Genomic DNA, 116,994 nt, shown 5'->3' with positions numbered 1-116,994 from the left:
AGAAATCTTTCCGAGCAGACATTTTATTTTCCTGTAAACCAGAAATTTAACACACACACGAGTGATCTGGGGCCACTTTTTTCCTTCAACCCTCAAAACGTTATTTTTTAGCCTTCTGAAAGCTGCATATCAGAGGCACCTGAGAGCAGCCGAAGCAGCTGTCCGATAAGATCTCTCCAAGGCAGTTTGCACAGCCCTGCTTTTTGCAGGGAGAGAGAAAGTGTTAACGGGTTGACAGCACGCTTCCTTGCAGCAAGCAGCGCTGCTCTCCGCAATGCTGCTGCAGGGAGGAGAGAGCAGGGTGGTGGCAGAAGACCTTGAAAAATGCTTTGTTCAAGCCCGTCGCAGAGCTGCCTGCTTCGGTACGGTACCAAGCCCTAGCTGGCCAAACAAGCAGCAGATTAAGTAGGAGCCCGAGTCCCGTAGCGATGTGGGGCAGTGTGTTGCTCTTAGATTTTCAAGGGTGAGCGTCCTTGAGGTGGGAAGAAATGTTTAAACAAGAGGGCTGGAAGCAGAAGGGAGTGTTTCCTAGGCATCGTGTGGATTGTGCATCGGTGTGGCTCCAGATTACGACCTGGTGACTGCAAATGAGGTCCCAGCAGGGCTTTTGCCCTCTGCTGCTGCAATTTGCAGCCAGGTTCTCAAACTATGCAAATGTGCCCGATCTCGGTTCAGACAGCATACAAAAAAACTGCTTAGGACAAAAAAAGGACTGAGACCAGATCTCAAGAATAACTCAGGCTGGCGAGTGAATATTTTCTTTCATCCCTCGCTCTTTTGCATTCAGTGAATTTGTTCCACATTGCTGTAGAAACAGCTGCATCAGCACCAGCGCCCAGGCTGAAGCCTAATTAATATTTATGCCCCGAGAGCTGTGCGCACAGGGCTGAAATCGCCTTGCAGCCATTGGGTAGGGGACCGCAGCATCAGTACAGCATCTTGCCACGTTTGGTGTCCGTGCAACGGGATTTATTAGAGCACGGATCAATTTCTCATCAGCACTCCCGCGCCATCTCAGGAAAAGCTCTGCCCTTCGCCTCCTGCCTGCTCTTTGCTTCTAATTGGCCCATGATTTCCTAATTAGGGGCACCATCTTTCATCTCTCTTTTGCCTTTCTGTGGTTTGTATTCTCGTCTACTGCACCAGGTCTGAGACACTGCTAGGTGCTCAAGTTGTCAGGAGTGGGGACAGGCTTACAGGGAGGGTGACACTGAGCACAGAGCCTTGTCCTGCGCCGTGCCCTTTCCCACCAGCCAGCACGGGTTGGCCCAGATGCCCAGAAATGGCAAATTGCATCCATACAAAATGTTCTCTCGGTGTGGACACAGCCCTGAAATCCTCCTGAATAACCAAAGGAGCTGCTCTACACCCAGGCCCTCCCACACCTGGTCTGTGGTGCAGGACCTGAACCTGCAAGGGTCCAAACTTCTCTTTTTTGTGTGTGTTTTGGCATTGGGCCCCTCAAGATGAGAAAATATAGGTGTTTTTGGGGGGCTGGGCATAACTTCAGGCCTTTAAGTCATTCGCATTGTGCTGAGAGGAGCCCCCAGACGAGGATGTGGGCCATGGGATGTGGACCATGGGAAATCAGCCCGGGGAGGGACAACGTTGTGGCTTTTTTTTTGTTCCTCTCCTTTCTGCCGTGCCGCCTGCTTCTGCCACCAGGCTGGTTGCCTGGGGAACTGCCGAGGGTGGCATCCAGCCCGGGCCCCCCGAGTGCCCCACACGTGGATGCGAGACGAGCGCTGGGAGAAAAGAGCCAGGCAGCGGGGCAGGAGCAGCAGCAGGGCAGCTCCTTTCCCAGAGGGAATTGCTGAGACACCACCGTGGTGGCCCTTTGGGTTGTAAATGCTCCCTGTTGTGTGTGCACCTTGCACCTGTCCGAAGGCGTCCGAGGTTATCTGGGGGGGTCTTACCAAGGGGCTTTGGGAAGGGAAGGACCTGCTTTCCCTCCCGCATCCCCCAGTAACACAAAGTATTTATTGTGGGAATATTTCTTTTGGAAATAACCTCTTTTCTTTTTTTTTTTTTTTTTTCCGCGTTTTTTTTTTTCCTTTTTTTTCCTCTTTTTTTTTTTTTTCCTCTTTTTTTTTTCTCCTTTTTTTTTTTAATTTTCTTTTTTTCCCCCTTTTTCACCCTCCAGTCTCATCAAGCTCTGTAGCGGGCATACACTGGGATGCTACACCTCCCCAATAAAAATAAAAAAATTAAAAAAAAATGTGAAAAATAAGAAGTGACTTCATGTTAGGAATAAGCAACCAGGGCGGGTTCCTTTCTTTACAGCGCTAGCCCTCCGCTTTCCGTGCCTGGGCTGGGCTTTTAAAATGGCTCCCTCCGCAGCCTCCAGCTGCCGGGCAGGGGCTCGGCGGCGGGGGAGCGGGGCCAGGCGCCCCCTGCCACCGGGGCAGCCCCCACCGAGCCCGGGCTGCGCCGCACCGAGCCCCCGGGCACCGCCCCGAGCCCCCGGCACCTGCCCGGCTCCGCGCCTTTGTCCCCGGGGCGGTGGCGGCCGGGTGGGGGAGGCCCCGCCCTTAGCCACGCCCCCCTGCGCTCCCATTGGCTGCCCGCGATAACCCACCGCCCTGTAACCCACACGACGTCACTCCGGGGGGCGGGGCCTCAGCGGGGGCTTTAAAGCCGGGCGCGGGGCGCGGCCGCCGCAGCCCGGGCGGGAGGGAGGCGACGGCGGAGGGAGGGAGGCTGCGGCGGGGCGGCGGCACCACCGGCACCATGCGTGAGATCGTGCACATCCAGGCCGGGCAGTGCGGCAACCAGATCGGCGCCAAGGTACCGCCCGCGCTCCCCGGGGGCTGCCCCCGACGGTGGGAGTGCACCGGGCATCGCCTCCCCCGGTGCCGGTATCGGGAGCCCGGCTGCGGCTCGGTGCTGGGCGGTGCTGCTCGGATCGGATCGGATCGGGTTGGATCGGTCCCGGGGGGCTGCGGGGGGTGGTGGTGGATCCCCTGGCGCCGCGTGGCGGGGCGGTGGTCGGGGGTGTGGGGGAGCGAGGGGGCGGGGTCGTGGTGACGCCCCCTTTGTGTCTGTGTCCCCCCCCCATCTCCGGTCCCCGCAGTTTTGGGAGGTGATCAGCGACGAGCATGGCATTGACCCCACCGGCAGCTACCACGGGGACAGCGACCTGCAGCTGGAGAGGATCAACGTCTACTACAATGAAGCCACCGGTAACTGGCCCCCGGGGGCTGGGCTCCTGCTTGGGGGCTCGGGGGAATGGGGGTGAGGTGCCCCGGGTGTGCGTCCCGCTGTGGGAGCTGCGCCCTGTCCCTATGCGCCGCTGGTGGCTGCCTGGCACAGCCCTCGTAGCTGCTTTGTGTGCCGGTCCCTGTCCCCCTCCCTCCTAATGCCCTTTCCATATGGGCGGTGAATCCTGCAGGGGGGCTGGGGGCAGCCCAGCGGTGCCTTCATTGCACTGGCTGCTGCCTATAAGGTCGTAACACCAACACCATTCCCTCCTGCAGGTAACAAGTATGTCCCCCGTGCCATCCTGGTGGACCTGGAGCCTGGCACAATGGACTCCGTGCGCTCCGGTCCCTTTGGGCAGATCTTCCGACCAGACAACTTTGTCTTTGGTGAGTAAATGCAGTGCAGCTCTCCCAGAGCATGAGCAATTGGCTCACAAAGGCTCAGTGCAAGTGACTGGGGTGGGGCTGGATCACTGCGACAGGGCTGGGAGCGAGGGATGAGCCCCCTGGGGCAGGAGAAGACAGATCTCAGCTCCTCATGAAGGCACTAATTGTCACCTTGCTCCTGGTCTGCCTGCAGGACAGAGTGGGGCTGGCAACAACTGGGCCAAGGGGCACTACACCGAAGGTGCTGAGCTGGTGGACTCTGTGCTGGACGTGGTGAGGAAGGAGTCAGAGAGCTGCGACTGCCTGCAGGGCTTCCAGCTGACCCACTCGCTGGGCGGCGGCACCGGCTCGGGCATGGGCACCCTGCTGATCAGCAAGATCCGCGAGGAGTACCCCGACCGCATCATGAACACCTTCAGCGTCATGCCCTCCCCCAAGGTGTCGGACACGGTGGTGGAGCCCTACAATGCCACCCTTTCTGTGCACCAGCTGGTGGAGAACACGGACGAGACCTACTGCATCGACAACGAGGCCCTGTACGACATCTGCTTCCGCACCCTGAAGCTGACCACTCCCACGTACGGGGACCTCAACCACCTGGTGTCGGCCACCATGAGCGGCGTGACCACCTGCCTCCGCTTCCCCGGCCAGCTGAACGCCGACCTGCGCAAGCTGGCGGTCAACATGGTGCCTTTCCCCCGGCTGCACTTCTTCATGCCGGGCTTCGCCCCCCTGACCAGCCGCGGCAGCCAGCAGTACCGCGCCCTGACGGTGCCCGAGCTCACCCAGCAGATGTTCGACTCCAAGAACATGATGGCCGCCTGCGACCCCCGCCACGGCCGCTACCTGACGGTGGCGGCCATCTTCCGCGGCCGCATGTCCATGAAGGAGGTGGACGAGCAAATGCTCAACGTGCAGAACAAGAACAGCAGCTACTTCGTGGAGTGGATCCCCAACAACGTCAAGACGGCCGTCTGCGACATCCCGCCGCGCGGCCTCAAGATGTCCGCCACCTTCATAGGCAACAGCACGGCCATCCAGGAGCTCTTCAAGAGGATCTCGGAGCAGTTCACGGCCATGTTCCGCCGCAAGGCTTTCTTGCACTGGTACACCGGCGAGGGCATGGACGAAATGGAGTTCACCGAGGCCGAGAGCAACATGAACGACCTGGTCTCAGAGTACCAGCAATACCAGGATGCCACTGCTGACGAGCAGGGTGAATTTGAAGAGGAGGGAGAAGAGGATGAAGCGTAAAGTGGTAATGGGTAGGAGTAAAGTATAGTCTGATCAGGCAAGTGTTCATTGAGAGGAGAAATCTGTGCAGTTGTGCTGAAGCATGCGTTTCTTTAATTTGGTGCTCTCCACTGTTGCTTCTGTCAGCAGTTTTGTATCCTTGACTGTCCAATGTAACAGTAGTTGCAAAAATACTTCAGAGTCTTCTGTCGAAATGGTTAACTTCTCAAACATAAAGGCTTTTTGTGTTCTAAACTGTGTCCTCTGACTTATTTCTCTCTAGAAACTCTTGTAGTTTTCTGTGTTTTCTCTTCTTGGTTTAAGCTTTAACCTCAGTGAAAGGTTCAAGTCAATAAAACACGCTTTCTCAGGCCCTTAATTCTGCAGTATAAATACACTGCACTTGCTCAGCTTAAGGGAGTAGCTAATCTATACACACTGTGGGTTCAATCTGAGGCTCTCTCATGTCTAACAGCTAATCTATTGTTGGAGAGAAAGCTGCCTTAACTAACAGAAACGAGGCGCTGCACTTGAGAATCCTGCAACTTCTATTTATGGACATACGTGGTAGTGAGGTCAGCCAGAAGGTATTGAGTTCCACATTGCAAACTGTCAAAACTGATCTGACAGGATAGCTGCGGGCTTCCCCGCTGCCATTCAGCAGCACTTCTTACTGAACTGGTCCCAGGGCGTGTAGTATGTGAATAGGGGTGGGCTGCCTGTGGTCTTGCCTGTTCCTTAGCTGTCCTAGTCCCACAACCTTCTTCTCTAGATGAGAATTCATGCCCAGAGCCATGAGTCCAAATTAGCAGTGCAATAGTGTCTGAGATGTTGGCTAAGAACCTGAATTTTCTTCTGAGGCATTAGATTTCTTCAATCTTTCTCAAAGGTGTTTCCCAAAAAACAGCTCCTAATCTAACCTTAACTCTAAGAGGGGATAACCCTTCAGGGCAGTCAATTCCCTTTGGGGGATGGCAGGAGGTGATGGGCAGATTTCTAGGTAACACGACTCAAAGAGCACCCCAGAATATAAATCTTGGAGTAGTAACGGGGGTACCCTGACAATTGCTGTCTCCCACGCCCCAGTGATGTATTTACACTGCTACTGCTGGTTGATGCTCTCAGTAACTGCGACAAGAAATGGACCTTGAGACTGGCAGTCGAGCAGTGCAGCAGGACCCTGTTGTGCATCTTCAAGGTAAGTGTGGCTTCCTCTTGGGGAGGGAGGTGGGATTTCTGTTGCCACACGCTCAAAAGCCACAAGAAACCAGAAGGGGTTTCAAATGGAGAAGTGAGCCTACAGAACAGTCATCAGTTGTTATAAGGTCTGAGAATTAGTCTTACGAGAGTAAAATCCCCTGCTAAGAATAGCAGTTACCCCATGTGTGAGCTTGTAGTCATTAGCTTACCCAAATGCCACTTAGGGGCGTGCACATACACTAAAAATATTTTGAGATTGCTACAAGTTTTACAATGATGTTAGTCCCTATTGCTCTGAAAGAGCTGCTGTCCACATGGGTGCAATCTCTTTTGTGATCCTCTAATGCAACTCCCACAAGGTGTTACTGGAGTGAGTAAACACTTAAAAGGGAATTGCTGTGCAAAACTGATTGTTTTGCCCATTTTGATTCTGTTAATTGACTCCAGTGCCTGAGCATACACTGTTCCTTCACTGATGGGCTTATCCCATTATCCTACCATCTTATCCTACAGTGAGATCTAAGATGGTGTGCACGACATGCGCTTGATACCATTTTTTTTTCCCCTCATCTCTGTCTTTCATTTCTGGTGAAGCCTCTGAGAAGAGGGATGAGAAGCACTTAAAATACCTGAATTATCTGTAAACAAATACAGTACTCACAACAGTACCTGTATTTCTTAGGGTTTGAACACTTCTAGGATTAAGTATTAAACAAATTGAGGTTGTTTTAGTAACTGAATTACTACATGCTGCCCCCAGGCCCTTTGGGAAATAACAGCCTGTCTGGTTGTCAGAGTAACCTTTCCTTGAAATCACCTCACTGGATTGTGCTTGAAACTGCTTATCATATAGATCTGGGTTTCTGAAGCCGAGAAGGGAAGCTGGCAAACAAATCTAGAGTATAACTGAAGGATGAGAACCTGGTCTTTGATATGGATAGTAAAGGTTCTCCTTCCTGTAGTGGGACTGTACAGTGTTTCACTACTGTGCAGCATGTCTGGCTCCTATTTTTTTTAGTGTAACTGTATGTCTTCAGCTAACCCTTTAATATAGCTACCCAAGAGACATGTTGCACTAAGGCTCCCTTATTAGAAACTAGGACACCTTCCTACACTGCTTACTGTTGTTTCTCTTCCTTTTTTCCTGGAGGAAGACAGACCATAAATAGAAGTAGTCTACACAGAAACATGTCCCTTTATGAATAAACATGTCCCTTTATGAATCCTACACAGCTTATTTGCCAGCCATAATCATTTAAAAATAAAAATAAAAAAGCCACCCCCATCGTTTCTGTAGGAGTTCAAGGAAATAAAGGAGAAAGGGGATAGAGGAAAGCTGAAGAGGTTCAAAACTGCTCAGTAGGAATGGCCATAAGTTATAAAGGAAGATGAGCCTCATATTGGGACTAGAAAATGCAATATGATTTTTTGGCTTGAGTATCAGCTGCCTCTATCACCCAGGAGACCATTCATTATAAAAACTGCAGACTGGCTGCTGTATGCCAAACAACAAACAGATGCCTTTTCAAGTGTGCATGGTTGTAATTCTTGTTTCACGGAGCAGAACCAGTGAAGAGATTTCAGATTAGGCAATCTGACTACCTTAACCTGTATCAGCTGTTGACTTGTATTTGTCCATGTGACATACAACTCTGAGACTTAATATTTTTGCATGAGGCATCCTTTCTGGAAGAAATGGTGATAGGCAGCACGTGCTTAGTGGGGTACAGCTCAAGCCACTTATGACTCATTTGTGTTGAGAGAAGCTTATATCAAGAAATTATTTTATTCACTTCAGCATAGTGATGGTGATCTGCAGGGAAGTATCCTCTTCTGTTGGTAATTAAAGTTGATGGTTTTGGGGGAGGGAGACATCTCTTTTTCATCCCCTTTTTTAATGCCTGGCATTTTTGCTGTGTTGTCAGAATGTGTTGACCAAGGCGAACAGCTCCAAGAGGCATTTGCCTACTGGTAGATGCATAGCTGATAAACCTAAATAAGGCTGTAAGTGTGGCTAGTTACTACGTATGTTTAATTTAAACGGAATGAGGGCTGGTAGCCATGAGATGCCAACTCTTAATTTTATTTCTTTGTTCTAGGATGTCAGTCTAAAGCCATTATAACAGTGTTGTGAAAGGATAGTCCAGTATGTGGGCTGGTTCCTGGGAGAAACAAGTCTGATACCTTCCATCACAAACGTCACATGAGCTAGTGTCCAAAAGCTGCTTGAGGCACTCAAGTATCTGTTGAGAATGTAGGTCTGCATTTGCTTTTCAACAGGTGTTTCCCAATCTGTCAAATGGGAGTAATAATGATTCTCTTCCTCCCAACGTATGTGAAGTGCTCATATACACCAGAAATAGGACTGCATTAAACACATTAGTCCCGGTGATATTGATAATCTACAAATTAAATCTGTGGGGCCTGTCCTATTGACAGACGTGTCTTTCCAGAAGGTATGGGATGAAGAGCATAGTAAACCAAATATTATGGTTTATAACATGAAGAAAGAAGGGAATGCTGATTGTTGGTCTTTTCTCCAGCCAATTCTGTACAGAAATGGAGAAAAGCCCTCATCGTTTGTTTGAAGAAATTGCCTGCTTCTGGATGACAATCTCACATGCCCTATACTTAACAGTGTGGGGCTAGTAGATCTTTGTAGGTATCTGTGCAAGTGCTACATCTTTAGAGAAGTCACAAACAGACACAGTCCTTTGAGACAGGGATGCTGCAATACACTGCTGCAAAACACAGTGCTGGTGTCTGGAGAGAGATTTTCTTACCTCATAAAAAAAAAAAAAAAAGAAAAGAAAAAAAAGAGCTGGGACATCTAGTAACATGCTGTGTACAAGAGTTCTCCCTTCCTTCCTTAAACTTTTGTCCCTCCCTGTAAGCCTAATAGCAAAATTAGGTATAGTAGATCAGGACAGACCCTGATACTGGCTTTGAGTATGCCAAGTTTCATGGTTATTGCATTGAAATCATTAAAAAAATAACAAAAATAAAAAATTAACTTACTATTTTTGAAGGTTGGTGTTAAACTGAGTTCTGCTTCACGAGGAGGTGGTGTCTCAATTTTTGGATTACTCTTCTATTTAATAAGGCTAAAAATTTCATTTGCTAAAGCTATGAGGAGATAAAATCCTCCCTAGAGAGACCATGTGACTACCCTTCGTACTGGGTACACGCCCTTTCTCCCAAGGGATGCTATTCTACTTTTCCATTCCACATTAAAGTGTAACTACTGTATACTTTTAGGGACAGATCAGATATGGTGGCCTGCCTCGGAGCTACAAGTAACACCATTCCCCTGAACTTCCTTGGTGTGAGAGAGGCACAGTTTTCTCATTTACACATAATCCTCTTCTCAATATTCCTCTGCCGTTTTAATCTTTTTTTTTTTTTTGTTTCCACAAAACAAATCTCATGACTCTTTTTGATGTGTTATGCACCTGAGGCGATTCAAGAAAGGCTGTTTTTCCCCCCTCCATCAACTCTGCAAAGAAATAAACCTGTAAAAGTATCTGGAGCTAGTCTTGTACATAACTGGATCAAAGGTTTTTGAGAGTTTTTTTTTTTTTTCCCCATCCAATCTAAAATTCAGTCTTGCTAAGCACATGCCTTTTGATACTCCAATAACCTCTCCTGATCTGTTTGTTAATTGTTGAGCTAGGAAAGAGCATGCTATTGGATCTTAAGTACTTCCATTTTAGATGGCTGTTATCTTTAGCTTGCCTACATGAAAACTCAAAATGAAAGCCTTTGGTCTCAGGAAAGTGCCTGAGGCCATGGAGTATTTTGGAAAAAGAATTTTTAGACCTGACTCTTACCCAGTTGGAGCCCTTTGAGCATTTGTTTGATTGCAGTCTGGAGCTGGCTGCTGGGGGGAGCCTGATCCCCCAGTGACTGTCAGCAAAGGAAACGGTGCAGGTGACAACTCTTCTGCTTCCCTGAGCAATCTGACAACAAGCAAATGGCTTCTTTGCTCGTAGCTCCAATTCAGTTTCAAGTAGCTTACTTGCAAGTCTGCCACAAAGAAAAAATGCGTTTTTTAGAGTATGATAAGCAGGTTATCTATTTAGGGTATCTAAGCAAAAAATGCAATTTAAGAGTGTATCATTCCTTCCTCCCCACTCAAAGCCTTTTTTCCCCTTGTGGGCAGAATTCCACTTATAAGACAGGAAATCACGTTAACTTTGTTAAATTCGTGTTTGTTAATGTTTGGTTCTTGTATGATAAAGATTTCTAATTGGTCTCAGATCATCCATATGTCATCTTTTATTATCAGATTATTTCTCTCACTTGGTCTACCTTAGTAAATTTAAGGTGCATTTTTTGTTTTTTGTCAAGGGTACATCTATCATTGCAAACAGAAACGTTAATAATACAGCTCAAGCAGAATGTGAAAGCTCTCTCTCCAGACGATGAAATGGCTACCCTGGCAGAGACTGTAGGGCTTGTTCAGCAAACAGTCCTGTGTTGTTCTGCACTGGAAAACGTTTCCGCTTTTTCCATGGATGCGACAGAAATACACCGCTTGCCTTCATGGTGAATAATTAAACAGATTTTTCGAGCAGAATTCAGACAGTCTCACAAAAGGCTTTACAAGCATCGAATGAAATTCAGGCATTGATGACTTAGACTCTGCTTCTGTGCATCCAGCATAATCCTGGCCTTACGGTTAATAAGTTAATGGTGTGACTCGTATTTGTAAATTCCAGCTCCACGCTAGCAGGCAAGGAGAAAGAAAGCCAGCAGAGCAAGCCTGGATGAGAGATTTGCAGGGCATGGAGAGAACTGCGTTTGCTGCAGTGGATAGCTCCATGGGTGGGGCTGGGCTGATACAATATCCTTCAGCTGCTGAAAGGATGGTACTGTTCCTGCTGCCTTGCTTCAGGTGTTAAGTTCGTGTTATTTCCTTTACGGGTGTCTGTGTGATTTCCCTCTGGAGCATGTCTGACCCCTCGATGGGTCAGTTCGGCTCTCTAAGCTACACAGCTAGGGATGAGAGATGGGGTGGGGAAGAGGCTTTTTCGTGGATTGCAGAGCATGTTGAAGTGAGAAGTGGTACAAAGGAGGAGGGAAAAGCAGCCAGCTGAAAGCAGAGCAGGCTGTTAGGTGATTCATTCACCTGGTGCAACAGCATCCTGACTCCTGCTGCAGAGAGCTCGGGTGATTTTAAACGATGTGTATTGAATCCCAGCTCCAGCTGCAGCATCTCTTAGCAAAATGCCTAAGTGACAAGATGAAGTTTAGAGTTTGGTGTCGGTCTGAATTACAAGTAACTATCGGATTGCAAGATAGAGTGAGGAGATGCAGGAACAAAAGAAACTGGGGCTAGCAGATCAAAGCCTCTGTCTGAGCCTTGTTCTCAGCGACACGCAGGAAATAAGCTACGCTGGCAAGCATGATATCAGCATTTCATTTATTCTGATGCTGGAATCTTAGTCATATCTCGACTGAAGGACCTAGTTTGTAGAGACAGCAAACGGATTTCGTCTTCTGAGCGATCTTAAAAGGTAGGCGCAGCCTGGATGGGGGCAGGAGCCATCTGGCTGCTACCCCATCACATCTGGTGTGCCAAGGGGAAATAATGAGAGGCTGCATTGTTTTGCCTTTCTCCTTCTCAGTAAATCTGTGCCTGATGATGATCAACATATTTTTCCCTTTCTGGAGTCATTTTGTGACATAATAATGATCATGTTTATTATGGTTACTTTTGGAAGCCAGATGAGGGGGGTTCTGTTTGCCATGTCCTGTATGACTACATAAACACAAATTCCCAACTCTCAGAGGTTACGGTTTGAGTTCACAAAGGAAGCCACAGGGTATTGGAAGAAATATCAGGTTTGTGAGAAACCAGTTTTTTCCTTAAAAGGAGCACGCTTTGTTTCCGAATCGACAGTGCCCTAAATTGTTCCGTAACGTGACGTTGCCTTACATGCTTATCCTCTCTCCTCTTTTGTTCTTGGCCAAACACAAAAATCCAGGTACAAAAACCACGAGCACAGAAGACTCTGCAATGAAGCTGCTTTTGTTCATTCATAAAAGCACGCTCCGTGTTGTACTATCTAACCGCCTCCAGTGCCCGCAGTGGGCTGTGATTCTGAAATAAAAATAGATTTTCCTTTATGGCATTTTATTACCAGAATTAAAAACACCTTCACAAATATTCCCCCCTCTTGCTGGGAGAAGTAGTCTTACCAGGGTCTAAGCATCCGATTCCAAGGGTGACCTCCGACTGTCTGCATCAGGTGGGAATACTGCCGTTATCAGGCAGAAGGCAAACAATAAGCTAATGAACAGAGCATAATCATTCGGCTTCGAACAGGAAGGCTTGAGAAGTCACGTCTTTTCTGATATACGTGCCCAAGCACTACGTGCTATCGCCCCTCAAATTTAGTGAGAATAAAGCCATAGGCTCGCTCGGTCTATTGTGCATGCTTGAGCAGCTTTCACATTTATGTGTTTGCAATTCTTTTTCAAACAATAGGAAATTACAGACAGGCATTAAAATGTTCCAGGATTTCTGTTGCCTCCCTTGTGCAGCTCATTTCCAAGGCTCTGCGGTTGCCTTGGAAACTGGGAAAGGTGGAGGGCTTGCTTCAGCCTGGGAGCCGGCTGCAGAGCTGCAGGCAGAGGTTTGGCTGCAGGGGGGCACTTGGGCGTTCCTCTGCACGGGCACTGCAATCATAGGAGGGGGGCATTTTGACTTTTATTTGCAATTCTGAACACCCTGGTGAAGCCAGACAGCCAGACAGAAAAATGCAATAGGGAAGTGTTGCATCTATTTAAATGCCCTTGACGGCTGAGATCTTTTGCAGTGTTTTTTTTTTTTTTTTTTTGCCTAAAGGTAGGGTTCTAAACTGACATTTAAAGAATTGACATTTCATTTGGGTGTTTGTGGATGCTCAGCACTGCTACAGAGGAGGGAACTTATTAGGCACATAAATGTGAACCTCACTTTAGGAACTCGTTTTTAAAACCTGGGGCTACACCCGCCCAAAACCAGCGAGGACCTACAAAGAAACCAGTGCTATAGCATCTATGAATTCAGTATTTTCCTTCTAGAAGCTCGAAATCCTTAATGGAATAACAGCTAAGCTCTAGGAAGCCACTGTGTGCACGTGGGAAGAAGGCATGCCGGGGAGCGTCCAGGTACCTTCAGGTGGAGAATCAGAATGCTTAAAGCTGTTGCTTTGCAGATTGCCAAGAATACCTCAGCACCCCAAAAAATCTCTTAAATGATTGTGTGAATCCCCCAGAGGAGCCAGGAGGGGCAGCTCTATTGTGGTTTCACCAGTAGTGAGAGGATGTAGCAGCCTACTGCTGCCTGGAAGGGCAGGCTGTGCCCCTGCACAGCACAGAGAAATGCATATGCACGAGTTGGGTGAGCAGTAACAAAGACTGCCTGTGGGTAAGTGTTGCAGAAATGTGTCAGTGGCAACTACAACAGCCAGGAGAGAAAGAAGGCAGAATTCTAGGAAAGTTGATGAAAGGATCTCAGTGCTAGCACAATTCTGGATCTTTTGTGGTCGCAAAAGCAGTAGTACGTAATTCCACGTGTAACCAAGCGTAAGCCAGTCCATGGCGATGACATTTCCTGGCAGCTGAGGTTTCTGCAGTGTGAAAGTAAAAGAGCCATGGTTTGGTTGCACGTCAACTCACCGGAGCAAACCGAAGGCCACTTTTGAAAAATACCCAAAGTATTTTTCCAAGGTCACAGCAGCCAAATGCAGGGCAGAGGAAATGTTAATGATTTACCGCCTTAATTATTAGCAGCTCACATTTGCAAAACTCCCCTGGTTTTCATAGCTGTTATCATTTTAATGTGACATTACAGTGCGCTGTGGCGCTGGGACCAGTAAACCATCGATCTGATGTTACTGGTGAAATGCCGCAGTCCCAATCCTCTCTGCAGATTCACAGAATTGTTGGGGCTGGGAGGTACCTCTGGAGATCAAAGCCTATACTTAGCCCAACGGGGTCAACTAGAGTGAGGTTGGACGGGGCTGTGTTCAGTCAGGCTTTGAGTATCTCCAAGAACAGAGGCTTCACGACATCTTGAGGTCTCTTCCAACCTAGAAATTCTGTGTGGTTCTGTGATCTTTGGGCAGCCTGTAGTAGTGCTTGACACCAAAAACCATATTTCCTATGTCGAAGTGGAGCTTCCTACACTCCAGTTTGTGCCCACTGCCCCTCCTCCTGCCATGGGGCAGCACTGGGAGCAGCCTGGCTCTGTCCCTGCACCCTCCTGTCGGGTATTTGCACACACCAAGACTCCCCTCAGCCTTCCCCAGGACAACCAGCCCCAGCCCGCCACCCGCCCAGGTGAGGCAAGGCCCCGCCCCCTGCCTCATGCCACGCCCCCCTGCGCTCCCATTGGCTGCCCGCGATAACCCACCGCCCTGTAACCCACACGACGTCACTCCGGGGGGCGGGGCCTGAGCGGGGGCTTTAAAGGCGGGCGCGGGGCGCGGCCGCCGCAGCCCGGGCGGGAGGGAGGCGACGGCGGAGGGAGGGAGGCTGCGGCGGGGCGGCGGCACCACCACCACCGGCACCATGCGTGAGATCGTGCACATCCAGGCCGGGCAGTGCGGCAACCAGATCGGCGCCAAGGTACCGCCCGCGCCCCCCGGGGGCTGCCCCACCGCTGGGATCCGTCCCCGGTAGCCCCCGGCAGCGGGGCTGGGTCCCCAGGCATGCAGACAATGGGAGGGCATCGGGGCGGCGTTGTGCTCGCTCATTAACTGCGCTGCTGCTAATGAAGCTGCTGTAGGAGCTCGTCCCGGTGCGGGTCGCGCCCAGGCAGCTGGCCGAGCAGGCTGGGGAGGGGTGGGGGCTGCACGGGCTGCGCTGGCGGCGTGATTGGCAGCGGGCAGCTGCAGGGGGAGCTGCCATTTTGCGGAATTTGGCTTTGCAGTTCTGGGAGGTGATCAGCGACGAGCACGGCATCGACCCCACCGGCAGCTACCACGGGGACAGCGACCTGCAGCTGGAGAGGATCAACGTCTACTACAATGAAGCTGCGGGTAAGGCAACCCGCCCTGCTTCCGCAGGCACCCCGAAATAAACCGGGCAGGGATGGCAGCTGGTGTGTTACAGCTGGAAACATTCCTGAGCGAGCTGTCATCCACCACCGACTGTAAGGAGCTTTGTTCTCAGCAGCTCTGATAGCGCCGTGCTTCTGATTGATACAGGGGGTCTCTCTAGGGAATCCTTTAGGGGCTGGGGGCAGCCCAGCGGTGCCTTCATTGCACTGGCTGCTGCCTGTAGGGTCGTAACACCAACACCATTTCCTCCTGCAGGTAACAAGTATGTCCCCCGTGCCATCCTGGTGGACCTGGAGCCTGGCACAATGGACTCCGTGCGCTCCGGTCCCTTTGGGCAGATCTTCCGACCAGACAACTTTGTCTTTGGTGAGTAAATGCAGTGCAGCTCTCGCAGAGCATGAGCAATCATTTCACAAAAGCTTAGTGCAAGTGTGTGAGTGACTGGGGTGGGGCTGGATCCCAGTAGTCCAGTCGGGTTGGGAGTGAGAGATGAGCCCCCTGGGGCAGGAGAAGACACATATCAGCTCCTTACAGCTCACTAACATGGCACCTTGCTCCTGGTCTGCCTGCAGGACAGAGTGGGGCTGGCAACAACTGGGCCAAGGGGCACTACACCGAAGGTGCTGAGCTGGTGGACTCTGTGCTGGACGTGGTGAGGAAGGAGTCGGAGAGCTGCGACTGCCTGCAGGGCTTCCAGCTGACCCACTCGCTGGGCGGCGGCACCGGCTCGGGCATGGGCACCCTGCTGATCAGCAAGATCCGCGAGGAGTACCCCGACCGCATCATGAACACCTTCAGCGTCATGCCCTCCCCCAAGGTGTCGGACACGGTGGTGGAGCCCTACAATGCCACCCTTTCTGTGCACCAGCTGGTGGAGAACACGGACGAGACCTACTGCATCGACAACGAGGCCCTGTACGACATCTGCTTCCGCACCCTGAAGCTGACCACTCCCACGTACGGGGACCTCAACCACCTGGTGTCGGCCACCATGAGCGGCGTGACCACCTGCCTCCGCTTCCCCGGCCAGCTGAACGCCGACCTGCGCAAGCTGGCGGTCAACATGGTGCCTTTCCCCCGGCTGCACTTCTTCATGCCGGGCTTCGCCCCCCTGACCAGCCGCGGCAGCCAGCAGTACCGCGCCCTGACGGTGCCCGAGCTCACCCAGCAGATGTTCGACTCCAAGAACATGATGGCCGCCTGCGACCCCCGCCACGGCCGCTACCTGACGGTGGCGGCCATCTTCCGCGGCCGCATGTCCATGAAGGAGGTGGACGAGCAAATGCTCAACGTGCAGAACAAGAACAGCAGCTACTTCGTGGAGTGGATCCCCAACAACGTCAAGACGGCCGTCTGCGACATCCCGCCGCGCGGCCTCAAGATGTCCGCCACCTTCATAGGCAACAGCACGGCCATCCAGGAGCTCTTCAAGAGGATCTCGGAGCAGTTCACGGCCATGTTCCGCCGCAAGGCTTTCTTGCACTGGTACACCGGCGAGGGCATGGACGAAATGGAGTTCACCGAGGCCGAGAGCAACATGAACGACCTGGTCTCAGAGTACCAGCAATACCAGGATGCCACTGCTGACGAGCAGGGTGAATTTGAAGAGGAGGGAGAAGAGGACGAGGCTTAAGTCCCCCGTTACCAAAAGAACTTCTGTAAAGCTGGCATGCATACTGAATGACTTTCTGATAGTGGTGGTAAAGCATGTTCTTTAGATGCTGTGTACCCGATTAACCTCTCAGCACTTGTAACTTTTGACAGATTTCTCAGTGTAACAGTTCTGAATCCAATTTATTACAATGTTTTTTGTCCTTTAATGTTAAAAGCACATAAAGGCATGTATTCTAGACTCTGTTTTCTGTCTTTCTTAACACCTCAATTGGGCACAGAACAAATTTTCAGTCAGTGTGTTTGAGAAGAATTAATTTTAAAGGCAGGTTAGAAATCTATCAGCATAAAGGTGCACTCTGATCCATGGAGGCTTACATATTCTCAAGATGTATGCTTCTCATGCAAATGTTTCCTGCTTTTTCTTACAGGAATCAAACCTATCTAACTTGAACATGGGAAGTCAACTAAACAGTGCAAGGACATATACATCTGACTTACTTTACAGTTTAGGTTACAATAAGAAATTTTCCACTTGTTTGTTGAACTCCTCTGCAAAGCGCAGGTGTAGATTATGCTTTCCTTCTGGCATCAGGAGCAATCTTAAAAAAGGGGGGAAAAGTACATATTGAGTATGTTGTACATTCTGGGAGCACAGGTAATTTAATGGTTTTTGTCTTTTTCCTTGTTCTTGGTTACCCAAGTCAAAAAATTAAGTAACACTGAAGTACTGTTCCCACGTATGTGTGGTTCAGTATGTCAACAAGCATACTATTTGCCCTACTTTTTTCAGGATAAGCTATGCTTAAAACCATTTTTTGACCCAGTTTCTAGGAACGTTTTTAGTGGTCTGTGAAGACTGACATTCTGAAAATCAGATGAGAAATTTGTCTTCTAAAGATATGTCAAGCACCGAAGCTGCTTTGCCTCTTTCAGAGAACGCTGGCTGTCCTAGACAGGGAATGCGCTGAACAGGCTGCTACAGAAACAGATTTCGTGACACCGTTCAAACTTGGTTGGCATTTGAATTTTCTCATCTTTCTGCTAAAGACAAATTCAAAACTAATGCCATCCATTCATCTTTTAAAGTAGGAAGGGATGTCAAATTCTGCAGCAGAATTTTAACTTAAGGTACAAAAAATGTTTAGAAGGAGAACCTGAAATCTTTAGGCTCTTAACGCTGATAGGAGTGAATGGGAAAAATCTTGTACCTTTGGTATATACTTCTTACAAACCCAGAAAGAAGTGTTAAATTCTTTGTTCTACCACTGACTAAGCTGTTTTAACAGAGCTAAGGACATTCTTGATTGATACTTTGTTGCCTTTATAACATCTAAGTCCTACTACAGTGAGGGCAATCGTTCTTTTAGTGGTGATAAAATTCTGCTTTTTTCATCAGAAAGCAGTAGTAGGAACCTACCCAGTTCTTCTACCACTTCTGCCTGAATTTCATTGTCTCTTTCTTCAAAGACAAAGCAATGTACAGATGTACAATCCTACACCACTATGAATGGTTTTTGCTACTGCTGTTAAGCCTAATACGACCAAACTCTTAACCATACAGTGCAAAAACAGGATGATAGCACCTATGACAGAAGTAAACAATGCTACAAATAGCAAATCCTTTTCTACTTTACAATTCAGAGAAAAAAAACAAGGCAGGAAAAGCAGATGTTCAGAGTGTTACTGGAATTTAAGGTCTTTCTGCTTAACAATGGAAGGTCTCCTCTTCGGTGCAACAAGAAAAAAGGGGGAGGTTTGCCTAAGTATTTTCTGCGTATTTCTGAGAATATCACCGTTAGTTCTATTTCTTATCTGGTACATACACATACGGGAGAACACTTCAGCACAAAGACATGAAGAACAGCATTATGTTTTTATCATATAGCAACTTCTAATGCTTTCTTTTGTGTCTTTTCTTCCAAAGAAGCTATCTGATCCTTGTCTAGTTTTTATTATGACATGCCTTAGCACCTTGAGTGCTTTTGAGCTCAGTGGAATCTAACAGAGTAACAAGTCTTATAAGCATGGCACATGTGGGCGTTACTAGCTGGCAGACATTGGAGAAAAAAGATGCTTGCGTGTGATTGTTGGAAAGGTCTCTTGTTCTTTTCTTTCCCATGGAATGATACCTTTTTATGAATGGCAGAGTTGACTTTGAGGTAAATGTATCACTCAGTTTTTCACAGAGATGACACCAATGACGGATTCCTACACTCTATTCACAAAAATGCATTCACTTCTCCTAATTCTTCTCTCTAATGCTAATCAGCACTGTCTGTTATTGAGTAGTAATAGAATTCTTGAATTCATGTGCAAATATATGAAGAAAATTCAGCTGGTAGAATCCCAGCTTTCTATGGGAAGCATTCCAGGTTTTCAAAAAGGAGCAGATGTTGCCTTGAGACTTTTTGTTTATGGAGTAATATCTGAGCATAGTTGTACAATTTGTCATTTAACTTCTCTGAAATACACTAATAATTCCTGACACAGTTTAAAAACAAATCTTTGAGGTGGTAGTTCACATCAACAATAAAGAGCAAAGATCAGTGTCCTCTGTTCCTCTCCAATAACCAGTACTCTTGTCCCATTCATAGCATCTAATTCACTGCCCCACTGAATGGGACAGAAATTAGGTATTTCACAATATAAGGAATGTGATGGCCATAACAGAGAAAACAAATTTGCTTATTTCAGTAAGTATTAGTGGATCTGCGTGAGAAGTAGGAAGAGAAAGAGGACCTTATGTGGCTTCTGGAGAACAACAGGAAGGCGCTTACTGAAGTACTGATCTTTCTTTGTTTCTTATTTTACATATAACAAGAAAGGTCCAGCTACACTGTTTGCATCATAAGCTGCTAGGGAAATTTAGAATAGTTCCATCTGTGACAGAGAATACTTGCCCAAATGCATTTTTTTTAACTTTTTTTTTTTTTTTTTTTTTTTTTAACTTTGTGGATTTGAACTTCCTTTCTTCAACGATGGTTTAGAAACACTCCATCACAAAACTTACCGGGAGCCTTTGATGTGCTTCTGAATGTATTCTGCATGATAGCGTGGAACCAAAGGGTCTTTCTCACCATGAATTATAAACGTGGGGCATTTAATGAGAGGCAGCAACTCTTGGCAGATATTACCTAGGGAGAAAATAAATGAAGGTTACACTTCATGTTAAAACAGTGTGAAAGACTGAAACTGCTTCTGTAAAGGACTGTGAAAACTCAGATTCTAGCTGTTTGTTGCCTCGCCCTCTGGATAGCATGCAATTATTTCACAGAATCATATAAATAGGGCTATAACATTTCTTTCACTAAAGTACTATGCGAGTACTGAAATTTGCTTAATTAATGAATATTAACAGAAGTGGATAGAGCAAATGAATTTAATCGTCCCATGTCCCTAGGCGCGCTCTCTCTCTCTTTTTTTTTTTTTTTCTTTTTCTTTTTTATTTTAGCATCTTACTGCCTTCATGCTACATTTTCTTATCCTGGCTATCTGTTTCCAAGACTTGCTACTTTTATCAACAAGTTAACCTAGGTTGTACTTCTGCCTGTTCCACCCACCAAACCCCTCGCTGTCAGCAATAAATAACCATTTAATACAAATTATACTAAAACTATTCAAAGGTTACTCTTCCTGCCCACTCAATTTTACAGAACCTCAATAATAATTTTATACTTACTAGTCTTAAATCTCAGTAGAAGTAATTTTAATGCTTTTCATTAGAGACTTTTCTATTTTTCCCCTTTTCTTTTTTACCTCATCACATAGTGCCACAGTTTCCATACTCTTTGGCTAGCTTCCCACGCTCCTGCAAGGGAATCTATGTGCAAAGCATACTTGATGTGTTTTATGTTCCATTTATCCTTGAGATAGCTTTATGTCCCATTTGCAGTTTTCTCCTTGCAGTTACCAACAGCTGCACAGTTAATATTTGTGTGCACATGTCTTCCCTAGCTCTTAAGTCATTCATGGTTTCATAGAGTTTTTCCAATTGTTTGGTTATTTACCTTCTCTTAGTTTGCAGTTATAACCCTTAAATATTTTCATTTAGAACTTTGTACTCGTGGTTATCAAATACTTGCACAAATGTTGACTGTGTTTCAGAACAACTAACAAACAAATTTAAGTTATTTACCGAAGGCCACAGTTGGCAGTCAAACTAGGAAATAAAACTGTTCCATTCTATAACCACTAGGTTATGTTTACTCTAATAACAAATAACAGCAAGAAGAACTTTGAATTTTGCAGCTTTATGAGCTTAGTCAGTATTGATAAATGTTGGTACCCTCTAAAAGTTCATTTCTTGTACAAGTTCATACTAGAAGCTGTTAGGGCAAATAATCTGTTCTTTAAAAGGAACTTGAGTTGTTGACGAACAAAAGTTTCGTTGTCCTTTTATCTCCGATTTGTTTTTCTCCTCTAATGGCTTTTACTAACCCCTTTGCTTGTATTCACCACAAATAGCCTTTTCTGCAGTGTTACTTAACTTTAATTCAAAGGTCTGCTTGTATTCTAAGTCACTGTTCCCAAGTTAATCATGGAAAAATTGCAGTCTGATGGTAGCTAATCATTTTCAGCAAATGTTAGTCTTCCCTCAAGATCTGACCCAGTTACAGCATCTGGATAATTCAGCTCCTTGTTACATGTTACCGGGTGGCTTCCATTTCACAGTTGCTCCACCTCATAGAGTTTGACGCGTGTGCAGACAGTAAGAGGATGCTACAGCCAGTGTTTCATTGGCTTGGGCTTTGGACTTAAGAATAAACAAGTTTTAGGGAGATACGTTCTAGAAAGGATAAAATGAAATGATATCACAGTTCGTTACAACTCTCTACGGAGAGAAATTCTAGCACCATGTTGCTGATGCATGGGGAATCTTTATGAAAAAATGTGAAAAAATATTTTTCCCTTTAGTACCTGCTGTCTGTTAATGTATATCATCTCCCGTCTTTCATTATGAGAGCTGCAGGAAAATATATTTAAGAGAATTACAGACTTCTTGTTTTATATACTATGTATTTCAGCTTTGTCAAACTGAAGGGTATCTTCCCATGAATTAAAACAGAACTGCCGGTTACTATTCATGGTACCCTTGGTTGCAAAGGCTATGTAGAGTAATTGGAGAAGTCTTCAGAGAAAAACATTCAATAGTGATTATACTGCTTGGTTTAACTATTTTTGGATTTGAAATGCCCAAGCTGTGACAATACTATTTTTTAAGTATTTTGTTGGTTCTGAGTTCTGAAAATCTGAACTTTTTTCTTTTTGTACTCATCATACGGTACTAGTTTGAAAAAGTGCTTCAGCTACTGCTCGCACAAACTCAGATGAACACACCTCGCTTCTGGGGTATCCTAATGTCACCAAGATGCAGTGCATAGATGCTCAGAAAGTAGAGGAGAAAAACAAAAGCAATAATTTAATCATGTAGTTTTGTGGTGGAGCAAGAGAAGGGACTCATCACCTAACTATTCCCATAAATGCTTTCTCCTCCTGTACCTTGCTGGTTCTGTGAACCATCTAAAAAGTAATTGCTTTATTCATAAGTGTGAGTCAGGCACAGCTTTTAAAGCCATATGCAGAGGCCTTCCTTTCCCGGCTGCCAGGAATACTGCTAGATTTTTATCCAGAACTGTCTGCTACTATAATTGCTTCAGATTAACACCGTAAATGCCTTACCATCTGATTTTTCAGCAAAGCTGGATATTCCATCCACCCAAGCCTCACAGGTTTTTGCAAAGTATTCATGTCCATACATTTCTTCCAGTGGTTTCTTAACCTTTTCACTCCATTTTGAAACATCTCGGATACCTATATAAAATAACATTGAAGTACGTTAGGACCTTTCCTGATAAAACCCAGCACTGTCAACATCCAATACGAGTAACTTTTCAAAGACGACTGCAGATACGAACTTAAAACCTGAAATTGCATTCAATGGTTTTAAATTATTCTTAGCACGGAAAGGGTATAAAAAAGGAGTAGTTTTATTATCTCCGCTGCAATCTTTCCGAGTTACAAAAGACTATCTTATTATGTTCCCATGGGGGAAAATTATATATATGTAGAAGAACACAGTCCTACAATTTCTGTTTTTTCCTTTTTTTGAGGGCACTCAGAAGAAGAGCTCAAGGAGGTACCTTGTGTACCTTGTAGTAATCTCGTGTATGAAAAGGGGACTATTTTTGTAACACTGTACCAGAGCTAGCAGTTCTTTTTTAAATCCTTTAGCCTTTTGCTTTGGTTTATGGATGGAAGTTCTTCCATGGCTTTTACCAGTATTCAGAGGAAGGAAGCTCTTACTAAGGCATTCCAGCAGGCTGACATCATGGTACATTTGCCATAGTCTTAGAAAAAAACAAGCAGCTCTACTTAGTAGAGCCCCATGACTCATGGCATACTGGCTACAGTTGTACAAATAATCTGACATTCTAGTTATTTGTCAGGTTTACCTATTTTTCCCCTAAAATTTTATATATAGCTCACAAACTAGATATCCACAAAGGTGACTTTCACTAAACTGTGTTTCAGAAGTGCAGCTTTTCATCAAGAAAGTTCAAAACAACATTGACAAACCAGAGAATGGAAAATAGACCTAAAAAGTACTGAATCATCCAACAGTAATATATGCCAGTAGCAAAGCTTTTAATTGGTTTCAGATGGGAAATAAGGAAAGAAAGGACTTTGCAGTTAATTAACAAGCAGAACCTGTCCAGCCAAATGAGCGAGGTAGTACTGATTGAAAGTGTTGTTTTGAAACAACATCTGATTGGTAACCACCAGGAAATGAGTGTGATCATCCTGGGCTAGCTGTCACTGAACAGCTGTTTCCCTTACAGAATTTACTGTTTTTATCCATGCAGCCATCATTACTTTAAAAAGATAGGAAGAAGAAAGCCAAACCTTAAAAGGACATAGATACCAAAAGAACACCTTTCTCTCTTACCAAACCCTGTGTTGTAGGTGAGGTGCACTGACGGGCTTTGTGGAAGGCTGGCAATGCTACTTCAGGAGCTCTGTCACCCAGAGAGAGATGTTGAAAGCACCAGTCCACAAAAAGGCCAAAAGTCAGCACAGTTGCAGGCACTAACTGCAGTCCTTCTAAAGTAAGACTTATTTTTTCTATCGGCTCATTCTGACTGATGTGTATTTTGTAATTAGTATGTAATAAAACCTCTGTACATATAAAAGCCTGTAAAGAACTGAAGTAGCACTTTTACAGAGCTTAAAAAAAAAAACAACAAAACAAAACAAAAAGCAAACAAACAAACAAAAAAACAAACTACTGCTACCACCAATGATAATGAAAATGCTTTAATACAGGTGATGTAAGTACACATGTACAATACATACATGAGTAATTTAGCTGAAGCCAAACAGATTCCACAGCTGGTATAAATCAAACACCAATCACTTCAATTAAATGACAGTCAGTTACATTTGTTGAGAGGCTGTGTAGTTAACTCTTTATTTTTAATTTCAGAAGTAAATAAGGTTGATTTCTGAGTTTGCTAGCACTGTTTGCTGTTTTGTTTTAGAGTAGCAAATGGTCAGATTTTATTTTACTTGAGTGTAATAATGATCAGAAATATGGAGTTTGTTTATTTTGGAAAGGTTTTGTAACCACAGTAATTAACTTGAAAGGAATGCAAATTAGAAAGGCATCTTGGGATGTTTACTTGAATGATTCATTTGCTTCCTTTGCTCAAATGGTAAGTTATGAGGTTGTTTTCTTACTGACCACGTACTATATAGACGCTAGAGGCAAAAGCCGTTACATGCTAGTCTAATGATTTTCTGTGGAATTTGTCTAAGTGTTGTGCAAGATGTCAGAAAGTAAATCAAATGTGGGGTCAGTAGGATTATTTTTAGTTTATTTTTAGGAATTTGTTAAAGCAACAAAATTCTTACCTTCTGAAATCTACTGGCAAGCTATTATAACTTATGCTTTTTAGCAGCTGTTGATGAGGGCTTCTTAATCCCACTATATTATCCTCAGAGTAATGGCTGGGCAATTTCTTCCTATGATTTTAATCTATCCCTATAGTTAGCAACTTGGTAAATTTTGTGTCTTGTTTTTTTTTATGTCTTCAATTGCATCTCTGCTTAGCTGTAGCGTAACTGAAATCCTTAGATTAAGATGAAATGAGAATAATTCATTTAGGATATGATATTCCCCTACCCACTCCATTTATACATACCATTATAAATTCTCACGTCCTCTTGAGTAACGCTAGCATTTGCTCCCCAGACAACCAACTTGTGGATAAGAGCTGGATACTTTGCGGCTGCGATGAGTGCTGTAATACCACCGTCACTCCATCCCAGCAAAGAGAACTTCTTGAATTTCAGTGCCTTGATTTGTACAAGAAAGTTATATGAAAAATATCAGTTGGCTTTACTGGTAAATATCAAGCATTTTTTGAAAACTGTCTGTACAGATCTAGACACAACACTGCATAGTTGAGCTATCGTTAGCTTACAGCTAGCTAGAAAATATAGATTTTCCCTCTATACAAAAAAAAAAAAAAAAACAAAACCAAAAACAAACAAACAAACAAAAACAACATGGAAAGGTCAAATATTTGGAAAACAAGTTTTACCTGCCCTTCCATATTTTCATGGCTGTTTAAGGAAACAAACATTAGTTATATTAGATTTCTGCCACATTTAAGAAGCCCTCATGAAATTAAGAAATGTTTATTTAGAATGGATAGTAAAGACCTTTTCAGTAAGCCTGACAGTATCAAGAATGTGTGGATTCTCTTTGTGTAAAGTTGGCAAAGACTCTCACAGTGTGGGATGGTATGTAATCCAAGACCCAGATGAATTTAAGAATTTTAAGATTTAAAATAATGGAATCCAGTGATCTAATTTACTGATGCTAGCTGTTTGCTTTTTTCTTTATTAAAGTAAAAGAAAAAAGGGAAACAATCCACTGAGTAATGACCAAAATATGCTTAATGTGTTTGCTACAGGATTGTATTGAATTTAGGTGCCTAAGCCACATTTTCTGAATCATACAACTGAAGAACTCATGAATTCATGATGAACTAATTTTAAGTTCTAGTTCATCATGAATTCCAGTTCAAAGCACTGTTGTTGCAACACCTCCTTCTCATAAAGGAAGGCTCAAAGCAAAAAAAAGTCAACCAAAACCTTAACTCATTCTGACTTGTACACTGCTTTTCACTTAGAATTCAAAATTCTCGTTTGCTCACATATCCAAGATCTGTGGTAGAGGGCAACAGCAGTAACAGGAGGGAGGATTTTGTGTATATGATGTTCGGTGGGCAAAAGGTGAAGAAGATAAAGGCACTAAGGAACACATTCACCATTTTTACCAGAATGATATTTAGTGGTTAAGAAGTATTTGATGTTTTGCATGTAGGAGTCTGAGTTTGTGAACTCTTTAGCAAAGAAGCATAATCAAGGGTTTCAAAGTTGTTGTTTTTTATGTTTTTTTTTCTTTTTTTTCTTTTTCAAAAATCACATCTTTTTAGATGACATCAATGAAGATATTGTAATTGTGAAGGAAAAAGAGCAAGTTAGTTCATCAAGGGGTTTTGGTGCTCAGTGTTTTGCTGTTGGAAGTCCAGTCTTGCTTTCTTTGGACAGAAGAAAGCAAAAACACTGGAAATCAGAGGAACAAAAGAACTACACAGAGAGGAAAAAGTAGTTTATAATCTGGAATCTTACTCTTGCTTGTAAACTTGAAGCTCAAGTGAGGCATAGCCTTATCAGTTGAGCTGACACTTGACAAACTTCTATTGCTCTCATGCTTTTCTGGTTTTGGCCCCTTCCTCGCTACTACATGTAGGTTTACTGTAGTGTTGGTCAATACTCAATTTCACCCAACTAAGCCATAATTAGCAAACAGAAAAGAAATAAGGTAGGGTAAAGAAAAGGACACATTAGGTACGATCTGACAGGAAGAAAAGGGAGCCTGGAATTTTAGTAGCCAATCACAAGTTGACCTTGGCCTGCTCAAAAATTAGTTATCTGTGATCAACTTTAAGTATTGTTCTGCTGAAGTGTTACTGGTGTCTTGGCAAGTTCCAGGAGTTGGCAGCAGTGCTTATAAAGCTAATGTTTTTTTGTTGCTGCTGTTCTCCTAGCACCAACAGCAAATCATGAATCTCAGAGTTGGCTGATGGGTGGAATAGATTTTTTTTTTTTTCTCTGTCTTAAGTTATTTGCCAGTGCTTCAGCTGAGATACAGAAGCTGAAATAGAGAAGCTCCAGTTCTGTATTTCTCTCATTAACTAGCCATTATCTCTATGTGTTCTTTGGGTTGTCTCAGGATTCCTTCCAGCATGAGGAATTTAACTTATCCTTTGTGCCTTTCAAAAAAAAACCAACAATATGATGTAACAGATATTTTGGATATGGCGTGCATGTTTGTTTGCTTTAATCTTGAACTACTTACAGCACAGGCTTCTACTTAATATTGGCAGTAACCTGAGAGCTGGTTTCAGCTCCTTGATTCCATGGGTGATTTTGTGCTCTCTTTACCCAATAGGGGAATAATATCTCCTTTGAAATCACCTCCTCCATCAAGGTCTGTGTGAAATGCAATTGAGAGATCATGTGTGCTGTGACAAAAATAATTTATAACAGTGCCATGTAATATCACTCTGTACCATATACTTTCATTGGATCACTGGAAGTATTCCATAAGTAAGGGCTGCAGTTGATTTACCAGAACTGGGAGAAGCTCAAACCCATACTTTCATTTGGACAGTAGATCTTCAGAATAAGTACCTCTTAAATATCAATAGTATTTCCATAATGATAATTTTTAATGCTGTGGGCCTTTGCAAGGCTATTCTTACAGACTGGGATGGAGCACAGCAAAGTAGGCTTATTGTGTTATACTCCTTTCATTTCACACAAATTCCTCGACAGAACCCACACAGTGATATACAGCTCTGTCATCTGCATCAAGGTGCAAAATACTCTTCAGAATTTCAGCTTTTGTTATTTTGTCAAAACCTTGCAGCAGCCACAGCTCCAGCAGAGGCACCAGAATCTGGAAGAGCCTAGAATCAAGGTTCTGAAGGCCCACCTATACAGATGGATTTTCTGTCTGTGTCCATGCAAAGCATATACCATCATAAAGCCCTCTGCAGGAGTTATGACTTTTTTTTTTTTTTTCTCTGGAAATCCTAGTTGGGATGATTCCTTCAGATTTGTGCTATCCTTTATATGCTAGGCTAAAATAGAATCAAGTTACCCATGCTTGGGAAGACTTTAATCATTTGTTGTTATATGCTCACATCAACGAACAGCTTCAAAAATAACAGGATGCCACATCTCATCTGCTTTGGCAGCTTTAAAGATTGGTAGGCTGCTGTCCTGTTTGCACACTGCATGGTTACATGCTTTTTGAGGACAGCTTTGTTTTTTGTTTGGCATCTGTTGGTATTTAAACAGAGGCAGGAAAGGGGGTTACAACCATTTAAACAAAAACTTTGTCACCTATCCATGGGAGCAGCTTTATTTTCTTTGTTAGTGTAGCAGAAGAAATTGGTGACTTACTGTGCAGAGAGATTGCTTCTACGGTTAGAGGGCACAATTGTATCTTAATCCCGATTCTGCTGTCAGACTGATTTTGTTTCACCATGCAGAATACGGCTGCATTTCCAGTTTCATATGGTTCTGTAAGGTTACTGTTTGTTACAGAAATACATTTGGATTCACTGTCTGAATCTTGTCTCATATTTTCGGAATTTTAATGTTCTGCCAACTTTCTTAACATGGCCAAAGAAACTGTATAGCTTAATGTAACAAAGCCCAAATATTAGGTAAAACTAAACCGGAGAATAGTATTAGCACTTAGAAGATGGAATAAAAGCAGAATTTAGGAATAAATATTTCTCCATCCCATAGGATTTTTTATTTCAGCTTTAGGTCATATTCTTCATAATAACAATAGCTCTGTTATTAAGAGCTGTTACGATCACAGGAACCCTCCAATTTCCCACAAAATTTATTTCAGTAATAGGCTGGAAAATGCAAAGTGTCAGCTTAGTTTTCAGAATCAGATGTTTCTTGCGATGGATTGCTCAAGGCAAAATGCCAAGATTCTATTAGCTAGAAACATTTCTAAGAACCTTTCACTACTGTAATCCCTTCCAGTCAAATCACTTGGCATAGGCTTTGTTTTTATATATATAGTTCACCTAAATTTACATGGTTCTTGGCTGTAAACCTCTAAGGGCAGGGTTCTGGAATAAAAATGTATTGCTTTATAATTAATCCCCACTGCTGAACCTCTGTGTATATTGCAGAAGAAATGGAAGAAGAAAATATTTTCCAGAACAGTGTGTGTTTGCCCAGTTTTAAGCCTTCGTTTGTGCGTTCTTTTGCATAACTTGCTATCTGCTGGAAACAACACATAACAATAGGAAAACAGATTTTAAATATATATGGAGAAATAATAAAATCTGAGAAGAGATTTACCTGCATAAGATCTACAGCATCTTTTGCATCCCTCTCAAAGAAATCTGGAGGAAAGTCTCGGGATGGAGGGATGGACTGGCCATATCCCCGAGGATCCCAAGCAACGATTGTGAAAAGTTGCTTATTCATAGACTTAAGTTGTGGTCCAAAATCTGTTTGACCACTCCCTGGAAAACCATAATTTTTCAATTAAAGTAACCACCATAATACTTCTATAGCATGCATGTATTGTATCTTAATTCTAAAAAAGAGGCTATCCATCAACTGAAGTGCACTTAATTTGTAACTACATTTGTAACTAATATTTGTATATTGTAACTAAGCATTGCAACTCTCAGAAAGTGCCATAATAAAAATATTTTAAAAGTATCTGTGGTGCACTGAGAGCAAACTATTTCTAGTAGGTATGTAAGCTTACCAAAACTGTGCTCTGCCTGGATACTCTGAAAGAGTACCTTAAACTGATTTACCTGGAATTAACAGGGGTAAGGGCATATTTTTAACAGATTTAAAGCAGTAGCATGATCACTGCTGTTCATCTGGCCAGCACAGAGGAAACTGTGGACAGGGAGGAATATACTGACTCTATCTCCTAAATTGTGATCTAGGTAAAAAGCATTGTGAGAGACAGTTCTCATTTGATGAAACACTTCAATAAAACTATACAACTATGGGTGCTTGAAACTGAGCTTTAAATACTTGTCCTGAGGTGAGAACAGGGACACAGAAACCAGAGAATTCTAACTTCTGATTTTTCTAAGATGTTTGTTGCCAAAAAAAAGTCAAATAGATGTTTTTTTTTCTGATGCAGAACTGTTTCTTTTATTGATTTTTTTTGGTCTGACTTTCAAAAGATTTTTTTTTTTTTTAAATGAAGTACTCCAGTCTAAAAAATGCTACTGCACTAAGCTATCTATGAATGCTAGGAGGAAGGTAAGAAGACTGCAATTTTTTTTTTTTCATTTGGATTATGGTCATGTGGTAACAGTATTGCACTACTTGATTAAAATCTGTTCAGCTCTAATATAAAATATTCGAAGGATGAAAACTGAGTATCAAGTTGGTTATTTATCATTATATTAAAATGGTTGTGCAAGGGCTAAATGCACTGCAAAAATCCAGGGGGAAGAAAAGCTTGTGTTAATTTCAAAGTATTGTTATCAAAAGCATTGATCTCAATGGACAGATATTGTGTAGCTAGCAGAACCTGCTGTCCGACTCTAAATGTCATGGAGAGTTTTAAAGATGTTGCCCTCAATAACCAAAACATGAAAACGCATTTTTAAGCAAAAAATAAGTATCAACCAGGCCTTTTTCACTATGATAATAAACTGAAGTGCGGTATTAAGCCTATTAATTCAATTGGAATACACCTGATTTCTAAAAACCAAATGCATCCATCAGTTGTGTAACAAATACAGCTGACCGGATTCTTCCCTCCCTCCCCTCCCACCCCCATTACTTTGCACCTTCTGTAGCTATTTGCCACTTGTACTGGACGCTCACTTTGCACAGTCAAATCCAGAAGGTGTGAGTGACTATGAAATAAATTCAGAACCAATACCTCTATGTTTTTATATAAGGTGCCTGGTGAGATAAATAGTCTTTAAAAACAGTTAACTGGTTGCAGTAACTCTACATTTCCCTATCTTTTGTATGTGTGGCAATTTTATCTTTCAACAGCAATGCTCCATAATCAGGTGCTGAACACAGTACAAAATAGTTGTGTATGTTCTAGCCTGAATGGTAAATGAGGTGGTTGCTCTACAAAGATAAGACAGTCTCCAGACCTAGCATTCCGGGAAGCAGGAGAACTGCATGGCTTCCTTCTCCCGTCTGCTGATAATGCAAGTTGACTCCATTCACTTGGATTTTGGCAGATGTTATGGAAGTACTAGGGAAGGGAAGAGAAAAAGGAGAACATTCAGACAGCTAATTCTCATTACTACGTGGACATTAAAGGAATATAGAATAATTACTTTTTTTAGACACAAAAGACAATACAAAAAAATTTAAATAGGTCACTAGCCCTTTCACAGATGCACAGAAGACTAAATACAAAACTTGACAGGAGCACAGATGTATTCAGTATGTGATCACTGTATAACGTTTGCACTTATATTTCACAAATACAGTTAAATGAATTAAAATAAAGGAAAGGAAAAAAACAACCGTGCAGCAAGGGGAATACAAATACATCTTTACTTGGCTAAAGAAATGTGGTGAAAGAGATATATTACAGAGGAGAAACCTCCTGCTGCTACAGAGTAACTTTTGAAATGGCTGGTGTTCACTTTATTACTACTGAACTGTACTTCTCTATCTGCCAAAGAAACCACAAATTATTGTTACAGTTCCTGATGTAGGAGGCCTACATGAGAAACACCTTGCAGGGAGATGAGGGTGATATTTCTGCCACCGTAATACTTAACTGGAAAATACTGCATGACCAAACATCCCTACCCACTGAAGAAGTATTCTAAATGGAAAAATGTGAACTGGCGAGATTACAGGGACTGACCACACAGGACATCACCCTAAAATGCTTGCATTAACCTTTTACTGCGAAGCAAGATGTGCAAATGCAGTTAACCTGAGATACCGCTTCTAGATACAAATACCCAGTGAGAATGTTAGAAGTAGCATATATTGGAGGTATTGTCTGAACAGTATAAATGACTGCATCTGATCTCCCAAGCAAGTTTGTTCCCAAATGGTTGTGAGATGTCTTTTCACCAACATAACTCATTTTAATTAGAGGTAGTAATGTATGAATTTTGCCATTTGGTTGCCTAATGCTTAACCTTAATTCCCTGCACTTCTCAGTCTATGTAGATTAGTCTTCCCCCATGAATTCAATCAATATGAACTTCACATGCCTACTTACAGAAATGCTGCTTCCCACTGTTACATGTAACAATTTAACTTTAAGTCCACATACCACACCTGATACAGCTATATACTTCACAATGTATACTCTGAACGTAGCATTCAGATATACCTTCTCCCCTTTGAATATGAGTTTTGCCTTTTTCTAAAAGAGGATGTTTTGTTATCTTTTCCTTAATATACCATCTTATAATTTGTGATTCAACTGGTTATTTTATCACAGTTCTCACCATAAAAAGTGAATACCTTGCTCTTAATGATTGTTATAGAAATCTGATTTATTTTTTTGCTTCTGATTATTAATTGCCAAAAGCAGGTCCAGATCCAGACAAAGCAGAAATATTCATTGCTCTATTACCATTTTTTAAAAAAGTAACCAATATGTGGTCTTCATAGCCAAGGGGTATATATTCTAATTTCATGATTCAAATAGTGGTAGATTTTTTTCCCCAGCTCTACCCTTTTACCTTTTTCAGGATTAATTATTAACATTGGGAGCTCAGGAATTTTGCTGAGCTTGTGAGGCACAGTTCTTGGATCTCGCTTCAGTCCAATGAAATTTGGCAGTTTCACATACAGTGTACTTTCAATACTTTATATACATATTTGTATGAGAAACTGTCCTGGAAGAGGCTATTCCTGAAAGACTTAGTCTTCCCCACAGTAAGCTCCTGTGAGTCTGAAATCACATCAGTATGGTTGTCACCGTGATGACCTCACTTCTGCAATTTTTTTAGTAAAGAGTGCATTGTTGGGCATCATCATGTTTGTGGAAGCAATGGTGAAAAACGAAAGCAAACAGAGAAGAAAACCAAACCACGCTGTAACTGAATGAGCGGTGTCAGAGCCTGTAGCCCCACGTTCAGCAATGCAGGAGGGCTGCAGAGCCTGCAGGTTTTGCAAGGTGCACCACGCTGCACCTCATGCTCTGTAGGAACACACCTGGGTCTGGATGCCACCCTTCTGTTCCAGCTGGGCTGGAATGCAACTCGGTCTTTATTTGTGTGTAGGGGAAAAAATGGTGTCATGTCTCTTCTCCTTAACAGGCTTTGCAGAGTAAGCAGCATTACTTGGCTGTTAATCCTTCTCCTCGCCCTTCTTTCGTGCTACCTGCAGGACAGCCGGTGCCCGCAGGTGCTAGGGGCGCGTTTTGCATTGCATCCTGCGCTGCCATGCAGGGGGAAAGCGGATCGCAGAGGGGAGGCGAGGCTGCGGAGAAGGGGCTGCGGTGCAGAAAAAGCAGCTAAGGGCTCTTCCCAGCCGAACAAGCCCCCCCAGCGACCTGCAGCAGCCCTTTCCTTAGAGTGACACCAGCGTCCCTATTGTCACCCCCCCGCTTTGCTAAACCACCTCTCCCACCACCACCAGGACTGCCACCCACCCCTGCCTGTCAAACACCACCTTCACCAAACCCTTCTGCTCTCGGCCACCGAGCCGTGGGGCAGGAGGCGGCTGTGTTTTATTTATTTTTTTACCCGTAGGAGGCGGCCGGTCCCCGGGGCGTGAGCGGCACGGAGCGGGGGGACAGCGGCAGCAGCAGCGCCCGCAGCGCCCTGGCGGCGCCCGGCACCGCCATTTTGGGTCCCCGCTCCGCCTCCCTCCCTCCCTTCCCCTTGGCCGCAATGGCGGCGGCGCCTGCTGGCTGTGGGGGGGAATGGCGGCGGGGGCTGTGAGGAGCTGAGGCAGGCTTGGGGCAGAGCCACGACCTCCTGGTTTCCTCAAGGCAGCTCCAGCTCGCTGGGAGCTCAGTGGCTGCCCCCAGAGTGGGTGATAATGTCAGCCTGCTCTCCCCCTCTGCTTGGGTTGGGGCAACGAGTCTCTCAGGTGAACGGCAGCCATAGCAAAGGCGGGTGCATAAAGGGATTAACTCAACTCTCTGAGCATACTGGTTCGGTTTATCCCCTGAGCAGATCAAACCATTTAAGATTAAGGTCTTTAGGATAGCTAATTACGAGCAATCCATCATCGGGACAAGCTGCCTTCACTCTTGCCCAGTGACACGTACGAGCCCCTACAGTTTCCTTCCATGTTCAGAGCCTCATTTTTGCTCTATGAGTATCAGTATCCACACTTCTGGTGGGAAATGACCAGAGGTAGCAGCTGATTATTTTGAGTTGAGGAAAAATAGGTATCTTGGTCTTTTGCTACACTATTTTTTCTGAAATTTGCAGCTCCCTCACATCAAAAGGTGTTTCTCTTCATGGAGCTTCAAAGGGAAAGGTCTCAAACTTTTTTTTTTTTTTTTTTGTATCCAACTTCACCCCTATTGAAATACCTTTCAATCTCTAATCTTACATATCCTCCACCTGCTGCCGCTTAAGGAGATACAACAGCTTCTTAGAGCCTGTGGTGAAGAAATGAGGGATAAGGTAGAAAGAATTCATCATAATGATGTAGAGGGAGAAAAGAGGTAATTAGAAAGGTAAATCCAGGACCCCTCAACAGATGAGAGAGAAGAGAGTTGAGGTCTGTGTACCACTTAGGAAAAGGATTGGGAATGGCCTCAAGTTGTGCCAGGGAAGGTTTAGGTTGGAAATTAGGAGACATTTCTTCTCAGAAAGAGCGGTCAGGCATTGGGACGGGTTGCCTAGGGAGGTGGTGGAGTCACTGTCCCTGGGGGTGTTCAAGGAAAGGTTGGACCTGGTGCTTGGGGACATGGTTTAGTGGGTGACTTTGGTAGTAGGGTGATGGTTGGACCAGATGATCTTGGGGTCTTTTCCAACCTTTAGGATTCTATGTGTTAACCCCATTGTCAGTGTGATGAAAGCTGAGTAGCCCTTTGCAATCGGGCTGTGCTGATAGTGCTGCATGGATTAGTTCCTTATGAAAATGAACAGCATTGACAAGGGTCGCATGAATCAAATACCTTTTCCCCACCTGCAGGAATTTTCACAAACTTCTTGTGAGGGACAGAAGTGCAGGACAGCGAGCTTTTTCAATATCCCTATTAAATTGCAAGGACAGAGTATCCTTCTGGCTCTTGGTTGGATAGACAATATATATGTACAATTCCTGTACTTCCTTGGGAAGCCCTCATGGCTGCTCCACAGCCATGTTTATGACCATGTCTATTGTGTTTCTGGCTTGACCCTGTTGCTTCCACATTGTTAGGGACTCGCAGCTGCCATCCATCACCTCGTTTTGGGGGGTGGTTGTAGGATGGGGCCCCGGCTAGTGAGGACCCTGCCCTGAAAGCTGTGTTACTGTGCTGAGTTCCTGGCTCCCAGCCACTCAGGGAGCACCTGGCCCTTGTTGTGCACTGATGTATTTAATCTGGAAATAAGGTGTTTTTCACCCTTTCTCCCCCATGTCTGCTAAGCAGCTGCTGCAGACATGTTCCTTGCTGCAGACTGGGTTCTTGTGTCTGTGTACACATAGATTGATTGTTGCTTCTTTCATTTTAGCTACTTTTTTATTTTTTCATTTTTAGCTACTTATTTAGTCAAATATCCTGCTGTTTTCATTCCTGGTCTGGCACTCAGCTACCTGTGCTTCTCAGACAATGTTTTTGCCTCAGGACAAAACCTTGCTGCTCCAGCTCCCCGAAGAGGTAAGACTTGGATGGTGAATTTCCAAATTCAGAGCAAAGATGTGAAAATGCTGTTGTTTCTATCATTCTGTGTTGAGCTTTCAAACAAGGAAGACTGTGTGGATGTGGAAACACTTTTAAAGCTATGTAGGTGTGGGGTGTGTGGAGAAGCAATGTCTTTTTAGTAGCAGGAGGCCTTGTTAGTTAGAGTACTAGCCAAGTTCAAAATAATTTGATGTATATTCCTGAATACCTTGGCCTTAAATGAAGAAACTAAGACAGATGTGCATTTAAAAATTGGTGTTTTGCTTATGTTTGCCTGCATCTTTGTTGTGCTAGTAAGGGATAGTCGTCCGTCAGCTTAAGCAGCATCTGCATGCCTTTTATTTGTTTGTGAAGAACTGCGTTAGAAATATAAAGTGCCCAAATGCTTCAACTGTGAGGAGGTCTCATAATTTCTGAGTTGAATATGATCTACATCCTATAAATCTATGCAAAGTCTCGGTATGATTTTTATTCAGATCCAGGGCATTTTAATTGCACAGATCTGAGATGGCTCCTGATATTATAGTACAAAAGCAGCAACCGCTTCCCCCTTGCAGGGGACGAAGGTAATGTTTAGAAGATCGTTCTTGTTACGTTTGTGGAAGAGATATGAATCTCTTTGTATTAATAACTCGTGAACTCAGTGACCCAGATATCCCTTCTCATGCTGCGTTTAGCTCTCTCAACTTGAGGTATGTGTGTGATGCACAGGAATTGCAACCTGTGGTTCAAAACCTAAGCAGTATTACTTACTGGCTTGCTAAGGTGATTACTGTGGATTTTTGTCTCAAACAACTCTCATCAAGAATCTCTGAGCTCTGTAAGCTTTAATGCTTATTATCCGATCGCATCTAAGTTCTGGCAGAAGTTAGTGTCAGTACCACAGAGATGAGGAAACTGCTAAAGAGATAAAAGGCAATAACCTACATATCGTAGCAAATGAGTGGGAGAGGGGAGGGAAACCCAGCATAAAGTCATTTCACTTGTAGGCAATTCTTCCTCCAGCAGAAAGGCAGCCTCTAGACCCTGTTTAGGTCATAACTTACCACTTCCCTGCTTCCCAGGGGCTGTTTTAGGGATGGACCGTGAGAGCTGCACTTTCCCTAGATGCCATTTTGCCGTGAGGAACAGATAAGTTGCCAGTCAGCTGACTGCTGGTATGCTGGGAGGGAAACCTGACATGTTGCAAGGAGCACTCTGTAGAGATTAGGATGGGGAAGGGACAGAGGGGGGAAAAATGCCTAGAGCGTATTAGGATCCAGGGAATAAAGCACTCCACTGTGCCAGTGAGCTCATATGTGGCCCTGCTTGCAATGCATGATCTTTTCTGCTTTGTTTCTCTGTAGTTCCCTCTGACCATGTACATGTGCATGTTTCAGAGTCTCAGGGATTCTTCATTTTTTCACGAGCCTCCAAGACCAAATTATTTTGAATTTGTAAGGTCTTCATTTGTTGGAGTATAATGATGAAAAACCGAATGCAGAGAAACGTAGAGCAGTTTCTTTAAAACTACTCAATCAGTCAGAGGCCAAGTTCTCCAGTATTGCCTCTCCTCGGGGAACTGGCACACTGAGGAACTCTTCTGAGTTTGCCATCCCATACTATTCCTTGGTGGTGTTCAGCAGCTCTTTTGGAAGTAATGAAAATTCTGGAGAGTTCTTAGCTGCTCTTTTCTTCCCAGGGAGCTGAATTTTCTTCTGTCATTGAGTTCTGTAAGCAGTGTACTGGAAGGCTTCCTCTGGCTCTCGCTTTTGTGGTTCTGTGGTGCTGTCCACAGTGTGACCTGAACTCCGAGCACTAGTGCTGTTACTTCAGAACATGAGGTCCAGGCGTGCTTTCATTAATAAAGAGAAGACAAAGTACTCAGCCTATGCCTATTAAATGCTCACCATTCATTCTGTGTACCCAATAAGACAAGGATCTCCTAAGGAACAAATAAAATATTGCATAAATAAAGACTATATGGGTATGTGAGACTTCGAGAAGCAAATGGTGGGTAGGGAATGGATGTAGCAATGAAGCAAAACCAATGTTACAAGCGCAAATGAGCTCTTTAGATCTGGTCTGCAATTTGTTTCGTGGAGTAATATGGTAGCTGCTGGTTGTTATTCTCTGAACTGATGACAGAAAGAGACGTAGGGGTTTTAGCATGCACTGACAACAAATATGTAAACTCTTCACTGTCTGGGCGGATGACAGTCTGCGTACTCATTTCTTCTGAAGTTTCCACTTCAGTGGCCACTTCCACTGTGGCCTGTGCTTAGTAGTCCTAAAGCTGACAAATAGGTTGGCTCTTGCTGTGATTCCAGTTTAATTTTGCTTCTACTAAAATGGTGGCTGCTGTATCCTGTGCTTTGACTAGACTGTTAGCTTTCTGAGGTCAGCCAGAAGCTAATGAACCCTTCCTGCTTTTTGCACAGCAAGAAGACCTGGTCCAAAAAATCTGCATGGAGATGTTTGTAGGCTTGGTGGAAATAAGGGGTATCATCCTTCCGTGTACCTGAGGTGTGGGAGACAGAGGGATTTGGCCAACCTCTTTTCAGTGGTTTGTGGGGACAGGACCAAGGGGCAGTGGCCACAAAATGGAGCACAGGAAGTTTCCCACCAACATGCGAAAACTTCTTCATGGTGAGGGTGATGGAGCACTGGAACAGGCTGCCCAGGGAGGTTGTGGGGTCTCCTTCTCTGGAGATATCCAAGGCCCGTCTGGACGCCTACCTGGGCAGCCTGTTCTAGGGAACCTGCTTTGGCAGGGGGGTTGGACCCAATGATCTCTTGAGGTCCCTTCCAACCCCTTCAGTTCTGTGATTCATAGAAAAGGTTTGGCATAATTATTCTTAGTGCATAAAGGCTTACAGCTCGGTAATTCTTCTTTCACAGATCTTGCACACTGAGGTTGTGTCAGTACTAGTAATTTAAGAGTGATGAGGAACATTCCCAGGCACTGGGGCACCATCATCTGCACTACAGAGCTCTTCCAGGGCTCCTCAACACAACTTCAGCGCTGTGAAGTAACCCTTGCTTAAATGAGCCCTGAGCATGCCATGGTATTTTGGGTATTAAATGAGTTTGAATCCTGGCAGCAAGCTACTCTTTGCCAGTTAACCTCAGCACCCAGGAACGTTCCCAAATCTCTCACATGTCCCAAGCTTTTATTTTGGATTGCACAATGATTTAATTTCTTTTTCCACCATTTCATAAAGCAGACCAGAGACTAATCTTGTAAAATTTTCTCTACCAAGCAATGTAAAATCAAGTGCAATATTAATCCTTTAAAGGAGAATATTTTATTAATTACACACTTTTTTCAACCAAAAATCATTTTTTTGCTTTTATTCACACTACTGTTCAGCATAGTTCTAGACATATACATTTAATGAACATTATTAAAAGACTTTAAAATAAAGACTTAAAAGACTTTAAAATAATAACACGTTTACTTAGAGCAATTAGAAGTAGTAGGCCTGTTGAAGTTTTTTAAGATTTAAAAATTTTAAGAGTTGATTTTGCTTTCTGTCCAAGTCTTTCAAAAAGTGAGTCTGTCTTCCACATTCATAACTGATGCATAAGCTTTGCTGAAATAACGCATGCTCTTCAGAACGGAACAAAGGTACCATCGTGTTTCAAGACAGACTAGGAATTTTGTATAATGCATTTTCCTTGGATTGGTATTACTGTTTATTTTGAACTGGCATGATTATTTGTTTCAAAATTCCATGAAGGAAAATTTTATCACTGGCAAGACCTAATTATCTTGACAGCAACTTTGTGAGTTACAGGAGGTATTCGCTGAAAACTGCTTGGCAGAAAAGTCTGTTCCAAAAGGAAAAGTCTGTGCAAAAAGCTTCCAAATCTGTTTGGAGCTATTTGTTATTGCAAAGTCTTCAGGAAAAAATAGCCTCACTTTTTCCCCTGGTTCTCAGTCAACTTATTCCTCATTCATTTGCATCAAACTAGTAAGGAGATCCAGTCTTTGGCAGCCGAAGAGGGCTTTGGCAAGCTTTCCAACTGTAGCACCTTTGGAGCCTTCCCTCATGCCCCACTTAAGCAGCATTTGGTAAACTTTTTCCTTCAGTCCATCTCGTTCGTAGTCGTGATCGATTTCATCGATCTCGGGATCGGAGAAGCCCAGTTTACGAGCACAGTGCTTCCACTGTCTGGCCAACTTTTCTCTCACCAGGTTCAGATGGTTGTCGGTCAGGACAGTGTTGTTGTCTGAAGGAGGGGGGAAAAAAAAGGGCATAAATGTATTTTCTACTCCCCTCGCCATCTCAACTGCCCTTCCCAACTTATTTGTAGCATCTGCATCACGCCACTGGCATCTGGCATGTCATGAAACTACAGGACAAAGGAGGTAGGTGGTATTGCAGAACAGTATTGCCACAAGCCTTTACTTGCTTTATACCCTCCAAAGTACTGTGCTGATGTAGTTTCAACACAGTAAAGGATCTAGACGGTTATTTTTTCAAGCTGCAGAGGGAGAAAGTTGTACTGCTTTCATCGCTTCCAAAACGAATGATTCAGAGATAACTACGAGGGGATAATCAACCGAGATGTTTCTCTTACCAAATATACCCTGTGATTCATAGTAACTGTAAGATGTTTCTGTAGTAACAGGAGAGGTGCTGATGTGTTGGTTCTGCTCTTCAATCTTCATGTGATTGTAGGACCCGATCTGGATTCCGGAGCTGTTAGTTATGCTGTATTTGATTGAATCTTCTGTGTGAGAGAAGTTAAAACAATTTTGTAAACAATTGCATGTGGTTCAAAAGGTCAGGAAGTAACACGAAGGGTGAGGAGGAAGGTTCTGCTGTTCAGGGAAATGATTAAATGTTCCATGTACTTACTGGAAACTGTGAGCATGCTGCCATTATGCAGAGGGATGCTGAGCTTTAGTGAAAGCCAATCCTACTCTTTGCCATGGCAAAGCACCATAACCAAGCCATACCTGCCGGGTTGGAAGGGACCTTGAAGATCATCTGCCATGGGCAGGGACACCTCCCACCAGACCAGGTTGCCCACAGCCCCATCCAGCCTGGCCTTGAGCACCTCCAGGGATGGGGCAGCCACAGCTCCTCTGGGCAGCCTGTACCTTGGTCTTTCTCTTCTGGCCAATGTACCTGTGGAATCCCTTCCTGTTACCCTTTGCGTCCATTGCCAAGCTCAGTCCCATCCCTGCACATCCTGGCTGCAGCCCTGTGCTCTTCCCAGGCCACATGTCCCTGTTTCCACTGCTTGTGTGTTTCCTTCTTGCACCTCAGTCTGAGCACCAGGTCCTTGCTCAGCCATCCTGGTTTCCTCCCCTCCCTGCTCACTGTCTCACAGAGGGGGATGGAGAGTCGTGTGCTCTAAGCAAAGCATCCTTCAGGGGCTGCCAGCTCTGTTCAGCTCCTTTCTCCTTCAGCACGGTGTCCCAGGGGATCCCATCCACGAGGTCTTTCACCCGCAGGCTCTCAGCCTGTCTGGGGCTGTTTCTCAGAGGCGGCTTTTTGCAATCAATCCCTTCCCTAACACTAAAGGCAACACCCCTGCCCCTCCTTCCCTGCCTGCTCTTCTGCAAAGCCCACAGCCAGCTATTCCAGCTCTCCTGGTGTCCTGCTGATGTGATCCACCCCAGCACGTGTCCATGACAACAATTAGCTCACAGGTTTCAAATTGCAGCGCGGCTTCCAACTCCTCCAGCTCGTTTCCTTTGCCAGGTGCATTGGTGTAGAGGCTCTTCAGCTGGGCTACCAGTCACATCACCTCTTCAGAGGAACCCTTTGGGACAGCCCACAAGGATTTCCCCCTTGCTTCCTGAAGTGACGCTGTTCCCAGGTTGGCTTCCATCACTCAGAGGTGCATCCCCTTCCCCTGCTGAATCTTGTGTGAAGCCCTGCTCGCAAGCCCAGCCAGCTTGCTGCCCAGCACGCTTGCCCCACCTGTTTGGGCATGCCCTGTCCTGTCTCATCATTCCTGGTCTCTCTAAAGTGCATCCAAGATTGTAGGACCCCAAACTTTGAGCACAGTGCCGGCCACGCAGCCATTCATTCATTCACTTGGTCCATTCATCTTCATCTCCTTGGGTCCCAGTCACCAACTGGGAGGATAGATGAGAGCACTACTTGCACTCCCGATCCCCTTAGCACCTTTCCAAGGGACATGAAGCTCCTCTTGATATTCTGGAGTCTGTTGCAGCCTCATTTGCCCTCTCATGAAGGAGCAGGGCTGGGGGGCAGTCTTCTGGCCCCACCAGGCTTGGTGTAGCCTCTTCGTAACATCACAAAGGCCTGCGGACCCCAGGCAGGCAGCAAACCTCTCTGGAGAGGCTGGGTGGCCTCAGTGCCTCTCAGCAAGGAGTCTCCGATTGCTAACACCCCTTTGTGCCTTCTTTGAGGCGCTGGATCTGATGCCGGTGGTTACTGGGCCAGCTCTGTACAGCTGCCCTTTCCGAGGTTTCTACCAGCCCTAGAGCATCACATCTGTTGTGCAGAAGCCCTTCAGGAGTAAGGGGGAAATGAGGATTCCTACTTTGAGCAGAGATGAGGGGCTGTTCTCCCCTGTCCTGTGAGTCAGTCAGGGCTGGAAGCAAACTTACCCTCTCCTTGCCCGGCCTCAAGGTGCTGCTGTTGCACTGACACGTGTTGAGTGTAATGCAGCTTGTCGGTCTCCTGATGAGATTCCTGGATGCTATGCTGTATGTTGAGCTTCTCCAGTAGCAGAGCCATCAGTAGCAGAGCCATCTGCTTTAAAAGCTCACCCAGCTGGGAATTCATGTGTCCTTGACACCCACCTCTGCCTTCAGGCCCTCGGGGGGCTTCCAGATCCTGCTGTTCCCTGGAACCGAGGTCCTGGGCAGCTCCTTTGGCGCTTGGGAGGTCTGTTTGGGGGGAGGCATCCGCCTGGGGAGGCTCCACTTGGGTTTCAGCATCATCTCGGCAGATGCAGCAGATGCAGCAGGTGAAAAACATTCTGGTTTCAGCGGAAGGCTCCTTCTGTGGGTGCTCGCAGAAGAGAATAAGGTGTCCCGCCTTCCGAGTTTCCCGCGCGCGCTGCTGTGCCACTCCCTGCCTGCCGCATTGCGACTGGCTTGCTCAGCTCCCGCCCTGGGGCAGCTCGTGGATGTGGGAGTGGCTGCTGCTGCTCCTGGCCCCACCCCAGCCTCGTCAGCCACCCTCGGAAGGGCTGCTGGGTGCTGACAATCACCGACTTGTCTAGGTTGGAAGAGACCTCAAGATCATGGAGTCCAACCTCTGACCTAACGCTAACAGTCCCCACTAAACCATTTCCCTAAGCTCTACATCTAAGCGTCTTTTGAAGACTTCCAGGGATGGTGACTCCACCACTTCCCTGGGCAGCCTGTTCCAGTGCCTCACAACCCTTTCAGTGAAGAAGTTCTTCCTAACATCTAACCTAAAACTCCCCTGTCGCAACTTAAGCCCATTCCCCCTCGTCCTGTCACCAGGCACGTGGGAGAACAGACCAACCCCCACCTCGCTACAGCCTCCCTTGAGGTACCTATAGAGAGCGATAAGGTCGCCCCTGAGCCTCCTCTTCTCCAGGCTGAACAAGCCCAGCTCCCTCAGCCGCTCCTCGTAGGACTTGTTCTCCAGGCCCCTCACCAGCTTCATTGCCCTTCTCTGGACCCTCTCAAGCACCTCCATGTCCTTCTTGTAGTGAGGGGCCCAAAGGAGGCTCCCAGAGGCTGCCTCCATGCAGGAATGCCCCTGCACACAACAACCCCTGGCTACACTGTGGCAATGCACCTGCCCTGGAGCCCACCACCTTGGCGTGTGACAACTTCTCTTACATTTAGAGATATAAAGCAATAATAAATTATTTCAAGATCCTGATTTTTTTTTTTCTCCTTGTTAGTCAGGATGCAATGCCTACCCTGGTGGTTACCAAGACAGATAAAGGCTGCAGCACTTACCTCTGGGTAACTGAGGTACGGGAGGATAATACGTGAAAGTTCCCCTTGAGAAAGAAGTGGAGTCGTTGCCTAAACAGATGGTGAAAATGCCAAAATCATTATATACATAAAAAAGCACAAGAACTTGAACGTGACTGCAATGTTTGGAATTGTCTGAGTGCTTAGTGCTCTGAAGCACAAAAAGACAAGAAGGTTTTTTTACTGAGCAGGACTGCACCTCCTTGAATAGCTCTAGTTAAAGCACCACCCTTATCATGATTTTGCTCAGGGACTAATAACTGTAATGAAAAAAATCCTTGGATCCCAGTGAGGAGCATGGGATTCCACGGGGGTGTTTGACCACCTGGCTCTGAGATGGCAGTGTAGGATCACAACATAGTTATGGATTTTGCTGCCTCCTATCAGGTATTCAAATCTGCAGATTCCAAACCAAGAAGTTCCCATTGCCTCTGTACCTTTCTACTCCACAGCTCACTAGCAAACACTAAGAGAAGTTCCCCATTAGGACCCGGTACAGCTCTCTGGAGAAACCAGTCAAGAGCCTTAGCTCCTTTTTGGCTCCCTGAACTCAGGAGTCCCTTAACTTCCTGCAAATCAAGCTTTTTAAAAATATATATTTTCTTAAATGCTACAAATATATGAGAAAACATTCATTTTTTTTTTTTTTTTTTGCACATGCAGCCTATGGTATGAGTGTTACATTCGGTGAGTCAGAAGTATTTCTTTGCTTTTCTAGTGTGATTAGTTCTTGGCTTTGGCAGCAGCTGCAGCATTATCTGTTGTCTGCTGTTGTTAAGTTGGTAGCTGAAGAGTTAGGCATTGGGTCTGAGGCTTCTCTATTGTACTGTTGGCTTAGAAATGATTCAGTTGAAGTGAACAGCCTGAGATCAGTGAAATCAAGCAAAATGAAGTCAAAACTGGAGCATTTTAGCAACCTGGAGGCATTTCAAGTAAACAGAGAACCTTTATCACACAGATAAGCTGGTAGCAATAAGCAGGTGTTGCACAAACTACAAAACCATCTTTGCCACGTCATTTTTAGAAGAAAAATTGTGTTTTCAGGAACCCAGGAGTAGTGAGGAGGGGGACTCTCACCTGTGTCTGTGTCTGCAGTCTTTGGATACCTGTTTATGTTGATCTGTGAATGCAGGCTTGTGCCAGATTCAGGCACAGGAGTTTTGCTCAGGCTAAAGGTACCGGCTGATTGTGGATCCTCTGGGTTTCCTGGTAGGAGATTTTTAGGGTTTGGCCCATAAAAAATATCAAAATTTCCCCGTGCTGGCGTTGCGGGTGCTTGTGGCCAAAAATAAGGATTAGTGTTTGATCCCGTGTTTTCAGCTCTTGGGTACAGTTCGCTCTGCTGAGGAGCAGAAAACATCTTTGCAAACGGATCGTGGGAAACTCTTCGTCTCCTTTCTTCCTCTCTCATTTCAGGGGTGTATACCACGTGGGGAACTCCTGCTACTCCTGGCTTATCCATCCAGCTGCCGTGTATGTGGTAGTTGTATTCCCGCTGGAGTTTTCTTTCTAGATTGTCAGGGGACGTAAATGAGGTCTCGCAGCTCTCAACAGGCTGGTTCTCAGAGGAGGCAGCAAACTGGGCTTCGTTAACCTCGCTGGTCACGGGGCCCTGGGAGCTGTGTAGAGAATTAGGCTGATCTGAAAGGGAGGAAAATTAAATATTTGAGACATGTCCTAAGGCAAGGGTATAACCTGTTGTGATGACACTAGGATGTATTTTTAATGTTACGGTAATTCATAAAAGGTGAAAATGCAGCATCACTTCCAGCATAAACTGCTTTATATAATGCCTTTAGTGGGAAGTATTACGGAGTTGTATCTAGGAGAGAGGCATCTGGACTCACTGTGTTACTCTGCTTATATTGACACCAGCTTCTCAACCACTGAAATAAGAAATTCCTGGAGGTTTTTGTAGGGTCTGATTTCCAACTGAGTCCTCACTGTATCAGCTGGTATTTGATCAGTGCAAGACTAGAGTATAACAAGATGGAAAATAGGACCCACTGTAATTGGTATTACTTCACAAAGCATAAATAATTTGTCACTAAGGTCACATCTGCAAGTGATTACGCAAAAATCCCCTCTGGGTATTTCAGGATTAATCCTTTTTTATTTTGTCTAGTTGGTTCTTCATAGGCTCCAAGAACGCATTTTTACAAGTAACGCCTACCAGCGAAAATAGTCTGTCATCTTGCAAACTCATTCTTGCTATCGAAGGCAGCTCTCCTTCAGTCCCGAATTAGACTGAGTGGTGATGAACTACTCAGTCTAATTCGGGACTGAGTACACCAATTCTAATTGTTGTACTGCAACAGACTAGACAAAAATGTAAAATTTTGCACGTTACTTCTTGTCCTTGTGTTTTTTAAGGGCAGGGCTATAGTTAATTGCTTCAAGTTCTCAAAGCTTCACGTTTGTCTAGGAAATGTTGTGCGCTGCCCAAAGCACACACTTGCACAGAGCACTGCAAGCTTGGAATAAACTACATGTGCTTCTTGTTAGCTCAGGTTATGTCAGTGAACTAGGGTTTTGTGAACTAGGGAATTCACACTAAAACCTTCTATACTTAAAAGCATCTGTAATCTGTGTTTGTATGTGATTATTCATGCTAGGGATGTAACTATACTAACTAAAAAATATAGCAATAGGGCTGCCCTACTCAATCCATTGGTCCTAAAGATCTGTTACGGCAAGCCTAACCTTGGGGAAGATTGATTGGTTGCATGTTACAGTTCAAAATTATTAGTTTAATATTGTCTTTAAATTGTGTGAGCAAAATCAGTTTTTCTTTCTACTCAATTTTATATTGTTGCTTATAAATCAGTGCTGCAAATACGATCTTATTTCCCTTGCCATTAAGATACATTGGTAAACCAATTCCAAGTATGCTACCACACAAGTAAATATGTCATAACGTGTTAGTGAGATAGCTCCGTGAAACATGCAACTTATCCCAGATTTGATAGAAAATACCAGAGAAAGGAGAGAACTTATCTATTAGTGCTCCTTGACAAGACTCTAGGGACAGCAAGGTCATAAATAAAGCAGTATCTTATAATTACGTGTCCTGCTTGTATTCAGATCATTTGTAAGAAAGGTTGGACTGGGAAAAAGGAAAATTTGTGGAACTGAAGCCTATAGAACAAGCATTAAGTTTGTTAAAAGGATGGGAAGAAAGAGCAACTATGAAAAGTAATTACCAAATTGTCCATTGAAAAATTTTAATGTTAAATACATTTTTAAGCATGGAAGAGAAAAGCACAAGCCAGTGAAATAAAATGGTTTCAAACTGAAGATGCTGAAAATTTTGAAAGTGAATATGACTTTGGGGAGCCTGGGAGCAAATTTAGTCTTTGCAGTGATTACAATTCTCTCTGAAGTGCTGCATAATTGAATCTCTCCATAACCACTTAATGGTAAGATTACTTACATCGTACGTGGACCCAATTTTATCTTCAGCAGAGCACCCGGCATGATGTTAGGCTAGGAAGTGACCTGGAACACTTACCTATTTGACCGTTACTGGGATCTTCTGCTACAGCATCTATCTGAAGGGATTGCATCCTCTGCAGCAATTCGTTTGGCTCAGGCCACACTTTCTACATGTAAAAGAACATACAAGCAAATTATAGGTGCAAGCTTAATCAAAGGGAGTACCTGTAGGGTAGGGAACAGCACATGTGTGCAGTACAGAGACCTGGGTGAACAGATTCCATGAGTCTGTGGGGAGAGATGCCAAGCCCTTAACAGAGAGCACAGCCTAGCAGAAAATATCCACAGTTTTGCTACAGATGGGAAAAACCTTATCTTAACACCTTATCTTCAGTGAAGGGAGGAAGAACTGTAATGCAGCTGCAGGATGTGACGCTCTGAGTCGGCCAAGCCCTTACCTATGTGAGTATGAGCTTAATCCATACGGAGTGGTTGTGGATTGTCTGTCTTGGGCTTAATAGCTAGCCTTTCTGCAAACAGTCTCAGGGAGAGGAGGGTGCTGAGGTAAAGGTAGCAAATAGGCACCCTCTTTTCTGGATCCCTGTATAGCAAGCATATTCATCTACAGGAAAGAGGCAGGATGGAGGGTTACATTCACGTATGGCCACACTGACTTCTACTTTTTTTTTTTTTTTTTTTTTTTTTTTTACTGTTCCTGAGAGTATCAGGAATAAGGAGTTCAGAGGATATATTCCGAAAGATACAGTACAATTTCTCCTCTGCAAATCCTCAGCTATGCTAGAGTGCAGGCAAAATCCACTCCTGTTCTACTCTTCTGATGTTCCCATTACTCAGACTTCACTGGAAATAATTTTTTTTTCTTTTTTTTTTTTTTTTTACCTAGAAAAATGATTTCTCACTTTCTCTTAGTGCATCTTACTAGTAAAATATTTTTTTAAGATGCCTTTTATTTTCTAATGAAAGTTAAACCCAAGAAGTACGTTGTCAGATTAAAAACTGACAACCACTAATCTCTTCCCACAGTTTTATTTTCTTTCCAAAGCAAAAGACGACGTTCTAAATCTCATTACAACTTAGGTACTTAGATTTTACTTGAGTAACTGAATAGCCGTGTACCCCAGGCATTGATACTAGGTTCAAAACCATCATCCAGAGGGACCTCAAGAGGTTGGAGAAACTGGCTGACAGGAATCTCATGAAGCTCAATGAAGCTGGGGGTAAGTTGTGCACCTGGGGAGGAACAACCTCATGTACCAACACCTACTGGTAGCTAGCTGGCTGGCTGGAAAGCAGCTTTGCAGAAAAGAATGTGGGGCCTGTTTGAGCAGGGGGCTGGACCAAATGCTCTCCAGCTGTCCCTTCCAACCTCAACCACTCTGGGATTCTGTGGCCCTTTTAGTTAGGGGGCTGTAGGCTCTTGCTTCCACCATCACTAGTGTAGAGTGGAAAAACGCTTTCCCCCAAACCCTCCAACTCATGTTCTTAATGAAGCTGTACTAGCAGCTCACCACAGACTTGCTTGGATGCTATTCAGGTTCTGTGCCCCTCACCTGTGTGGTCTGATATGAAGGGATGCTTTCCTTCCTGAGACTCATAACCCAATTTCTACATAGTCCTTTGGCCCCTCTGATGCAGGAGGAATATCTGCAGAGAGCTAATGTAGCCAGTGTAATTGGCACTAATCCTGATTTGGGGCCGCTGTCATAAATTGGACATGTAGTTCACATCATGAGTTAGTTCAGTCAGATCAGTTCAGGAGATTTGTCCAATGAATTTAATTTTGCAAAGTTGTATCATTTTGTTGAACAGTTGACTGTGCTTCATAATTACCACGTGTTCTCTAAACCAGAACCTTTCATTTCCACAATTAAGGACTTGTTGATAGAAGGAAGCACTTTAAAAAACCAAAACTGTAAACGAATGGTTTCACAAAGGAAGTTGTTTTTTGTTAAAATAACTGGATATATGTCATGAGTCTGAGCCTCATTTTACTGCCAAGATTAAACCCTAGTTCTAGGAGTCCTCACTGATAGCTGTCAGTACTACTAAATCAAGTGAATTGATAAAATCTGTGATAAAAAGATTCTGTAATCAACCAATATTCAAGAAGTTCTCATTCTCTTATTTCTCAGTCCAGAAATCATTCTTTGTATTGTAAGTTGTAAACATAAAGCCAGAAAAGGAAGAGAGACCAACTTAAATACAAAGGAAAAATAACTGATTTCAGCTAAAACCAGGGGGCATTAATTTTCTTGCTGTGGTATTGCTCCTGGTCTCAAGCAGGCTAGGAATCACTCCATGCTGCCTGAACGCAACACAAAATTACATGCCTTAAAAAAAAAAAAAAAAAGAAAGAAAAAAAAAAAAAAAACACTAGCATGAATGTACAGAGTTTTTATTCTTACTCTAATTCAGATTCTATTACTTTTGAATCTCTGGGAATAATATTTAATTCTATCAATGAGACTTCCTGGACTTTGTCCAGCTGTGTCCTGAAAAACCTCTAAGGATAGTGACTGGCTGATGTGAAGCAGGACCCATTAGCCACTGCCCTCTGAGCCTCACCATCCAACCCATTTTTAACCCATCTGGTTGTCTACCCACCCAGATGGTAACATCTGAACTTGGACACAAGAATATTTCAGGAGACAGTGTTGAAAATCTTCCTAAAGTTCGGGTAAATGCCATACGCTGCTCTCCCCTCATTCACAGCCCCATCCAGTTTATCACAGAAGGAAATCAGGTTCATCAGGGATGATGAGAGCGTGGCAGAATCTGGCCATAACTGGGGATGAGGCACAGGGATGTTAGGAAACTGGCACTTTGAAATATTTAGGATGTTACTCACTTTTATCTTCTTCAGATCTTCTTCAATATTTTTTCCTATATTTTGATAGTAGAATGGCTTGTATGTTTTACTAATTTCTGTAAAAAGAAGAGAACTAGGTGAAAGTGGTTTTCAATGGAAAGTGATTTATACTGTCAACGATTTTGATGGAGAAGGGTTGAATAAAGGCTTCTATCACGTCAGAAATACCAATGGGAAAATGACACACACACTTGAAATCTATGTTCACATGATGATTTTTTTTTTGTCATATTGGTTTTTTGGGTGAAAGTGCTCTGCTTATGACCTGTGACTGACAGCACCTGCCCTGGACTTGACTGGCCAAAAGACAAAATACCATGTTTTAAGAAATAGAATACATTCAGTTGTATTCAGGTATTTAATAAGCAGCTGCCCTACCTCTGCTAAAGATGGAATTACTGAAAATCTATTAACAAGGTAAATATTAGCGTTTTGCTTAAGGGAAAAACAAACCGAGACACCCAGCACAACCACAAAACTGTTAGCAGTAGATAATTGCAGGTTACATATGGAAATAGTTGATTTGTTCCTCCTGGTATACACATGTCCTAGGAATATTGACCTGCTGTATACAAAGCTCTTGGAGCCCTTGTTCTAAGTCAAAATCTCTGTTTCCTGTCATATGTCATTTTTCTTTTTTTTTTTTTTTGGGGACTACAACTGAGGCAGAGAGAAAGGGCAAAAGGTGATAAGGAACATTGGCTTATATTTGATGAGTGCTCTTAGTCTCCTTCCCCGGACCATTCAGTCCAGACTTTCACATACTTTGATTGTTTTGGGATCTGACACACAAAAGGATGATTAGTCACAAGCTGTTGCGTTGCTAATGGCAGGCTAATCTGGGACAGCTTTTGAAGCAATTTTTGATGGGATATTTTCTCAGTTGTACCCAAGATGTACTATGTTCCATCCTATCAGCTTTTTTTTTTTTTTTTTGCAAGCTTCAGAAGGAAGGTAATACATTGTCAAAGACAAATTATCGTCATGCATAAAGTGTCTTAGCTCCATTCAGTCACTAGTGATCCTCAAATTTGTACATGTTGGACAAGATGCTAATTTTACAGGGAACAGACTTTACTGGGCATGTAAGCTGATATCAATTTTTGCTTTGAAAATAAAGCTATATCAAGAAGAAAACACTCAAGTTTGTTTTGCTGCATTATGAACTATGTAACAAAAATAATCCCAAAGCAATGTCTTACCTGCAAAGGTAGGCCGTTTCTCTGCCTCTTGCTCCCAGCATTGTTTCATTAAGTCAATAATCTCCATTGGACATTTCTCAATGATCTCTTCTATGTCCGGTCTATTTCCATTCATGATGCCGAAGCAAATCTGAGCTTCATTTATACCGTCTGAAAAATTAACATTTTGTATCAGATTGTAACCACCTATTTTGCTATCCCCAGAAGTCACATCTCTGTAGGTAAAAGGAATAGTGAAGCAGCAGCCTGTGTATTTCTGGATATGTAAATGTTTCAAAGAAAGATGCCTGAGTTAGACACAAATCTCTCACATTTGTGAATGTGAATCCAGGGCCTTAATTACAATACATTAGAGATTTATTTTAAGACTAATAGATTTCTTTTTATGCATAAGACATGCTCTGTGCGAGTAAGGGTGACAGATGTAGATTTCTAGAACTGAATCTCAGTTATGCTCTGTATTAGGTCAGAACACAAAGATTGCCACATAGGCAGTGTTTAGCCAGCTAGCAAAAATGAATCCATTCAAAACAGCAAACACAAGTTACTCTGGAATTCCATGGTCTGCTCCTACTTTTATGTAGGAGTCCATGTAGGACATTTAGGACAAGAGGGAATGACCTCAGGTTGCACCAGGGGAGGTTTAGGTTGGAAATGAGGATACATTTCTTCTCAGAAAGAGCACTCAGGCATTGGAATGGGTTGCCCAGGGAGGAGGTGAAGTCATCGTCCCCGGGGGTGCTCAAGGAAAGGTTGGACGTGGTGCTTGGGTGACATGATCCACGTGGGACATGGATCAGTGGTGACTTTGGAAGTAGGGGGATGGTTGCACCAGGTGATCTTGGAGGGCTGTTCTAATCTTAATGGTTCTGTGTATGCATGTTAGGAAATTAGCACCACACAGCTGAGAAGCAGTAACTGGCGGTGTGGACATTCTCCTTAAAAGAAAAAAAGCACATGTGACTAGCCCATGTTAGCAAATAGCATATACATCAAAGTTGCCATCCCGGCCGGCCCAAGGTTTGTCCAACTTCCACAACCAAACGCAGGTTTACATGTGAACCAAGTGGATGTGAATAGACTTTGTTCAGACTTGGACTCGTGCCCGCATTTCAAGTACAACTGAGATGTTCCTGACCACACTTAAGAGGACTGATGCAACCAATACTTAAAAGTGGCCATCAGATGCCAAACATGGGCTGTTCTTGGGCATAAGTGTTATAATCCACTAATCTTAACTTTGTAACTTTAAACACTTAGCATTTCCAACTTAATTTTGTGATCCAGTTCTTTTTGCAAGTAACTTACGCTCATATGGCTCTTTGTTAGCAAAAATCGCCCAGATTACTATGCCAAAGCTGTAAATATCTGACTTCTCATCAGGTTTTACGTTAACACTCCGTAAGTGCTCTGGGGCCATGTAGAAAAGCGTGCCAGCGTTATTCTGGGAAGCGCTCTTGATTTTCTTCTGTCGGGTGGTCTCTTCTTTGGTCAGCCGGCTCCAGTTCTTAAAGCAAGCAACACCAAGATCTGCAATCTGAAAAATGAGATGTGTCAGAGCCAGTGCCGTGATGGAAAGTAGATAAAGAAGTATTTCATGCAGTGCTTGGTTTTGTAACTATAGCAGGTAGTAACTTACCTGAAAATTGCATTTTTGCAGAGTTTCATTAGGAGAAAGGAAAAGAATGTTTGCCTTTTTTTTCCCCTAAATAAAATATCACTGCCAACTGGGAACGGTTAGGCTGAACCTTCATTATTAACGTAACACCACGTGGAGCAATGGCACAATGTAAGGGGAAAAGGTTGTTTTTGCTTGAAGCGAAAATGGTGTTCAAGAGCTGCTTTGTGGTACTCATGGCAGAACAGAAGACCCACAAAAGAAGCAGCTGAGGTTCAGAAATAATCTATGAGAAGAGTGTGTATCCCCTCCTCCTACAAGGCCCTTTCCATTTTGATTCCATTTAACGTGACCTCCTGAGACCTTTCTACAGAAAAGGCGAAGAAGAGGATCAAAAATTCTGTGATGTGTATGCTGCAAGAAACACAGAAAAGGATAGCATGAAATAAGTTACAGCCAGCATATCTGGGTACTGTGTGCTTGACAAGGGGATGTTACTGAAACATAAGGGTGCTGTTTTACAACAGTTAGACTAATGGCTGGTGGTGAAGAAAGTAATCCTTCCTTCCTTTTCGCACAGCCGCCTCTCATGTGCTCCCTTGGCTTCTCCTGTTCCAGCACTGACCCTTATCTGACCCAGGAAGACCTAAAGCAAAGCACTCAACCAGCTTGCTCAACCAAGTGCTCTCCAGCAGAAGGGTAGCACTGCCAAAAACTTAAATCGTAACCTGCTGGTTTGGCTTCCTAAATTGTACTGGGGCAGGGTGGTCAAATTAGCACCAGTGCTCATGCAAGGGAACAGGAGAAGACAAGTGGAAGAAAGCAGGACTGCCTCTCCTGGCTGCAGAAAGCTGTTAGACTCGTGTAGTTGTGTAACCCAATCACTCCAGATGCAACTGGAGTGACACATTGCCTCACTTCTTTTCTCTCTCTCTCTCGTTGCCTCTAACTAGCTTGTTGGTGGTCTTTAGCTTCTGACGCTTTTGGCCAAATGTAGAGGTGATATATTCAGAAGAAAAGGAGATTCCAAGTTACAACCTGCTGACATAGCAGGAGTCTGAGTTCGTGTCTAAAAGTGAGAGGTCTAATGTGACAGGAAAATACAATTTACATCTTCCTACATTTGCAGTTTCATAGAACAGCTGGTTACCCTTATAAGTGTTGGCACTGTTGGACACATTTGAGCAGATAGATCACACAACAGCTGCCTTACATGAGGCTTTTGATCCAACTGCTTAAAGAAGCCTGATCTGATTCTGAATTTGATCCTGTGTTCCAATTCTGTTTGTCTTCCAGTGTGATGGCAGACTAATTTGCTGCTGTCCATAAAAGCAAGCTGAAACCCCCAAACCAACCAATTTACAATTAAGGCAGATAATGAAGTGGTGATTTGTTGCTGTTATTTGTTTTGTCTTCGGTTTTGGTCAAAACCTAATACCGCTTATATCCGTCATCTGCAAGCTGCTCATGCTGCACTGTGGCTTTCTACTTTCTTAACCTTGTCTAATTACTTCTCAATAATGTGCACGTGAGAAACAAAAGGTGATAGAATATTCTTCACAGCATTTTATTCAGTATTTTTCTATTGCAATGGGGTGATCATTTCAGCAACTCACCTTGACCAGGACGTTTGATGAGGACTGCTCCAAATTCTACTCAGGTTTATTCAGCAGGAGGCTCTATATGTATGTGTCTTGGTCCAAAAGCCCATTGAAGTTAATAGATGGACTTTGGAACAGGCTTATAACTCATTCTTTGTAGTAGCTTCCTGCTGCTTTTTTTTTTTTTTTTTTTGTAGCTGCTGGCTGTCATTTAAATACGATGACTAAAGGAAAAAAGAGGGAGACAAAAGAGGAAAAGATAATAGACAAAAGAAGGAATGGAATAAAAAGAAGGAAGTAAAGGCAGGAGGAGAAATTACAGTAGTAATGGACAAAAGGCATGATCTTTAAGACATTTAGTTTCAGTCTGTGGGCTTAGTTTTTACTTTATAGCTGTTTCATTATTTGTAGTTCGCTAATTCTCAATAATATTATTCTTTCTTTTTTAATACCCCTAGTGATTTTTTTTTCCACAGATGGGAGGAAGATTATGCAAATCTCAGGTGCAAAGCTTGTACAGGTCATCATATTTCAGGGATCCACTGCTAACACTCTCTTAGCAGTAGCTCACTGGACTGCAGAGGATCACCATCCAGGAATACTAAGCAAAAGCAGACAAACTGGGTTCTTCACCCCAAATCATCAGCATTCTCCATTTACTTTCTCACACATACCTTAATGTGGAAGTCTGCATCCACAAGGATGTTTTCTGGTTTTAGGTCTTTGTGGACTAAGCCTTGCTCATGTAGATAAAGCATTCCTTCTATGATCTCCAGCACAAAACGGCCTTTCACTGACAAAGGTATGGAGAGCTAAAATAAGGAACAAGAAATGCCATCTATTACAAAATGCTACTACAACCATCAAATCAGAAAACAGTCTTTAAACGAGTTTGTTTCTCAGGCCCCCGAGTACCTCTGTTCAAGCCAGGCTAATAAAAAGAACCAAGGTCCTTCTCGGATCTAAATTCTTGCATTAATATAATTCCGGAGTCTCTCCATATTTACAAAAGCATTCTTTTTTAGCAGAGTCTTGAAATATTTCTATAAATACGCTCCCATAACTCTGAACCTACAACTGCGGTCTCCTCCTCTGTGATGCACAGGAAAGCCATAGCTGTCCTCTGCTTTTATAATCTGCCATCTCTAGAGAAGGCAGAGTGAAACTGGCCCCTTAATACAGAAAGAATTAGAAACTAAAATGACTGCATCCTTTGGAGACGGCAACAACATCCTGACCCTTTTGAGCATCTTATCAACTCGGAGGAGCATCAGGGATGAAGCAATTCGCTGTTCACCTTCTGTAGCACTTTCATCATGTTCCCCCGGTCCACATACTCCATCACAAGTGAGTAATTTCCATCTTCCAAAACTATACCCAGTAGTTTTACCACACGGTCGTGCTGTAGTTTGCGCATAATCCTGCCTTCTTCAAGGAGGGAAGCATTGTATCTGCAAAACAGCAATTACACTGAACGTAGGCTAGATAAAGCAAAAATGCTGTGGATTCGTACCCAAAATCATGGCCCGAACTGACAGCCTCCCCCAAGCCACTCTAAGATGACCCATAACTTCTGTTGTTTTAAACTGGTACAGCTTTGTTCATGTCAGGCTATGTTCTCTGCTCAAATGCCTTGTACAATGACTGTTAGCACAGCCTGATGTTAAGGCATGCTTTTTAGAAAGTGAATAAGCATGGTTTTTTGTAAGTGCACGTAAGGTGGCGTATCCCTGAGCTGAGGTGGGATCGGGGCAGGGCAGGGCTGGAAGAACCTTTGCACAAGGAGGATCAAGGCACACTCTGCTGCCTCTTGTACAGGAAACTACCCAGGCCTCTTTCCTGAAGTGCTGCTGTTCATGTTCACTTCCAAAATGGATTTATTGCACAGGAATCTACCCACACTTCCTCTGCAGTGCTAGAGGAGGTGGTTGTTTTGTTTGCTTTAGGCTCATTTAGAAGTTTGCTTAAGGCTTTTGATTCAAGACTTTAAGGAATAAGATACTTAAAGGCCTGGCAGGCTTATCTGTTTTAACTGTGTTTGTCCCAAGCATCAGTGAAGTCTGCAAACTACTGGAATTGCTTTCCACTGGCAAAATAAAAACCTAACTTATTTATCATAACACAAACTAGAAGAACATGGGTTCTTGTCTCTCTCTAGTGGAAGACTCAAGGGAGAGTTTTAGGATAGTTGTGATGGTGAGGTGGTAGAGCTCGAAAGTGATGTGAATCCATTGAATTCCACAGCTAATTCAATCCCTGAATTAAATCAGTGTGCTTAATTTACATTCTTGGTATTATAAAAATAGGGTTGGAGTCCTGCTGATGGCCCGTGTGTGTTTATTTCCTAGTGAACATCTACATTTGGACAGCTATATTGGAAATAGATCAGCAAGTCTGCAAGTAAGGTGTCTGCTGAGTTGCTGAATTTACCTAGGTGTGTAAGGGTTCCCCTCCCTAACAATTCACAGCAGTGCTCACCTTGCAAAAGAAAAGAGGAACTTCACTGCAACGATGAATTAAAACTCTAGAGAAGTTGGCTAATGAGGGGAAAATGAAAACTTGCAGGACAGCTGCTAGTACTGTATCGACAACATTTTCCCCACATACAATACCTTCAGGATCCAAAGATCTAAAATTATAATCTTGTATTTAGAATTATCTCCATTGAACGTAGAGGTTTCCTTAGACTGAAATATAAAGATGAGAACCAAGATCAGTAACTCACTCGGTGCGCTGGGGTCCCGTGTACACGGTTTTTAATACTACGTATCCATGTTTTCTGTGAAAGCATAAAGAAATTGTTCCACATCCTCCAGCGTCTAACTGTTGTTTTTCAAGCAAATCCCGGGTGCTCATGTGGATGTCATCCAGTGACATGTTTGCAGTCTTAGCAACTTAAACGAAAGGAAGTATCCTAGTGCTTCTGGACCTGCATAAAGGAAGAAAAGCAAGTGTCATTACTCTGCGTTTAGCTGTTCCACTAAGTAAGTGTCTATGTAAGGTGGGAGACATTAGAATCTACTCTCGTGACCCTTCCGAACTAGCTGTGTTACAAAGGGCCTCAGTGTGAAACTAAAGAGGCTGTTTTTCTCTCATAGGATCGGTTCCAAAGATCACAATGATTTATTCTGTCTACCCACTAGAGTCGTGTTAAAATGATGTGAAACCATTTCTTCATCTGAGGATCTCCAAGTGCTGTTAATAAACGGTTCTTATCCATAGAATATGCAGCAGGTTGTTACTGTCCTTATACTTCATGCTTGGAAAAAATGAAAACCAGAGAAACAAGGGCCAGGGCTCCAAAGGCAGGCAGTATGTAACAATTCCAATAGGTTCTCGTTTTCTAAATTGCCTGAACATGGGTCTGTCTGGTGCCTAGATACTTGTATAACTCTAAGCTACGTTTTAGGCATCTTTGCAAGTTCAGCTTTCAAGAGCTTGCTTGAAGCTTAAAACAAAGAAAAGGTCTCTCTGGAGGGTGAAAGTGGGAAAATTATTTTCCCAGCTGCCTGAACTTAAGGACATGAAAGCTGGGAAGGACTGTGGTGGGAAAATGAGGCAACACTCTACCGCCCCCCCCCCAAGAAAAAAAAAAAAAAAGAAAAGGGATGAAGAAATTATGAAGGCTTGCAGTAACTCCTAAACACATCAACAGGAAAACACCATGAATTTGGGAAGCCTTGAAGTGGGTAGGTAAATCATCCCTGGGGGATGCCAGAGTAATTTTAATCTTTTGTTAAAGCTGTGGTGTTCTCTTTCCTGGCGCCTCCCTCAGGAGGTAAAACCTTAAAAGAAGGCTGCACAAACCTGTGCCTTTGGCATGCATCAGCAAGCTGCATTGCTAGCACAGGTGCAAACTGCTAGCTCTGCTTCTTTATCACTGAACTCTTACCTTAAACACTTTACGTTGTGGAAAGAAAAGGTTTTCTGACAAAAAGCAAACTCGTAAGAGACTACAGCAGTTGTTTAGTCTCCATTTCTTTTGGGTGGTTATGACATGGATATAACAAAAGCATTATTCCCGAGTGCCCCTGTCAGCAGTGGTAGATTAGCTCCTTCAGGTAGTTAAGAGCTCTCTAAATAGTGTCAAAAAGGGCTTCCCAAATATTTCAGACCAACAACTTACTGCTAACAACTATGCACCTGTATCTTAAAACCTCTAATTGCAAAGATCTTCTTAATGTCGTTATGAACATCAGCTACAGCCCAGTTACTACAGCCTCTTTTTGGAGGCTGGGAAGTAAGGAAGTAGCGAAAGGGTTTGTAAAAAGCACGTGCTGGAGGGCAGAGAGATGCTAATGTGCAGATCTGGATGTTGGCCGGCCAGTTTGATACTGACAAGCCAAAACTGGGAAGAGTAAGCTTTAAAAAGACAAAAAAGCTTTTTTTTTTTGGCTTTCCTGGCTTAGAAAGGATGCAGATTTTGTTTTGCTGGGGCGCTAGCCTGCCTCGAGAGCACAGGACTGAGGACATGGCAGTGTTCGTTTACTAAGAAGGTAAGCTCAGCTCTGCCTAACATTTATTATGGGAGATTTTTTATTGCATTACAGCTAGTCAAATACTGCCACGAACACCCACTGCTGCTCGCACAGGTGAGCCCTTGTGTCCCCAGCAGCTCCTGGTGCCAGTCTCTTTGGCTTTCTTGGTGAAATGCCACCAGCTGCTGTGCTGGTGGGGTAGGTGTCACCGCTACAAAGGCCTGGATTCAGCAATGAGACCTTAATGTGACCCAGCCTAACATCTCACTTCGTATTTTTGGGGTCTCCCCTTAAAGCAGTGGATCCAGGCTGCGTTATCTGTGGCAATTTTGGCATGCTGAGCTTCGTTCAAAGCGAGGTGCGCTACGGGGGGTTGTGCTTGTGGTGGCAGGGGGATGGCAGCGGGGGATGAACGGGCACCGAGCCCGGAGCCGCTGAGATTGGGGTGCACGGGGCAGGAAAATGGAAGCAAAAGCGAAATCGCCGAGGCTGGTGCCTGGAGGAAGAAGCGGGACGGCTCCCCGCAGCCCCTCCTCGAGCTGTCAGCACCCCCAGACCCCACGGCCACAACTCCGGGGACACGAGGGAGACGATTTTTGCACCCAGAGAGCCAAATTTCAGCCTTCCCCGCACTGCCGGGGCCAAATTTCAGCCTTCCCCGCACTGCCGGGGCCAAATTTCAGCCTCCCCCGCCGCCCAGTTCCGCCTGCCAGGGCTCGCCGCCGCCCGCCCCCCTCACGGCTCCCGCGCTCCGCCTCGCCCGGGGCCCCCTCAGCGGGGTGGCCGCGGCTGAGGGCGGACGGCCCGGCTCCCCCTTCCCCGGTCCCCCCGTGTCTCACCGTGGCCGTGGGACGCCTCTGGTCCCGGCCGAGCCCCCCACAAGGGCGGTGGGAGCAGCTCTCGGCCCGCCCGGCTCCGCCAGCGGCCCCGGCCCCGCCGCTGCTGCGCCTGCTCGGAAGCGGAGGAGGTGGCTTGGGCGGCGGTGCTGCTGCTGCTGGTGGCGGTGGTGGTGGTGCTTAGGGGTGGATTTGTCACGATGCTTCCAGCCCCAGGGGATTGCTCTGCTCCTCACGGTGCCCTGAGAGTGCTGTGGTGCACATCTGTGTGGGGAGGCAGCCCTCAGCTTGAGTTTGCCTTCCCAGAGTGGAGGGCAAAGTCGAGAATTGGGATGGACACAGCGGTCCAGGAGCTGGTGTCCTGCTGGAAAGTGTGGCCCCAGGCTGCTGGAGAGCTGGAGGAAACACAGTGCCCACGGAGGGGGTCATTTAACTCCGTGCTGGCCATCTCCTGGGTAGGATTCCTCCTCGGCTGTGAAGGACTTTGGAGGTCCAGAAAACCTGGGATGTTTGTCGATTAAATAAAACAAAGTAAATCCAGATGTGGTGTCTCTCATAGCCATGGGAAGGTCAAGCAGTTCTGGTCTTCTGTTGCCAATCCCAAAATTTGCAAACTATTTTGGACAACCTTTTCCTTCTGGGTTTCTTTGTTACTATTTTTTTTTTTCCTTCTTCTGCACTTTGCATTAGATACATGGCTGAAAATACGGGCTAAAGACAGGAAGTAAGATGGCTAAATTTGTAACAATTGTGTGGTTAAAAACATTTCAGTCTCGTTCAGTTGTGATTTACCAACAAGCATGAGGCAAAAAAAAAGACAGAAATTAACATTTATTAGTTTGCACTCAAGAGCGCTCAGTGTTGCTAGTTATCACATCCCTTCTTGAAAAGAATAGGGAAAATAAATTGATCCAAAAATGCAATCTGAATTTACGTAGGATTCTCTTAATTCTGATGGAGAAGAAAGGATGGTTATCCATTATGTGGATAAGGTCAATACTGCTTTAATGCTTTTCACAATGATGTCTTTACATGAGCAGAAATATTTAATTTTGGTATTAATGAAAACAAAAAGCAACCTAATGGGTTTATTTTCCTTTAGTTGAAACTTTTATTTTTTATTTTTTGTAATAAAATCCTCAGCCACCAGGAAAAAATGTAAATACATATAATTCCAGTAGCCTTTTTTTCTTTTTGCATGTAACTGTTTTCCTTGTCAGCAGGATGAAAATTGCTGTTGCCAACCATGGATGTGAAACTTGCAGGTTCCATTGCACCTTTCGTAGGGGCTGATAAATAGAAAATATCAAAACTACACAGTGCTAGACCAAGGCTACCTGGAATAGTTACCTGCCTTATTAATCTTAATAATAAAATCAAATCACGGTAAGCTCAAGGCACGAGAAGCCATGACTTTTTAGCTAGTTTTGACCCACCAATTCAACAAAACTTCTATTATGCTTTCCTGAAGCCCCAGAGGGCAGAGGAGGGAGAATCTGCAGCACCGTGTGACCGACAGTGTTGACACATGGGAGCACGGCTGCAGAGCGCAGTGCCCCAGGGGGCCTGGGAACCACCGTTGGTTGTGGCTGACTGCAGCCACAATTTTCTATTGCTGATAAGTTGAAAAGATCTTCTGAGGTCCTCCCTCGATGCTGAGCTGTGGCCTAGCAACAGAAATATGAAGGTGTAAGTGTGGAGTGTATTAAGAGGAATTACCTTCCTCTTGACTTCATGATGAGTTCCAGTGAAGGCAACACCTTTGCAGTGCACATTCCTCTGGAGTAAGTTGCATGTGCAGGTGTGGCAGTTCTCTGTGACAGTGTTGCTGGCTAGTCCTTGTTTTCTTCTCTACATCAGTTATTAACAAAATGCTTTCCCATTTCATCAAGGGCAATTGGTAATTCAGAAACAGCTATGAGGTACTTTGGTTGCATGGTCCCGGAGAAGAAGCTGGTTTTCTCTCTCCTGATGGAGTTTTTCAAAGAGATCCGAATTCCTGTGGGTTCAAACAACATTACACAACTCCTGATGAATCTGGATGAGTTTAAACATGCCTTAGGATGGTTGGAAATACCTGGTCAGGAACAATTATTTTACTAAGTAGCGCTGCTCAAAGATATAAGCACTTTACTAGTATTTGCAATTACTAATTTTTTAATGTCAGTCTGCACCAAGTGCTGTGACACCATTATTAGGCATTTCCTTGTATTTTGTTCTATGGAGAATGTTTCCGTAAATACACGAACACCAGTAGACGAAAAATGGAAGCAACAACACTATTACAGGAAAAGATATTTCCAGGACTTGCTTGTGAAATGATCAACTACTGCTGCTAGACTAAAGGACCCAAAATTAAACTTCTGAAATGCGAGGGTACTGCTCTAGGCTGAGTTGCCTGAGTTGCCTATACTTCTTGCCTGAATATTTGTAGGCAAAGGTGCTTTTAGACGTTTTGACTTGAGTCTTGGAAGTAAGGCTGGGAATGCTCTCAGTTGATCTTTGTAGTAACACACCTGATTTAAAAGGAAAAAGACAGAGCATTGCCTGAAAGAGTGTGGGAGGGGAGGCTCAGCTGCGACAGCAACAACAAAACAGACCAACTGGAACAGGGCAGCATGTTGCCATTATGCTCTTCTCCCTAACCTGAAACAGCTGAAGTTGCTCACTTAAGTCTAGCCTTATTCTGATGAAATCAATGCTGCTTTGACAAGTCTACATGTGGCTTTTAGTGTATTGTGGTTTAGATGAGCAGAAATTGTGTAGATCAAAATGGCTGCGATGTTTCCAGTACTACTAAGAAACCAATACTGTCACTTCCTTTCTCTTTCCTTATTAACCACAGATTGCTCTCTATTGCTTTTCTATCTGTGAAAATCCTCCCTCGAGTGTTGAAAGGGGCTGTGTTTGACAGGCACGTGCCCCAGCACGTCAGCACAGTGACACTTGGCTCAGCCCCAGCTGTCAAGTGCAGCTGGCTGGCTTCCAAAGCACCTGGAAAAAGAGACCTTCAGGAAGTATGGCTTAGCCTGGTAGGTGTCCACGTGCTAGACACAGCTCACAGCTCTGATTGCGTCTTCTCAGAACAGATATGGAAGAGGTAGATGTGACACGAAAAGAAGTTGACAGGAATTATGTGGTCCAGGGAACAGTTTCTGTATGAGAAAAGACTACAGAGATGAGGACTGAGATGACTGCAGAGAGTTACAGCTGAATAGTTGTTCTTGGTTTATTTCCCTGCCCCATCATATATCCCTCACCATGATGGCTTTTAAATTGGAATGGTGTTCATGTAGAGTTCACTTCATGAGGACTTAAAGCATGTGGAGAATGATGATCCAGTCTACTCACATTTTCAGGAGGTTTTTGACAAAGTTTCCTATCAGAATTTTTGAGGGAATCTAAGCAGGTAAGGTTAAGAGAGAAGGATAGAGCATGGACAGATGTTTGAAAGATAGCACAAAGAGGACAACAGTAGATAGTTCTCAGAACAGGGGGAGGTTTCAAGTGAGGTTCTGCAGGGATTCGAGCTGTTGAAAATAAGTGACCTGGAAAAGGATATGAGCACTGAGGTTGAGAAAGTTTGCTGATGATAGAAATTACTTGGAGGATGGGGGACACGGAAAACAGATTGTGATGAGTTGTGGGAAAAATTGTTGAGTGACCAGGCAATGAAACAAGAAGTGAAAATTGAGTTATATAAAGGAGAGGACATGAATAAGAAAAAGTTACCCTGAACTGATGTATAAAATAACGGTCTTGAGTTGACCATTAAGACTGTCAGCCAAGATCTGGGGTTATAACAAATGAAATCACTAGCTCAGCAGCAGTCAAAAAAGTAAATCATACGTCAGAGCTTATTAGGAGAGGAGCAGAGAAAATCAAGCGAATGCAAGAGTCACCCTGTGGACCCTGCATGTGCTTCTGGTCCGCTCTCCTCCATAAAGTGACAGGGAGACTGGAAGAGTTCAGAAGAGGAAAAAAAAAAAAAAAACAAAAGGATCACCAAAGGCCAGTGCTGCCTTCTTTAAGAATAAGTGAACTTTTTCCCACAGCCTGGGAAAAATATTATTTAGGAGGCGAAGTGATGTATGTCTACAAAATAAGTGTCATCCGGATGAATGGATGGGACTGAGCATTTACTGTTGACTGGGAGGAATCCAATGAAGCTACTGGCAAGCAGGTTCTTCACCCTCAGTCTCCCACCAACTCCAAAGCTTCACGCAAGAAAAAAGCTGACCTGCTGAACTTTGCTGAAGAGCATTGGCTGCTTAAAGTTGGCATAAATCCACGGGAAGACTGAGCAAAATACAGAGAAGAGATCTGCTGGGGCTGGTAAATGTGGAGAAAACATACATAGCTCAGGAAATCCCCTAAAGTAAATATAGTCAGAGGCTGGGACAGCATTCAGGGGAAGTTCTCACTCTTCCTGGCCTATTTACCACTGTGGAGAAAACACTCAGGTTTGGAGAATCTTTATTCAGACCTAGCTTGGCCAGCCTTGTATGCTTACATTACATATGGTCAGTATAATATAGGCACTTAATACTACCACATGTGTGAGGGGGCTGGCACGCATGTGCCACGTGGTATCCAGAAGTGTATCTTCATCATATATGTTAATCTGAGATTCTTTATCTAACAGTCGAGCCCACTAAGCACTGCAGTTTATCCAATACAGCAACATCTTGTTTGATGTTGCAACTTCTGCTTTCATATCCATTTCCTTCTTTCTCAAATATTCTGGTAACTGAGTGCAGTAAAGATAAGGATGATTCCTCGCCTATACAACTGTGCTATTTGCATCTAGAAGCATCGGGGTTGGAAGAGGCCTTCAGGATCATCAAGTCAAACTGCTAACGTGGCCTACGGAGTCCCATCACCAAACCGTGTCCCTCAAGAAGTTTTAAGCTGGTGTCTATTTTCTCATAAGCTTTATTTCCTTCATGGATGTAATTAAGGAAGAACTTAGGAAGCTGCAGGTTTTCAGAATTTGAAATTAGGTTTTACTGTTAAAACAAAAAAGAAGAGGGTTATCTGCTGGTCTTGATTGCTTTGATGGAGACGCCTCCTGGCGTGCTGCGTAACACCTCAGTTCCACCTTCTCCCAAGTATCTGGTGTGAACTCCTCTGCAGGAAGTAATACATACAGGATATGCTGATATAGTTTCACGAGCTGTCTTTAGGAAATAACACTAAGTATTCCACTGACCGTGAATAATGTCTTTAGTCTCCACATTTTTAGAATATAAGATTTTACTGTTGTGTTAACTAGTCAGGTCACTCTGACGTTGTGAAAAGCAAGAGGGAAATGGACTGTGCAGCACTGTGAGTCATTATTTACCCCCGAGTGTTCTTTCCTATGGAGTTAGTGTCTTCACTGAGCAGATATTTTGGCCTGGGAGGTCTTTGTGGTGGGACTCTGTGCTTGGCAGTAACTCGTAACTGGGATTTTTTTAATACGCATTGTAAATTCTTGCCAACCAAACAGTAACAAGAAATTTTCTTTTTAAGAGTCTGTTCAGGTATTGTGGATATATGTGATTTCACTCACTAATTTGTCAGCCAAAGGGCTGGATCAGATATTTCTGGTTAGCGATAGAGAACGGAAGAATTTCCAGGTAAGCTGAGATTGTTTTCAATACCAAATACTCATCTGTCTTCTGGCAAGGAAAATCTTGTGATTATAAAATGCAGAAAATCTTAAAATTCTGTTCTACAAATCTGAAGATACTCTGAGGAATACAGATCTTTTTGTTCATCTTCCAACAAACTGCTCCCCTCCAAAGCAACTAGTTATATGTGGTCAAGCTTTAGTTTTTCTCTGCATTTGACTGTATTTTCTTTCGGACAGGGTTTTATTTGTCTTTCAGCCCCTCTTTAGCTAACTTGAAGTTGATTTCATTATGTCCTTTAGGCAAGAATATGCTTTCCCTACAACTCGTGCAGGTAATATTTTCTATTTTATTCCACTTCACTTTCATACACAAGGCTTATTGAACCAAGGCAAAATTCTTGCTTGGGTAATGTATGGCCCGTGAGTCATACACACTGAAGCAGACACTTGGAACAGCCTGGAGTAGTGCTGCTTCCCGGTCCAGCAGCCCTTCACCTCATACAGTGACAAACAGGAACATGTCTCTTTCCCTGCTCTAGCAATTCCCCGTCTGGAGTGTTAGATAACTCTGCCCCTTCCCAGCCTGGGCTTGGCATGTTTATTGCTCACAATCCTTAAAGAAACCTAAGGGTGGGGCGTAACAAGGCTGCAGCATGCATGCTCTGTTTGCGGAGGGCCGAGTGTCATTCCACGGTGACTCAGACTGTCTCTTATTCTGGCTACATTCCTTCAATATCAAAGTGCAAAGTCAGCTGTTAGGTAAGTTTATCAAAGCAAGAAATTACGTAGCTAAGCAAGAAAAAATTATTCCAGTAAAGTTCAAGATAAGATTCCCAGATATCAAGAAGCAAAATCTTTTTTTTTTTTTTTTTTTTTTTTTTTTTATGTCATGGCCCATACATAGACAGTGCTTCTGCAGTTTTTTGGGAGGGCTTTCTGGCCCTCCAACTGACAGGTACATCTTATACTCACGGTGTAGGGGATGCACCAAGCTCACCAGACCTGAATAGCAATGCTGGCTGGTGTGCAAGGGCAGGGAATAGATGTAATTCTCTTTTGTCTCTAAATAGAGTAATAAAAATAGTCAGTTCCCTTTGATTTTAGGAAACTGCTTACTTTACAAGTAGAAGCTATGCTGTAAAAAAAAAAAAAAAAAAAAAAAAAAAAAAAAGCAATACATATTTGTACTACTGTGGAATATTTTTATTTGCTCCTTTCCTTTTCTGGCGTGTCTTGGCTTTAATATATTTGTAAGTATACAGAAAAGCCTAAGCTGCCAAGAAAGCTTTCCAGTTGTCTAAGTCACTGTGCAACTGTACATCCTTTCGCATTATTCACAATCTGGCTTCATGGCTCAAAGGCACGAGTGTAGATCTCCCGTTTGAAGGAGCAGGTTTGTCCATAATGAGGCTGAGCGTAGGCAGTACATTCCCTGGCCAATTAAACAAAAAAAAAAAGTGGCTGTTCGTACAAGGAGTGTTAAGCTTGGCTACGTGCTTTACTGTTTTGTTAGCAACAATGGTATAATCTGCAATTAAATACCGCTTGTGTTACCAACCGCTTGCAGGCAGGATGTCACTGTTTATATGAGCAAGGATAATTCTTCACAAAGAGTTGTGCACTCATCATTGAAAAGAATCCCTCAGGAAATAAAGATAAATTCTTTATTGCCAGCTAAGCTGCTAGCCGTAGTACTCAAGATACCTACAATGTGTATGGATTACGAGGTCAGCATTCAGATGTTGCGATGAAGCACCAGAAAGAATGGGAACATTCTTCTCTGTAGTCCTGTGTCTGAACATTACTTGAAATACCACTCAGGAGAGCAGTTTATGGGTTCTTCCTTCCAAAGAGTCTTCAGACGCTGGGCCCAAGCAAGCAGCATCTCCTTCCTTTTCTCCTCAGAGACATATTCGGGAGCGAAGCAGATGTGAGGCTCAAGGACTTTGACACCACAGAAGTGCATGATGCCATGCTAGATCCAAAGCAAACAGAGAAATGCCTCAGTTAGCTTTTCACTTTCAATTTGAGCATGTGCAGTATTCAGTTCTGAAACTTCCTCTGACCCGATACGGCAGGTTTTCTAATTCTGTGCGTTTATCAGGAGAAGGGAAATAAATTGCACAAGTTCATTGTTTGCCTTGGCAGCTTGTGTTGAAAGCTAGGCATTATGCAGAATGACATACAACACACTGAAAGATAAAGCCATATTAATTTATTCTGCTCTGTGAAATTAATTTTTAAGTGCTACTAAATCCATAGAATTGTTCTCTTTGGCTGCCATTTTCTATTAAATTTGCAAAGATCAGAGACAGCCTGAAGTTTATTACGCTGCTTGAATCTCCACGGATTGTTCAGGGTTGCAGCACATTTCTCATCTCCTTTTATGTATTTTTTTAGCCTTTTGCCTCCAGCATAGCCACACAATTCTGAATGAGTATTTGTGCCTTTGAAATCAGCTCAACTTGCCTTTTTCCCTCCGTGTCTGTCTGAATTTGCAGCTGCATATAGCATTCTTTGTTACGTTGACTTGCAAGCTGTGCAGCTAGATAGCCTCGCAAGGGCACACAGCTAGTAATCAAAAGGGTTTGGAGAGCAGGGAATTTCCAGTAAAATCAAAACACATTCATTGTATTATATCAAACACTGGTCGTTGCAATTTGCCTTGCCACTTAAATTCCTGAAAGCACTACTTCTACCTCTGGCAAAAGGGTAGCAATAAGACAAGACATGCTAACTGTTGTATGCTGATTGTAAATGCCAGGATAATGTGCGAGTGCCCTCCTGTCCCGCATCCTATGTGAATCAGGTAGCTACAGGGAAAAGAAACCCTGTGTGCCGAGGCTAAAGGAAATCCTATTACACTAGAGAAATTAAAAAGATAGACATTATAAGCTTTCTCTAGATTCCAGTTTAGAGGAAGAGGCACAAAACAAATTTAAAAGTCTGTGGACTCTTAAAGAAGTCTCAGGATTTTAGGGCCCAGCGATAACTTACAGATGCTTGTAAATGACTAATTATTTTTTATTATAGAGCTAACTATGAATATATTTTTCATCAAATAAGCATCAATACAGTTTCTAAAACAAATTAAATAATAAAAATTAATGCAGACAAGTAACAACCAAATATTCATAGCTCTACCTGCATGGGCCACAGGAGATAGCGAATATCACCATTGATACCTCCTTTTGCATACATCTCTTTGCTTCCTCCAGTGGTGAAAGAAAACAGGGCTAATTTATTCTAGAATTAAAAACAACAACATCAAAAAAAAAAAAAAAAAGACTGTTTGAATAGTTCAAGAGAGATTCATGGGAAGCTGGGCAGCATCAGTTTCTGCAGGTGTCCCCTTCCGCAAACCTTGAGTTTAGCAGTGGCTCCGAGTCACAGACTGAAGGCATGCACCTGAACAGCAGACTGCATGCCAGGGCTTTGGGCAGAGGCTGATTGAAAAGAAAAGGAATTACATGTACTGACAGCCTTGTATGAAGCAGAGCTGACCCTTGTTCTCTCCTGTGAAATGTTTGGAAAACTCTGGCTGGAAAGCACTTCACTACTGTGGATATCTTTATTCCTCGCTTTCCTGAAAGCAGAAATTGTGTGCTACAATCCCAGTTCAGATCTGGGCTTGCTCCTCACTTTTGGAACATTCAGGTGTTCTAAAACCACATTTTTTCTTCTAATCCTATAACTCTGGTGTTGGCCATGGGCTTGTGCTCAGCACTTCTCTCTGTCTTACCTCCCATAATTAAAATACTTTTTTTTTTTTTTTTTGGGTGGCATGATGGTGCAGTATCACAACTGCTTTGCTTCTAATCATATGGGGGACAATGTATTACTAGAGCTTTATTATTGAGAGCTGTCAGAATGGCCACTTCATCAAACTTCATCAAATTAGGATCATTTTCCAGTTACTTTCTGACACGAGAACTGTGTTCCTTATTTATATGTGTTCTCCATATCCTAACCAAGAACACAACAGCTTAAACCTTTACCTCAAAAATTAACCATACAGGTTTTTATACTAAAAAATCACTTCTCTTTTTCATAGACTTTCCAGGGATACAAAGTTTCTACCTCACGTTTTGTTCATGTACTCTCCTGTTTATGCATGTCAGAATATTTTACCTATAGAATTGTCGTTACAGAGCTGTAAGAAGAGTGCTAAGCTTGACCTAAACCCATGGCTTTTCTTAGTTTGTGTAGAATAAGCAAGGACTGATTGAAAATAAGAGTCTGTCACCAATACTTAAGCCAAGCTTCCCCCACACGCTTTCCTGAAGTATTTTTATTTTGAAGATGAAGTTTCTGTTGATGCATGATGTTGATGGATGATGTTAATCATCCAGCTACTCTGGAATACCGTGGTATATCAAGGGCTAGGCACTAGCTCTCTGTTTGGAAATGCTGACCTGCTACAGCCCCGCTAGCCTGAACTAGTATATTTAGGCTTCTGTAATAATCAAGCACAACTGCTTCAAGGTGCATGGCACTTGCCTTCTTCCCCCTCAGCTATAAAGTGATTCATTTTATTCGTGTCTCCCTTTTGCAACATTTTGCAGAGAACTCATATCAGGAAAGTGTTTTGGAGAGAGCTGAGGGAATCAGTCCTTGTAATAGACTGGGAAGAAGTTTTTGTACCTCCTTGTGCTACCACTAGAGCGGTTGTTGCGTGCTGCTCAGGATACATTTGGATTGATAAGAAATTCAACTTCCAAGACCTGAATTAATGTAAGTCTAATACTGAAGGCCAGAATAAGCCACAGGTTTCAAGAAAATAAGTCATTCCTTCACAGAAAAAGCTATGGTCTGCTTTTAGGAGAGCTGAAAGCGAAAGCTTTATACAAACGTAATGGAAAAGAAAGACTGCTACTGAAGTGCATTGCAAAGATCTCGGTCTTAATAAAACACTTTCAGAAGCATACCTTCAGCAAACCGGAATCATAACAGTTGGGGAATTCGTGAGCAAATCCTTGGACCAAGACTCTGTCCATCCAGCCCTTCATGATTGCTGGCATGCTGAACCAGTACAAGGGAAACTAAACAAAAAGAAAATTACCTTGTTAATACAGAGAATCCAGGGCATCCTAAGGCCTGGTCTGTAGGCAGTGTCCTGTTCTCTTAATCTGTTCAGACCTTGTACATGCCTTCTTCCAGGAAGGAGAGGCAGTAACTTTGCTTGGCAAAAATAACTGAAGTGCCCTGCTTGTGGTAGTCTCAGGTACCTAGCTAAACAGCTGCAGTGCATTGACACCATGGTGAATGTGAGGGCTTCCACACAAGTGAAAGCTGGAAAACGATAAGACAGGAAGGTGTCACTTAATTCAGGCTTACGGCTGTACAGAGTTGTGTCTCCGATGGTTGAAATGCGAAAGGAGCGTACATGTATATGCTAATGGTTAGTGCTGCCAAAATGGCACAGAGAGCCCTGTTACCGGGACTGACGTCTGGTGATCAGTTCTGATCTGACAGTCCTCTGACAAGTGCCGTAGTATCTGACATGATAACTCCTCCTGAGAAGAAAGCCTCCTCTCTAACAGTAGGGCTCTGTTCCTCGATCCTCCAGTTAGCCCATGGGTCTACAGCCTAAAATCACCATGTCTTATTTGCATTGTCTTGAACGCTTAATGGACTTCTGTTCTAGGATGAATTGCTCTTCTGAAACCTTTGTACACTGTGCAGTGTGAAAGAAGAAATTCTATTAGAAGCTTATGTGCATATGGCTTAAATCAAGATGGAAACTGCGTAGAAATGGCCAGTCACCATGATCTTTGGAAGTGGTGAGTTTAGGCTATAGTAAATTTTAAATTACTCTGCAGTATCTTTAAGAGGCTTTTTTCTTTCTTTTCTTTTCTTTCTGATTTTTATTTTATTTTTATTTATTTATGTATTTTTCTGCACCAGAACACACTCAACTCTGCATAGTATTTTAAGGACAGAAAGTAGAAAGCAACCACTTCCTTCCGGGGATGTTTTAGTAATCTCAGAAGCAATATTGTGAAAATTACAACAGCATATGTTGAAATGCGTGCTTGAGATATAGTCACATCCTAGATTTCATCTAGAACGGGACAGTGGAATATAGATAGGCTGTGCCTAAGGCCAACAGTCTGGTTGTGAATATGGTCAGATTATTTTTTGTTTTTATTACACAGGGCCTCTCAGCTGTCAGCACTCTGGATGACAGTACATTGTGTACTTTATCCTTGCCATTGACTGCGTTTGCACAAGTATGTGACATGTTTCACCCCACTGTTTCATTTAGGAGCTACTCTGCACCCAAGCATCTGTCTCACACAGGGAACTTTGTTTCTACGTTGTGGGGCTCGTTTTGCTTTCTGTGATATCCCTGTGCCCCGTGCACACCAAAGACGTAACCGGCAGAGAGGAGAGCAGGGGTGAGGTGTAATGATCGGTTAGCGACTCCAGACAGTGCTTCTGCAACTCAGCAATGGACGAGGGCAGCACAATTGGGAAAGTCAGAATTCCCCAGGCCTGCTGGCTGCTCCCAGCTGCTTGCCCAGAAAAGAAGCCATGCCCTGCTGGCCTGCCTGATAGCCATGGTCGTATACCTCTTTGTGCATCCAGATGTTGAGTTTGGCCCGGTACTGGTGAGTCACTGGATTTGCTGTCATAGCTACTCGTACTACTCGTACAATCGTACTACTGATCTGTGCTTGTTACTCTACTGCTGCTTAGAGATAAAGTCCTTGTCCCTACAGCTGATGGTTGGGTGTCTGTTACCATATCCCAAGCTTAAAACTTCGCAGGGTCACCTCAAGGCCCAACACGCTCTTCTGTGTGTAGATCTATGCTTGCTTTTCTTGCGCTCCCAGACAAGAGGATACCGTCAGGCTGCCTGATAATATGGCACGGTTCTTATATATAGAATTATAGTATTATTTTGCACTCGATCCTTTCCGATCTGAGTTGCTCCTTGCAATTGCTTTAGAGTGCAGGTGGCATGAGGAGCAGTCTTCACAAAAGTAGTCTGACCGTGTAGTTTTTGAATGTTAATTTTTAAGTGAAGTGCAGGTATGAATTTTACGTGTGTGTTTTAAATATCTGATTTCAGATGTCTTCCTAGTCACCAAAAATGTCAGCGTGGAGCCATTATTTGTGTGAAAAATTCATATTGTGCCAGAACTAATAATACTCACACATGATCTAGTGTTTTTGATATTTTTTTTTTCTAAAAACATGTATCATATCAGAAAAGCCTGACACCTTGAAATTGCTATGCTGGGTAAAAACTATTCTATGTAGATGGCTGAGCTACCGCCTGTTATTACTCTGGCTAGATGTAGTGTTCCTAATGAAATCTGTAATCTTCTTACTTACTGCTGCTTTTGGTTTCTTCAACCCTGTACGTTACAACTGAAGCCTTTTAATACAATTTAAAATGATGACCTGAAAAATCAGCAAGTCTGCTTCCTGCACCTTCTTTTGCTCTTCAATCAAATCATCGGACAAACCTCCTCTCTTGTAAGCTTCCCAGGTCTCCACTCCGTAATTGAACTCATCTGAGTTGTGCAAGCAATCTGTGGATAGAAGGGCATGGTCACTGCTTTCTCCATTCCTAGCCCTGTAGCCAGGTAAGAATTAAACACAGGTTGTGATCTACAGTTCTGAATCGAGGTACTACTTTCTGATTTTGTCCCACTTTCTTTTTTTTTTTTTTTTTTTTTTAAAAAAAAAAAGCTGTTCTGTATCATCACAGCTGACAGATGATGACTTGATTGTAAACTGGAGAGGGATAGATTATCTGAGAGTACTAAAACTTTTACCTTTCTGTAGGAGACAGAATATGATGTGCAAAAAGAGGACCTAAGCTTGGCTCTAGACTCTGGCGATGCAGGTAGATGATTTCAGAGGATTTAATATAATTTTGCTAATTGCTCTGCATCTGCATTAGGGATCACTGAAACCTCTCTGCAGTCACAAGCACTATGTAGCTGCTTTTCAGCCTCTCTGGAAACTCAGCAGGGGCTGGGGGAACCAGTAAAGGCTGACTCTGCTGACTGTGCTACAGTTGGGTGAGCTGAGCCAAGTGTGTCTGAACCAGACATGCACATTCATTCCTGCTGATTGAACTAGCAGATTGTCAGCCTCTAGCAGAAAGACGGGTGACAAGCAGTGGAAGGTAGAAGTAGTAGAAGTAGTAACCTCGTGAACGAAGCTAAGTACATCATAGAATGGGATCGGAAACTTACATCAGATGTTGGTTCTGGCAAGTGCTAATGCATTTTTGCCTCTCAGTAACTAACCTTACTGTGAGTCAAGGTTCGTATTCATGAGTGGACTTTTAGAAATGCTTACATTTCATCATTAACAAGTGGGTTTTTTATTTTTTTATTTTATTTTTTTTCCGATGCTTGCATTAGGCCTGTGCTATTTCTTTTTGATTCTAGTTCTAAAGAATTCTTGTTCTAAAGTTCTCTCAGATTATGTCATAGCTTTGCTTTTCCTGACCAGAAAAAGTACTGGGGCTAAATGCTATTAAGAGCACGGTGGAACTTTCTTAATCATGAAAATATTCCATAAGCCTAACAAGATCATTGCTATTATTCTCAAGTCTCAGCTGCAACCTCTAGTCATTTTTAATAATCACGCACTATCAAGGTTGCTGGAAGGTGCCAAAACAACTCAAAAGCCTGTGTACTTGAGTGCCTGGAGCTAATTTGCTATAGGAATTTGTAATATTGTTCATTAAGAGAACATGTTTCTTTGAATGTCTCTTCAGTTGACTGCAAGTACCAGGAAAACAATACCATTCCTCATTTATTTTGGTCTAAAAGCAAAACACTGTTTTACAGGTCTGCACTACAGATGTGTTTCCTCTCTCTAATTGAAGAGCCGTTTTTCATCAGATTTTTTTAAAAACAGGTGATAGTTATGTTCCTACACTGGCATTTCTTGGTCAGTGCTTACAGAAAATAAAAAAAAAAAAAAACAGGTCTTGTTATTTGGAGTATATTTGTATGAAATAATAGCAACAATTTTTCAGAATGCACCTAACAGCATGGGTTCTAGCTTGTCAGTGCAGCAGCATAGATAAGATTAATGTCAGTCTCAAAAAAAAAAAAAAAAATGAATAAAGTATTTTGGCTAGACTTACCAACAATGTCATTTCTTGTTGCTCTTGGCTCAAACTGCATCGCGTATAAATCAGACACCGTGACAGTGCAGCCCTGTTTGCTTAATTCTTCCACAGCAACTGTCTTCAAAGATCCATTCAAAGACTTGGGCTCTTGGTGTGCATAGACTATCAGGACTTTTCTCCCTGGAGGCAGAAAGAAAAGCAGAAGACACCTTTGAGGTAGGCAGATACGAAAGAGTTTGTGGAGCCAGGGCCAGGTTCTTCGTTTTTCTGTACTGTGATTTCCAAGCAGTGCAGAACTGATAATGCCAGCATTTGACTCGTGCCCAGCAGAGGAATGAATCAGTAAATGCCTCCCCACCCCTTCAGCAATATTGTGCTATGCTGGGTTTTCCTAGGCAGGGCTCAGTGCGCAGTAGGTGCCTTTCCAGAGCAGGCCACACTGCCCTACATCAGTGCACTCAGGGCTTTCCCACTTCTCCTCTGGCATGGTCCATCCTCTTGAGCCAGCACTTGTGTTCAGCTCATTCCTTCAAAAACTCTCTCCTTACACAACAACAAAACAAAAAAATCAAACAGCTTTCTTCTGGCTTAGCTCCCTGAGCAGAGTCACAATAGCTACAGAGCAAGAATGAGGGACAGGATAGGATCAAAGCAGTGCCAATTTATGTTCTCTCAGACTATTGTGGAAACAATTTCTGAGAGTTCAGAGCATCCTTCTACTGCATTGCGGGTTCCCTACGTCTTCTGTTGCAGTGCTGTGCAAGTGACAACCTCAGGGTAGATGTTTCAGATGCCACTGTCCCACTTCAGCATCTTCACAGAGACTGCAGTAGAAAGTGATTTGATTTTTTTCTTAGATGTGTCAATGAGCTGTCTGTTGTATCTCAAAATAAAGCAGGTTTAATCTAAACTGAGTGGCAAGATGGATATGTTAGGATGTGTCCGCTTAAACTGATCCACAAGGTGTATTAGAGCTTACTTGTTCAAAATGTTATGGTATATAGCCTGTTCAACTTTAATAATTCTCTAAAAAAAAATAATAATTCATCACTGAACACAAGGGAAAGGTAAAGTATTCTTATGGGGTAATATGTTTGTACATACATACATAAGAGGATTTCCAGGGATTATTGAAAATGTCTGGATCTGCAAAATATGCAGCTCTTGGCTCCTTTCTGCCGATCTGTAACAGGTATCTCCTGAATTCAGTGGACATGAGCTGCATGTCCCAGACCACCATCAGGGCAGCAGGTAAGTTTGCGGTGTCAGAGGTACAAGAACCAGTGCTGAAGGTTTGAAAAAACAATACCAATTTTTTGAACAATTTTTTTTTTTTAACATAAATTTTTAACATAAAAAAAAAAATGTTTTTTTTTTTTTTTAACATAAATTATAAGAGGTAGTGATTTCTACTACCTTTGCCAGAAGTCTACTACAATTTGTGGTTAGATGCTACCACAAATTTAGCAAGTGTATAAACTATTTAGAGCACTGCTTGCTTGCTCATTGTAGGAGCAGTTGCTTTTTGCTGGTCTCACTAGCTCTCAGCAAATAAGCAGCTCAGTGGCTGGGGATGATGAGCTCAGAGATGCCAGAGGATTAATTCTGCAAGGTGCTAGTTTGTTTCCCTTGCAGTGGAGTTGAGGCACTCGAATAGTGGTGAGATTGGAGTTTTCAAATGCATCCTTTACTGAAGAAATTGTGGTGATTTGAAAAAAATAAAAAAGCTTTAGTGTCACGAGTAAACCCTGCAGGTATTCCATATAGCAGTGTGCCCAGGACTGAAGCGAATAGCATCCTTATTGGTATTTTTTTCTTACCTGCCATTTTCCAGCAGCACTTGGTAGCTTCTCTCCTGAGAATCCAGCACGGCCTGTGAACTCAAACGGCAGATTTGCTCGTGTTGTAAGCAGCACGAGGAGGTGCAGAGGCAGCTACCAGCACGGTACCACCTGGCTGGGAGCGCCGTGCTGCGTGGTGCCGAACGGGCTGTAGGCCTGCGGGAGGGCAGGCAGGCCGTACGTGTGCTCTTCTGGCAAATATTGCTGGGCTGGCTGACCTCTGCTCAGCGAGCACGTCCCCTCACATTCAGCTTTTGGCAGAGGCCACAAGAGTGCCCAGTGGAGCTGTTGCTGCTGCGCTTAGCAAAGCGCAGCTCCCCGCTCGGTGAACGTGGACGTGCTGCGTCATTCTCCAAAGCCTCCACAAAGGAAAAGGCGGAGAGTGCTCTCGTTTTTTCCTCTAAAAACTGGTGTCAGGCCCATTCACCCCCTGTCCCTCCCACACAGCCCTGCCACCCACCCGGGACAGCGCCGTGGCCCCCTTGCCTCCCCCATGGCTTTACCCGCAGTGGTGCTGGGGCTCGGTTCGGACGGGAGAAACCGGGGCAGACACCAGCAGATCGGTCCCCTGGCACTGAGTGACAGAGCCACCCGCGTCCTCTCGCAGCGGGTGTGCAGAAAACCTCTGTGCAAACCTTGCCCTGCTGGTGTTTTCCACCGGCTGTGCTGCGTTAGGGGAGACACAAAGCCCTCGGCTCTCTCCCCGGCTCCTCCAGGAGAAGGTAACATGCACAGTGCCGCCGGCACTGGGGACAGCGGTGTCCAGAAATGGGAAGTGACCCTAGCAGAAACTTGGGGCCGCAGCAGTTGCTCACCAACTGCCAGCGTGCTGAGCATAAAGCCAGAGCCCAGATCCTGCTTGGTGATGCTCTCCGGCTTGTGTGGGAAGCAGTGTGGTAAAAAACTGGGCAGGGACTGAGGAAACACAGCCTCAGTTTACTTTCTCTCGGGTAGGATGCTTTATTTTTGTCTTTTCATCCCCTCTGGTAACAGAGTCAAAAATATTTATTCTCCTTTATCTGCCCTCCCCCCCTAAGCATAAAGTCTAGTTGTGGTAAGAGAAGGGAAACTAAAAGAAAAATGCTAGTAGTTTACATACTGTACCTGGACAACATATATGTTATATGTTTGACATACCATATAATGTAATAACTCACAGAGATAGCAAAGAATAAAAAAATTGCACTGTGCCTGTACTTTAGGGAGTAAAGAAACAAAAAAAACCACCTTATTCCTTGCTAAGGCTGTAAAAGTTTGCATGATTAGTTCCCATGTTAATTCCTAAAATCCATTCTTCTCAAATATTGTTATCTCTTATTTCTAATAATTTTATAAAATTAAAAAAAAAAAAAAATTAAATCCTTTCAATTTCCTGTTTGTCTTTGGACAAGGCTACTTATAAGGATTTCAGCAGCCAGATCCAGCTATTTCTTAGCAATCACATGAGCACATTTATTAGGGCTCTTAAGAGAAATTTCAGGGTGATTTGGGGAAACCATGTATTTTTGCATTTTGGGCAACTCTGTAAGACAGAGTGGAGCTTCTTGTAGCCTCCTTTGCCCTCTTCTACTGCTCCTCCATTTGTAAAGTTAGCACTCAGGAAAGTGTAACAGTAGCTCAAACATCCTCATAGGACAATGCACCTCTGCAAGGAGAATTTTGTTTTGCAGATTGGGAGTGTTTCTTAATTAATTAATTTATTTATTTTAAATAGCATTTTCTATTGCTTTCTCCAGTCCTCACTTACAATAATATTTTTTTTTAAACATTTTTTCTCTCTAAGTAATTAAGTGCTAATTAGCAATGACAAAAAGTAGTTGTGACCAAGCTGGAAGAAAATTCTCCTGTCCCTGTCAGCCATCCATGAGCATGGATTGAGTGAGTCATGCTTTATAAGAAATTTGAATGTTTACAGCTTCAGTGACTATTGGCATGGATTGTTTTTGTCTCTAACACAAGACAGAGAACACAAGAAAATGAAAATGACAGCAGAGATTCAGACCAAGGGTCCATTCCACCTGGTATCCTCTCTTCAGCCCTGCTCACAAGTATCTGGCTATGAAAGAGTAAAAGCAGAGTAAGCATGTAGGATATTCATCCTGCTGCTCTCTCAGACTGCAGCTATCTTCGTCTCAGACTTGAACATGTAGTTTGTATGGTAACCTCCAGTTTGCCTCTCTGCACAAGATACTTTGCCCAATCTCCCTGTGAATCCGTGCCAATTGTGCAATGTCCCTGGCAAGGACTCCCACAGATTTGTTTTCTGCTGTGTGAAGAGCAACCCCTTTTGTCTGTTTTGCATCTGGTTCCTATCAGGTTCATTTGATGCCCTTTGGTTCTTGTATTGGGTGTGACAGAGCAACAATCCATCTGTGCTTGTCTCCTCTGTCCAAAGGTGATTTTGTGGACTTGTGTCATGTGCCTCCTAAATTTCATCTTTTCCAGACAGAAGAGTGTTCTTCAGGTGCTCTTTGTTCGGAAAGTCTTCTGTGCTTTCAGTCATTCTCATTGCTCTTCTCTGCCCTTTTCCAGTTCTGCTGTATCTTTTCTTGAAATGAGGGAACCAGATCTGCAGATAACATTCACAGTATGGAGGCACCTTGGAGTTACCTGGCTGTGTAATGATTTTCCCTCTTCTGATCCTAATAACTATTACCATACAATTTGGTTTTTTTGATGGCTACCAATTGCTGAGCTGATGCTTACATGGAATTATCTATGGTTATTAGACAGCTTTACTCCTGGTTGATGGTAGTTAACTCAGAGCCCCTTATTTTAAATGTGAGGCCAGGTTTCTTTGTGTCCCATGAGCATCTTTTAAGATTTAAAGAGACTGAAAATAATTATGAATCGTCTTGTCTCCTGGGTGCAGTCTAGAACACTGTGGTGGTCTGTCATCAGATCCTGCTGAAGGTGTTTCACTGCAGAAAAAAAATACCTTAGGATTTGGTGAAGAAACATAAATGTAGGCATAATTTTGTAGTCACTGGCATGACCTTGAAACACGAAGGCTCCAGTCCTTGTGCCAACAATTGCTGAAACATGCAACAGCTGTTGGGTGGACACACAACTCCTATTATGCTATATAAAAGAAAAAACCCTATACTTTCTTTACCTAAGGTTAGGCATCAGCTGGGTGGGAGTTTTGGGAGTAGGTCTTCTGAACTCAGGAGTTTCATTTTTGCCTAAATGTCATTTATATGATTTTAACTTTTTAAGTATCTGGCCTAGAAAGAAAAGAAAATTAGTAGTTTTGTTACAGTTCCCCTCTGAGGACTCATTCATTTCTGCTACAAAGAAACACAGTCAGCATTAACTGAAGGAACAGTTACTATAAATAGGAAACTGTTCCATGTTAAGGTAAATAGTTATAAAGAAAATGGAAACATAAGACACTGTACCTGGAAATCTTGGGCAGGTAGCCTTAATTCAAGAACTTCCATTGAATACTAATCCTATCTTTTTCCATTTCATTTTGGATGGAATCAAGAGCTCAGTGTGGATGTAGGTGGTTTTCAGAGGCCAAACCTTGCCAAATATTGGTCAAGAAAATCTGTTAATCAGTAACGAGGCTGATTTGACGATTTGATTTTATCTGCTAGGAAAAAAAAAAAAAAAAAAAAAAAAAAAGAGTAGCAAAATTGGAAGGGCCATGTAACTAAAACAGGGAAGAATCATTCATATGACTCTCTTCATCAGAAGTTGATTCCATATTTTCTTCCCCAGGATGGAGACATATTCCTCTGCATTCTTCCTTTCCTGTGATGGGATACAAGGTCATGCTGTCCACAAACTATTTTCCGCCTCTTCCTTCAGTAGTTCACAGGTAGAGTGATGATTTGGATAGCCTTGAGCTGTCAAATGGTATTATGCAAATGGTATTTGGGCACATTTCTACCTGCAGTTTAGTTCCCAAGTGTTTTATGCTTCTTTGAAACCATCTGCTCTCCTTAATGAGGCCATTAATAATTTCTTGAATTGTTACCAGTGATGTCCCATGAGCAATCGCTAATTTTAAGACACACAGCTATATTCTGCACACAAACAAAGCTCCATTTTTGTACAAGCTGTTTTAAAAATATCTCTGTTTTGCTGAGAAGCTTTTGTATTCAATATTCAATACTAAATATCTACTGATAATACTGTTCTGAAGTTACTGAATTTACTAATAAAAAATGCCCTTGGTCATATGATGTATATTACCCAGCTAGGAACTCGAGAGAACTAGTTCCTGACTTGAAATAATTGTCCATTGGATATCCCTTCAGGTAACTAAATGTCCTGAACCTGTAATGGTCCCTTTGAACAGTGACAAGGCATGAAAGTACTGTGATTGGTTTAGGAAGCCACTTCAAAGATGCTGTAGTGGTGAAAATGTTACGATGTAAGGGATTACAGTCTACCTCTCTCTTCTCGCTCTACCCCAAACCCACATAACTGCTCTCCTCATAGGTAGGCAAGCAGGCAGGATTCTTCTTTCCTAATTTTAGCCACGTAAAATTTAGGGCATCTTCTCTAAACTGTCTCTATAGTTGAATTCATCACCTTCAGATGCAACTCCTTGCACTTACCTTTGATGCTAGTAGAAGGAGAATCACTGCTTGGCTTACACAGGCCTCCAACATCTAGGTGGCTACAGGGATATAAATAATATCCTTCCCTATGAGTTTCAGAAGACCTGGACTCCCACAGCCTTTTGAGTGACAGCTGTAGTCACAGAATCACAGAATTTCTAGGTTGGAAGAGACCTCAAGATCATCGAGTCCAACCTCTGACCTAACGCTAACAGTCCCCACTAAACCATATCCCTAAGCTCTACATCTAATATATCCCTAGTCAGGGATATATAAAAAAACAGGTTCTCCAAGTGCATAAAACCTAGCTAACATTGAGGGGTAAAGAGATGAGAGATTTTCGTATTTCACTATTGCACTGAGGCTAATCAGTGTCTGGTACTTGGTGCTGTAAGAACAGTGTTATAAAATAACAGGTTGGATAGCATGAGTCAGAAGCTGTAAGACAGAGAGTTGCTGGGAAGTGGTTAGACTGAGTCTAGTGCCTATTGCTGTGGTGGTGCCAGCAAAGTTTATATAGTGAACAAAGTACTGGAGAAGCAGAAGGAAGACTGAAAAACCTGCAGATAAGAAAGTGGCTGCAGAGAAAAGGAACTAGGCAGAGCTATAAGCAGGCATGGCACCAAGAGAGCACACTTAAATGAAATGAGTTTTCTGGGTCAAAACACTGACGTGCTAGCATAGGGACACAGGGAAGTCGGCAGTGCTACTTCGTGAGTCAAATTGCTTTAAGAACAAAGATCGTAATTCCCCAAATGCATCTAAATAATATTTCCTACTATAGCATGTAGCATCCAGTAAGAAAAAGAATTAAAAAGGTGATCGTCAATCAGTGGTTAAAAAAAAAAAAAAAAAAGGCAAAGTAGAACAGGTCAAAAAAGAGCACCTGCATATCTAAAAACAATTTAGTACTTTTATTCAAATTCTCTTCTAATATCTTATGAGCAGTGAAAATTTTTGAGTTGATTATAGGATAAAGATAAGAAAATGCATTTGAGATACATGCAAAAGAAGAAGAAATAACCATCACATTTTATTGCATCCAAGTCCATTTATGGCCTGATTTTAAAATCTACATTTTAAGAATATGTTATTGGATATTATAATTAAACTCTTTCAAGTTCAAGAACTAAACTACTCTGAAATAATCAGCTTTGTTGCTTCAAGCCAACAGTGCATTGAGTCATTAACACAGTCAAGAACATAATAGATGCTGGTGTTTTTGCAAACACAAACAACACTTACATGGATCGGTTACTTCAGCTACTGAGCTAGATTAGCATTCATGGGTTTTTCTCTTCCCTACTTTAGCATATGATACTCTTTGGTGATCCTTAATACCTGTTGCTTAAGTTCATGTGGGAATGCGAGTATCATAGTTTTGTGTGGCGTGTTTTCTATGTACAAATCATAAAACATTGGTTAGGGTGTAAGGTACAGTCATCTATCTTAGAAATTAAATGAATTAGAATAATCATATCATAATATCATACTGTATATGACAACTCTGCAGGAACGACTTTAGCTTTCTGTATACCTTTTCCTAAGATTAATATCAAGTTAATTGTATACATTGTTCTGTCTCTGGAATAATATATTAAGATTTAAAAATTTCATGTGTTTGAAGGATATCAGTTGTGCCCTCTAGTGCCTAGTGCAAGGGTTTGCATTTTTAGCAGAGACCAGTAAAGCGAAGTGAAGCCTTCATCTAGATCAAGTTTTTAATCTTCAACCCAAGTTCTCTTATAGAGGAAACGTTTTAAGAGCATTTGTCACCCATGAGAACAAGCAGTAAGGAAAAACAATACTAACAAATCAGCATGTAAGAGAAATTCTCTTCAACATTAGTTTTCTGTGAATATTACAAAGAACAAAGCCCCTGATACAGCAGTTCTGAACCAGCAAATATTACAATTCTACACTGAAAATGGAAAAGAAGAGAAATGGAGTAGTAATATCCTACTGTTTGTCCCGCATCAGTCTGTACCACCATACGCATCACACCAGCACTGTAGTTACTCCTAGGCTTGTTTTGTCAGGTAGTAAAAAGGAGACAGTCGGCCCCATATTGATCTCTCTCCTTAGTTGACAGGCTTGTGCAACAGGAAGGAAGCAGGAGGACTGCATGACTAACAGCCTTGTACTGTGACCTGTTTTTCTTCACAGTCTCTCTTGTCTGGGAGTGAGTAACAGAAATTGAAAATGGTAACCTCTTGGGCTAAAAACTCTACACTACATCTAAATGAAAAACAAACCAGCAACAGGAATAGTGTCCTAGGAAACAATTCTGATATGCTGTTTAGGATGTTTTTAAACCTTCTGATGTTAAATATTTAATATTACTAATATTATTATTTATTATTACTTAATTGCGTCTTCTCCTGGAAAATCTTTGCCAAGAAGTTGGGTGAATAATTCATACAAGTACAACTTCTAGGATACATAAATGTGCTACTTGTAATTAGTAATCTCTTCTGCACTTTTTGATTCAGAAGTCTGGCCTGAGATACTCATTTGAACACAGACTCAAATTGCAAATCTGGGGAGAAGGGGGGGAATGAGAGTAATTTTTTCACACCAACAATTCTGCTCTTTGATGAATTAAAAACTTGGGAGACCTATTTTTGTAGTCATTCCACATCAAGATGACACCCTGTTTTCATATTGAAGTTGATGCTTCTTTAGACTTGGAAAGTGAGGTGAAAAACAAGCGTAGCTGCTGGTTGAAGTCTGTTAGGGTAGGGGGTGAACATAATTGCACAAAGCTGATAAACTCTAGTTGGGTATCAGCAGCTACATAAGGTGCTGCCTTAGGTGAGTCTAGTGATGTGTGACATAGCGTATTTCAGAAGCAGTTTATTTTTCCCTTTCCAAAGGGATTTTTGCAGGTTCTTCTTACATGCCAGAGTATTTGGCTGAGACATCTGCTGACTAATCCTTCCATGGAGCTGCAAAGCACCTGGGAAGAAAGTCAGCAAAATGAGAGGGAGCACCGACTTGCCCAGCGTGCCATGAGCCTGGCCTGGCAAGGTTCATTAGGTTGTACTCATGACAGTAGCTTGGTTATTGCCTTCCAGTTACCCATTGACTTGGGATGAAGCTGTAATATAGGATTGAGTCTCCTGTACATGAATATATCATCCAATGACGTTAACTGCCATCAAAGCAAGCAATGGCTGAACATTTGGCTGACGGGTTGGGCCCAAAAGGCTCTAGTAAATGGAGATACATGAGGCTGGTGGCCAGTCACTAGTGGGGTTCTGTGGGGCTCCATTTTAGGGCCAGTTCTCTTTGGTGTTTGTATAAATGGCCTGGATGCAGGACTTGAATGCATATTAACTAAGTTTGCAAATGTTAATAAGTCAAGAGTAACAGTTGACTCCCTTGAGAGTGGAGAGGCCTTGCAGAGAGACCTTGACAAATTAGAGGGCTGGGCAGTCACCAACAGCTTGAAGTGTAAGAAGAGCAAGAGCTGGATTCTGTGCCTGGGAAGGGGCAGCCCTGCTGTATGAACAGACTGGGGGACAAGAGGCTGGAGAGCAGCTCCGCAGAAAGGGATCTGGGGGTTCTGGTCAACAGCAAGTTGAATGTGAGCCAGCAGCATGCCCTGGCAGCCAAAAGGGCCAGACATGCCCTGAGGTGCACCAAGCACAACATTACTAGCTGGTTGAGGGAAGGGATTGTCCTGCTCTGCTCTGGTGCAGCCTCTCCTCCAGTACTGTGTGCAGTTCTGGGCACTGCAATTTAAGAAGGACATTAAATTATTAAAGAGTATCCAAAGGAGGGCTACAGAGACAGTGAAGGGTCTGGAGGGGAAGACGTATGAGGAGTGGCTGAGGTCCCTTGGTTTGTTCAGCCCCGAGCAGAGCAGGCTGAAGGGAGGCCTCATGGCGGCCTGCAGCTCCCTCAGGAGGGGAGTGGAGGGGCAGGCGCTGAGCTCTGCTCTCTGGGGACAGTGACAGGATCGAGGGAACAGCATGGAGCTGGGACAGGGGAGGGTCAGACTGGGGGTTAGGGAAAGGTTCTGCACCCAGAGGGTGGCTGGGCACTGGGACAGGCTCCCTAGAGCAGTGGGCACACCACTGAGCCTGCTGGATCTCAAGAGGCACTTGGTCAAGGCTCTCAGACACACAGTCTGACTTTTTGAGTGTTCCTGTGTGAAGCCAGGAGTTGGATTCAATGACCCTTGAAGTTCCCTTCCAATTCAGAATATTCTATGATTCCAAAAAAAAAAAAAAAAAGTTTTAGTGTACAGTCTCCTAACCAAGCTCAAAATTAACAGCCTAGAGTTGGAAATGGTGAGCAAGTCAGTGATGACTAGCTTCAAAACAAATACAACAAAGCTGATGTTCAAAATAATTGTAACAGTGCATAGTTCTGGGGGAAGGCTCTTCTGAATTTCTGCCACACAAGGAATCTCTAAGGCTTCAAAAGGAGCAAAGAAACATTTCTTAGTCTTTAGCCTCCCAACATTAAATAATTCAGCCAGGGATGAACAGTAGGAAAGGGAGGACATTGCTTGCACAGTCAGAGCCCGGAGGAGGGTGCTGGAGAGCTAAGAATGACGCTGCTGAACGCCTTACGTTCCTTGAATTGCACTGAGCAGTAGATCCACGTACCACTGCATTTTTTTCTGTCTCGGTGAAGAAGCAAAACAAAAAAGGACCTAGCCAAAGTCTTTACTATGTTTGAAGGATATGGTATAGATACGCATGCTCATCCTATGGATGCTGCCTTTCAAGTGCATTTCAAGAATTGGTTTAATTGCTTTATTTCTGTGTGATTCCGCTGAGCAGCTATTTTGTTATCTCAACCATCCTTTCTCAGGCTATTTTATATGTCAGACAACTTGAGTTTCACCTGTACATTTAGCAGTTAACTCACAGAACAGATATTGCTGCCATAGTATTTGATAAAAACTAAGAATAATAATTTATATTTTATGTATAAGCAAACTGATGGTTATAGACTAAGGAGGTGATTCAGCAGAAAGCACAGCCCCCCCTCCAGTCTGCTTATGCTCAAAATTTCAGCCCTGTAAACCTCTGGCTAATCCATTATGTTTAAAATCCACCTGGACCAAACTTTCTGACAAAGAATTTGCCCAGGAAACTTTTAGGTAATTATTTTACGATGTAAATGCAGAAGACAGTGCCTGGAGCAAGAGCTCCAGGATCCAGATTTCTCCTTTCTGCAATAACAGGGTGAAACCACCAGGCTGCAGCCTTGCTGTTTGTGAGCTCACCCTTTCTCAGCTCTGTTCTGCACGCTGAGGTCGCTTCAGCATGGGGAGGTGCCTTACCTTCCCCCCAGTCTCATTTCCTGCTCCTCTGTAGTACCGTGGGGCTTGCTGGTCAGGGGGCACTGGGGTGTGAACCTTGTGATGAAATCCCATGAGGCAGGATTTGAATTCCAGTCTTAGTCACTGGGACATAACGCAGAAGGGGGAAGGGGGTTAAAAAATGGTACCTGCATGTTCTGGAAAAGATGCATGCTCACTTCTGGGTGTGGAGGCTTGGGGACTGTGGCTAGTTATTCACTAAGGACGTGCCAAAATGTTAGGGGGAGCAGATGATTGAAGACCTATTCCTTGTATTACTTGCTGTTGTGTTTGCTGTTGCCTAAATGCAGGAAATTTGTCTTTCTGTGGCCTTCTGCCTCCTCAGCTCCTCAGAAGGTATCTCCTGGGTGTCTGTGCTGGCTGCTCTCTGGGAGCTGTCCCACTGCAGGCCACGGAGCATCCCCAGGGGCAGCTGCTCTTTGGTGACCTGGGCTGTAAAGCTTGCCATTTTCATGCACTCAGATAAATAAAAGCTTTTACACTACTAAATACGTAATGTAAGCCTTTGCCAGTCTGGAGCTTTACCATTTCAGATAGGCTCTCCATCCCCTCAGCATGGCAGTCATCAGAGGTGTGAAAGGGCAGTTTTAATGAATTTAACCACTGCACCCATATACATTTATGCCTCTTCCACATGCATGGGAAGGAGAAGGGCCTTGCCACAAAAGGAGGTATTACTGCAGCACCAGGGCAGAACCTGGTTTCATAAGCTGCCTCATAAGGTAGAAATTTACAATTTTAGAAACCAAGGATTGCAGCTGATTTTGGCAAATGGCAGAGTGCAGTTATATTGGGGTGACATAAGAATTGCATACGTGTATATGTTGTTGTTAATTGAATGATTTGTGTGTGCTTAGTGTTCAGTGTGCTCTCTGAGAGTTCTGCATTGAGCAATACGTTGTTTAAGTGATGAGGTTTGCTGCTGTAGTGTGGGCTAGAATCACCTCGGTGTGCCCCGTTACTTTAGGCTGCATGACAGAGCTGGCAGAGACTTGGTGTGTGGTTCAGAGAGATGCACATCCCCTGTACAAAGTGTGTTAATCATACAGCCGTACGCATGCTTTGATCTCTATATTTTTTTTTTTTAAAACGCTGCTTTGGGGTATCCCCGTTTGCACCCGGACCTCCTACACAAAAGGCTCAAGCACGAATTTACTTCCCTGAAGCAGTGTAACCAGTCGTGCAGATCCACCACCGCTGCTGCAGCGCTGTCACATTTTAGAATTACTTCCTCACTGTACATCTGCACAGCCTGGCTCCCTTCCCCCCCCCTCCGCCTTTCTTTCTTTGCTACCTGCAGCACTGCAAGCCCTGAGAGCAATGGGCAGACCCGAGAAATCCCCCAAACTCACTTAGCCGTGCAGCTACTCAGCAGAGCTCTCACAGCACTCAACATGTGCGCTGCTCGCCCCGCTGGGTTTTTTGACCTTTTTCTGTGGCCTATCATCATTTAGCACCCTGCGTCACGCTACCTCACAAGCCCAAATAATGCGTTCTGGGATTAATTGCTGTGGTTCAGGGGCTCAGCCCAAAGTGCAGGGCAGAGGCTGCTGTACAACAGTCAAAGCTGATAATAAACCCCCAAGTGGAAAATTGAAAGAGGGCTGAGTTCTCTCCTCACCTCTACTCTCCTCTTCTTCTCCCCTCCCCTTTCTCCACACTTTCCTTTTCTCACTGCAAACTCAAACACTCAAAGAATATATATATATATATTCTTTGAATATAGATGGGAAAGAATATACATATATATATATATATATATATATATTGGTAGAGACACATCAGAGTCTTCTTTTTTTTTCTGTTTGGATATGGTAATCAAAGCTTTTGGAGTAGTCCCACAATGAAATTGCTCAGTACTGCAGTTTTACTGTGTGAAAAATAGCATAGCAAAATATGCTTCATTTTTTTTTTTTTCTATTTTCACCTCTCCATCTACTGCTATGGGAGTAGAATTTTACCCCCAAATGTGTGCATAAATATTTGTGGATACAATTATGAAAAACAATTTTGGTTTAGAGTCAGAAGGTTGGAGAAACAAGTGTAGGACTGAGAAGTAAGAATGCTTAATCCCTGCCACTGACAGTGTTTTTGGCCAGGGGAAAGTTGTGTAGATTTTTTTTTTTTTTTTTTTATATAGCATTCATACACTTATTTCAAGTTAATGTATCTCATTTTTTGCGTGCCTACGTTGAAATAGATGGGGGTGTAGCAGGACAGATAACACCTCTGCAGGGCCTCCCCTGCTGCTGCTGGTGCTCTGGGGAATCGCGGTGCGCACAAGGCATGAAGGCTGGCAGAATTGTGCCCCTTGCCTGAGACAGGCCCGTGGGTGATGAAGTTTGGATACCCCCTGCTCAAGGAGAGCCTGAGCAGGATTTTTTTTTTGCCCTGAGTGGGAAATTTTGTGTTGCTTCACAGGAGAGCTGTAAATTACGATGGTGATTTTTGATACAGATTTTGATTCAGTCTTAGGAGGCGTTACTGCCATGCAGCATGGTGGCCTTTTGGCCAAATTTATTTATTTATTTATTTTTCCCCTAAGAAAGCGTATAAAAAATAAACATCAATGAAAAGATGAGAGAAATGGGAACGGGACCCTGCACTGCACATTCCTGGCCTATGTAAATACGTCATAGAATTGAGCTAAAAATAATAAGGTAGTAGAAACCTCTGTGGATAAGTAGTCATCTGCTGAATTAGTGGTATGCCAGGAGCTGAGCAGGAACATTTAGCCTGTGGCTAACAGAAACCAATTTCTTCCTTTTTTTTTGTTTGCCTACCAAAACCCTTGACCAAAATGCACTGACACTGCTCTTCTTCAAACATCTGTGTCTCATGGCAGGACTTCTTACTTTATCTGCAGCAGTACAGGCAGACCTGCATAATATTTGGTACCGACCGCAATGGAGTATGGATCACCTTTGGATTCCTCCAGGCACTGCACTAATAAAAATCACAAGACAAATAGTGAGCTGCTTGCTTAACCTCCTAGGTGTCAGTGGTTGTGCTGCACAGACATTTAGCCAAACCCTTCTCACCGGTGACATGTTCTGAAGCAACGTGTTATTTTCAGGCCTGATGGAAACAGGCCAGGATTTTACTGAGCCTGAGGTGTGCCGGGGTATAACTTTTGAAGGCTGTGTGAGTATAAAAACGTGGTGTTCTCTAATTCTTATGGTTTCATCCCTTGTGATGCAGTGACTTATTTCTTTGTGTGCATGCACACAGCAAGTAGCGCTTGTAGAGCTGTTCTTATGTTTTCTGGGGTGGGTTGGTACATGACTTGCTAATGCCAGTGTCCTCTCTTCACGACATTGCTTTTGGAAAGTATTGTTCTGACAAAAAAAAATAAATAGATTGCAATTTCATTTTCATTTCCATATCCAACCTCTTCACTTGACTTGTCATCCTGGAGCAATATAAAACCTAAAATCATTCTTTCACTGTGTTGAAAGGTCTCTGGAGAGGAACTACATCTTAATAGTTCTTGGTGTATCCCATAGCATTAATTATTTCCTTTCTCACTTCCACTATACAGTTGTACAGAGCCCAATTACATTTACATCCTAGGATTCACATAAAAAGATTATGGAAATACCATTTATATTGTTTGAAACAGAAGTGGAAATGCATGTCTGCCTGTGTCTGCCAAGATCTGTCTGTGCAGGCACCTTGCTGACAATTTCTTTTGTCTGTATCATCGTCAGTCATCGTCACCCACTGCTCACCTTCCTCTGAACCCTGCTGAGAGCTCTCCTTGAGGTGGAGAATCTGTGTGATGGGAAGGAAATGGCAGTGGTCTAGCCAGATGTCAAACGTGCATCAGTTTTTCCTCGCTGACAGCAGAGCTCCAAGATGTGTAGAAGAAGGGTTCAGCTCAAAACTGTATTGCACAATGCAGCTAACCCCTCCGTGCCAGGATAGGCACGTTGTGTAAAGGAGAAGGTGGCTCAGAGCCAGGCGCATCTAGTACAGATCATGAGAGTTGTGGCGGTGCTGCCACGTGTGGGATAGGTTACTCTGAAAGGTTTCCTCTGGCTTCCCCTAGAGTCTGAACAACGTACACCGAGCCAAAGGTAGAGCCACAAAATTTGTGAGTGGGCTTTCAAAACTAATTTCGTTTCTCCCCAGATCCCAAGATCGTACACTGTCACGTGCCAAATTTTATTAATAATTTTGGTTCTAAAACAAAAGAGTGTGGGTGTGTGGAGAGAAATGAATGTATTTAAGTGATGTAATGCAATCGTGAAAGAAGAAAGTGAGCCTTTATTCCCCTGTGTGCTTCATATTCCAAATAGAGCAACCTTCTGCGCCTTCAGAGGTAGTACAGGATGCACAGAAAAACAGCTGTAGGCATGAAAACCAAGACAAAGTCTTCAGTAAGACCCAGAATCAAAACCAAGTAACTTGAATGAAAGCAAGACTGCGAGTCTTAGATGTAAATCTTTACTATTGATAATAAATGAAATTGCTTTGTCAACAGAAGGACTAACTCTGACTTGGGCATGAATCTGCTCTTAACATCAGTGGGGTACAAGCTTTAAGCACTCAGCTGAGTGACCTACTGAAGCTTTGGCTTTTGCAATTTAAGAGCCTGTGTTTATGAAGCCAACTCATAATTGAATTGAATGTCACATTGTCTCCGTTTTTCTGGCAGTTTGTTCTGTGTTGGAAGGCAGCACACAGTGTAAGAGATTCTAGATTAACATCAATTAAAATAGCTGTGCAGCAGTGTACCAAATTATTGCAGACAGACTAAGCACAGCTGCAGCTGCAGATACTTCCTCTCCCAAAGAGAAGCCAAAATGTGTTATCCCAGTTCTTAATGAATTTATATTTCGGTGTTTGTCATCCAAAACTCTTCCTTGGAAATGAAACCTTGTTCAGAAGAAGTCTCACATCTGCATCTCATCTCACTGGCTTGAAAGATGGAGGGATGAGCTGATCTTCTGGGGATTTACTCTTCCACTGTCCGTAAATCTAATATTAACGTAGTGGCAGGACTCCAAGGGACCTACCTTGCCAAAGTCTGACTCCGTAGGATCTGATCCGCATGATGCTCTACTTTAATATTATATTTAATATTCCAAATAACATTAAGCCTCATGCTAGTAGTCTGCATTACAAAACAAACTGAACCAAAGACATTTTGCAGCCTGTCGGTCACCACCTTTATGGAGGAGCTGCGGCAGGACAGTGGAGTTCACCTCTTTTCTATAGGATCTTTTCCATATAAATACTACAGAAAAAAAAAATAAATTACAGGCCTACCGCAGCAAGATTTGCAAACTGCCAAAATTAATACTGAACGCCATGAGCCTGGAAATGGTACGTTGTCAACTGATTGCATCAGACTGCAGCCTGATGTAGCTGCAGGCTTTACAATGCCGGCCTGCAAAAGCCCTCACAGGAAGATCTCGTGAAAAAGGAGAAGCTGTTTAAAAGTTCTGTGCTTCCTTCCTTCCTCTGTGGGGCTGCTGTAGTAATACCTGAGTCTTGTGGCATACTTTAGGGTTTGTTCGGCTTTCTTTAGATTTGCCTGGCTGGGGGTTATGCTTGGAAGAATTTATACCAGAAGGACTTGGAAGAGAAAAGATACTTTGAGCTTGCTTGGAAAGTGCAACAAAAATAGTGGAGTCTGCACGGAGGGGCTAAAAAGGGACAGATCCTGAGGAGTCTGGCAGGTATGCAAAGGCTACTCCCAATGCAATGGTAACTGATATCTTAGCACGTGTACTGCAAAAGCTTTTGGAAAGGAAGTTATGAGAGAAAGCAAAGGGACCGCATACATAATGAAACTACGTTATGAGTAATGAAAGTACCACCTATCCTGTGGGCCTCCCTTTCTCCAGGAGCTGCTCAAGCCTTAATTTCTTTGTATCTGTATTCTGCGATTGGACGCTGTTTCATTTCCTCGCAAGTCCAGGAAACTCTTCCCTTGGTGGCTCAGAACATCTGCCCTGTGAGCAGTGCCATCGTGTTCATGCTGGTGACTTACCAGTGTTAGCCAGGACCAGCCCAGGGCCAGTGTGTGCCCAAGGATGGGTGGGGGCAGAAAATGGTAGAAGGTGGTGGAGCTTAGGGGGGACTTCAGATGCTCCTGGGGCAACAGCAGAATGGTGGGAGCAGCTGCTGCTTGTTGCCCTGATGATTGCTGCCTCTGTGAGTGCACCCATCCCTTCATTGGCAGCCAGCCTCGCTTTCCTGGGCTTTGACAAAGATGAAATGCAGCCATCTGGGTATCCTTCCTATGTCTTCTGGACCTCACACATACTGTCTTCTCCTTTCATTCTTCAGAAACTGACTGAAGCTGGACAGTTCTGATTTTACTTCTTCCATGTTACCTGAGGTTACTCTCAACTGACCAGAGACATGTTGCAATTTTGTGGTTGATTTCTAGAAGCATACCAGAAGCCATAACTTCACCTCAGAAAAACAAATTTTTACATAGTGTTGTCTGCACCAAATTTACCTTCTTGTTTTAGAAGAGCTTTGTGTGATGGGCAAGGTATTTCCAGGTAACTGAATGTATCTAAAGTTTGCTGCTGAGTGTAAAGTTTGGCCTTCTTGAAACGTGACCAGCTCTGGTTTAGAATAGCTGTGTACCAAGAAAAGGGGGGAAGAGTTAAAAGGCTCATCTGTTAAACTGATCTGTAGATTGGAGGATTTCTAGAAGTGTAGGGGAAAGAAAGCATGGGATGAAGCCTAAAATAAAATTCCAGTATTTTTGGTTGAGACAAAATAAAATATGTTGTAAAACAACAAAAACAAACAAAACACCACCACCAAAAAACAACACGTCATATGCGTTGTTTAAGTACCAGCCCTGTCTTTTAGCGACTTTGCCAATCGTACTTTTCAAAAATTAAACCTGTATGCTTTCCTTTCTTCTCAATCTTTCTTCTGTTAAAGTTACTTGTGAGTGTTACCAGGACAGAATCTGCTAAGGGTGTTTTGCATGAAGTTCTGAAGTATCACCGATACTTCACGGTTTATAAAAATTGGATTTCTGCCAGTTCTTTCTGTGTTCACCTTGAGAAAACTGAGTCTTGACTTGAAAGATGCATCAGGAATTGAATAGTGGGTGTACTGATGGGCTGCCATTTGTGCTTTTTTTTTTTTTTATCAGACTTAATGTCATAAGAATTCTTTTCTTTGACTTTGATGATATTCACTCAACTTAATGTCAGGGGTCTGATTCATAGGGTATCCTCCAGTCTCTTTCATGGCTGGAAAGTCACTACAACAAAGAAGCTAGGGTTTTCCCATCAAGGGAAGCCCCCAGTAGATGGTGAAGCAGGCCAGGACCATTGAAGACTTATTTTGTTTAGAGGCGTGAGAAAAACTTAGCATTCTGGCATACTGGCTCCAGGAGCATCATTGCATGCTGTCATATCCCTCCCACTCTTCCCCTGTGCTTCAGGGTCTGGGTATGTTATAGATGTCACCCTTGATTGCCTTCTTGCTTACGTGGTGTGCCAGACATAGCTTAATCAGATCCGAGGCCCCAGTAAGTTAGTGTAAAAGAGTAAAACCAGCACATCTCCAGTCATATACATTTGCCTTCATTTTTCTGTGATCATCGTTTTCTTTTTGTCATTAAATACATGTAGTTATAAACATACTTTTTGAAAAGCATGTATTCACATAAGCAATAAAAGTAGAGGACAGAATATAAGGCCTGCACTAAAGCACAGATTCCTCTTTTTTTTTTTTTTTTTTTTTTTTTTACCTGAAGTAGAATTTGTTATTAAACATTTACACAGTCAGCAAAAATGAGGTAGCCATTCTCCCCTCAATTTCCATGGTAAGTACTTCCTCTGTGAAGAGGTTCAAAAACTTGATACACGGAGGTAAAACAACAAAAACTGAACAGAAATCAATGAATCTTTATTGCTTTATTGGCTGCTTAGTACTTTTTACAGAGAGGGCTTTCCCTCCCTCTAGAGCAGTAGTTCTTATATTTTTATCTGTAAGGCTTATACAGTTCCCTTTCTAAAAAATTCCTTTTCTTCTCTCCCATTATTAGAAAGTTTACTTTCATGGAAACTACTTGGGAGATTCAATAACCCTATTTCCACTGGTTTTCAACATATTGCGAATATACAGGAAGGTCACATTGTTATGTAAATTTAGGAGTTGCCTGGCAAATTGGAAAGTAATTTCCTTATGCTACTGTAGTTTGATTCACTGCCAGGGCTCAAAAGGTTTGCCAAAATCTACAGAAAAATGAAAAATTATATTTACTGTACTCAACAACGGTATTCAAATAGCTAGAGCAGAAAGTTATGAATGAAACAACATTTTAAATTTGATTTTAGTTAAATCTATTTCAAGTTTATTTCAATTAGAACTTGGCCAGTTAGGATCCGTACCAGAGGGAACCTGTAACCAATGGTTTGAATTCGACCACAGCGCCGAGCTTTAGAGCCTGTGTCTGCCAAAACTGGCAGGAGGGCCCTGATGGGTTTTCTCTCCTCACAGATCAGTAGCACAATGTCTTCAGCTATTGAGCCTGTGGACCCAACATTATGCTTGCATTTTGGCTTCCCTGATGTCTCGCAGACAGATGCTTATGGGGCCCAGGACTATTGTAGGGAGTTATTAATGACCGGTTGGTTTCACTGTGAAATGTGCTCTCAAGCAAGAGAAAGATATTCTACCTACATTTTCTGGTAGCCCACAGCACCCACATCCTCTGCAAGTGAGAGGCAAAAGGTAACGAGGATGATCAAAGGCGTTGTATGCTCTTTCTGGAACTGACAGGTCAAGATTAGGTTAATAATTAAAGAAAACTCCAAAATGTTACCACTTGGCCTCCAACCCAGGGAAATTCCTCTGCCCCTCCACCCAGCCCCTCTTCTTAAAGAGCACATCAGTGGTGGTGAACAACATTTTCTCTGTTGTATCTGGAAAACTCCACTAGCATAGTGCTTGCCTGTTTGATATGATTAGCATCCAGTACTCCTGTGAAAAATAAGTTGTTCTTGCATTAGACTGAGCACAGAGATGATGGAAGTTGCCTGGCACTGTTCAGAGGGAGTCTTATGGCAGAAGAGAACCTGAATAGCTTGGATATTGTAAAAGTGCTGCAAATTTGGGGCTGTCTTTATACCATTCTGTGCTTTCTTCCAAGTTTCTGCCGCAAGGTAATGGGAAAGCAGCAAAACCTGGTATTGCAAGAAGTTTCTCAGGGATCACAAGGGAAGTATGACACTTGGCAGCAAGGGAAATGGAAATGGCCCTGCTATGGAAGGTTTTCTTTTGCCTCTGAGCGTGATGAGGAATCTGCGTGTGCTGGTTAGCGTGTAGAAACTGTGGTCTTCCTCTAAATAGCTGTCATTACTGGGCGTGCTTCCCTGTTTGAAATGAGCTGAAAATCACTGCAGCCCTGCTACAGCGAAGATCCCCAGGTAGCTAGATTGAGGTTTTATATCCATAGCAAATGGTCCATGTGCACCCTACAGTGCTAATGGGGTTTCTTTAGAAGTCTTTGGCTGCTTTGTACAGAACAAAAGGCAGATCATGCAGACATTACACTGGTTTTGGAAGCTGGTGAACTGCATGATTGTCTTCGTCTGAGTCTGGTATTTTGTCGTTCCCTTCAGTGTTTCAGGGGAGTGAGTGTTTCAGTGATATGTGAAGTGAGGCCAGTTTTGCTCGGGAAAGATTATGACTCGTCTTCTCCACGGGCTTTTTTTCCTACTGGTAGTTTCTGGGACTTTTCCTGGAAAGTTGTTCTCTGTGGCTTGCATTTTACGGCAAGCTTTCCAAGTCCCATCTGGCACCTTCAGGAGCAAAGCCAGCTTCTGGTTCATCTCACTACTCCCACTGAGAAAAGTTTTTAGAGCAGTGTAGAGCTGCAGCTATACTTGCAAGGGGGTCCCTTTTCTTTAGCACAGAGCGGTAGAGACTCTTCCAAGCTTTGGGTGTGGGTACAAAAGCTTTGCACAATCTTGACAGGCCCTATGTCCAAGATGTGGAGGAGGAGAAGGTTTATTTCCAAATGCCACAGTTATTTGTTTCCCTGATGAACACTGTGTGGCTGATCAAAGAAGGAGTCACCTATTTGAAGTCTGAAAAATTCCTGTTAGTTCCTAACAGCAGGCAGATACCTTCTGGAGAACATTGTGCATGGTGGAATCGAGGTCTCTGGAAATCTGCCCTTAGAACAGGACCGAATGACCTACAGGGTGAGTTGAGGAGGGGAAGCCAAGGGAGGAAAGGTGGAGAGGAAGAGGCAAATCTCTCAAGGGTTTTCACTGTAGCATTATTAGACTAGGAGCAGCTGCTAGTTTCACCCGTAACTGTGCCACGCAGGGCAGAAATCATTTGCAGTTATAATGTAAGCATAGACAGGTGTTTAATTAAATTCATAGACTCTGACAGAGGATTATTTGCAGCATTTACTCTTGCTACAGCCTTCAGTACCTGGACTTCCTGCCAGACAAGCTGAAATAAATTGCATGCTAAGATCAGGGTGGTGACAACCGCCTCAGGCTGTGTGTTAGGCTAAGCAAAAGGTACATCCTGATGGCTGACTCTCTGAAGAGCTGGACTAGGGTCATTTACTGAGGTAAAACGAAGTATGGCCACCTCACAGAGTGTCAGCCAGGATCCGGAGTATTTTTCACTGAGATTTTGTATGCACTCAAATCCACAGTAAAGCAAAACTCCAGGACAGGGAGAACACACCGATTACACTGGAGAAAGCTTGGCCTGAGGACCTGTGCATTGAGCCTGACAAGAGATGCACTGCCTAGTGTGAATTAGGGTCATGTTCCCTGATTGAGAGGGAGAGCATTATATTCTGTGAAAGCTTAAATCTGGACCCAACTTTAGCCAGGCAACACTTGTATGAATAAACTCATTTCCAATCTCTACATGAAACTCATTTTCCTGCTTTATTGTTGATGTGTGTTTGTTTGTTTTTAATGCTTTTTAGTTATTTTGCATAATGCGCTATTTTGGAAAACATAAAAATAAAACTGTTTGAACAGCATTTTTACCCTCTAGGATTCTTGGTTACATGATTGATCAAAGCTCATTTTTCAGTTTTGGTAGTGAAGATACTATTCAAATATCTGTGCATGCAAGAAAAGAGAATATTAGAGTTGAGATTCCCAGTCTTACTTCATTTTTAATTTCTTTCATTTTCATATTCTTCACAGAAAAGTTAGTCCTTGATTTAGATTATGACAAGATATATTGATAGACACCCACAGGAAACTATTAATACAGATTCTTTTTCCCTATGGCTCTCTCTCACTCAAATCTTCCTAAAATAGGGGGAGAAAGTAATAGTTTAGCATTAATTAGTGTCTGTGGCATAAGGATTTAGTAGAATATCTCTGTATCTCAAGATGCAGTGCAGAGATATGGAAGGAAGTGGGATGTCAAGTGAGAAGCTCCTGGATCTGATTCAGTTACAAGTCCAGATAGATGAATTTCTGTGTTCGTCTGAATCTTGATTTCATCCCCAGCACAAGACAAGAGACAGAACTGGACTTGTGGATGAAAGGATTCATATTATATAAAGTGTATCCACTGAACTGCAGGTACGAAATTCCCCCTTCAGAGAAATGATCCAAAGAAAGCATGAGTTGCACTACTTCAGCAGAAACAAAAGATGTCACTATCAGACACAAAAAGAGTTGAGCTAATTAAAGATTAGTCTGAAACTGTTCAGATCACACCATTGTGATACAATAATAATTTTTAGTTTCTTTCTTCATTCAAAGGGAAACCACTGAAGGCACTCTGTGAAACTACTTTATCTGGAAAAAAAAAATAAATCTGGTTTATGAAGCTCCTTTCTTGAGAGGAATGTTTATAGAATTGCTTCCAAGTTCCTGTAAATGCCCCCATGTTTCACACTCATCGTATCATGTGAAGCTGTTCTCGACCCCAAAGAAGACACAGGGTGAATCATTAAACCAAAATGAAAGAAGAAGAATATGGAGAATAGAAAGTTTGTGAATTGTGAAGAAAGAGCATGGTACAGAATGGAACAAAAGGGGAAGTTTGCAAAGCGATAGATGTTGGAGGGAAAAGAGCACCTCAGGAAGAGATTATCTTGCTGCTATCCCTCCTTTTTCAGTGGAGTTGCACTAAGTTTATTAGAATGATGGCACCATATGCATTTCAATTTTCATGATGCCACTGAGGTCAACCTCCTATTACCTCTTCTGAAAGGAGAAGTGGATTCATGCATTATAATCAGGCAAACCAGTAGTACAGCACTTTCTCAGAAGGAGAATGATTACCAGGAAAGTATCTGTATCTTCAGACACAGCCAGACTCTTTCCAAATCTGGTTGGATTTGCTTATCCTGCCCTCCTGTTCTGGGTTACGTCCTCCAGAGACACCCTGGGCTGGATCTGAAAATCATTTATTGGGACAACTCTCTCTCTTAGAGCCTTCTTGAGAGTTTCTGCTGCTCTGTCTGTTTCTCAAGTGTCATATAGCAGAACATGGTCCTTAAGTTCTCTGCAGTCTTAATGAGATCATCCAGTACTGCAAGAAACGTGCATGCATGATACTCTTTATCCCTGCTTCCACTTTTGCCTAGGCATCCTCTAATAGACTGTCATAACTCTTTGACTCTTGTTCAAATTTTTCAATGCTTGCCCTTTTGAGAGGAGTTAGTTCAAAGGAATAAATTCACTGTCCCTCCGTCAGTCCCTTGGGGAATCTGTACAGTGCTCAGCACAACTGGAGACATTCATTTCTCTGTGGGTCCCTTCTGCTCTGGGGAACTTCCCCCTTTAGGGGAAAATCCACGTTCGGCCACAAGTGGGGGAGTCCCAGACAGCTGGACAAGAGGAGAGAGGGGTGTAAAGGACCTAGAAAGTGCTTCAAAGAAATTAAGGCATCTGTGTAGATAGGCTTCAGCAAACATAACTGGATCTTGGGAGTCTGATGATGAAACAAGCTTGGCCCATCTTGGTCCCATTCCCTGGAAACAGCGAGTTTGGGAAGTTTGTGAAAGCAAGGTGTGGAAAGCGATGGGAAATTTTGCCTGATAAAGCACTGGGGAAAAGCTGAATGAGCACATCAGGATTTTTAGCCAGATGAAAGAGTAACAGAGGAGGCCTCTGATGTTTGCAGAAAGAAAAAAATAATGCTCAAATGACTCAGGCACATTAGTTGGGATATAGAAATTTTATCTACCACGTTGGGTCTCAAGCTTGTAGGTAGAGTATATATTTACATATGAGTGTATACATGGGCAGGTATGGTGCAGTAGGAAGCATGTTGTGTAGCTCAGTTGCTTATAAATACATTTAGAAGTTGAAGCCATTCTTTCTATATTTATTTTCAGGACCAGTTTTGATTATTGGTATTGTAACATTGATCTAACAGATTGATAGGTCAGCTCAACTGTGGACATCATCCTACACTGCGTTTAGAATGAAAGTTTATATATATTTACATCCATTTAGGTAGATTTAATTGTTTATTTATTTTTGTGACAACAGCTCAGGCAAAGAAGTCTTTCGAACATCATCTTCAAACCTGCCCAAAGCAATGGAAGTTTTTCTATTTCTTTCACAGGATCTTTCAGCCAGATTATCGTTTTCTAGTTGAATGATAATAGAAGTATTACAGTTTTGATCTTACTGAGGATGAAGGACTAGAAAGAGTACGGCGCTATTTTTTCCCCATCTTATGAAAACTGCTAGGATGTCAGCAGAAGATGTATTATGAGATATTTCACATGTTGATAAAAATGTCAATCAGTTTTGGGTCTCATAAGAACTTCCCTAAAAGGTGAAAAGCACAGATTTATTTTCCTTATCTTGGCATCTCCTTAAATGAATCAGCTATGTAACTCAGCAGAGTATAGTGTTACATTAATTGCAGCATGCCTCACAGCATGGAATGAGAGTTAACTGATTTATTTTGCTTCAGGAATAAATCTAAAAGTCAAATTACTTTTGTTTCTTAAGATACATAATGTATAGAATTTGTATTTCTTAAGTGATTTGTATCATTGCCTAAATTTCTATCATTCCTATTTTTTTTTTTTTACATGTGTCTCTGTATAGCAAGTGGTTATATGACATATTTATAGATGTTCTTTGGCTGCCACTTCACTTTTTTGTTTTCCAGCAATTTGTTTTCTTTGGTTGTTCTTTCTATTGATGCTATTCTAAAACCTTATATACAGCTCAATAATATGCACTGATTAAAAAAATCCCAATATGTCAAAAGCCTTTTTTTTCAGTCATGCAACATCATAATCACCTCACCTGGCATTCATATCATATTGCACTAGTGGCACGTGTAGACATATCTCTGCAATGAATTGGATGCTGATCTATAAAAAAGTATTTTTAAAGAATCTGCTCAGATATAAGTGTTAGGGAGCATAGTGAGCAGAACTCTTGTGTTCACACTGTATTTGTTTGTTTATTGCTTATTGGATTCCCATAGTGTCCAGACTGAAAATATACGTCGTATGCTGTTGTGCCTGGAAATTAGAGCAAGACTTATTTGCGCTAGTCTTTGTGCAACACTTTGTGTTAATTTATTGGATTCTTTGCTGTATGCTCATTTTACTTGACTGTGGTGGAATAGGGAAGCTGTTGATGGATCTTGTTCAGTACTTAAGTATGATTAAGTTGTGTAATTTGGTATACAATCATCTGAATTATGCAAGCATTTACGAACCTCAGCCGGGATACTTTACATGCAAATTTTATTTGGAAGATGTGTAATTTACTGAAGTGTTCTAGCATTCAGTAGTAGTGAAGAGAACTACCTAATACAAGAATAACATAGTTATTATTTATTCACTTATCTATTCAGTTGCCTGTATTTCTATAATTTTAGAATTTTTACTCAGGAAGCACACAACCCATTGCTACCGTGGCTGTTCTCTCCTCTTAGAGATTCATAATCTAAGAGTAACTCAAAGACACAGCAGAGGAACAGAGTCTGGTGATGAAGAGGGAACTTGAATTGATCTCACCATAGCATATCGTTTTAGGATTTACAACACAGGACTATTTTAATGGGAAATGTGAAGGAACACATAAATAGGATAGAAGCAAATGCAGAGGTGCACATCTCAAAATTTAAGAGGTGGCTGTACCACCGGTTGTGTGAGAAGGCCCTCTTCTACTCAGCACTCCAATAGCAAGCAAGGCAGCAAGTACATTAGGGCTATATTGTGACAGGTCCCACAAACAGAAGACTGGTAGGGTTGTATTTATAGTAATAGAAAAACAAGAATAGAAGGAGAAATGTTCCAGGAAAGCAAAGTAAATCAATATATCAAGGTACAAAATTTCATCTGTGCTGAAATATTTGCACAGCACAGGATGGTGTTGACAAAGCTAGGAAATTAAAAAGACTATTGCAGGTATCACGGAATCATAGAATCATTTGTGTTGGAAAAGACCTCTAAGATCATCAAGTCCAATTGAACTGAGATAATACATGTTGAGAAACAAATCAAAATTTCAGTTGGATGAATAGAAAAAATGTTATATTTAAGGTTGTTATTCAGAACGTATCTGCAAGATTTATTTGTAGCCTAGCACGAGGATCAAGAGAGAAATCCAAGCTGAACATGATGCTGCCTTTATGGGCCCAAATGAGAGGCAGGATGGTGATGTTTCCAGTGTGAGAGAAAAAAGGGGCAGGTGGGAAATGACTGGGGGAGGACGATTAACCATATTAAGCTTACACCGATGATTACACATCCACTGTGAGCTGTCAGAAAGACATGCTGAGTGGTTAGCTGAGCGAAAATGATTCATGCCTGGAGTGGAAACGCGGATTTGTAAGCTGTGAGCATGAAGTTGTTAAGTGCATTGGGGGAGTGATTAGTTAGAGATAAGGGGCAGAAGGAGAGAAAAGAGCCAAAAGCAGACAGAACACTCTGTCCCTCTTCAAGTGACGGAGGGGGGAATATAGATGATCTGCAAAAAGCTTTGTAAACTGTCACCGAGGTGGAGGAGGATTAGGAGAGAACGGAGACCCTGAAGCCAGTGAATGCCAAACTTTCAGATAGATGGCAGCTTTGTCAAGAACAACTGGCAGATCCAAAATGGGAAGACCGCAGTGCTGCAGTTGTACAGTTTAGTTAAGAAGGCACTGGAGGCTATGGTGAGAATAGTTTAGTTGGATTCAGTTGCCAGGATCTAAACTGGAGGGGGCTTAAGATTTAATTAAACAAACAGCTTCAATAATTTAGGGTATCTGAAATCATTAGTTAGATTTACTTGTGAAGTTAGACCACACTGCAAAATAATTGTGAAAGAAAGAGCTCTTTCCTGTTCCCAGTATCAAGCCTGCAGAAGATAGCTGTAGCTGGTTAAGGGAGAAGACTAGTAGTATAGGATGAATTAGTCATAAGAAGTGAAAATACATGTAAGAATAAAAACTAAGTAGCTTCTTTGGTAAAAAATCCAAAAAAAAAAAAAAAAAAAAGAAAGGAAAAAAAGGGCCACCACAAACACACCAATGCAATGAGCTAGTTGAAAGAAACCCAAGCTAATAAAAGTAAATGGTGAAAAAGGAAGAAAAGTAACAGAGATGTTGGAAACAACTAGAAGTAATTGCTAGAGTCCCGAAAAATACATTTTAAAATCAACAGGAAGAGCTATGTCAACACTGCACTGATTTTAGAGAGAGAAATTTGCTGCTCTTTTTTGTATCAACTTATTCTACGTGTATTTTGGCTGTAATTTTAGTCCTTATGCCTTAATGATAAAAAAAAAATAAAAATACATTTACCTGCTCCCTAATGAATCTTACTCTTCAAGAGATGAAAAAAAAGCTGTAGAGGTAGAAGACTTAAAGACAGAGTACAAACAAGGCTGTTTGTGTAGGGAAGAGAAAGAGACAGGAAAGAGAGGGAGTGATGCAAGAAGGTGCAAAATAAACCAGGAGAAAGAGGGAAGGATCGTGGTGACAAGAGAAGACATTAAAGGAGAAAAGCAGGTAAAAAACTTCTTGTGAGGTGAGATGAGGGAGAAAGCCAAAGAAAAAGCATGAGTAACTGAAAGCATGCTAAAGTAAGGAAGAAAATCCCACTGTGTTTAGTCAGTTATCACTTGGAAGAAATTGGTGGCTTCTGGTATGATTTAGCACATGTTCTGAAACATCCATAATGTTCCCAACCAGAAAGGAGACCCATGCAGTCAGACATTAGCTGTAAAGATTCTTCTTAATATTTTTGCCCTGCTTGGCTTTTTCCAGTGATATCAATCTACTTCCACAAACATCTTCTTTTTGATAATGCATTCCAGCTCTAAGTTTACTTTTCCCTTTTCCTTTTATGAAGACTAATGTTTTCATCTTGAGAAAGAGTGTTGAAAAAAGCTCACTTTGTTCTGGATTGTTTGTTCACTTTCCAGACCTCATTTTACAAACCTACGCTCATTGCAAAGTTCATCTTCTGATGGGTACTGGAAAGAGTTGTCTTTCTACCCTAAAAAGTAATGAAGTTACTTTTCATCTTTTCTTTCTAAAAGGGTACGATGAAGCTGCTGTTAGTATGGGTTCACTCTGCTTCAGTCCTGTAAATTTCATCCCCATTGACTTCTTCCTTACTCAGATTAAAAGTCTTTTGGAAATCACCTGAAGATTTGTTTGAATGTGGTCTGCATGCTCGATGCCAAGGTGATATTTTAGAGCTATCTTCAGGACTGAAGACCAAAGGAATAAATCTGAATGATGAAATGAAACTTGGAAGTGCTTGGGACATTGCAAATCAGCAAACCAAAACCAAATTTAAATTCTAATTGGAATGCACCCAAAGTCGTAAAACTAGCAAAACTTCAGTCAGGAGCAAAGGGTGAGAAAAGCTTTGGGAAGTTCCAGCAAAAGCTGAGATTTGGTTAAGGCTAATCTGCAATTTCCCCCACCCACATGTGTCACCTGATATTCAAAAATATTCAGAGAAAACAGAAACTGTATGGAAGATTTTAGTTTCAGCTGCATTTCCTAGCCTTACTTACAGGACCAAGATTAAATGGCAAAAATTAATCTCAGAAGGTAGGAATCTCTTCTGAAAGGCTGCAGCACAGAGGAAGATGCTTTTCATAGAAGACTGGCCTTTAAAAGATGAAGCAGTAAAAGCTGTTGGTCTTCTCTTAATTTCTGCTTAAAACCATGCATTCATTAAAAAGAGTGGATGTCTGGCTTTCCAAAGTAAGTTCCTGCTGCAAAGATCTTAAGATCAGCATAAGCAGATGAAGAAGGGTAAGAGGGAGGAACTAGTGTTAGCCTCATTCTCCCGATGTGCAGTTTTTAGCATGGCCTTTGGATATGTTTACACTCTCTAGACTTCAGTCTGGTAAATATATATCAAAGGTAGCTTTAAATAAGGAATTCTACTTTCACAACTACTTTTTAAAGTCTTCATGTGCTCCAGGAGAACCACCTTTGCCTCTGAACTAATTCATGTGAAGCTCCACATAGTAGTGTAGACCTTCCTAAATGCAGAAAATAACCCCAAGTTTTCTGAATCTCAAATCCAGTATCTTTGCTACCACCCTTCCCGTCTTCCAATAAAAAAGGCAGGATATGAGAACAGGGAGGAGAACAAAGATCTAGAATTCATCTTCCTTTTTAGCTTACAGAGATTATTTTATTAATGAGCTGAGGAGATCAACAGTTTTAGCAAAAACGAAAATAATGGAAAGCAGAAAAATCCCTGATGCTCTAAAATATCTTAAATGAATCATCAAAGACTACAGGGAAAAATGTATAGCAGTAGATATAGTGCTAAATTTAAAACTCAGATCTCTGGATCCCTGTCTTGGATCCCTGACAAGTGAAAGGGAGGGATGAGTCTTCGAAAGCCGATGTGCAAAGGAACTGTAATATTTGGATACCGCTGGAATATGTAGGTTTCCAGAGCTGGGTAAGTAAACGATGGCACATAATTGTGAGACTGAGCAGAAGATGTTTGTGGTGCCTTGATGACTGAGACTGTGCAGAAGGTTTTGGGGAGAAAGGCTTAAACGTTTTGCCTGTGTTGTTTTCAAAACTGATGGTAGGCACTATGACAGAAAAAAAGGAAGGAGGGTATTCATTATGGTGGCAGAAGAAAGGCCAGAGAAAAAAACAGATCTGTGAGGCTACGCCTATTAGTAAAGAGCTACTATCTCTGTGTTTTTATAGATCTCTTAGCAGTAAGTGATTTCAGGAAAAAAGAAGCACAGTCGCTGAATCTGAGACTAATTTAGGTTGGAAGGGGTCTCCATAAGTTGCTTAGTCCAAGCTTTCTTTGGGTTTTGGTTACACACAGTCTCTCTGGGCACCTGTTGGAGTGCTTAACCATCCTCCCTGTGACCAAGCATGAAACTCTAGAGGGCCATGCTGGAGAATGAAGGGTACAATCATTTAATTTGAAAAAGATGATTGCAACATTGGAATAAAGTGCCAGAAGTTGACAGTGAAAGAGGCTGCAGGAGTGGCAGGACAACAGCAGTTTTATATAATCCCTTAAAGTATGGCAGCAAGAGTCAAGCCTTTGCAAAAAGGCTCCTGTGAGCTCTGGGCATTAGATAATTTAGGTTTTATTTGCATTGTTAGCTGGCCAGTTAACTCATATCATTCTGTAGATGTTATCTCTTTCAATGTTTGACTTGCACATATTTCTAACCCAAGTTTACGCCCTCATCTCTGTGATTTATTCATGGTCAGATACCTCTCCTAGTGTTTAAAATATTCTGAGGAGCTAGAATCAGGACTAGGAACAAGGATTTAATTTAGCCAGAATGCCTTCAACAGAGGGACTTCTGTTTGGAGGATCTTTCTGGCTTTCAGAAATGCCTGGTAGTGCACAACCTTCACCCAAAGCCAAATTCAATAAAAATGTTGTTGACTTTGGTGGAAGCAGAGTTAGGCTGACACTTTGTGGTTTTGAGAATCCTACCCAGAGATGACAATTGAAACTACTCAGAATAATAACTGTGATGGAAAAAATGCATAAGTACTTATATTTGAGACTGGGAGTCACAACTTATAACGTAGTAATATCATGTACTCCTGTAGGTGCCAGACCTACTCAGTTTTCTCAACTCCCTGCCACACACACACGAGTGACACCCGGCCCAAGGCAAGGCAGAAGTATCTTATTTATCAAAAGGTGTCTCGGGGGCCACAAAATAATGAAACAATAGTCCAAATGTCACAAGCATACGAGAAGCATGCAAAGCACGTAGCAGATTTCCAGCTGAAGAGCAAGCAGGAGGTTTATGTGGCTGTTTTTAAGATGCAGCTAAAATGTGTACCTGGTCTCTGGAACTGGGGAGTTTTTCCTCTGTTTCTTTATCTAGAGGGAGCTTCAAGTCCCGTCTTTCATTTCCAAGAGGTGTAGTGCTTCTGACTTTGCTGCTGCCCATCTAACCATCACCATTTCTCCCACATCTTTGTTGAGGCAGTGACCTTCTCCCTGGTCAGCCAGCAAACTAACCTTGGGATAGGGTCACCGAAGGTTCACTGCATCCTAAAATGGGATTTGTGTCTGATACTGAGATGAGCCGAGTGTCAGTCCAAATGTGGCTCTACTCTGAGTTTGTGCTGTCATATTTTACACAAAAATAAGCATGCTTACCAATGGGAAATCCTGAAGATGACCACCATGAAACCCCACTTCACGCAATAGAGCTGCCCCTGAGATGTTAATTTTGAATTCATAAAGCTGGATGGTACCTTTGCTGAGCTCAGTGGGCAGTAGGTGCTGCTGTACATAAGATATCCTTATTTTGAGCCAAAATAGAAGAGCATAAAAAGAGTTGTGCCTGGTCAGACTGGATACCCTTTTAGCCCTTTTCCAAAGGTGGATGACAGCAAATGCCTAAGAGGGAGTAAAAGGATAAGGTAAGGTTACAGTGAAATTTTTCCAGTATATTCTTCTGTCTTCAGTATTGTATAGCTCAGGGACTCCCATTGCCGAAAGCTTTCCTATTTACTGATCCTTTACAGATTTTGGTAGTTGCTTATTGAACCTTATTACACACAGCCTTTTGCAGCAAGGACTGTCACAGTTTAACTCAGTGTGTAAAGGATCATTTCCTTTGTTCCAGCCTGCTCTGTGGAAGTTTCATTTGATGCCCCTTAGCTCTTGTATTGAAAAATAAATAAATAAATAAATAAAATCTAGGAACAGCCATCACCTGTTCACTTGCCCTGTGGCACATAATTTGATAGATCTCTGCGCACATCTTTCTTCGGCCACCTCTTTTCCAGGCTGGAGTCTGTATTTGACACAGAAAACAGATATTTTGGTTTACTTGAAAGCCTGATGTTACTTTTACACTGGAAACCAGATTAGGCAAAACAAAACAACAACAAAAATATCAGTTACTCCCCTTGAGGACAGGTCCAAAATAAAGCTCCTCTGTATGGTCGCTTTCATGTGCAGTGGATGAAGGCCAGATTCCTGGAAGGCAGAAGTGGAGGTAAAGGCAGAATTTCATATAAAGAGAAGCAATCATTCTGTTGTAACTAGTGTTTGACCCACTTACCATTTATCCTTTAGGTATTATTATTCTGCAGAATAAATTATTCTGCAGTTCCTAGAGAATGAAAGATACTAAGGCCTGGGGCTGTGATTTGTGAGCAAGAAGGGGACTGGGGTACTGAAACGAGTAGTGAGATGAGTGAAGGACAAAGATTAAGGGAAAAGATAAAAGGGGAACTGGATAAATATGTACTAGGGAAACAGGGTAATTTTGCTTCCACGTGTGCAGAAAACCTGTGCCTTGTCTACTGGATTGAGTAATGATTCGTCGCTACAACAGAATAAAGAAAAGAAATGTATATTTCCTTCCTCATTCTGGCTTTGACACATGGGTAGAGGAAACTGACTTCATGGTCTTAAGATTTAGTATCAACGTTTTCAGCAGAGACTCAAGTATGCACTGAAGGTGTCAGACTAACAGCACAGAGACCGAAATCCTCCTTGCATAACCACAGAGAGGCTCGTAGAGGCAGCAGCAGCAATTGAGACTTCACAAGCATCATTATAGAGCAGTCTTACTCCGAGGGAATCACTTCTCCCTACCTCCCACGGCACTAGGAATGGCTTGAGTGAAGTCTTCTGTGTCAGAAACTTGTTGGAAGACTTTCAGACATAGGGGCAAAAGATGCAGCTCGACTGATTTCAGTGAATGCTGGGCTCAATGTACCAGACCTGGCTGTCACCTTTGGGTTTCCAGTAAAATATAAACTACATTTGGGAGTTTTAGAAGGTGGACACACAGCTCTCCTATTAGACTCAGCAAATGCAACCCCTTTTACTAAAGGTCTCTTTCAAATTTCTTTTAGGGGCAGGCAGACACAGAATCTGCAGCACGGATGGGATGTCATAGCTCCTGTTCCTCAAGAGTCAGTGTTTTGCCTTGTTTGGTTCCTGCAGAACATACTGTTTTTGTTGCTTATGATCTAAAATAATAAGACAAAAGAGATCTACGTGCTTCAGAGAGCATCCTGCTACTACGTAGGCTGTCCACCAAAACACCAGCTGGAAAAACTTTTCTTCGGTATGATCACTCCTGTGGGTGTCAGCTATTTATCAGCGGGGCAGGCTTTAGTGAGGAAGGGACAGAAGAGCCAGTGGAGCAGCTGCTCTTTGGTTGCTGCATGACCTCTTTTCCCCTTGGGCTTCTTGGGATTGATACTTCAAGCAGCTTGAGATGCTGTCACCTGGATCAGCACCAGCTCGGCTGCTCAGGCGTGATTCAGAGCAACATAGAAAGCAGAAATGTGTCTTGAGGAAGTCACAGTAGCAACATGAACCACCCACCCCAGGGGATGTGTATCCCTGTCCCTGCTACTTCCACTAGCTCTCCTCCTTCCTGCGTCCTTTCCACGCAAGTCTCTTCTGAAATAGTGACATACAAAAATGTTAATTTGCTCATCTCTTTGTGTTGCTTCTCTTTCCTGTTGTATTGTAGGGGCCAATGTGTTTTATTAATATAGTTGCTAGCCTTTTGCAAATGTGTCAGTGCTGCTGACTCCAGGCTGTGGAACGAAGACAAATCTAATGAAGGCGTTGAGATTTGTGTGTTGGGTTCATGAAGTGTTCCTCAGGTCTGGAAAATCTGCAGTAGTCTTTTAGCTCTAGCTTTTTCAGGCATGCTTTCTGGGCACCGAATCTCTGAAACCACTTCTAGGAAAAAAGGGATCTTGTGGTCCAGCTGCCCCAGCTCATTTTTGAAAGCAGTTCTGTTCGAGTGGCTTTTGTCTTTGTTATGTCTTTCCTCCTGTGATATTTTATGTGCAGCCCTGCAGACAACCTGGTGCCATTAAGCTACAGCCATCGCATTGTTCTGTGGTGCTTCCAATTTGCATGGAAAATTATTCATGCTAATAACTCTCCATTGTTCATGTCTTATCTTCCCAAGTCATGCTGGAGAACTACACAATACGAGCCCTACTGTCAAAAGGCTTCTGTATACTTTAAGGCATGCAGTGATTTGCCTGCAGTGAATTCAAATGAATTCAAGGCTTTTAGGGACTTAAGCAAAATCAGCCAGACTTCTTCAGATTTTCTTAATTTCCCCTCAGGTCACGTTGGCCACCTTTGCCTCTGATAGCAGGCTGTGACCTAAATGCTTCCGCCTGTGCCATGGCTGAGCCTTGTCTTGCTTCAGAGAGAGACAGCTTGTCATTCTGCACAGACATGGCATTTTTCCAGTTTACAGTCCAAGGGAAGGGAGTTTTCTGAGCTGAGACGGAGCTAAAAAGTTGCATTACAGATATCAGGTGAATTCAGCAAACACTTTTGCCTAGCGTTGCATGCGCTGCAGAGGGTGTTTTCTCTTCTTATGAACCGACAGGATAATTGTTGGTTACGTGGAGATATGAGGCTTTTAGGTTCGCTGCCATTTTCCCCCATTTGTAGGCAGAAGATAATGCCCTGGAAGAGAACAAATGCTTTTTAGCAGTTAGGTCCATGAGCATGTTTTCCTGCTCCTCAACAATAGTTGACATGCTCAAATTACAAGACAGAAGTTAATACTTGGTTGGTATAATCCAAGCCGCAGAAGCAACACACATGTAAGACGCGGTGCCTCGTAGGTAACTGCAGAAAACTATTAGATGTTTTAGAGTATGAGGCAGTGCTTTAAAAAACATCAAAGCATCTTTTCAGTTGCTGTTTAAAACCACTCGTGTTTCTCAGTTTTTAAGCACTATCACTCAGCACTGGTTTTGCTTCCTAATGTTGATTTGCTTTCAGCTGAGCTTTTGTTTCACAAAGTTTGTGAAACACACCTGCTTAAACACTTCAGCAATATGGAGCAAATCTGAAAATGGCTCGGTATCTATTATTTCATAACTGAAACCTAGTCAGGTTTCTTTTGTATTTTAGTATGATATTGTAAGCCACACAGGAAACCTACCTTCATTTCTATAGTGACTTATTCTAGAATATTTGGTCAGATATTATCAACTATATAATATTTTAAAATTACTCAGTGTTGGCACCACTCCTAAATACGGGCCCGTCTACGTGCATTATAGCTCTGTTTGGATATTAAAAGAGATTAAAGTGAGTTTCATTTTCTGCCAGACGACAAATAAAGTAACCATCAAAGCAGGTAAAGGAATAATAAAAAGAAAAAAGACAACACTGTGAAGTTTCCTGAAACGTCTTCCTTCTTTATTTACAAAAAAGGTTGTGTCAAGTGATTCTTCTACGACAAATGGTGTTCCTGTTCCTACCGAAATGAATGACAAAGCTTCGCTGACTTCGCTGGCAGCACAAGCACAAACCCTGACTGTGCCTCCTCTGACTCCAGTGTAAATCTGCATTAACCCTACTCGACTTCAGTCCGACCAGAGCTTGGTGTTTCTCGCATCCCGTCAAAGTGGGTTCGATTCCTGCTGATCAAAGCACAGTTGGTTCGCAGTGAAGACGCAAGAGGGTTTTTACCGAGAGAAGCAAGTTCAAAGACATGAGCTAATAAACCCGGACTTAATAAATCCGCTGCTCAGCAGAATATTCAGCTGGCGTCATCAGCATTGCCAGATGGATTTCAGTGGAAATGTACTGCTTTCTCACACAGGCAGTGGTCTGGCAGACTGCGCAACTTGCCCAGGTCGGGGGAGGCTTAGACATAAGGAAGACTGGAAACTTTCTGGTCTCAGAGAAGGTTTCACCTTTCCTCGTTCCCCATCCTTCTCCCCATTCTAGTCTCCCCCAGCATTTGTATACCAGTGATTTTCAGAGAACTTTTCACAGGATTCCCTACAGCCCCCCAAGGGCTCATTACAAAGCCCTAGCTTGAAGGAAGGTCCCTTTGTGAATCAGTAGCTGGACAGGGGGTGAAAAGCAAAGGTGGGAGCTACTGATCATTTCTCACAATTCAAGGAAGTCACAAGAGGAAGGCAGGGGAAGGAGACTGTGCCAGATCCTGCATTATCCGACACATTTACAAATGGGCTTGAAAAGACCGTGGATAGCCAAGGTGGCTGATGATACAGCGTCGTTTCCAGTAGCCAAAAACAAAAGCTGCCTGAGAAATTAGCACCAGGATTTTACATCAGCTGCCTGGGTAGTATAATGGTAAAGAAAATATGGGGCTGGTGAATACAAAATAGTGCAAAATGCAACCCCAGAACATGCAGATAGTTGTGAATGAGCTGTTGTCACTCAACAGACATCCTGGAGTCACCGTAAATGTTAATATTAAAAACAACAACAACAACAAAAAACAGCTTAATGTTCAGGCCAAGGACTGGGCGTGCCCCTTGGCTCAAAAACCTCTTACTACTGGTTGCCAGAAAGTGGAAGATATAAAAGGGGAAGGAACCCCCTGTACTCACCCTGTTTCCCATAGATGTCCACTACCTGTCACTGCTGCGAGACGTGGAGATCTCTGCCACGACCTAATACATCTGCTCCCGTCTTTGTATGTCAAATGAACTGTACAGAAGAGCTGATCTGTGCTGGGGTCACAAGGGAAAGCGAAACTATCGAGAAGCATTTGATCTGAGAGCCAGTGCTGCAAGTCTCAGGTGAAGGACCAAAGGATCAGAACAAACAAAAAAGCCGCAGAAGAGACCACAAGGAGACCCTGAATTAACCCCCGGCAGGTTAGAAGCCTGCTAGGTGTTACTGGTGCTTTAGCACAGGGGATGACTGAAATACCGGACTAAAACATCGCAGAAACACTTGGAGAGCTCAGAGGCAGATGTGAGGAATGTGCCCTGGAACTGCGAGGTGTCCTGCAGGTGCAGAGAGAGACAGGCAGCAGCTTAATGGCCAGGAATACAGGTCAGCTGTGTGCAGAAAAGTATGGGTTTACAACGCTGGATGCACTTCGCTGGGCCATGTCAGCGGGATATCTCTCAGGAGACACCATAGAGCTCAGCAGGAGGTGAGGTTAGACAGACGTGTGATGTGCAGAAGCACAGGGAGAAAGAAGTCCAGGCAAACAACAGGATTTTGAAGTCCTGGCGTTGTTGCTGCTTCCTGAGCTCGGCATTTTTCCTGTCCCTAATCATACTGATCCAGTCCTATCGATAGAGAATAGTAGCATTAACCATTCTTAATTTTCCAAATACAGGAAATCTGTACAAACACATCCCATTGTGCAGAAGCTATGGGGAAAATGTCACCAAAATCAAGATCTCTGCCCAGCATTTTGGCTGGAGGCAGGTGGTAATGGCTGAATACCCCAGCCTACACTCGTGAGGATCCTGTGATTGTGGGAAGGCTGGGGACTATCTCCTTGCACTGACCACAGCTGCTTCTGTGGCTGGGTTCAGAGATTCCTGCTGCCTCGGGCAGATCATACCCTAGTGATTCCCTGTTGAGGGGAGAACATCTCACTGATGGTCACCAAGCTATGGGAACTTCAAAACTGATCTCTTTCTACTCCACAGTCTTCATGGACTATGTAAGTTCAATGGATATTATGGTTTACAGGCTTCCTGCAGAGAAGTTCTGTGAAGACCTCGTTTCCCTAGGATTTCCCATACATGACCTGGAAGCAGCGCTTAGGAAAAAGCTCTTAAAGCTGTTTTTCCATTTGAGGACACTTTGACGTGTGCCTAGAGAAACAAATACATACCTAGCTTATCAAGGGAATGCGTTTGGATGCTTTCATTCACACTCAGCAATGGACTATTCTTAGTAACTATTAATATACACATGCCTTGCAGTATGCTTTTGGATAGCCTTGCTTCTATTGAACATACTAGTCTTGCTTTTAGGGATCAAATATTTTACTGTCTTTCTCCCGAATCCTGGCTTAGTACACAATGCCCTACTCCTTTTTTAACACATCTCAATGAAAAATGAATGGACCTGCTAGAACCAATTTCTTTCCTACATAAGCTCTGGAGGTAAGGGTGTCAAGCTGACCTGGTAAACACGGGGAAAAAAAGTCGAAGCGGTATGAGTTATGGGTTAGAACTGACAGCTTTAAAGGTTAAGAAGTTGTGTATATTTTAACTGGTTAGCAAAATCAGAGTTTTCAAGGCATATTATTTTTCCTACTTCTCTCTTCCAAATGTTTGAACCAAGCGGCTCAAGAAAATCCCTTCTACACCTCATTTGCAATCCAACATGATTATTAAGGTGGATTAACTTTTTTTTTTTCTTTCTTTTTTTTTTTTTTTTTTTTTTTTTTTTAAGCCTTAAAAACAAACACACAAACAAAAGTGACTGCTGGCAGGTTTAGAGGCACAGAAGTGCAGTAATTTGGTATGTGGTTGCCATGGGAGCTAACCTACATCTGAATTATCTTGCACAGTTTTCGCAGCCATTGTCTAGTGTTGTTCCTCCTGTCTGAATCATCAGTTCCTTCCTAGGGGTCTGCCTAGAAAGAAAAAAAAAACAACACACAACTCCTTTCTGCCACTTTTGCCTCATCTCCTGGCTCAGCTCTTTCATCCTGGCACACTCCTTACTCTGGTGATGCTGATGGAAGGGGTGGCGAGAGGAATGTGAGGCAGAAGGTGACCACACTCTCAGCACACTCAGGAAATAAGACTGGTGTTATTTACGAATTTCAAGGTTTCGGGTTGTTTATTTCCGGGTGAAACAGTTCCTTCCTGTCAAACCAGCCTATTTCAGAGGAAAACTGACAATTTCTGACTAGCCATCCTTTTTATCTCCCTTCTTGCCACTTCAGGAGAACTAAGTTGTGACGCCACTTCAGGGGAACCCAGCCCAGGTCTTATCAGTTCCTGGCAGATCATGGATAGCTGAGATACCTTTTGCTTATGGCCAAATGTGAGCTCAGCACTCCAGGGTTTACAGAAAGCGAGATCAGAGGATAAGAAGAGTATTTACTTATTTATTTTTAACATAACAAGCTCAACATACTGTCAAAGCAGAAGTTTTGTCTTTTTTTTTTTTTTTTTTTTTTTTTTTTTTTTTGAAGTCGACATAGTTTCGGTATCGGTTTGCTTCTGTTTGTTAGTTTTCAGGCAACTGCCTAGAAGACGATCGCTGCTGCTGAACTCTTGGCATTACCAGGTTATACCTGTGTGTGCAAAGTCAAGAAGTAGAGATTACTCAGTTTACCATCCTCTTATCACAGAGCAGTGGAAGCATCGCCAGATCTGTGGGGTTAGGGGCCATTCCGAAGTGATAGCTCTTTTCAGGGATACTGAAAGCTATGAGATCTGGCAAGAGCTTTCTGCTCTTCTTTGCAAGTTTGTTTATTCAGTCCAGTCATCTCAGGATAGCTCGCTTTTTAAAATGGACTTTCAAACCATTAAAAACAGTGCAAATATTAAGCATAAGGAATAAGACCCCAAGAAGAAACACTCACTGAACACCATATGTTGATTTAGGTCTGCTGAAGACCAACTTCCATAAATGCATTATGTGATCATTTATTAAACAGCACTGAAGAACTGCAACAATCAGTTTTTGGAATAACTGGCAAGAGGGATGGGTCTGGCAACTATATCAGGATTCCCCCTCTAGAGCTGTGGGGAAGAAAAGCAGATACTATACATCACCCTGAATGTTTAAGGTGCATGTGGATTTCCTCCCACTGCTATTTAATCTTGGTATGTTGCACTCTCCCACTCTACTTTGTGTTCCTTCACTGTAGAAAGCTGCGCACATGCAATACAATTCTAACAAGGGAAAGCACTGCAGGCTGAAGTAGACGTTCTGAAGGGAGTCACGAAACTTGAAAATAAAACAGAGAAGACTGCGTGGCACTTCCCATTCAGAAAAATGTTAGATGACTAAGCTAAATGCACTTGTATTCCGTCTGTATTGCCTAAGACAACGTAATGATTTCGCATGTATTGCCCAAGCACAGGACTTTTCAGGGCTCTTCACAAAGGACAAAAATACTGCCCTTTGCAGATGGAGAAACCAAGTTATGGGGAACTGAAGTGACCAGGCAAGACTTCCAGCATATTGAGCATGAGGCTTTCCAGTTATTGTGGACCTCTTAGCACCACACAGATCAGGAGCTTTACTTATTGTTTATCTTTTTGTTTCATGTAAAGAAAGCATTTGCCAGTTGCTGGCAAAGAATTCTTCCACTTTGGGGACAGAATGTGTTGAGTAGTTATTATAGAAAACTGCAATTCAGACCTTTTGGACCTCAGTTGTATTTTGTGTGGCATGACAATAAAGTAAATTGCATTCTGGAGAGCTTTGCCAATGAAATATTAAAGCCAGTATCTGTGATAAAGCTCTCTGCTATGCTTCTCAGAAGGACTGAGGAGGAAGGAAGGAGAGAAGTGAAGTACATTACGTTGGGTACCTATCCTTCCAGCCTTACAAAGAGCTCCTCTGATGTTTCTGCGACTAAAGACGTGATATACACCACAGACCCTGTGGAGCCTCAGGGATGTCGTGGTGAAGCTAAGATCCTGATCCAAAATGGTCCGAGCTGAAGCATGAGATGGCTTCCTACTGACTTGCTGCCATGGTCCTATGGAGGCAACCAAGGAACGTAGAAGGCAGGAGGGGCCCTGAGCCTCCCCTAACACGGGCTGAGGTGTAGCTCAAAAGTACTCTCAGGCCCTCCCAGTCCAGATATGAGTGGCCTAGCTTCAGCATCCCATGCTGGTTTATTTATTTCCTCTTAAAAGCCCAGGTAAGATTACTCAGCAAACCTCTTGCTATCAGCCTGCCTCCTGGCACACCTATGTCACAGATGCTGACTCCGAACTGCCTGCCAGCTGCAGGCAGCTCAAATCAGTCCTGCATCAGCTGCCGAGGGCCTGTGGGGAGCAAGCTGTCACCCCCAGCTACCTGTGGGGCTGGGTCTCCAAATGGGCTCACTGCTGGTGTTGCTCAAGGAAAGGGGCACATGTACAGCTGAGGGCAGCACGGAGGACGCGTGACCGCCTGTCTGCCAGCAGCCAACATTAAATTACAGCTGCAGGTTGTGAAACCACTCCCTGAGAGCATGCTTGTATTGGCAAGCACTGCCTCCACGTAGTGTTCCCAGTCCCTTATCTCCCAGCCCTTCCAGAGTTCATCCAGCAGGCGTTTGATACCTGGCCATGTTGCCCGTCAGCCCTACCGAGGCGTGCCCCGCAAACACTTGAGTCACAGGTGACGCACAGACATCCATTTAGTTATTGCATTTATTTTTTTAGGGTATATGTAAAAGTGACTGTGCATAATTGCCTGCAGGATCTTTTAAGTATTTGTGTAAAATCTTGTAAGTTTTGTACCAATGCTTGTACAAATATGAGCAGAGCACCTGAAGAGAGCTGCACAGCAGCGTGCCTCCTGCTGCTCGTGAAGGATGTGTTATTTCGGCAGGTTATGGGGCTGGTTAATGGGGTAGATGAGACATGAGCCATGAAGGATGTGTTACTTGGGCAGGATATACGGCTGGTTAATGGGGTAGAGGAGAGGTGAGCCACTAGGGATGTGTTACTTGAGCAGGTTATCGGGGAAGATTTTACACACTTGCACGTATGAACTGCGCATATCCCC

General features: G+C 43.0%; 5 protein-coding genes across 6 annotated transcripts; 2 read left to right on the top strand and 3 right to left on the bottom strand.

The window, feature by feature from the left end:
- The first annotated feature begins 2,675 nt into the window (after positions 1 to 2,675).
- On the top strand, positions 2,676 to 5,075 carry LOC116485793 (tubulin beta-2 chain). Its single transcript, XM_032181429.1, has 4 exons — positions 2,676 to 2,787; positions 3,074 to 3,182; positions 3,477 to 3,587; positions 3,781 to 5,075. The coding sequence occupies exons 1-4, from the start codon at positions 2,731 to 2,733 to the stop codon at positions 4,839 to 4,841; spliced, it is 1,338 nt and encodes a 445-aa protein (XP_032037320.1). The 5' UTR covers positions 2,676 to 2,730; the 3' UTR covers positions 4,842 to 5,075.
- A 9,500-nt stretch (positions 5,076 to 14,575) lies between these two features.
- LOC116485542 (tubulin beta-1 chain) lies at positions 14,576 to 16,923 on the top strand. Its single transcript, XM_032181018.1, has 4 exons — positions 14,576 to 14,639; positions 14,944 to 15,052; positions 15,329 to 15,439; positions 15,646 to 16,923. Exons 1-4 carry the CDS (start codon positions 14,583 to 14,585, stop codon positions 16,704 to 16,706), a joined length of 1,338 nt encoding a protein of 445 aa, XP_032036909.1. The 5' UTR covers positions 14,576 to 14,582; the 3' UTR covers positions 16,707 to 16,923.
- On the bottom strand, positions 16,849 to 33,617 carry BPHL (biphenyl hydrolase like). Its single transcript, XM_032181020.1, has 7 exons — positions 33,517 to 33,617; positions 30,943 to 31,046; positions 29,153 to 29,319; positions 24,889 to 25,042; positions 22,367 to 22,498; positions 19,698 to 19,821; positions 16,849 to 17,286 (listed from the first exon to the last, which is right to left on the bottom strand). The coding sequence occupies exons 1-7, from the start codon at positions 33,615 to 33,617 to the stop codon at positions 17,199 to 17,201; spliced, it is 870 nt and encodes a 289-aa protein (XP_032036911.1). The 3' UTR covers positions 16,849 to 17,198.
- Positions 33,618 to 39,052: 5,435 nt separating this feature from the next.
- Positions 39,053 to 59,668, bottom strand: RIPK1 (receptor interacting serine/threonine kinase 1). Its single transcript, XM_032183123.1, has 12 exons — positions 59,609 to 59,668; positions 57,017 to 57,220; positions 55,589 to 55,742; positions 54,966 to 55,103; positions 52,381 to 52,609; positions 51,073 to 51,222; positions 49,850 to 49,926; positions 47,057 to 47,147; positions 44,623 to 45,186; positions 43,528 to 43,596; positions 40,182 to 40,334; positions 39,053 to 39,830 (listed from the first exon to the last, which is right to left on the bottom strand). The coding sequence occupies exons 2-12, from the start codon at positions 57,166 to 57,168 to the stop codon at positions 39,544 to 39,546; spliced, it is 2,064 nt and encodes a 687-aa protein (XP_032039014.1). The 5' UTR covers positions 57,169 to 57,220; positions 59,609 to 59,668; the 3' UTR covers positions 39,053 to 39,543.
- A 6,760-nt stretch (positions 59,669 to 66,428) lies between these two features.
- On the bottom strand, positions 66,429 to 77,003 carry NQO2 (N-ribosyldihydronicotinamide:quinone reductase 2). 2 transcript variants are annotated; one of them, XM_032183356.1, is made up of 7 exons: positions 76,985 to 77,003; positions 76,149 to 76,201; positions 74,344 to 74,508; positions 72,636 to 72,766; positions 70,151 to 70,264; positions 68,367 to 68,468; positions 66,429 to 67,197 (listed from the first exon to the last, which is right to left on the bottom strand). In XM_032183356.1, exons 2-7 carry the CDS (start codon positions 76,153 to 76,155, stop codon positions 67,024 to 67,026), a joined length of 693 nt encoding a protein of 230 aa, XP_032039247.1. In that variant the 5' UTR covers positions 76,156 to 76,201; positions 76,985 to 77,003; the 3' UTR covers positions 66,429 to 67,023. The 2 variants fall into 2 exon arrangements, with proteins under 2 accessions (XP_032039247.1, XP_032039246.1); XM_032183355.1 differs by lacking the exon at positions 76,985 to 77,003 and adding an exon at positions 76,673 to 76,876.
- Between the last annotated feature and the right edge of the window lie 39,991 nt (positions 77,004 to 116,994).

This window comes from Aythya fuligula, chromosome 2 (assembly GCF_009819795.1).
Source record: "Aythya fuligula isolate bAytFul2 chromosome 2, bAytFul2.pri, whole genome shotgun sequence".
Taxonomy (NCBI): domain Eukaryota; kingdom Metazoa; phylum Chordata; class Aves; order Anseriformes; family Anatidae; genus Aythya; species Aythya fuligula.
The sequence above is the reverse complement of the archived record's forward strand: the minus strand, read 5'-3'. Positions and strand labels throughout refer to the sequence as shown.

Coding starts and splice junctions, on each gene's coding strand:
- LOC116485793 (XM_032181429.1), top strand. CDS start 2,731: ATGCGTGAGATCGTGCACATCCAGGCCGGGCAGTGCGGCAACCAGATC. Junction 3,183..3,476: donor CTACTACAATGAAGCCACCG/GTAACTGGCCCC, acceptor TCCCTCCTGCAG/GTAACAAGTATGTCCCCCGT. Junction 3,588..3,780: donor ACCAGACAACTTTGTCTTTG/GTGAGTAAATGC, acceptor GTCTGCCTGCAG/GACAGAGTGGGGCTGGCAAC.
- LOC116485542 (XM_032181018.1), top strand. CDS start 14,583: ATGCGTGAGATCGTGCACATCCAGGCCGGGCAGTGCGGCAACCAGATC. Junction 14,640..14,943: donor GCAACCAGATCGGCGCCAAG/GTACCGCCCGCG, acceptor TTGGCTTTGCAG/TTCTGGGAGGTGATCAGCGA. Junction 15,053..15,328: donor CTACTACAATGAAGCTGCGG/GTAAGGCAACCC, acceptor TTCCTCCTGCAG/GTAACAAGTATGTCCCCCGT.
- BPHL (XM_032181020.1), bottom strand. CDS start 33,617: ATGGCGGTGCCGGGCGCCGCCAGGGCGCTGCGGGCGCTGCTGCTGCCG. Junction 31,047..33,516: donor GGACCGGCCGCCTCCTACGG/GTAAAAAAATAA, acceptor TCCCTTCCCTAG/TACTTCCATAACATCTGCCA. Junction 19,822..22,366: donor CTTTGCTGAAAAATCAGATG/GTAAGGCATTTA, acceptor TTTTCTCCCTAG/GTAATATCTGCCAAGAGTTG.
- RIPK1 (XM_032183123.1), bottom strand. CDS start 57,168: ATGTCACTGGATGACATCCACATGAGCACCCGGGATTTGCTTGAAAAA. Junction 55,743..57,016: donor ACGGGACCCCAGCGCACCGA/GTGAGTTACTGA, acceptor GCTGTTTTGCAG/ATACAATGCTTCCCTCCTTG. Junction 43,597..44,622: donor GACTGCAGACACAGACACAG/GTGAGAGTCCCC, acceptor CCATCTGTTTAG/GCAACGACTCCACTTCTTTC.
- NQO2 (XM_032183356.1), bottom strand. Junction 72,767..74,343: donor AACAAGAAATGACATTGTTG/GTAAGTCTAGCC, acceptor TTCTATCCACAG/ATTGCTTGCACAACTCAGAT. Junction 70,265..72,635: donor CAGACTTGCTGATTTTTCAG/GTCATCATTTTA, acceptor CTTTTTGTTTAG/TTTCCCTTGTACTGGTTCAG.